The sequence below is a fragment of the Pleurodeles waltl genome, chromosome 3_1 (assembly GCF_031143425.1).
Source record: "Pleurodeles waltl isolate 20211129_DDA chromosome 3_1, aPleWal1.hap1.20221129, whole genome shotgun sequence".
NCBI classification, from domain to species: domain Eukaryota; kingdom Metazoa; phylum Chordata; class Amphibia; order Caudata; family Salamandridae; genus Pleurodeles; species Pleurodeles waltl.
In genome coordinates, this window is record NC_090440.1 from 959,075,444 (window position 1) to 959,212,923 (window position 137,480).

The 137,480-nt window shown below is 43.3% G+C and overlaps 1 protein-coding gene across 2 annotated transcripts; it reads left to right on the plus strand.

Moving 5' to 3' along the window:
* Positions 1 to 42,795: 42,795 nt before the first annotated feature.
* On the plus strand, positions 42,796 to 115,894 carry YRDC (yrdC N6-threonylcarbamoyltransferase domain containing). Of its 2 annotated transcripts, XM_069223981.1 has the most exons (7): positions 42,796 to 43,036; positions 75,939 to 76,134; positions 77,447 to 77,561; positions 80,329 to 80,448; positions 81,480 to 81,622; positions 90,595 to 90,669; positions 114,371 to 115,894. In XM_069223981.1, exons 1-6 carry the CDS (start codon positions 42,796 to 42,798, stop codon positions 90,653 to 90,655), a joined length of 876 nt encoding a protein of 291 aa, XP_069080082.1. In that variant the 3' UTR covers positions 90,656 to 90,669; positions 114,371 to 115,894. The 2 variants fall into 2 exon arrangements, with proteins under 2 accessions (XP_069080082.1, XP_069080083.1); XM_069223982.1 differs by lacking the exon at positions 80,329 to 80,448.
* The last annotated feature ends 21,586 nt before the right edge of the window (positions 115,895 to 137,480 follow it).

The window sequence follows — 137,480 nt, forward strand, 5'->3', positions numbered from 1 at the left end:
TAAACCCAAGGGCTGTGTTACACGGCTTCATTACTAGCAATGCTTAACGGTGTATTTGACAAAATGGCAACTACTATGCTGTTCCAGGCATCAGCAGGGGCAGTGCATGTTGAAATGGGTGGTGTGCATAGAGGTGATCACAGGTGTGGGCTGCATCAGTTTCTCACAAGTCCTGTAGGTGAGAGTTGCATTCAAATGGCCAACAGTACCTTTGACACGGGAAGCAATCTACAGGTGCTAACAGGGCTTAGAAACTACAAGCCAGTTTATTAATTGACCTGACGTCCATGCAGTCAGATGTACTATGACAATGGTATACCATAGGAAAGCGTGTAGCACACTGGATTACTATTGTTAGTCTGTGTGTGTAGAGGAGGGAATATCGGGGTACACATATTACTATTCCAGGGACCTCTTCAGACAGGTGGGTTGTGACCAGGTGCATGGGTGTGTCAAGAGTTAGGAAATGGGCTGACATGTACATGGAATGTCATGTGCGCAATGCTTGTCATAAGTATGGCACTTGTGCTGTCTCTGTTCTGCTTATATGGAACTCTAGTCACAGATAGTCCTTGCAAAGATTGGATGCAGTTGAACTTACTGCTGTCAAGGGTCTGGTCATACATTCCTGTTACTGATGCAAAAGCACATCAACTGCTTCATGTATGAGGTTTGTTTTTCCCTTATTGAGTGATGGTGTCTTAGTTGTGTGCCATATGCTGAGATGAACCATGTTTCCAACATGTGTGTGAGAAATAGGTGTGGTCCTCTGCTATAGGCCTTCAAAGGTGAAATGTACAGGATCTATGTCATTTACAGTGTGTGTGTATGTGACCGTTGTATGATACGCATCACAATTGCTCCGGGATTTTCTGTATCCTGATCGGTATATCAGCAATGCTTCATGAGGCAACACTATTATTCTGATAGTTAGAGATAAAGCTGAGCAAAAATGTTTAGCCAGACCATGTTATGGTGATTATTATTGGTGTTTATTTACATTAGTTAATGAAGTGGTGATGGTGATTATATTTAAAAGAAATTGTTCACGATATGTTGGCACCTACGCAATCCAGCGGCAGTGTTTTGTTGTTCCCCCTCATGTTGCAGGCCAGCATCCTCCTCTTCAGGCATGTGTGGCTCTGGTTCCAGGAGGGGAATGTTCCTTCTTATGCAAATGTTGTGCAGGATGGCACATGTTAGAATGATCTTACAGACCATTTCAGGGGAATATAGGAGGCTACCACCAGTGATGTTGAGGCACCTGAATCGACTATGCTGCGTGTCCCCCTATGTGCGTCATTGTAGGCACGCTCTGCTGCAGTACATGGGTTGCCAATAGGTGTCATTATCCATGGCTGGATCCCATACCCCTGATCAGCTAAAAGAGAAAATTAATGGGATCATGTTGATGTAGCTTGCCCCGTTGATATCGCCTTGCATGGCAGTAGTTGTCTTGTGTTGTCTGACTCTTTTGTGTTATTGCGTTGCATCCTAGGCTTGTAGGATGTACCATCTGCATTGTGTTGTTTCCTTGGCTGAACGAGTGTTTGGCTGCTGACCGGTTGTCAGTAGTATGTTTTGGGATTTGCAGTACAGTGTGCCCTCCCTAGCATTGTGACTTGTGATACAGGTGTCCCTGTGTCTTCACTGGGGGTGAGATGATAGTTCCATACACAGGTTAAATTTGACAGTGTTGTTAACATGTTCGTATCAATGTACCCTGGACATCCCAATCCTTTAGACTTATGCAATGGATTAATGTAAACATAATTGAGACGCTTACAATTTGCAAGGTGACATTTAAGCAACACACTCCAAACGTTGTGATCATTGACGTCTTAAAATTAGGCTGTACAGTAATTTCAGATGTGTGACAGGTTCATTGGTGACCTATGAAACATGGCTAGCGATGTCACAACCTCAGTGTGTTCCTGTCGACATATTGCTGTTGTGGTGTATGTGTTGTGTCCTAGAGGGTTGCTGTGCAGTGTGTATATAAGTAGGTTTTTGTACCTACCAACAAGTAGTCCATTGTCATACCGTCCATCCTGGAAGTGTTGATTGATGGTGCTGTGACGGAAGATGAATGAGTCATGGGCACTCCCAGGATATTTGGCCACGATGTTGGTGATCAATCCTTGGTGATCGACAATGGCCTGCACGTTGATGGAATGTGTGTGCTTCCTGTTGCGGTAGAGGTGTTCAGTTGCAGCAGGTGGCACAAGGCGTACAAATGTGCAGTCGATTGCACCAAAGACGTGTGGGAAGCCACTAATGAGGTAGAACCCCTGTTTTGTTTCCTGCTGCTTCTGTAGTGTGTTAGGGAAGCAGATGTGGCGGGGTGTGAGTCCAATGATGGCATCCAGTACTTCGGGCAAAAAGGCAGAGAAGGATGGCTGTGATATTCCGGCAAGCAGGGCACCAGTTGTTTGAACAGAGCCACTTGCCAGCATGTGAAGTACGGCAAGCAGCTTGGTTTCTGTTGGGATGGTGCGGGGTGTCAGCAAGGTGGGTACCAACTGTGGCTCAATGTTGCACAGCAGCTGCTGAATGGCCTGCCAGTTCAACCTGTACCTCTGTATGAGGTCATGTTCCTTGAGGTCCTGTAGGGTTGTTCTGGTGCGGAATATCCTCTCCTGCCTTCTGCGCTGCCTTTGGGGTCCCTGCTGGTGTTGTGGTAGCTGCTGCTGTTGTTGCTGGGCTCTGCGTCTGCGTGCACGCTGGATGAGAAGCACCTCCATGTCTCCCTTTTGCTGCTCTGCTGTTGCTTCTATGTGTTCTGATTAAATACAGGTGTGCTTGCCCACTTTAACGCCTGCGTGACCCAGGCTTTAAATTTTGACGGAAATCAGGCTGTGCGTTGTTTTCTGCCTCCGCCTCCCGGCCGTGCGTCATTTTTGCCCGAAAGCATAAATACAACACACAGCCATTTAAGTCATTTTTGGGACGGGAACGCCTACCTTGCATATGATTAACGCAAGGCGGGTTGCCGCATCCCCAAAAAAATTACGCACATGGCGTTATTTTGACGTCCGCGGTGCCAAAGTTTAAATATGGGACAAGGTTTGCGCTGAATGTGCGTCAAAGTTTTTGACGCACATTCGGCGCAGACGGAGTATAAATATGCCCATTAGATTTTATTCTGTACAACATGAATTGATCATACTGTTTGCACTTGACACTTTTACTGACTCTTTATATTGAATTCATAGAATGCGTTGTCACATGATATGTTGTGCATTTTTCTATCGTGTGTATAAGGACAGAACCTGTCCTCTTTTTATGCACTGGTTACGTACGGCTCAAGTAACAAAACAAAAAAAAACTATATATATATATATATATATATATATATATATATATATATATATAAAAAACATTTTTTTAAAGTAAAGCAGTGGATAGAGGGTGACCTTGCAGCCGTCTGCAACACCTCCATTGGTGCAATAGGTCGTGAACTGCAACTTAGAGCACCGTAAGGGGTGGGGAACAGATCATGAAGCCTTCCAATCACTTATATTTGTTTAATTGGTAATATTCTCATTTGTGATTTTTGTTTTGTTTTGTTTTTTTTAAATGGCAGAACCCCGTGGGCAGTGGGTCCTGCAACCTTCCACTAAACCTGCATACGTTCAATGGGTCCTCTACTCTGTCTGCCCCTACTAAGTCCTTATATTTTAAAAGAGATGTGGAACATGGAGTCTTCCTCTGCCACATAATCCAATGGTAGTATTCGTGAAGACTGAACTCTTTTTGGAAATCAAGGATTAAATACTGGAAATCAAGTGATCAAAAAAAGAATACAACAGGACACCGTATGGATAATGTTTCCATGTTTTTATATGACAATGTGCAAATAAAACATTTCTTATATAGTGAATATATTTACTGAGTGCAGACCTGCTTCGGTATTAGAAGTCTATGCAGTAGTTAATGGATTTTAGTAATTCCTTCAGATATGGCTACAGTCGGCAGTTCTTCATTTTCATTCTTGCACTGCTGAGGTTCCTCGTCCACTTTTCTCTCTAAAATGGACCCAGAATTCTCGTCAGATCTGTACTCCTCCTGCATTGCTTCATTCTCCTACAACAACAAGAAAAGCAAGAGCCATTGGGTCTATTCTGAACTGTGCAGTTAGTAAAGAATACATGCAATGGAATATTCAAGCATATATTGATTCTATTATATTGAGGCTGCGTAAACCTATTGGACTATCATCAGCTATTCACAAATCCCGTTATGTTGACTTTCAGAGTTGAAAACACTTCCATTTCAAAATGTCTTAATTTCCAGGATCTACCAGCTTTTTAGCTTCAACCACTTTTGCCAGCTAGTGCTTTGCATCTGAAATTAGACACTTTTAAGTCTTGCAGCCTTACATTTTTAAATAAATCTGCCTACAACATATGCAATAGCATGTCAATATAGGAAAAAAAGTTGTTATGTCACATATGATGATATTGCAGGTCAAAGTGTGTATGAAGTTGCTTCAGATTCTTCTATGATTTTGGTGAAAGTGAGCCACTGCTCATAACTGATTAATCCAACTGCAGTTGCATGGGGGAGAGGTAGTGTGCACAGGAAACACTCAGTAGTGTCCTTAACGCTTGGACAGCTAAAACAGTCTGTTCCAGCCTCTAGCCCTATACAGTTCAGCTAGTCGTGCCTGAATGACAGGGAATCCGCATTACAGGTCACCTACAACACCCATGGGCTGGAAAGCACAAAATAATTCAAGCACTTTTTGAAGGCCAAGCCTACCACGACAGCACAAGCCGCCACCACTGTCAAAATTATTGCTGCCATGAAGAGCATCAACTTAGGGGCTCAATCTGATCCTTGCCACTACAACGTCTTCAACAAAGGACTCCCACATATCAGGGAAGCACTGACACCCATCCTCAATGCCTCTAGTGACTTTGGCACTTACCAAGACACATGGAAACATGCCACTGCCACACCCCTGCTTAAGAAACCATCTGCTGACTCAGCCACACTTTCCAACTACAGAGCCATGTGACTCCTCCGATTCCAGGCATTGGTTTAAGCGAAAGTAATCAAATTACACCTCACTGACTACCTCAGCAACCCCCAGCTCGACACTATGCAGTCTGGATTCAGGCCCAACCACAGTGCAGAAATGGCACTCATCGCTGCCACTGAAGACATCCACATGATCCTTGACGGAGAAGACATGGCAGCCCTCATTCTCCTGGATTTATCTGCACTATTTGACTTTGTCTGACAGCCCATCTTCAGGCAGCACTTGCACGAGACTGGCACCCAAGCATCCTCCCTTCACTGGACCTGCTCTTTCTTAACAGATAAAACACAAGCTGCCAAACGGGCACCTTTCTCCTCAGAAGCCCACAAACTTACATGCAGAGTACCTCAGGTTCATCATTCAGCTCACCATCTTCAATGCCTACATGATCCCTCTGGCCAATGTCATCCATGCATACGGCATCAAAATCCTTTCCTGTGCCAACAACTGGCAACTCATACTCTCTCTCAGATAAGGCTCCCAAAACACAAGAAACAATTTCACTTTCTGCATGACTGATGTTGCTAACTGGATGAAAGCCAGCAGTTACAAACTGAACACTGGCAAGACAGAAGTAGAGAACTCCGGCAAGAACACTTTACCATGGGACTCCAACTGATGGCCATCTGAAATCTGACCCACACCTACACCCAGAACCCATGACAGAAACCTTAGAATAACCAACAGCAAACTGGACATGAAGGCACAAATCAACGTTATAGCTGCATCCTGCTTCCACACCCTGAAGATGCAGAGGGTAATTCTCAAATGGCTCCCAAGCAACACTAGGTAAACTGTCAGTCACACCCTATTCACCAGCAGGTTGGACTATGGGAACACCCTCCATGCCGGGATCACGAAGCAACTCACTAGAAGTCTAAAAACCATCTAGAACTCTGCTGTCAGCGTCCTCTTCAATCTCCTATAAAGAACTCTTATAACATCACACATCAGGAAGCTCCACTGGCTCCCCATACATAAACACGCTCAATTCAAACTCCTCAAACACACATGTAAGGCACTCCCAAATATACTATATGGGAAGGTGCACCCCAATATTCAAAAGTTCAACAACTCCAGTAAGTCACAATATTTTCTTTTCCTTTATTTCTTCAATACAAAAACAGCCAACATGTTTAGTTCATTCTGCTTGAACTTCATCAGGGCTCATTGTGAAAATGTTTAATCCTTATATCACTCAAATTGTTGTCACTCTTCAAAGGTAAATGCAGATGGAATCTCCTCCTTATATTGGACACCAGAGTCCGTGTCCATCGCCTCCCATCCAGCCCTCACCTTCACGGCTGATCCAAAACAAAAAACACATATACGGCACTACACAACTCAGGCCCTTCATCTGAACCTTCGGATCTCTTTCCACCAACCATTTCCCCCCACAGGACTCGTACACACTGCGCACATATACAGACCCAGATCAGAAGGGCAGATGTCCTACATCGCTCCTAAAGTGTGGAGCGGCCTCCCATTCCACATCAGAGCCTCCTCTTCTCTTTTTATTATCATCTTTTATTATTATCATTTTGCAAGAAGCAAAAGACCCGGCATTTCACTTAACCACCAACCTACCATAGGCAGGGCTAGGCACGCACATCTGCGCAGCACTAGGATACCCTCACGGGTGATAGTGCTATTTAGATCTACACATCACATAACATTGGCTTCAATCACACTCATTTGCTTGCATCTTATTTGATAGCTTGCCTTCCTCTCCTTGTTTTTTCCCCAACTCTAGAGCATAGCCTCTTTACAGCCCTTTTGATTAGTTGAATTGTATACTTCCACTGCTCACAAGTAAGGTATCACTCTTTTCTAATTCATTTAGTACTCCATGATAGTGTATGTGTTTTCTGGCTTTCTGCCTTGTGGCTGCTTCACCCCTCAATTAAATCCCACCCCTCCAATACTGTCTTGCCCCCTCCTCCAACTTGTCTGTAAAAGAACAACAACAATATATTTTTGCTGAGGTATAGCAGGAAAGAAGAAATGTAAGGGTTTGTGTGTTTATCTCCTGCCTTCAACAAAACACACGTTTTGGGAAACAAAGGTTTTCATAGAGCCGGGTATGGGCCATCTGCTGCGCTCATTCAGCAGGCTTTTGAGGTACAAGTTGTACTTAGTATGCATGATACTTTTCCTGGAGGCCCAGAACTCCAACTGGACTAACTGCTAACTGGGCTACTGCAGAGAAACAAATGGCTGAATCCTGTGATCAGAGTAACTTAGGCCTTGGGAAGACGTTTCCTTTACACTTATTTGATTATTTTAAATTCTGTTTAAAATTTCCCCAGTGAAAAGTATTTTAAAAATAAACCATGCCTCCAGCTATCTGATTTTTTTCTCCTTAACTTTTTTTTTGTTTTATTTTTTTAGACAAAGCTTTACAGAGATAAATTGGCAAAACCTACAGTTTGGCACGCTCACTATAAAGAGAAGACCTATTGACTTTGCCAATGCTTGTTTTCTGGGGCACTGTCAAGCATTAACTGGATGATACTCAACTGTTATTACAGTCTTGAGTCTGGAAAAATGGATCAACATTTCATCGCAGGTGACAAGATTTTCAAGCAAAATTTGCTGGCGGGCTGTAATGGCTCTTATAAGGTTCTTTATATCGTCGCCATCCTGTTGAAGAAAAAGAGAACATTTTCTAGTGTTTAACAAATAAAATCAGGACCCCTGACATTGTCCTTGCATCCCATTTTAACAGCGAAAGAGATTGTCATACTTCTGTGGCATACCGCGAAGCACAATGCAAACGCAAAAGCTTACATGTTTGAATAGAGCCTTAGTCCAATTTGCTGCAAATGCGGGGTTTATAATCATGAAAACTGTAGGCACATTAAAAGAAAACATACTCCACACAAACTCTATGTCAAAAACATGCACACTAAATTTAAGTCTGACTTAATGCATGAAGGTTATCATAAATTCTATAGATGCATTGTACATATAACTGATCTACCTTCTCTGCCACATAAAGCTTAAAAGAAGTGTTTTCACAACTGTACTTACTATTATCAATTGCAAAAGATACTGTGTGTGGTGTTCTATTCATTAGTAAACACTTTACACAACATCATTTGCAGTTTCCTGGATGGCTCGAATTGATAGTATATCAATAATACAATGAACATGACCATCAATCATGTTAGCAAACACCCTTCCATCCAACCCACAAAATTGCATTATTTGGACGATCATGTGCCTTAATGCCAATTGAGCAGCATAATTCCGCTCCTGAGACTTTCTTTGACAAAATAATGCTTTCACTGATAGGCAATTTTCTTTACTTTACCTTAAATTGACATTATTTTTGCATCTATTCATAGCCAGAAGAAATGTGTCCTATTTATGTCTTTCGTATAAATACATCTTTTTTATTATTATTTACAATACTGTCTATCATGATGGCTCGAGTTACAATTTGGCTCAAATCTTATGCTTGGATAATTGTATAGGTCCGTCAGTCCGCCTTTGGATACATAGGGGCAGATTTATCGTAGTGTTGCATCGCCTTTGCTTCGCGCAAGGGCAATGACACGTAACGCCAGGTTTGCCAAGCAACCGAAGGCCACTTTGCGTGGCCCTGATGTGCTTGGCAAGGTGAGTAAGGCAAGGCAGCGCAAGTCGTTGCCTTGCATTACTGAGTGCCAGGGAGCAATTACATTGGTGAAGTGTTGGTGTTCCCACGCATCCACCTATGGATTTTGGCACATTCTCAGATTTACCATGAGTGGTAGACCTGGATATGGATCAAAATGCTATGCCTTCCTGAGGAGGCGCAATGAGAAGAAATATGCTGTTTTTTTCCTCTTTCTACATGTGATGCATTCTGCAGCACACATAGAAAGAGGAAAAAGCCTCCGAGGATTGTTTTTGTGGAGGAAGGTATCCATCCCTGCACAAAAACAATCCTGCCTACCATGCAGGCACATTTGCACCACAGGACAAGGGTGCCTGCATTGACGCAAGGACACACATTATGTGCCAGTTCAAGGAGAGGACAGGAATGAGCAATATAATGCAAAGTATGGCACATCATCATATGTCATGTCTCTATCAATCTATCCTCCATTCCCACTCTGACTCATCCCAAATCCATTCTACTACTTTAATCTCCTAAATAACTCTGCCTAAGCTCTTCCCTCCGCTTCCACATCTAACTCACCAAACCTCACTCTACTACCATGACCTCCCAAACAACCCTACTAAATTCTCCCTCATTTATCTCACCCTGCTACTATGATCTCCCTAACCCTTCCACAGACTCTTCCCTCCTCCATCCCCCTTTACTCATCCCAAGCCTGAGGGATATACTCCCAATTAACACTTCTGGATTTCTTTTCTCCTCCACCCCTCTGTTATTCCAGTCAATCTAACTAACAAACTCTCATATCCGCGGCTCAAAGGAACTCATAATAATACTAAAACTGTACTCATATTTACCGATACTAATCCATCACTAATTCTTGTTGGGTTCCGGAGTAGCGTGCTACTCGCCAAAAAGCACTTCAATGCCTCGTCAGGGGTAGTAAGCGCTATATAAATACTATTACAATACATTCCTGTCCTTGACCTTTGACGCAAGGTGCTTGGTGCGTTGCGTGAAAGCTTGGTAAATCTGAGCCACAGTGTTTTCTACTCCGCCAGCTACACAAGCGCAACTCATAGCTCTACTGTATACTTTTTTCAATCGTAAAACTTTAATATGCTTCATAGTGATATTGAATAAGACCTTTGCAGAGAAACCACACAGTTCAATTGGCATGCGATGCAGGAAAAAAAAAAAAGTGTCATATTCGATTCCATAGATCCAGATATTTCCGTCAACATTACCATCCATCATTTTTTAAGCTAGGAATACATATGATTAGACAATATAGATTACTAGGACCTTGGGAAGAAAACTACGATGTGTCGTGCAGTTTACCACATTTTCCAATAGCAGAGGTGATTTAGGATTGTCTGGTGTCTGCCTATCCTTCCAAAACTCAGAAAATTGTGAAGCAATGTTTCAGGAGCTGTGGACTGCAGCACATGCTTATCGACCACATATCATCTACCAGGAACCTGCAAGATATTTATGCTCTACTGTTATCAATAACAAAACATATATATCATACCCACTTACAGGTTAACAAAACAAAAGCAAAGTTATCCATTATATTTAATGTATTTTATTAGTTTCATAACAAATAATCCAAAAAAAGAAAATATTATGGCTGTTCAGCACTCTCCTTGTTGCGGCATAAAAGACAAATAGGATCACAGTTGGGGCACATCATTAACATTTAGGTGAAGCCTACCAAGGAAATGTTTTAGTATGGCAAAAATGCAGTTAATACCCCCCCCCCCACTATTAGTTCTAAAGTTTTTCTTAACCTTGGTGCAGAGCCAAATCTTCCTATATAATCCAAATATAATTTCTGAGTTTATGCAACTTCTTCCCGAAGATAATGGAATTACAAATGGATTTTTCTTGTTTAATCATATTACAAAAACCTTTCCATAGTGAAGTTCTATCCTCTTGGGATCAGCTATCACCTAGCTGGTGCAATGGTGGTTGGACTACCCTAGCCGTTTTCCTTGGAGCTATCAAAATATGCACCATGGAAGATACAGATCTTCAAATCACTGTAACCAGAGTGCTTGCAATGTCATCTTTGTGAGCTTTACAGACTTCCTTTGATTGGTTGCCCATTCTGAAGACAATTCATTTTACGGCCACATACACAGTGAAGTAGGCCTTCTGTATTGGGATACTGTTTCTTACTGGTAAACTAATGCTCCCATGAACAGCAGGGTCAGTAGTGATTTGCTTAAGGCTGGCCTTTGTCTAGAGTGGCACGGTAGATGACAAAATGACAGGTCGGAATGATACCTCGAACGATTGCCAGTGACTTGGCTATTTGGAAGCTTTTCTACCATCACCATTGTTTTTGATGTTACTTCCTAAACGGCTAAGGGTATGCCCACGTGTGGGTCCTTGCTCATTGTGCCATAGGATCCACGTTACACGTCACTGACAATGCCTAATAAGACAGAAACCAGCCTGGGGTTGCTTGAGTTCGCTTTTGGAGGGAGCCTCGCTTGGAAGTTTGTGATGGCCTGCTACCATGAACAGCAGCATGAATACTGATTTGCCTATGTTGAGCTGCTGCCTCGAGTCGTAGTGGGTAAAAAAAAAAAAGGAGTTGGAATGCTGCTCAGAGTGACTGCCAGTGGTTAGAGTATTTGCAAGCATTCCCCCATCAGTTATGGTGTTTGATGTTACACCCTAAGTGACCAAGGGGGTGTTCAGACATAGGGCCAGTGCTCACTGTACCATGGGATACAAGATATACCTTACTGACAAGGTTTAATCAGGCTGAAACTAGTATGGGGTTGCTTGTGGTCCCTTCCAAAGGGGGCTTTACCTGGTGGTTTGGGATAACCTGTTTTCACAAAGAGCAGAGTCAGTACTGATTTCCATAAGACAAGCTTCTGTCTAGAGTCGCGCAATGGGAAAAAAAAATAATGGGTTGAAATGTTACCCCAATCAACTGCCAGTCATTAGACTATTTGCAAACTTTCCTCCCATCACATTTTGTGTTAGACGTTACAAACTAGCCCTTTAGGTTGCTACTCGTCAGCTTTGGTCCATCAATGACCAATGCAAGCAAACTACCTACTTTTATGTTTTGTCATATGGGGGGGGGGGGGGTGAACTTCACAATTCAAGCAGCTGTACTGTGGCACTCCAACACCTTTGAGATCCTGCATATCATCATTTACCTTGACTTTATGTTAAGCTGCACACTTTTCTCATTGTGCCATTTCTTCTTGCAATGCACTTGTAGACTGCTGCCGAGCTAGAAGACAGCAATCACAGTAACAGAACGCTCTGCAACAGTGCTTGTTGACCAGTAGATACAGCTGCCTATTATTCTCAGCATGAAACCAATTTAGGCACATTTTACCTTCATTTAGACAGTGGGTCTATGCCGCTCGGCCTCTTCACAGGGGCGGCTCCTCCATAAGGGCGGGGAAGCGTCACCCTCCCACCAGCAGCGACAGCTGCAAAACCTTTACAAGGAAACAATAAACAGTGTTTGTTATTGTTTCCTTGTAAAGGGACGGGGCCACGGGGTGACCTGCTTTGAGGTGGAGTGTTTGGGGAGTGCTCAGCACTTCCCCAGCACTCTCCCTCAGAGTGCATGCGTGTTTGGCTGACCGTCTCGGGCCGGCCAAACACACATGCGCACAGGGCTCTCTCCAGCCCAGCAACACTGCCTGGGAACGCCCTGGGTGGGCACTCGCAGCCAATCCTGACGCTGCTTTGAGCAACGTCAGGAATGGCTACAGGGCAGGCTGGGAGCCTGTGCCTGCCTCCAGCCAGCAGAGGAGCAGCGCGGGAGCCAAGTTAAGTTTATTTTTTAAAATTTTATTACTATTACACCCCCCCACCCCGCCACCACATCCACCCACGCGCTGCCCCTTTCAACACCCGCGAGCAGAGACTGCCTCTTCATACAAAAGGGCTTTCCTGGCAACTATTAAATACGGATGATGAACAAAGGAGGCAACTATTAAAGCCAAAACCTTTTCAACAATTTTCTGTAAATTAGAAAAAAACATAAGTGTTTGCATCAAGAGAACTGGGTTTATTAGTTCATGATCCACCCAATTTAAAACACTGTATGATCCTAGCCAAAGCCCTAAAATCCTTGTGACAAATACAAAAAGTTTATTTTGCACATGCAAGATTAACTGCAGTGCATAAAGTGTTCTTGAATTGAGACAGCTCTTCTTCAAAACATTGACTGTCCATGGAAGACTTATTCCCGCCTTGTTCTCTGTAGTTTGTAGTTGCAAGAATTCTTTCATGTAAAAAAAAAAAAAAAAAAAAAAAGGGGGGGGGGGGGGGGAGCACGGCTGTCTTCCTGCCGAGCCAACCAGGATTAAACACATGGAATTTGTCAGCGGCTCAGTTGCTAATTTGTTGACTGTCTCCACATATAGCCTTAAAGAAATGCCAACAGATTGTTCAAATACAAATAATTTTTAAATGGGTCTTCTGTATCAGACAACTGATCCATCAAGTTGCAGATTTCACCCTTACATGCGCATCACCAGCTTTAATTACATGACAAACAGCAGCAAGTGTCAAGCCTCGGTCTACAGCAGCCAAATGAATTACAGGAAAGCATATGGAAAACTAACACCAGTAATCATGTCGCTGAGAGGGAGAAGTCCCTCCATGGTGATCGGAGCCCAGACATTTTCCTGGTGGATTTTCTTAAGTGGGAAAAAAATACAACGTCAAATACAATAAGCGGCCAAGGCTACTATCTAATAATGTAAATTTATTTTCTTTGTAGGACATTCATGCACACAGTAGATTATGTCAAGCCTCTGAGCTCAAAACATAACCTCGTATAAAATATGATTATTATAATTTTTTTTGATAAAAACAAGTTTGCCCCAGGAGAAAATAAATTCTTAAAAATACAGCATAAAATTTCATATAGAAAAGACAAACATCTATACAACATGGTTTTGTTGCCACAAGACACCCAGATTACATCCGTTTCAAAAGGAAATCTGCTTGTCCATACTACCAGTAAAATGAAAGCATACAGGGAGTGCAAAATTATTAGGCAAGTTGTATTTTTGAGGATTAATTTTATTATTGAACAACAACCATGTTCTAAATGAACCCAAAAAACTCATTAATATCAAAGCTGAATATTTTTGGAAGTAGTTTTTAGTTTGTTTTTATTTTTAGCTATGTTAGGGGGATATCTGTGTGTGCAGGTGACTCTTACTGTGCATAATTATTAGGCAACTTAACAAAAAACAAATATATACCCATTTCAATTATTTATTATTACCAGTGAAACCAATATAACATCTCAACATTCACAAATATACATTTCTGACATTCAAAAACAAAACAAAAACAAATCAGTGACCAATATAGCCACCTTTCTTTGCAAGGACACTCAAAAGCCTGCCATCCATGGATTCTGTCAGTGTTTTGATCTGTTCACCATCAATATTGCGTGCAGCAGCAACCACAGCCTCCCAGACACTGTTCAGAGAGGTGTACTGTTTTCCCTCCTTGTAAATCTCACATTTGATGATGGACCACAGGTTCTCAATGGGGTTCAGATCAGGTGAACAAGGAGGCCATGTCATTAGATTTCCTTCTTTTATACCCTTTCTTGCCAGCCACGCTGTGGAGTACTTGGACGCGTGTGATGGAGCATTGTCCTACATGAAAATCCTGTTTTTCTTGAAGGATGCAGACTTCTTCCTGTACCACTGCTTGAAGAAGGTGTCTTCCAGGAACTGGCAGTAGGACTGGGAGTTGAGCTTGACTCCATCCTCAACCCGAAAAGGCCCCACAAGCTCATCTTTGATGATACCAGCCCAAACCAGTACTCCACCTCCACCTTGCTGGCGTCTGAGTCGGACTGGAGCTCTCTGCCCTTTACCATTACAGCCACGGGCCCATCCATCTGGCCCATCAAGACTCACTCTCATTTCATCAGTCCATAAAACCTTAGAAAAATCAGTCTTGAGATATTTCTTGGCCCAGTCTTGACGTTTCAGCTTGTGTGTCTTGTTCAGTGGTGGTCGTCTTTCAGCCTTTCTTACCTTGGCCATGTCTCTGAGTATTGCACACCTTGTGCTTTTGGGCACTCCAGTGATGTTGCAGCTCTGAAATATGGCCAAACTGGTGGCAAGTGGCATCGTGGCAGCTGCACGCTTGACTTTTCTCAGTTCATGGGCAGTTACTTTGCGCCTTGGTTTTTCCACACGCTTCTTGCGACCCTGTTGACTATTTTGAATGAAACGCTTGATTGTTCGATGATCACGCTTCAGAAGCTTTGCAATTTTAAGAGTGCTGCATCCCTCTGCAAGATATCTCACTATTTTTGACTTTTCTGAGCCTGTCAAGTCCTTCTTTTGACCCATTTTGCCAAAGGAAAGGAAGTTGCCTAATAATTATGCACACCTGATATAGGGTGTTGATGTCATTAGACCACACCCCTTCTCATTACAGAGATGCACATCACCTAATATGCTTAATTGGTAGCAGGCTTTCGAGCCTATACAGCTTGGAGTAAGACAACATGCATAAAGAGGATGATGTGGTCCAAATACTCATTTGCCTAATAATTCTGCACTCCCTGTATATTTACCTTTTATTTTAATGGACTGTGCAAGACAATGTAACCGAACATCAAACTTAACACAATAGAAGCAAACTATTCCCGAGATGCAATAATGAAGGCTATTTTCAAGCTAGCCTGGGATTTTCCTACAAAGTTTTCCACAAAACCTGAAAGTCTTGGGTCACCTTTTCTTAAAAAAAGTGAAAGAATACCCATCAGTAAGTACTGATTTCTAGAGCTTAAACTGTTCGGAGTGATTATTATTCAATACTATTTTGTAAATATTAGGGCTCCAATGGAGTTAAGGATACCTACCATGCAGCACACAAACATCATATAGTGGGCTTACTCGTGCATCGTGTTTGTCCCACCCACTACCAGCTAGTAAGTACTTAGACACACAATAGTCTGGAACAGGTCTGTTGCTATTTAGCACATTGCTTGATTTTACTTAAATGAAAGCATTACTCAAAGTCATGGTACACTTGTTCCATTATACAGAGTCAGAAAATATCTTGATACATAGTATTGCATTGTCATGGAGAATTCACAAATATTGTTATTTACATCCCCGCTTGTAGCAGGCACAGGAAGCCAACAAATAATTGCGCAGCAAAAGAGCAAATATGCGCAGGACATCATTATAGAGAATTAATTTCAAATTTACAAAATCAGTTACCACTTACTGCTTCATCCCTGCTAGGGTTACTGGTGGCCCAAACTTATTACACCCTACGAAAACGTATAACTGTAGACCACCCCAAGCACTAGAAGAGCTGGGCCACCACCTGGTCAGCACCCCTCACAAACCTACCTTAGACTCTCAAAAAGCGTGTTATACAGAAAAGCAAAGGTGGTTAGGTCATCAAGTTATATTTTTTCTTACTTTCTCCACCTACACCCGGTCGAAACTCAAACGTTAGGAGATCTGATTGGGCAGATTTTCCTTTGCCCTATGTTCCGCCTGTGATGATCAGGACATAAAGGGAATGTCATCTTGGTGACCCCAGTTTCTAAAACTGCCCGTCTCCTACAATGACTACATCAGGTCAACAAGCTCTTTTGATGTGTGGCGCACTAGTGTTGCCAGAGCAGTAGTCAGGCCGCCTGGGTGGTTAAATCCCTCCACAAAAGAGCGATTAATGGAAGACACTACCCCAATTAGTGTCTATTGGAAGAAGGCAACCCAACAGATGCAGGGTGCTCTCACTGTCACAATGACAGCCATAATGACAATCAATGCAAAGATCTAAGGAAAAATACAAGTATACCGCTTCTGACTTGCCACTTACTGCAAAAACTACCAAGGACATTCTGCAAACTTGGCAGGAGACAGATTTAATACCGGCATGACTGACAACAGTTTAACTGGCAACCTAACTTGGTAAAGATCAGGAGCAGCCACTTTGAACCGAGATCCATAAATGATCCTTGAGCAGTTGGCACCCCATCTCGGCAGCTATTATTGAATCACCAGCCCAGTCACTCCTGTCCTCCAGCTAACAGTTGCTGTTTACAGTCAGAGCCAAAATGAAATCATCAAGAACGAAAAATGAGAATCTGCCTCGAATACATAACAGAAGTTTTGCAACTGCTGGTAAAAGCGTCAAAGAAGGAGGGCACTATTTTGTCACTAAGCAATTTAAGTAAAGGATAAAAGATCCATTTGTCTAAAGCCGAAGACTAAGATTTTTCCAGACAAGGAATATTCTTTCTAAATCCAACGGAGCTTAGTTTAAATAGATTGTTAAAGTATAAACAGGGAAGAACATTGCCATGATAAGGTCATTTGAAGCCTATAGATTTTTGTGGCTGGGCCCTGCATTTCTAAAGGGTAACAAAGAAATGCAATGAGGATCGAAACCATGCTGTGCATTGTTTACAGATGACTGGTTAATTTTTACCACTCCTTTGTGTTTTTCCAATGAATCCTTTTAGCCATCACATTCTCCTGTCCCATTGCTTCTAATACGAGGACTCTGACATGGCCGAACACAAAATTTGAGTCAGCTCCTGACATCTGAAAACACCTGCTTAGCATTCATGTTTGCTGTAGCAGGTATCTAGTTAGGTTTACATCTTGTCCCACAACAGAACAGGACTCTCATCTTTTCAGACCCCCCACCCAATCATCTATTTCCTGCTCTCCCACCCTCTTGGGCCTAAGGGGAAGTTGTGCATAAACAGATTGTGATGCCATTCAAACAAAGCAGCAGAGACAATTTCACAGGTGTTTAACTTCAGTAAGGTCCCTTGTATACCCAGGTAGCAAACTCATCGAGGTAAGTACCTTTAAAACTCCTATTTGGAAGAGACCAGTTTTTAGGGACATAAAATTCCTCTGACATCAATGACATACATATTTATTCATGAAGCTCCGGAATGTAAGAGTATTTTGGACCATTCCTTTGACCGGTGCCGTGGGCTTCCCCACAGTTTTGCTGCTCAGGCTTGACTGGGCCCTCCATAGTTGCTAGGTGCTTAAAGTCTCATCCCTTTCACAGCCTGCCTTTATGGAACCTATAGAAAATCCATGGCCATTGCAGGATAGACAATATTAAATTGTCTCAGGAGCATAAGTGGTTTTGATGGCCCCAGTACTTGCAAGTATTGTTCCATGTTACATTTCAAGTTTTGGAACCAATGACAAGTGGCGGCTCCTCCGCAATGGTGAAGGAGCATCGCCCCAGTGGCTAAGAGCCAGCAGCTGAAAATTAAAATGATATTGTATTATTTTATTTTTCAGCGTGTGCAAGGAGCGGTGGGGCTCAATTACGGGAGGTGGACTGGAGTGCACTTATGTGCTCTTGTCAGTTTGGCTGGCTGTCTTAGACCGGCCAAACTGACATGCGCACTTAGGTTTCTTCAACCCGGTTCTGTTGCAGTCGGGTTGTAGAAACAGCACAGACTCCAATGCACTGTTTGAGCAGCATAGGTATAGCATGAGAGCAGCACCAGGATTGCATGGGAGTCTGTGCTGGTGTTCCAGGGACTGCTGGGACACCATCAGGAGCAAGAAGAGGAGCGAGGCAGCCGGCAGAACAGGTATTTATTATTTTTTATGATTATTTCCCCCTCTTTTGCTGTACTTCAGACTGAGAGGAGACAAAATGAAAAGAATGCCAATGATGCAGCACTCTTATTCTGAGTAATTAATTTATTAAGGCACTTCTCAAAGTTCATACAGGAAAAGCATAATGTGAGCATTTAGGTCAAATGCAGCAACACAAGTGCACTTCTGAAAATAATCACAGCAGTAGAATAATAATGATCATAGAAATAAACAAAGAAAATACACTGCTTCAACCATGGATAATATATCAATATACTGTGATTATATATTCATGCCGAACGCAAAGCTAGAAATAAGAATTTAAAATGCATCACTGGGGGCTTGACACAGACATCATATCTTTGCCAGCTTCAAGTCGAGAACCCAAAAGACCACGAAAAGAGAGAACTACCCACAATGGGATCCGAGCAAGGCATCCTCTCCTGGAAATGAGTTCTGTCTAACCCTGGTCATCAAGCTTCCCTCTTATATACTTTAAACAAGCTGGAGAGAAAAATTCTAGAAACTCTCCTTCCCATACAGTAAGTTGCTGTTCAAACGCAGGCTGAACCAGGTCAGTGTTAAAAGAGCACAATTAGAGACTGACAACATTCCAAGGTGCGCTCCCAAGACCGAACTGTTCCCTGCTGTACCATAAAAATTCTCTGTTGCATCCTTATCTCTCCCTCACTCCTCCATGTTATGTCCCTGGCTTGGTGAGAAAGAGAGCGAGAGGAGCGAAAAACATGTTGCATAAGTTGTGCACAGAAAAATACCTGTACCACCAATATGACGGTGTTTGAAGCTAAACTAAGCATAAAATGGAGTCAGTGGTCAAGCTGAGCAGCAGTTAAATACAGATAGCATTACACCCCCTGCCTCTCACCCCCCTTGAGATTTGGAGCGGCCACCACAGCCAACGACTTCAGTGAGATGAAGCCAAACACACATCCCTCACCATTATTAGAACCAAAGAAATTCATAAGAACATTTTGATCACTGTAAAAACAGGCATAATATTCAATCTCTGACTTTTTACTATATTGCATCTGAGGAAACAAAAAAAACAACACTGACCAGTGACTCTGGAGCCAGCAGCTGATCTTCGTTGTTGCCTTCCGCCATCTTGAGAAACACAAATTTGCAGATTCATTTAAAATAGCATTTATACGTCAGCAAATAAATAACGTTTCTTGTCAAGTCCTAGCATTGGTAAATAATATCACATTCAACCATAGTTATCGGCATCCTTCCCACCTCCAACATTCAAACAAAAGCAAGAGCTATCGCAGTACATTCATTATATACAGTATGTTAGGTATCCAACTTATTGTACGGTGGGGTAATTGCAAACATTCAAATGGCAAAATAACACATACACAGGCTGTCTGGTATTCGGTGCCAACCGATTTTCACCAGTAAACACACACAGCATGAAAATCAGCACTTGATGGTTGAAACAGAAAAGCACTGGTATGAACTACTAGAGGGCAGCAGTGTCCACAATGAGCTGCAGCAGCTGCAAACCAAAAGGCAGACCAGGGAGAGGAGAGTCTTGAATCACCCACCAGTGCTGCCAGACCTATTATTTAGCACATTAGACTGCACTGGTGGCAGGAAGCTAGGAGGTGGGTCAAGGGTTTCCTCCATGTCTTAAATGCAGGTCTTCTGCCTCCTTCTGTTGCTGCTACCACCTACCACGAACCCTGCATTGGAGTAAGGACGCACCTGTCACATGCCTGCCTCCACTCTATCCACTCCTGTGGAGGCCATTATATCTGCCACATGATTGGTCAAGACAGGCATGACTACATGCTGGGATTGGGTTCTCAGCAGACCAGCATCTAAGAGGGTGTGGGGAGAAAGTCTGTCAGGCACACCTACCCCGTGGGGGCAGAATGCCTGCCAGGCAGGCAGCCTCACCAGGCTGTTAGTGGCTGGGGGAGGGGGGGGTTTGGGAGTCCCAGTAGGGCAATATCTAAGGGGTGGTGCAGTACTTTGCCAAGACCCTTCCCCCTGTGGGGGGGGGGGGGGGGGGCAGAATTTCTGCAAAGCAGTCTATTCCAGTAGGTACATACTGCTGATTGGAGCAATTGCATTGGAGGTTGCGAGTCAGAAGTCTTCCGCTTCAAGCAAGGCGCAAGACGCGCACACTGGACGCTGAAGGAGTCTGTCCGAGGGCTCCCTTCACGTGTTGCTGCTGCCGTGTAGTGTAGTGGACCGTGCACTGAGAGGCGCCACTGACTTTCCGAGGATTCCACATGTGCTGCACGGACCGTTGAAGGGCCCGACCGCTTACTGGAGCGAGAGTGTGCTCCGTGGATTCCGCCTGTGCTGCACTGGCCACTGAAGGGCCTGAGAATTTCGTGCTACAGCGGCCAGCTGTAAGGGATTCTACAAGACTCTGCCCCTGCCCCATACTTGAGTCTTGAGTCTTGTGCTGGGGTATGTGGGGGCGAGCTGGTGTGTTGGCAAGAGCTGTGGCTCTGAGCCTGGAGCCTGAGCAGTAAGCCAGGAGCCTGGAGCCAAGCAGAGCCGTGCTGAGGCGTCTTAGCAGTGTCTGAAGTGTCTGCTGTGGAACTGTGAAGCCATGCACACAGGAGAAGCCGGCAAGTAGCGGGGGAGAGGCGGAGAAGGAAAACAGCCCTGGTGTAAGAGGCCTGAAAGAGCAGTAGAAAGAAGGAGGAGGTGGCGAAGGGGATCATCGGACTCAAGCACATGAACGTGGGAGCAAGCCTGACCTTGACCTTTGCATGAGGTAAAGGGTTAATGGGGGTAGAAGGGAGAGGGGGAGAGTGGGGGGGGGATGTCCCTCACCTCCGTCATCTGACTGACTGCTTGACTGCCTCATAGCTCCCCAATTGCGCCACTGCCCAAACACTCCCAACAGCCCCTATTAACTCCTAGTGACTCCTATTGATGCCCAGGAGTCATTGAAAGCGCCCTCCCCTTTCAGCCGGCCTCCAGTGCCTACCATTGACTTCCTTGGACTCTACTGATCTGTAAAGGCACAAAGACATCATAGATACCGTGACTATTGCTGGGCTGGATCCTGCTTGGCTGCGAAAAATTGATGTTGCATTGAAGACCCTTTTGTTGAGTTCTGCTGCAGGGGGAGAGGATCTGGAGTGTTGAGTACTGGGAGTGTCAGGAAGGTCTGGAATTTGGTTGGCCTTTCCGCTCCTGCCCTCCACGTTCCTGTCTCCCCCTTCCACTTCTGTGGCGGCTGGAACTGGGCTCTGGTGGCACCTTGGCGACACCGTGATGGCACTGCCTATTATCCTGGACGTAGACAATATTGATATTTGAGTTTGTGGCGTACCTGAGCCACTTTGTAGCAAGAGGGTGGCCAAGAACAGCTCCAACAGAATGACGTCTAAACGCGCAAGAAGGAGTAGGACCTTCCTTAACCGGGCATGTAAAAAAACTAAATCATACCCCCTGAGGAACAAAGGGATACAACAATTAAATATAAAAAGTCTGAATTCTATTCTGCCATTCCTCTCGCAGGATCCCTGTGAGAAAATTACGGGTAGGGCAAAAAATACTTCGGGTTTTACTAATAAATCTTCCATAGGCCCTGCTCAGAACGAAGATCTGGATGCTTTGATAGGTGAAGGCACCATTTCAAAGGAGGGGAGAGCGGAAGTTATTGCAGAGGGGATATGTCAGGTTAGAGCTACAGATTTTACTCTCCCTGATATAGACCTGGACGAGGTGCTTAGCCGTAGATTAGCACCCTTAATGATAGCAGCCACAACTGCAGAAGTCCACTCCAAAATTGACTCCCTCATATTAAATCTATTCAGTAGTGGATCATTTTTTGTCTGATTTAACCCAATCAGATACACCAGAACTAGGGTGCCCCCTGTACAACATGCAGTTTTCTCCGATTCCCTTAGATGTCTTGAGAGAATTTTATCATCAATCCTGGAATTGCTGGAGAAAACTGTAAAAAATTCAGATCATACTCAAGATATCCCGGTCTCAATTTTAAGTCTTATTAATAAACCAAAATATGAGCCATTACCCGACAGAGTGGATTATGACATCTAAAAAAGAAGCATCCAAGAGCTTGGGCCTGAATTTAAGTGGTATTAGCCTGCAACCCCCAAGTTCTGAGGCCTTGAAGATGATAAACCCTCCCTCCTAGATAGAGGAACTCAAGCTGGGAAATCTCAGGTTGACAAAAGAAACACTAATATAGTTGTTCATCCTTTGGAAGAAAACAAGACATACTCTCTGGACAATCTGTTTACTAATTCCCTCCCAATGTTTAATACTACTACACTGCGTATATCGCCCAGCCCAAAGAATCAGACTCTACTCATAGTGTAGCACCATTTCCTATCTTTCTTCCTAAAGATCTTCCTCCTGTAAAACAGGAAGACATAGTAGAGCAAAGTAAACAAATTGAAATCGATGTTGGGCAGGCAAGCAGAACAACTAAAATAAGAGGGAAAAAGTCTGGAAAGAAAATAAACCGGAGAATCATAAAAAAAAAAAAAAAAAAACGGAAGGTTAAGTTTGAAGAGAGAGAACAAGCGGAAAATATGGACACTGTGAAACAGGTCTACCTTCCGAAGAATTCTCAGAATAAGACTGAGGGGGCGTTTATAGTTGGATATGCACAAGTCCCGGTTCAGACGGATGAACTAGTGATTCCAGTGTCTCCACAAGCAAGTTCTGACTCTAACAGCATGTTTCCCCCGGATCTGGCCCCCTGCGTGCCAAAGGGGCCTCATCTGGGACCTAGCTTCCAGAGCATGGGAGGAAAACTTAGAGGGGAAAACGCCCCTGATGGGCAGACTGACTTGCCTGATTATCTGGAATTCCTGGCCATATTTGACCCAAATGTATGCCTTAATCGATCATTTTTGTTGTCATTTTTTTTGGAAATAGATGAGCTCAATTTAATTGAAAGTACCGATATTGTGAGGGTTTCCCTGGTTACAGTAAAGGTAGAAGTCAGGCAAAGTTTTTTTTTTCTCCAAAACTATTGTGAAATTAATATTGGCTAATTGTGCCCAGCGCCCAGCTAGAACGCAGGGGAATAGACGTGATCCCGGTTAGGGAGAATCCCTTGCTTTTGGGTGGGCTGCCCAAGTCTTACGGAGCAGATTCTAGAAATACTGTTATGAATCGGGGGGGGGGGGGGGGGGGAGGAAACCTTCTTTCATATTAGGAGAAAGTGTCCAAGTTTCTGTACACCAGGGTATATGAGTAGTTAATGTGGCAGATGGGCCCAAACCACAGGGTTACGGTGAGATTCGAGAAAACTGGAATTGGCTACCGGGGGTACTGAACAGAACTAAGCTGAGAGAGAGGTTGACTCAGCCCTGTTACTAGCTCTGGTCCTACCCTGGTTTCCTGGAATATTGCAGGACTAGGAAAGGATCAGTGTAAATTACAAGTCTTGTGTTCCATGATGTTTGACTTGATTTGTATTCAAGAAACTTTGTGCCTAAACGAGTTCCTCTGTCAGGGTTACACGGTTTTAAGCGAAAAAGCACTCCCTTCAAAAAATGGGCATGCTAAAAGGGGTATTGCCGTCCTTTTAAGTAACAGATATAACTGGGAATATGTCTACCTCCCCGTCTCTACAAACTCTTCCCAAATAGTACATGTACAACTCAGAGGGGAGAAGGGTGAGAAAATTCCGCTAACCATTGTAAACGTGTATATCCCCCCTGAAAAAAAATGGGATGCTATACCCAAACAACTCTTTGATCAAATTGGTGCTATAAGAAACCCCGTTAACCTAATGGTAATGGGGGACCTAAATTGCAAGGTGTCTAAGACTTCGCTTTACGCCTTTAGTAAAGCGGACAGAGAAAAACTGCTTAATATCCCTGCTATTAACTTCCCTCCTAGTATTAGGACAGATTCAAGAGGCATATCCCTTCTGAAAGGCCTAAGTAAGGGCTTGCAGCTGTATCATTCTTAACGGGCGTTACAGTATGGACTCTCCCGCAGACCTCACCCATAAGTCATTTAAGAATAACTCCGTAACAGACTATGGGCCTAATTACAACTTTGGAGGAGGTGTTAATCCGTCCCAAATGTGACGGATATACCACCAGCCATATTACGAGTTCCATAGGATATAATGGACTCGTAATACGGCTGGTGGTATATCCGTCACTTCACCGTCACTTTTGGGACGGATTAACACCTCCTCCAAAGTTGTAATCAGGCCCTATATCTGTGCTGCGTATAATGTGGCTCAAGAAGTTGGGGACATGGAGGTATTAGGCACCACATATATTGACCACAAAATCTTAAGGCTCTCTCTATGCATGAAGCTACGGGCAACAGATCAGTGGTCTGCAAAAGGTGTAGATATAATTACTAATGGAAAAATTTTGAGAATGTCTTGGTCGATAGGCAAAATGCTATCGATTAAGCCATTGTTGGAGAACATAGCGGGTAATCCGGAGGTGTGGGGAAGGATGCTTTAACACAATTTCCTAATTTAATAATGCATATCACCTCCCATAAACTGCCCGAGCGTGATACAAAAAGAGTGGATAATGTACAGCTTCCTATTTTGAATAGAGAAATAAACAAGTTAATACGTCGACAATTAGAGCACAAGTCTAAGGAAATGAACAAGGAAATAACAAAATTAAAAAGAAGATCGAGGCTGAAATTGACAATCCGAAAAAAAAAAAAAAAAAAAAAAAAAGAAGAAGGAGGATCAGAATTGGGTGGCACTGAGGGAGGTGGCCGCAAAGAGAAACCCTAAACTATTCTGGGCTATTATATCGGAGGGATGTGGTAATCGTAAATCCTTAGCGGCTGTCCCAATGGCAGAGGAAGTCTGGAAATTGTATATTCAAGAACTGTACGCTGAAAATCAGGGGGCCAACATGGGGAGAAGGGAGAGAGTACTAAACAGAGGTGGAGAAAGGAGTAATACAGGGACACCAACAGTGACAGAACTAGAAGGGAACATAAATTCAATGCGTTCTTCAGGTGCCATGGGCCCTGACGAGATCCCAAAGACTTTAATTAAAAGGGAGCCTTTGCTTTCAGCAAAACTGCTCCAACCAGTGATTGGTCTCAGCTATGCCCACGGTATTATCCCGGAATCATGGACGGGTAGTATAATAATTCCTATATATAAAAAGGGGGATAGATTAATCCCGTCAAATTATAGCCAAATTGCCATACTAGATGCTACTGGAAAGATATTTGCAAAAAGTATCCTCTTACAACTGATGGATTGGGTGGAGGAAAATGGTATCTTACCAGTGGAACAGGCAGGCTTTAGAAAATCCCACAACACCTTAGATAATATGTTGATCATGCGCACTATAATTGACAAGTATGTCCAGACTAGGGGAGGCAAAGTGTATTCGGCATTTATCGATTATTCCACAGCATTCGACAGAGTGGATAGGGGAAACACTGTGGAAAAAAACTTCAAGATCTAGGGGTTCCACCTGGCCTTCTGCAATTGGTAATTGCCCTTCACTCATCAACCTGGTGTAAAATCCTAAAGGGCAGGGACCAGGGATTATCTACTAAGGTACTGACAAAAAAACGGCCTAAAACAAGGCTGCCTACTGGCCCCATTGCTCTTCTCCCTTTACATCCATAATCTACCCACAAGTCTCAGGAACTCCCCTGGCGATGCTCCTGTGGTGGGGGACCGGCCTATTGTCTGCTTGATGTATGCGGATGATATAGTAGTGTACGACCTTACCCCAAAAGACCTAATCCATCGCCTGGCCGCACAGAAAATCTACTCAGAGAAACACTACCTGAAAATTAATACTGCCAAGTCACAGATGGTTTGCTTCTCTGGGAAGATATTTAGAAAAAAAGTTGTGTTCCCCTGGGTAATGGGTCAACATAAACTGGAACAGCAAGTATCATACCAGTTTTTAGGCAAGATCTTTTCGGCTTCAATAAAAGACTCGGATCATATACGACACAATACCAATAAGGCCCTCTTACTAGCCCAAGGCCTGTCGGCCTTTTCTAAGGCAAATGGTAAGCGCCACTTTTCCCACTTACTATCAGCATATCAGGTTAAGATTCCAGCAACTCTTATTTGCGATTGAGTGTATTGACATATCTAAATGGGGCTTTTTGGACACAACGGAATGCCGCATTCTGAGACGCATGGTCCCTGGTAGCCATGCAGGCTCTTGGGCTGCATTACGCCTCAAATTTGCCATTAACAACATCTTTGTGCAAGGCCTTCTGGCAGTGATAAGAAGGGCACATAAACTCATGCATAGTGAGGATTGTACACTGAGAAACCTGGCCTGTGGTGAGATCTTCAACAATCTGAGGGAAAAATCAGTATTCTTTAGAAAATACATCAAAGCTATTCAGCTGCTAGAGCTAGACTCAGGGCTTTGTCCTTCAAGTCCTTATGTATCACAAAAAAAATATCTGAAGAAAGCCTCATGGTCTAAGGGTTTTTTGATGGATATGGAGGTGTGTCGTAAAAGAAGAGGCCTAGAGAAGTTAACTACCTCGGTAACTATGAAAAAGGTGCAACCCTATCTGACCTAGAATTTAAATCATGGGGTGAGGTGATTGTGTATTCTGCTTAGACTAAATAGACTGCCACTGAAAGATCTCACCTCACGGTGGGATGCCTCTACTAGTGCTTGTGATCTGTGTCAAGGAGGGGTACAATCTCTTACTCATGTCTTATTTGTCTGTCCGGCTCTCGCCGTTCCAAGGAAACTTTGGTTGAAACCCCTTTTCTTACAGCTTAATATTAGATCTCACAGAGAAGCGCTGGATTTATGTAATACCCCCCATAATGAAAGATTTTGTTACAGGATTTTTAAGTTCTTCCAATCATTTTTGCAGATATTTTGAACTTTGTATATTAATAATGAATCAATGTTTTATGTATTTATCTATTTTTCCCTTTTTTAAGAAATAAGTATTATTTTATGTGGAAGTTTGTTTCTTTTTAAATGATTTTGTATCTGAATTAATGTGGACCTCTTAGGAGTTCCGTAACATGGTAATAAAATAAATTGAATTGAATGGAGCATGAATACCAGGCAAACCAGTATCAAAGGTGGCGGATGAGCACTGTGTCAATCTTCCCAACTCTTGTGGGGGTCAGAATTTCTGCCAAGCAATTGGTCCCAGCAGGTGCATTTTTATGCAGGCCTGGGGGCGGGGAAAAGCACCATGACTCCCTGTTGGGGTTGGGATTCTGACAGGAAAGTATTTAAGGGGTTAAGGAAGAATGTGCCAAGCTTACCCACCCCCATGGGGGTCAGAATGGCTTCTAGGCAATTGGTCCTGGCAGGTGCTTACTAGCAGGGGAAACATAATGACTTGACTGTCACCCACACTAATGTCATACAATTTAAAATTTAGGCAAAAGGGGATACCCAATTTAGTGGCTGAATTGCACAAAGTGAAACAAGTAAACCTGTGCTCAATCCCCACTTCACTGCATAAACAAACTTTGTGTTCTTAGGTAAATATTTATTTCAAAGAGCCTCATAATTCTTTTTTCATTATCACATTTGAGAGCTTCTTGAAATACATGATTTCAGGAAGTGCACTGCGCAAGAATATAATGTTGCTCCATCTGTAATAAGAATCGGGGCCACAAAGCCTGTACTTGGCAACCGAAAAGCCTTTTAGTTCAGTAATGGCATTGTTATCCTAGAGTGGCGGGGGGGGGTGGGGGGATGTTTTGAAGTTCATATTATAAAACTATCACTTTTAATAAGTACCCCTTAATGTAACTATAAAATCTGATGTACCAAGGAGAAACGCTTCTGCATGTTAAGGAAATACACTTTTTACTTTTGAGGAGACCTTATATTTTTTTACAGGTTTTTTATAAATTACGTTCCATCCCAATTTTTTTCAAGGCTCAGCTCGTGCACAGGCTCTTTTAATCAAGCTAGACTCTTGACTCAGCTCTGGCTCGCCTTTCCCAATTTATTATGTTGACCCGCCCACCTCTCAAGTTCAGGTTTAGGATGGGTGTTTACAACAGGCCACACTAGAGAGATCTAGCATTGAAGCCGATGGCAGTGCCAGTTTCTCACAGTGCCCGTCAGTGGGTCATAGCAGTGCTCAGAATACTTGCTCATGAAATCCTTGCTCTCCTGCAGAATTCACAGAGGAATGGTGACATGTGCAGCTTATAATTGTGAGTGGTTGCAAAAGTGTGTGGGGGTACCGAAATATTTTCATGGTCAAAGTAAAAGAAAATGGAATGCTAACAGGTGAATGTGTGTGGTGAAGTGAATGAAGGAGATGCAAGAAAATACGTGCAGAAGGAGAGAATGAGAAGTGTGTGGAAGATGTAAAAGATTAGGTATTAAATATGCAAATAGAGGATTTCAGAAAGATGTGGGGAGAAATATAATGTATGTCTCACAGAGAGGCTGCAGAGGAAAGTGGTGTGAAGGGGAAAACAGAAGTGGTTGCAACAGTCTGAAGATCACTACCCGTTCCACAGACCCAGGCACTGTTTAACAGTCTCTCATACTTTCAGAATACAAATATCTTCAACTCTGCTTTGTCACAACAATATAATTGTTACTCATTTATCGGATGCTGAAAACAAGCATTAGTAACACCAATAAGTCTGGCTTGTTTTAGGAGCATATCCATTAGCGCGTAATGTGTCTGGATGCAATCACAAAGCTCACAGAGAGGCACTCAAATAGAAGTCAGGTAGAATGCTGTGCGAAGCACATGATTTTAGTTTGAGTGTTTTAGGCCACATTCTTCATTACATCGGCCAAACCTCTTGGAAAGGATTCACAGTCACGCTTCTTTTGCCATGCTTCCTTTAGAAAACTACTCTGCTAATGCATGTTTTGCAGAGTGACTGCCCCCCATAGTAACTGGAATGGCGAAAGTCTAATTGCAGAACATTTGCATCCAGGACCCATTTGAAGATTTAAGAGCCTCCTGATTTAAGGACCCACTGTGCCACGCATCCCTGCAAGAAACAACGACCCGCTTACAAAGGAAATGTGACGAGGAAAAAGATGTTGCTCGTGAGTTTGCTTGTACTTTGGTGTAGCCCAGCATGAGGTTGAATCAGGCTGATGGTCCCACTAGGGATCTGTTTTGCAAACATGTCCCAGCAGCCAAGACACTCCCAAGACCCACGCAAATGTACACAAAATACCTACCAGATGTGTTTCAGACTGATTTGGACTATATTACAGCATTACTCCATGGTGATATAAAGATTTCTGTCAGTGTGGATGAAACCCCAGGGATGCACAGCGATCCAGCAGTTGCAGTACTTACGCATTCTACAATGCAGAAAATGGGCAGGACTTCCATTCTATAGTGTCTTGTCTGGATTTTTTTAAACCCATAATGCACTTTCAGTGTTGCTTGCTGTTGACAAGATTGGTGTTGTGGCTCTGTAGATATTCTGCTAGCTACATGAACACATTGTATGAAAATGTATCACAGGGAAGGGCTGAGTTAATGGCCATTTTAGTCAGATGTCCATTTCATTTACTTGACTGGTTTCTGGTAAGCCGATTTCTAATCTTCAGAACTAATGAAGTAGGCAACAGACTATGGCTCTTTCTAGAAGCATGCATCACCTTCACTGTATTCTGCATTACCTACACGGCTGTCAACCCTGTATGTTACATGAAAATCACAACTGCCAGAGGTTACCACAAAGCTAAAATCAATTCTCCACCTATTCCACTGAGCAAAAAAACCAATCACCGTGAACAATGCCTTTGGCTACTTTACTGGTCGAATCCAGAACTCTCTATCTCAATAGTTATACTTGGCTCCCCACAATCTTCTTTGCTTTTACAGTTCATAAACTATCACCCTCTGCAATGCAACTTTTTAACAAAGATATGCACCTTCTCTGCAGGCAACACCAACTTCTTGAGCGAGTATCCACTTTTATCAACAAGCTTGCTCCTCCTCCTTTTAGCTATGTTTAACAACCTAAAGTCTGTCTACAAATAACTACTACTTTTTGCAATGCTGCCCTGTGGCTCAGCCTGCAGTCTACATTATATTTTACAAAAATTTACCAATCTCATTTTTACGGCAAGTATACAAATATTACTAAAAATTGTAAATCGGTCCTAATAGTGACCTGAAACGGTGTGTAAATTGTTGGATAACATATACAACATTAAGCAACCCTGTGCAAATATACTTTCGCATGGTAAAGGAACATTCATCGGCTAGCATCCATTTCCCCTGCCTTTTGGATCGATAGAAACAGTATTGTTATTTTTCTCCCTTTGTTCAGGCATTCGTGTTAAAAAGATTTAGGGGTGCCTTTGACATGTAACCAGGAATTACAGCAGTGACCCCTACGTTTAACCTGGTAAGCTCTACAAACACTGGCGGGATCCAGTTTTAGAGCTCATGCAGGCCTCCATTGCTCATGAGAAAACCACTGTAACTGCTTCGCAATATGTTTCTCACTGTCCTACAGGTGATACCGTCATCTCCACTGTAGGTGGCAAAAGTCCTTTAGACTGGGAAGTCTCCCATCACGTCAGTATAAAGGTGAGAAGCTGAGAGGAAGGAAAGCAAAGGAAGACGTGAGGTACACCATGAGGAATGGTGCTACTTTCATCCTTTCTAGCATTTTCCAAAATTTTCTGGAGAACTCCCATAACTGCTCTCGACCGTCCTCTCCATTTATTACATCATTATTTGCTACTGGAGCCATCACTTCCCAGTCCCGAGCACTGTTTGGTGTGCAGACACACATCAATGGTGGAGGAAAGGAAGTTGGAGAGGAACTTCTCTGGTGAACTCTAGAGCACGGCGTGAGCAAGGCCTGTAAATGTTGTTGAGCCATTCACAGGTCCATGAACTAAAAATTGCACATTCCTGGGAATATTGATGGCATAATTCTCGAGTAGAAGATTTCTAACAATCATGGTGGACCAATACTGCAGCAAATAATTTAATCAGAAGCCCCTGTGAGAATGATTCTGATTTGGTTTTTGTTTGTCCACTAAGACTTCAGGACATGGCCCAGAATGTAAACAGAAGAGGACATGGGAGAAACTGAAATCTCTATTATTTGTTTACACTCCGGATAGTATCATCTGTTCCTAAAGTTAGTAAATAACTCTGGGACACATGACACATCAGTGCATTCTGCGACTTGTAGTTCTGGTTGCACTCAATTGGTCCAACAGGACTAACATATCTGTAAAGGATGATTTATGAAAGAAAGGTTCAGGGCAGTAAAAGAGCTGTGTTTCAGTGACTTGGATTCATCTGGGAATTATATCAACGGAAACCACATATGTTAAAATGTATTAGGTTGTTAGAAAAAGGCCCAGGACTGGAAACATGGGGTTCAAATGACAAATCTATCTAAAATGCCTAGTTACTAAGTAATTAATTCATTAAATTTGGGACCTGTATATTTATTTCCTTCTGAGTATGGGCCAATTGCTGGGGCCGATGGCCAAAACCTAGGACTGGCTGAGGCATGATAAAAAGAGAGGCAAATTAGTTTATATAGACATGAAGTAGCACAATAGGGCAGCAACTATTATTAAAGGGGCTCGTGACAATTAATGCAGCTGTGAGTTACTATTTTAAAATCATCTTAAACTTCGCTTAAAAAAACTGACACATTAAGAGTGATTTATAAGGAGAAGACTAGCTCGTAGCTGCCAACTGGCCTCATGTTACAGGAGTTACTTTCAGAAAGTCCTGGTTTTCAAGTCCCAGCACTAGGCAGGCTGGGACTTGTCAGCCAATAGTTACAAAAGGGGAAACAGAAACAAGGCATCCCCGCATGTTGTGGCGATTGCCTGAAATCTATGGCGAGCTAAAAAGCACTTTTGGTAAGGAGGTAGTTCAAAGATACTTGTATGTAAATATATCAACTTTAAAAAAAATTAAAAATCGAAATCTACAAAAACGAAATTGCCCAATTTGCTGGTCGGGGGCATTATAAATATTTTGTTTTTAAAGGCACCCTATAAATTGTACTATGTGAAAGAATCAGGGGTTCAATTATAATCATAACCATATCTCCTCATAAAAAACATACCCTTTAAACTTTCAGCTGGCACTGTATTCAATAATAAATCCGTAGCAGTAAAATGAACAACAGACTTACTATATATTTTCTTCAAGGATGCCCCCAATGAAGTTGCAACTCACTGCTTTCTTAAATAAAATGCAAGCTACTCGGTGCAGGCTTCATTAATCGTGACATTGGCTTCACCTGTTCTAAGAATCAACTAACTACCAGAACAAATTAGTGAAAAAGGTCAACAATCGCTTCTTTGCAAAATGCCTATGTTAAGTACAGTCACGGCTTCGTTTAAAAATGCTATTAAGTAGAAAGAAATTTACTTACTGAAGCTGAAGAATTAATATACAGAACCTTTAGTCACAATTGGTTGTTTGCCATGCTGTCCTGCAAAACTATGACGATTAACTTTCCCTTTTCAAAGTATGGGTTTGCATGCCTCAGCTTGCCTGGGGGTGAAATGGGAAGGCTAACCGAAATTCGAAATTCTGAAGTGGTAGTTGTCTGAAAACGTCTACGTTGCTGACGTTTTTCAGCTGAGACCAAGAGCTGGATGCACAGAACCCTAGTATTCTGTGCTATTAAGTATACACGTCATCGTTGGAACCTTCTTCCGTTAGTCAGCAGTACTTGGAATTCTAGGAGAGAAATGTTGAATTTTAAATTACTACCCTGGTCATCTGGCTAAAAACAATTCGGAACATAGGGAGTCAAGTCGGCAGCTGCACTTTATATGTTGTATGGTTGCCACATCACATTGTGTATGCTGGAATCTATTTTCCCAAGGACGTTGTCTAGTAAAAAGTGCATTCTGGGAATTGAAGTCTTCTTTCAATTACTTAAGTTTAAACAATCAGACTTCAAGTCCTGGTATGCTTAGTGTTTTGGATGAAAAATAACAAGTCTCTGAAAGTCACTTTCGTGACATGGCTAGGGTTATCAGCTGACTTCACGTACCCTTGATCCTGTCCTAGGCCTCTTTTGACAAATTAATGCATTCTAAGAATTGTTGTGTTGTTCAAGTTCAACTGACCCAATTCGATCAAAACATAACAAGAATGGGAGGTGACAAAGTGGACAAATAGTATGAATCTGACTTTTATTTTGACCGGGAAAGTGGACGAAATTTGCTCGCTCCAATGTATGCTGTGATTTTCATTTTTAGATCTAGCATAAGCATATGACCTATTATATACTTTTAAGTATACTTCTTCTGTTGGCTTCCAGCTATTTCATTTGTTAGTTTGTGTCATTTAAAAACTCTTGCTTGCTGGTGGTCAGTCATGCCTCTTTGTCCCTCCTTCTTCTGTGTGGAAGCAGGGACCAACTACTGTATAATTACGCTTTGTCCGGTTTATCTGGTCTGTAGGGGGACATTTATTTTTACTTTGTTTCCCGCTCCTGTCCAGGGAAGCTTTCCTTTTCATTTGCAGAGCATTCTTGCACTGAGCTTTGCTGTAAACAATGCTATAAATCAGGCTTTTATGTGGGTCACATTTGGTCTTTGTGTGCTCTCTGTACCATCTCTTAGCTTCCTGGGTCCCACCCTTCCTTGGCCCAGTGCCACGAACCCCACACGCTGTCTGCCAGAGCACCTCAGTTCTTCCATCAGTACACTCTGGTGCTACAGTGCTGGGACCTCGGGCGCAACTCCATCAGTGCACCTCCCTTCACACACTCCAAGCCCTCAGTCGTGCTAGTGCCAGGAACCCCACGCATGCGGTCTGCCACAGCACCTGTTCTTACAGTCAGTACACTCTGCTGTGTCTGTACTGGGCCCTCGAGCGCAGCTCCATCAGTGCACGTCAGTTCTACCCGGCGAGGTCACTTCCTTGCCTATACTGGGACTCCGCTCACATATATTTCCATTACAGCAGGTCAATTCTAATATTCAGTCCCACTGCCAAAAGAGCAAAACACAGCTCAGCCAGTGCACCTCAAGTCTAACATCTATCGCGACTGCTGGTGGGAACCACCACAGCTCCGCCACAATCCTTCTATTTCAACATTCAGTGCACATTTCTTCTCAGTATTAAGGCTCAAACACACACACATGCCCTTCATGAATCCTCCCTTCTGTGGTTCAGAGGCAATGTCACTACCATGCTGGGCACCACTCGCAGCTCCACCAGGGTACCTCCAGGGTAACACTCGGCAACACTGGCACACCAATACTAGTTTCCAAACATACCTCCATTAACATATTTCTCTTCTGACCTTGTGTGCCCGTTACTATTCCAGTACTGCAGCCCACATACAACTCTGTCAGTGGACCTCAACTCTAACCTGCAGTGGCCCATTATTCCAGCGCCAGAAATTATATGGCTCTACGTTTCTCATTCCTCACCTGCTGCCTTTCTGTTATTCCAGCACTGGGCGGGGACACAGCTCTGTCTATACCCCCAGTCCTGATCTGAAGAGCCCCAATATTGTTGTATTGGGGTTCACATACAACTCTGCTAATGCACCTCCTGCTGTTCTGCAGTGCCCCCTGCTGTTCCACACTCTGACTTTTGTTTGAGGACATGGGGGAGCCAATTAAATCTATTCTTAGCTGCCATCTTTATTTGGGAGGGTCTTTTTCACCTATCTCACTTCGTTCTTTCCTTTACTCTCAATGTTTTTTTTCTCCCTCACTTTTCTCTTTCCACCTCTTAAAATCCACATGTTAACAGTTTTGCTTTTTCTTTCAACTGTTTATTTCTACTCCTCTCCTTTATTTATTTCCCTCTTCATTTTACTACCTCCTCTTTCAAACTCATAAAAACTTTCTTACCTTGTTTCATTCCTCTCTTTTTCGGTTGAGCATAACAGAGCGCAAGCGCTGCTTTTCCGACGAGTTGCTATATATCTGGGCTTTTAACCATGCCCATCGCACACCCATCACTATCACTCTTTTGAGGACTTGCCTTTCAAAATTCCTTTGTTTTCATTGGTAACTGCTTTACGTTTGTTCCTCCCTAGGGCTATTTTGTTACTGCTTTGGCCATAGACCCTGTTAAATGGATAATTGCACTTTTGCTGATAACTTTGACTGCGAGCGAGCTTCTTTTTCATTTTTTGTCTCTCTCCTTCACCCTCACGGTGGCGCTTTGAATCGACTCGCTTATGTCAACACTTTTTTCCTTTTTATTTTCAGTTTGTGTGGCAAGAAAAGTTAAGGTAGGAATTTACAACGCCAATAGCTCTAACTCGAGCAAACACGAGACCCATTGCATTGCAAATGCTTGTTTCATCAGGTGTTCACTCTTTCCTATTTTTTTCTCCTCCCTATATTCTTTGTCTTTTTTATTTGCTCTTTCCTTTGACTTGGTATGCGTCCTTTCACTTTTTTTTTATATCTTTCTTCCTTCCTTTCTATTGTGTTTTCTTATCTTTATCTGTTAGTTCACTTTTTACTATAAATCTGTCTTTTTCCCATCTGTATGTAGAAGCCAAAAGTTGTTTGCCAGGATCCAAAGTTTCAAAGTGGTTTTCCCATTCTGTGGGAATTGTCAGTACATACAAGCCCTGGTTCTTGTGCTGCTTGTTTCTTTCACCATCTCTCTTTTTTCTCTAATGTTCATTGTTCTCTTTCTTTTCACACTTCTTTCATTATTTTTTCTTCTTTAATTTTTGCTCACTAGCTTCCTTCCCTTTTTTCTTTTGTCTCAGACATTTGCTCTATTTCTTCTTAGTTGTGTTTTCATTTTCTCGTTCTTATTTATCTTTCTTTTAGTTCTTTGCAACCCCTTCTCTTTCTTCCTGTTGTCTGTTGTATTCCTTTTGTTTCTCTTTTTCTGCCCCACCCGCTTTCTCTCCTGAGGCCTAGTTATCATTAGAGCCACAGGTGCAGTGGCACTGGGGCCCATAAACCTACAGACCTCACTCAACTCTAATTACTGCTGTATTTTCCTAGTGAAATTTCAGTCAACCATTTTCCCTTCTTAGTCCAGGGCCCATGACACCGTTACTACGCCACTTGTCCTCTCCATCTTTACTCTCAACTCCCTCTTTCATTTCACCCTGCAAGCCATCCCAAATTATAATTTTGTTATGGTATTTTGAACATTACACTCTAAAGCCAAAAGTTTATTTCTGATAAAGGTTTATATAATTGTATACTTTTTAAGATAGAGGAAGAAGGTAAATGGAAGTATTTTAGTTAAATGCTGGGCCACTGGAATTATATGGCAAGAAGAGACGAAATTATGAGGCAGGGTTGATCAATTTATGTGGCAAGAAAAGTCAAAATATGAATTTACAATGCCATTAGCTCTAAGTCAAGAAAATGCAACACCTACTACATTGCAAATGCTTGTTTTTGGTTGCTTCAGTCAATAGTGGCCCAGTGTATTTATGGAGGTTGGAGAAACTAGTTAACGGAGGTGAAACATAAGAACGTAAAGGTCACATTGGTCTATAAATCAAGAAGATTGATAGGAAGAGAAGAATTGAGAGGCAGTCGGTTTAAGTGTAGCAATCTATGAATAAGATTACCATATTATGGGGCACTGGAGTTCCTCCCACTTCTGGTAACTGGTCTCTAGGGACATTGTATGTCTTTGTGCTGGATTTCTTGCATGTATGGAACAAAGTTGTAGCTCTCAGGTCAGGTTTGATTGTGTTATAATACAGGGAGGGCTAGAAGAGTTAACCCTGGATGCTGTACGATGGATTTTCAGGTAGATGAGGGGATGCTTGTTGATTTAACGTGAGGTTAATGACTGGTTTAATGATCATGATGAGACATTTAAAATGGGCTAGCTTCTGTGCTGCCATCCACAGTGCTTTGTGGTAGTACAAGGAGATGGCCATGAGTATTGGCATGCTGAAGCGTGTGTATCAAGGGTGAGCGATTTGACCTTAAGGAGAACAATTAATGTGGGAGAGAAACAGGACTATAATAGTGAGCCAGTTTGCTCAGGACCAGTGCATTGATAAACATTGGCTGTGTAGAATGGGAGAAAGTGTTGAATGGCATATGAATGAAAAATCTAATGCACAGTCTCCTTTTTGTCCACCTTGGTCTAGACACTGTATATTGAAGCCATTGGAAAATACATAAACGTGCCTTGTCATAAGAAGATGATAGAAAACCCAAAAGAGGATATGATGTTGTTGAAACTGGAGAGGAGGTGGCTAGGGACTAGAGTTGGGGAATTCCTACCTTAAGGCGATGAGGGAGGGGTCAGTGAAAAACAATCGATGGAAACATGAAGGTCAACAAGGCATGAGACAAAACAGTTGGATGTTGAGCCTTTGATGTCCAAGTAAAACAAGGTTGTGAGACCTGTCTAATGGTTGACAACGTTGATGGCCAAGGCAAGTTCAGGAGAAAGGGATCAGCATGTATGCAGTTGTGGGGTGCTGCTCTGATTACATTAGAGGCCTGGATGAGTGGCATTTTCCTCTCCTAATTACACCTCCTAAAGTATCCTCATCATTCACTGATACGTTATCTTGTTTTTTGCTCTTCTGCCCCATCTTCATACCCCATGTTGTATGCCAGACACATTTAAGAAAGCTGCAGTTTTCCCATTAATGAAAAAAAAAATGATGATCCCTAAAACTACTGACCAATATCACTGCTGCCTTATTGTGCTAACATTTTTTAATCACATCTGCCATCTCAGGGCAACTGGCATTCTAGAGTTCACATATGAATGGCTAAAGAACTTCATTAGCAATACGACCCAAGGACTACACATGGGCCAATTCTTTGCCCCTAAAGTTAAAATCATCTGTGAAGTCCCTCGGGGATCAGCGCTCCCACCTCACGTTTTTAACATCTATGTACAGCCACTGATGATGGAACTTGCTAGAACAGGGTATCGTATTTTCAACTATGCGGATGACTCTCAGATTCTATTATGTCTGGCGAAAGAGAGTCTTCTCAATGCTGCTTTCAAGACTCCATGTGTTTCATCTATGGATGAATGAGATACATTTCCTAAAGCTAAATGTGGAAAATACAGAAACTGTAGTCTTTAATGGCCACACAGGAATCTGGCAAGATCTCTAATGGCCCAGCTTTTTGCTGACATGTCGCTCCAAAGGTTATATGGGGAAGGGCAGCAAAGAGATTGGTTGATAGTTGCCAGGGACCTGCAACTATCATGGAAACAGATGGGGCAGAAACAGATGGTTTCTACAAGATAGGAGAAACAGTGGCTCTTTTCCATTCTGGTGGAACTTGGCCCTAATATGGGGAATGAGTACAAATGTGGCATAGTAAAGCAAACAATTAATTTGCTAAAGTTTTCTAAATCTTATGCGGTAAGGGGTCAAGTGGGGACCAGATGAAATAGAACTTGCCATTATCTGAATACATTCCTCTGTCAGAGTCTCAAACCAGTCCAACTGGCTCCACAGCTTATCATGTCTGGAGGAGTCATTGGAATGGTTTGGCATTCCATCCTTCCCCTCACTATTCTCAGGATACAGCATGGTTGGAAAGGGCCAATATGATCAGATGTGCCCCTAGTATCTGTTAGGATATTGGTGATCTTTTCTACAAAGAAAACTGCAGTTGCACAATTCCTGTGTGTGAGTAATATCTCTTTTCAAGCACTTCAGATTAGAGACCTTCTGCACAATCTCCAAGATCTTCTTTGTACTATTAGGCGCCACTAGGATATCCGTGGCATAAAAATCAGCTTTTGCTCTATTAATTTCCTTTTTATACTCATCCAGAGAAGAACAAACACAGAGCTTGTCCTCCTCTTTACGCAAGCTACTCTATTTCCTCCATCTTTGTCTGCAGATTTGCTTCGGATGTTTCAAAGAAGTGGTATACCAAGGTGCGATTCGCGCCTCCTCTTTCTCATAACTTCAATAGGGATTCTATTGTTTAAGAGGTTGTGGATTTTATCCTCCAGGGTGTTGTGATTATCTTCTACAGATCTTTCTTGGTCAAACAGGTTCAATAGGGAGGATAGTCCTTCTCAACCTGCATTATCAAGTTTGTGCCATCGTCTACCTATATATATATATATGTTCTGGTTGATCCCAATTTAGCCGGATTAAGTTTTGTAACCTGAAAAGAAAAGTTTATTAATAAATTATCTGTCCAACACAGTGGTACCATAAATTCAACCGAAATCAAGTCCTGAAGGCAAAAATGAGGTCTAGTGTGTGGCTGCTAGATTGAGTAGGACCCGTGACCAGTTGATATAATCCTAGGCTCTCGCAGCCATTGCTTAATTCACTGAACTGATGGGACGAGGCAGTTCTTCCACCTACATATTGAAATTGCCCAGTATAAAAAAGGTAGTGGGTAAGAACCAAACTAGTTATAGTCTCTCTCAAAGGGGGTACATATGACACAGTCAGGCCAGGACGGTGATAACATAAAACTCTAGAGATGAGACAGCCTTCTTAGGATTTCAAAGAGAAATCCAAAGTGTCAATTCCCGGGAATTCATTTATAGTTATTGCTGTTAGAGTCCAGCAGTCTTTAAAAATAATCCCCATCTCTTCTACCTGTGCGGGCCTTATGGATAGCTACATAGCCTGGGGGACAAGAAAAGCCCATACCAATAGCTGAATCAAATGTTGTCCATGTTTCAGTTGAAAACACTATATTGAATTGGTCATTGGATAAGGATCTGATAGATTTCCAACGAGTGCTTACCTAGTGAGCTAACATTAATTAAGCTGCATTTTAAGCGGTCGACAGAGCATGCTGACATAGACGAGTTATGTGTCACACTGGCATTATCTGAAAAGGGCTACGCATGACACAGCCGATTACCTATTTGCAGTAATTGCTCTCTCATATAGCAATTAGCCTTTGTGCATGGAACGTAAGCTCCTAGACAAACCAGCAGCATGGCTGTCACCGTGCGCGGATGGGTGTAGATGGGTTGACCATTGGCTTCAATCTGAGCAGTCGCTTCTGCATCCAGAATTAAAAGCCCAATGCTAATGACCGACAACAACCAGAGCGACAACCAATATGGCTGCCGTAAATGGCAACCTGCTCTTAATGATGAGATTGCAAATAAGGATTGCGAGTAAGGAATAAAAATAGCACATGAGCGCTCCATGCACTCCAGTCACACTGTCATTCACAACAAAAATGCCCCTAAAGTTTTTTTTTTTAAGTGTTAAAAGTTTCTAAAAATGTTTATCGTAGAAGTGCAAAGCTGCTAACCAGAATGGCAGCGCGGCCACATCTGTATCCAGAATTAAAAGCCCAATGCTAATGACCGACAACAACTAGAGCGGAAACCAATATGGCTACTGTAAATGGCAACCGCTGTTACTGATGGGATTGCAAATAAGGATTGCGTGAAAGGGATAAAAAAATACCACGTAAACGCTCAGTGCACTCCAGTCACACTGTCATTCACAACATGAAAGCCCCCAAAGTTTTTTAAAAGTGTTAAACAAGTTGCCAAAAACTGCCTATCATAGAAGAAGTGCAAAGCTGCAAACTGGTATGGCCATCTAGCCCCTAAGATATAGAGCTTCCTCCCATCATCCATTAGGGCAATAAAATCCCTTGAAACTTTCAGGCAGGTAATGAAAACATGGCTGTTCAATAAAAACTTTGGATCTGGAACATCATAAGAGTAATGCTTTCCAAGGGCTTAGCGCCATGATACCTTTGGGTGAACAACTGCTATACAAGTCTTCATAACATAGTTTTCTAGACTTTTACTCAGATCTTATTGCTCCCTTTGATTTGGCCTGAAATCTTTTCCCTCTCTACCAGTGGTTCTCAACCTGTGGTCAGCAAAGCCTCCTCAGGATGTCCGCAATTGCTTAGAAAATGTACAATTGGAACTTTTAAAATGTACTGTAAATGTCAAGGAATTTGAGGATAAAAATGTAATTAGTATCCTCAGATTGATTCTTGGGAGCAGTGCAGGTGCATTAAACAGAATACTGTATGGATGATGTCTGGCTTCAATTGAATTTAGAAAACCTCCAACCTTCCTAATAAAATTATTATTTTTTTACATATGTTTGCAAATTAAATAAAATGTGTTGTCATTTGCGTAAACGAAACTTAGTATTTAGTGGGCATCCCTGGAACAAGAAATCTGATTCCACAGACAAAAGAAGACCAGCAAAAACAAAGACCTGAGGCTCGAGAACTGAGGTCCTGCTGTACCAAGAAAAGGTGCTAAACCGTGCCTGCTGCACCCCGGACTTGACAATCACCACTGATGGGATGCTTGGACGTCAGACGGACTCTACAAACCCCCAGATGACCTCCACTCATTAAAACTCACCCTCCAGAGGGAAACGGAGAACAAGTAATAAAAGTGTACATGATGGGGATGCAGGAGCAACAGCATTCGTTGTTTTTTTAACTGTCTCTCGTAACCAGTCTCTACATTGACATCAGTTTCTGGCGAATGGTGAGCTACATGTTGGAAATGTGAGGAATCTTGCGTAATGGATTTCCCAGGATGTTGGGCAGTCACCACGTGTTCTTTGCTCTTTACAACTTGGAATGGCTCAGCACCATACGGAGCGCATCAGACTTATGTTTTCTCAGCTGACAGACAAGTACTCGCTCTCCTTTAGTCAAAACAATGTCTTTTGCATGTTGTTGCTTGTCTGCATAGGCCTTCATTTTCCTCTTACGATCCAAGTCTTTGGTATGGGTTTTGCTGGTCCATTGAGGTAACTTGGTCATCCTGGCTCTCCTGAACATCAAAGTTGCAAGAGTTTTACCTGTGGCTGAGTTGAGGGTTGAACAGTAGGCTGGCAGGGTGGAATTCAAGACAGTTTTAAGGTCGAGCTATTCTAATACAGTGCGGTGAAAAGCTTTCTACAATGTGTACACCAGGAAATGGAAAGGCTGTTGATGATTCAACCGCTGGTCTATTTTAAGATCATTAATTTTCACACTGTCTGAAAGGATATATGGCACAGCTATCTGGATGTACATGTAGTCTCTTGCTGCAATGTTGGGGAGATTTCTAGACCAAACTGTTGCATAAGAGGTGATCATTTCTGAAATGTACTCCATTACACAGAAATAACTGCATGGTTATACTTTTGTTAGAGTGTCACAAAAAAAGAACTTTGGTGTCACATAAGGGTACTGAAAACATGAAAATGTCACGCATAAACACTGCCAGTTACGATATCCGTCTTCCCTACTCTCCTTTCTTCTACCTCAGCTTCTGGGATCCTCTTTCCCTTTCACAGAAATTGCCCTGTTCACCCAACTCTCCGTTAGCTCAACTGAGTACAGCTAGTCCTCCTTCAACTCCGCGTCCTCAAATCCAGTTTTGGAAGTCATTTCGAGACAAAGCGCCTTTCGAAACAGGCTAAACTGCGAGTGCTCGGTTAAATATGCGGCTGCGCAGGTGCCCCCGTCCAAATCCGGATGACACCCGAGTGAATTTATGTCTCTGCAAATTCTAAAGTTGCGCACTTTGTATTTAAACCCGTTACCCTACGTCTCACTACCAACCAACTGAAAGTACAATTTACAACCGCAAGGCAGGAAAATGTGGGCGGAGCAATCATTTATTGCGCACGCGTGCGCATGGGCTGTTCCAGAAAGCCGGAAGAAGTGGTTCATCCTAAAATACAGTCCATGCGTGCCGCGCTCGCGGCCTTGGCCAGGATTCCCCTCACCCTGGCGACCTCAGGCGGAGGCAGCGCCTCCAGCGCCGCCGCCGCCGCCACGGGCAAGGAGAGCGGATGCCGGCTGCAGACCCTGCCGCGGGGGGCAGCTGCCGTGCAGAACGGGCCAGGGGGGCGCCCGGCACGTGGCGAAACGGAGGGTGAGTAGCGGCACGCGCCCCGTGACCGGAGGATGAGGAACACGTCTTACCGGGCACGTGATTGGAAGTGACGTATGCGTTTGCACGGAGTAGGCTGAGCTACGTTGTAGTCGATAGGCTGTGTATGAATCGGATAGTTAGCGTTCATTGCTGATAACAGTACACTGTAATTTTTACCCCCCGATGTCGTTATTCTCTGAGTTGATTTGCTTTTATTAATCCTTATCTCTCATGTTTGTTAATTAGGTAAAAAAGGAACTTAAAACGTTCCTTCAGCGCTTCGCATGGAAATGTTATTGTGCTGTAACATTTGCATCGCGCTTATGATATCTCTGTGTGGGAAGTTGAAGCCAGGGTTTTCAGTAGGGCATGGCATGGGAAGCATAACTAGGGATCCTATTCAAGAAGCGCGGCTCATGTAGCTAAGGACGTGGCCGAAAACACGTAGACTAAAATCCTCCGTTACCCTTAGTGTACCACCGAACCAGTATTGGTTCCTCTCAGTGATATTTCTGTTATTGCATCCTAACGTCACGGTGACAGAATAAGCCCTAAAACAAGCCAAGTGTATTGGCTTTTACACTGCTTGCTAGCTGTATCACACCACTTCCATCTGCAGTCACTCAGTTAAACACTCGCACCCTTTTCCCCTCAGCTTTGTGAAATTCTCTATCTGCATACATCACATCACAGATTTTGTCCTCTTCAGCACAGTTTTTACAGTCCTGCTTTTACTTCCTTGCATCTCATCTATTTACCTCACCACACTCAACACTCCCCTCACCTGTAAGCACTGCATTTTTTAAAAACTTTTACCGTGCCAATATTTTGAAAGCTATGTATGTCCACACATTTTGGCAGAGTTTCACATATTATAATTGCCACACATAACCATTGCTCTCCGCGCTCTGCAGAGAGTCCAGGGTTTGGATGAGAGTTTATTTGAGCACCTTTATGACCAACGCACTGAAGCTGTGAGAAAGTTGCGGTGCCTTCAACCTCAACTCCAGAACTCCAATCGTGGCCTGTTATGAAAAAAACTACCCACAACCTCTACACTTACTGGCTCCTAGCAGATGCTCCATACACACTATACAAGAGTAATATGCTTTATTAAAAAAAAAAAACCCTACAGAAGCACATCGTTATTAAAAAAAGGCACTATTACGGAATGCAGTATTAAGTAAAATGTTTAGTGTAAGCAGAAATTACATCGCCATCATGGATTATCTTAAATTGTTCATATAAATGTTGTTTAGAGAATTGGTCAGTGTTTTTGCATGTGAAGTTAAGGACTTGAATATAGGGTCTGGTGGGGACCAGTTTATATGTCTGCTTTTAATTGCTGCCTCGTCTGGGCTTCAGAAGGACCCCACCCCACTAAATGCTCTGAAAGAGGTGCTTGCCTACATGATTCACATGTTTCACCGTGGAGGGTGTGTGATTCGAAGGTTGTTGTCTTTGTTTTTGATCTTATGTGGGGAGATTTTCCACGTTGTGCTTGATGATCACCAGGGTGCTGTTATCGTGCTAATGGGATGGTGTACTTAGGAGTGTGATGGATGAAGATGTATGAGAGAGAGAGGCATGCAGTTTATGATTTTCAGTAAGCTGACAACTTTGAACAGATCCCTTTGTGGTTTAAAATTCACCCCCTTAAAGACCATTTTGTTCTAAACCCTAAAGTGTTCGTCAGAGCATTGCCCCAGGCAGATGGTAAGCCAAATTTCAGTGTGACACTGCATACCAAAATAATTTTAAGGTGTTTAATTTTGAATAGATATAAAATGCTTCCTAAAAGCAAACAATAGGCTAACCTGAATGGGCAGTGATGACTCCTGAGAATGCAGCAGAATATGCGAGGTAGGGCTGTGAGCTTCCTTTTTGACCTGCTTGATAGGTCTGCTGCGCTTAGATATAACCATTAGGGCACACTTGATATGGAAGAGAAGAGGATGCCGAGACAATTCTTGTGAATCCAGTGGCTGTGTCAAACTGGATTTTTGTGTTGGATGCGGGAGGACACTAGGACTACCAGAGTACACTTCCCACACACACGCCCCAGTCTGAGATTTCATTTGATGTGGTCTAAGGCTTTTGCCATTTTGAAAATGCTCAAAGTGAATAGGGTGACCTCTGGAACCCCTACATGATTGGGTAGATTGTGCCCAGGAGGCATTCCCACCCACTAGCTAGTGCCAGGCATACATTAGGCACATTGTGGCACCTACTTCAGATTACTTCCTGCACCTGCGGAAGATAAGCAGACGACTGGGACTGCTGTCTTTGACCTGAGAGGGCCCGAAAGGACTGGACCTGCTCCATCCTGTACCCAGGACAAATAAGTGAACTCCAAAGATCATGAGGCTGACTCCTGTTAAAGCTACAGGGATACAACAGGCGATAAGAGGCCTTGTGGTGGAAGTACCCAACTGGACTGGACCCTGCTCTTGGCCTCTTTATTTACACCCTGTGAGTGTCTAAGTGCCTCCAAATGAGGCCTTGGAGGGCTTTAGAATTTACTCTGGTGGTGAACTGGAATTTAAAGGACTAAGGGCCTGATTAAGAACTCGGCAGACGCGTTACTCTGTCACAATGGTGATGGATATCCTGTCCTCCGAAATCCCATTATATCCAATGGACTATAGCTAATGGAATTTAGATTTCAGTGGATGGGATATCTGTCACAGTTATGATGGAGTAACCTCTCTACTGAGTTCTAAATCAGCCTCTAACTCTGAAGGTAAAGTCTCTGACGAGGATGAATGTGGTTGGTGTATCCATCCTGCAGGCTCAAACTGCACTTAGGTTCTGGTCCTCCACGACCATTGACTATCATTGGCGATTTGTGGCCCAATTTGTATTTAAAATGTTAAAAAACCATACACTGGTTCTCCTTGTTAGATTTTTGTCAATTTATTGTTAGTTTATTAAATTTTACTCTAGTTTTCTAATTCAGTTTGAAGTTTTTATTCTGAAGTATGTTGACTTTATTTATGTTTTGGTACTATGTAAATACTTTACACAGTGCCCTAAGTTAAGCCTGTCTGCTCTGTTCAATAACTTACAGGGGGTAAAACTCATGTTAATTTGCTAACTTTGAGGATTCACCTTGAAAAGGGCTGGGATTGTTCCTTGAGGTGGGTAACCACCCACCCCAACTAATGATCCACTTTCTTGGAGTGTCTAAAGCATGAACATAATCTCAAGCTTTACCTTGGTGGCCCTATTCTGTCTTATTGAAAACCGGAGGAATACCGTATTTGTATCAGGCTCCTGTGTGCGCCAGTAAATGTGTTGTGGTTGAAAGTGTGCAAGCACTATACTTGTATCCTGGTCAGAAGTTTGTCAGTATGTTCATCAAGAAATTAAACAAGCATTTGCAATGCAGTAGGTCTTGCATTTACTTGAGTATGAGCTATTGACATTGTAAATGCATAACAACTTTTTTTGCCACGTTAGTTGGTGAACCCTGTTACATATTTTGGTCCTTTCTGCCGCATAATTCCAGTGGCCCTGCTGTAACTAAAGAGCTAGTAGGCCTACTGAAATCCTTTTTTTGAACAAGACCCTTAAAACACAAACTACTCCCAGGTGCAAAACATATTTACTTGGCAGTTGGTACAGGCGATATTGCCCGCGGAGCAATGAATAATAATTGTACTCCAAGAATGGGTGCTTAGTGGATCACTGTCCCTGTACTGCAATCTGGGGATTCGAACAAACCGCACATGATTTTTCACATTCTTGAGGAGAGCCTCCTCAGATGATATTAATGATCCTCAGCCAGTCTTGAACTGAAATATTAGTTATAAAATATTGACCATTGTACAGCATAATCAACTGTACATGCGCACATAGCTCAAGTTTGACAGACTCAAACGTGTGTAGTTCATCTAGTCAGTGTTCTGCTTTGTAGTTACAGCTTGTATCACGTTATTAAAAACACCCAAAAAACAAGTCCCAGGATGCAAAGCAGAAACATAAACTAAATGAGCGATTCACTCTGCAAACTAGGGAGCTGGACAACTCTACGAATACTAATCCAAGGGCAGGTTTTGAGCTTGTATCACATTATAAAAATAAAACTACAAGTTCCAGAATGAATGTGTATGCTGCAAAGAACGTGTACTAAGCAAACCTGAGTGCACCAATGTAAAAATATCATAATAACTCTGGCGATTAATGTTATTTTTGGAGAGGGAACGTACTTTTGTCTCATGGAAGTTTGGACTTATTATAAGGTAGCGCAGAGGGTTTATGTTCTTTCTAGAGAGGGAACGTAGCTTTATCTAATGAAAGCTTCAACTCATTATAAGGTAGCCAGAGGGTTAAAATGCCTGCTGCAAAGAATGTGTGCTAGGCAAATCACAGAGTGCATATAATGTAAAAATGTCAAAATAACAATGGCGATTAATGTTCTTTCTGGAGAGAGAACATACTTTTGTCTAGTAGAAGCTTGGAGTCATCATTAGGTAGCACACAGGGTTAAAATGCGTGCTGCAGAGAACGTGTACTTAGCAGATCCGAGTGCATATAATGTAAAAACGATACTGTCAATCAGGTTTGCACTCTGGGTGCTGTGAGTGCCATGGAGCGCAGACAAAAAAAAAAAGTAGTTCGCCCACCTTGAAGTATATTGCCAATCATGCAATTATCCCTGTAACAGGGTCGGTGTCCAAGTCGGTAACCAAACCGCCCCAAAGCAGGACAAACGTAAAGCTTTTACCAATGACATCAAGTGATTTTTGAAAGGCAAGCCCATGAACAAATGGAAGTGATGGGTGTGGTTTAAAGCCCACAATACTGGCAACAGGTCAAAGTGCTTGTGAGCTCGACCTAAAAATGTTGCCAGAAGCCGGCTGAAAAATTGTCACTGAAAGTAAACAAAGGTAGATACTTGGTCAGAATGTGATGACGAAAGAGAGAAGAGACTACTTGTAATTGGCATTTTTTAGTGGCAATATTAGAGCACAAAATAGTGCAGAGAAGAGCAATGTCCTTGTACTGAAAATAGCCAAATATGTTGACAAAAAAGTGAAACAGCTTGTAATTATCAGGAATAATAGAATATCAACAATTAAGTCTTTCACGAAGATTGAATCAAGCAATGTAACATTTCTATGCTCTTGTTGTGGCGTGTAGACTCCTTTTGGTATTTTTTTAAAATGTTTTTTTCCATGAAAGGAAAATTGATGCAAGTTTGTGTGTTTTTGAGGACCTGTACAAACAAAGAGGGTTTGGTATCATCCTTGTTTACCTTATTTTTTAATAAATATTTTTATTGTACTTTAACCATCACTGTGCATACTTAGTGTAAATCAGCACAGCAAATTGGCGTACATTCTGTAAAAGGATTAGCAAACAGTGAGAGCTTCACAGGGCAAATTAATTTCACATTTTACAATAGCAACTTGTGCGTCCAGACCTGCACTTAGAAGTATCTGAATGTGGCACGTCGCTGACCCTCTGCAGTCTCTAGCAATGGCTTATAATCACCATGTTTGCCCAGGTAATGGCTTCCCAGTTCCCTGCAGATCTTAGGCTGCCACCCTATGGTATTGTCATTGGTCCCAAATCTTGATACATTTTCAAGGGCACCCTCTTGCGTTGTAAACTGATTGTTCAGCCTGCATGCACTAGTCCAGGTTTCGAGTCCACCCTCTCACCCTGAGCAGCCCACACAATCTGACTGCATCCCATTTGGCCACCATCAGGCAGTATTACAGACTAGGAGATGTGTTTTAAGCACAGATGGCTTGTGCCATATTCCCCGTAGAGCCACCTGTGGGGCGTGATCTTTACCTCAGTATCCAATGTTCCGGACAAATGCTTCTCCTCCTCAAAAGGGCCTTAGCCTGGGGCACTCCCATATCGTATGAATCAGGGATACCCTCTGCGCACAACCCACAGGCAATAATGGTTCACCATGCAACTTATTTTATATATTTGTGTCCTAGTAAAATAAGTTATTTGTAAGATTTGTAGTTGCACTAGACAGAAGCCTGAGTGGATTGCAGCCTCATGTGGACATCTACAGTCTTCATCTTTAAGGACCCCAATAATCTGTTTCCATCTCTCCCTGAGAGTTGTCATTAGTGTATGTGTCCTATGAATCTGGAAGATGAAGTGTTTACGTAACAGGGTAGCTATGACTCTGTATTCCAGTGGAGACTCATCTTTGATGTGTCAAGGTAAGTCTTAAAGGTGGACATCTTGTGTTTCAATTGGGTATATTGAAAGTACAATGTATTGGACATTTTATACTGTGGCTGGGGGTCTGTGAAGGGCATTAGGCCCCGTAGGCCTCTGACCTCTCCTGACTTGGATATGTCAAGCTAATCTCATTTCAGGAAACCCTGCAGCTTTGTCAAGTCTCTCAGTATGGCTGTGTCGCTAAGGGGCGTCGTGAGAGAAAGTTTGAGCCACCTTCCCTTTGCTTTACAAGCCCTTGTCCAATTTCTAATGGCTGTGGACATTGGAGGTGGCCAACCATCCACTTGTTCCATTGCTTGTAAGTCCCTAAAGTACCCCCTGCTCTACATGGCTTGTCAGTATGCCATCAGGGAAGGTTCCTGTTGGTCTGCAAATGTCCACTCTTTAATTATGTGAAGTTGGAATGCTCAGCACGTGGAGGAATTCTGGGCGAGCCTCTGTCCCAAAGCAGATGATAAATGATACCATCAACACCCACCCATCACCTTCCTCCCGGCAGACACTGTCCAGGACCACGCCAGGTGTATCCTGTAACATGTCAAGAAAATTGGGCAGCCTCGTCATTTTAAATAGGGCAACCCTCCCCTTCAGTGATAATTTATTCCAATGTTCTATGTTGGCTTTATAGCCATCTACTATCTGTCTCAGGTTGTTACAAATTAAATTATTCAGATCCCCTGTGATATATACTCCCAGGTATCGGAAGGCCGCAGTAGCCCACTGCAATGTGTTGCCCCCCTCCTCAGCATGTTCCCATGGCATCAGTGGGACGACCAACGATTTGTGACAGTTTATGCATACCCCAGAGTACCTACCAAAGATCTTTACCATTTCCAGAATGTAGGCAGTAGATTGGACCCAGTTCAGACAGATATAACAGCACATCATCAGCATACTGCAATATGTCTTCCCAGCCAGGTTTCTGATGAAGCCTGCAAATCTAGACATTACACCTTTACCAATCCCTCCAGGGGTTCCATCCCCAACATGAACAACAAAGGGGCTAGAGGCCATCCCTGCCTGGTTCTCCTTCCCAGGGGAAATTTGCCCAAAGACACAGATCGCCATTGCCACAGTATATAAGGCAGACCCATTCTCTAAATTTCGGGCTATTTTCCATTTTGCAGACCACCAGTGGCACCGTGAAGGTGACGGGGGTTGTGACAGATCTAAGTGACATAAATATGGATTGATCTGGGTGTATCCGGTGATCTATTACCTGAGAGGGCGATTGGGCTGCACCCTGGGCAGAATTTCCACCTCCTTAAGTTAGGTTATTGGCCATTATGAAGAACAGGCCTCCAGGGGTTTGTTTTGCATGTGAATAATATTAGCAGTTCACAGGTCAAGAGAACGCATACCCTCCTTCTTCGCCTTGCAGAATATTGATCAGAGTGGAATTCCCACTCGCCCTGCCAAACACTTAAAAACATTTGCGGGGACACAATGGCCCCAGTGTTTTTCCCACCTTGCATTTGTTTAATTGCATCATTGATTTCTTCCAGCTTCTCATCTAGGTGGGCAGCATCCTCTTGGGACAGATGCGACTTAGGGATGTCTTTGGCAAACCTCTCCAAGTCTTCGGTGGGGGAGCGTCCATCCTGGACCTGTATAGGCTTATGAAGTATACCACGAAGCACTGTTATGTCCATGGGTCTGTCCGTCTGGACCCCATGCTCATCCTCCCTTCTACGTCTCTACCTCTCATGTCTCTGAGCCAGCTGAGCCGTCAATTTGGCTGCTTTTTAACCGACTTCATAGAGCCAGGGTTGTTTGGCCTGTTACATTGCCCATGTCTCACCCTCCAGGATTTGTCTGCACGGTAAGTTGGTTCATGGGCCGATTGCAGGACAACAGGGGACTCTGGTGGGAGTTCTGGGTTGTTTCTGAAGTCCCTCGACTAGGCCTTTCTCCTGGTCCTTTTACAGTCCCGGTTGCTGTTTTTCAGGATGTCCGATGCTAGGTGACCAATACCCAGAGTATTAGTGTGGTACAGCCACAGGAGGACGCAGTGCCACCAAACTTGGTACATAGGCAGGGTTTGTCCTCGTCGGTCTTTGATATGAAGTTTGGTCTGGTGGGGGCGTCGGGTTCCAGAGTTAGCATCCAGTCAGTGAAGTTGACCTCACTGGCTTGTTGGTTCCTTGTGGATTTAGAGTGGTACCTCCACTCTGGAGGGAGTTCTCTGGCAGTTTGCCAAGCGTGGTGGTCCTCTGTGGTTTTTTATAGTTTTTCCATTTGTCCAGCAGCCTTTTCTTTGGTGCAGCAGTTCCACAGTTCTTGTGCCTTGGATCTTCTTGGTGCTGGTCTTCTTCTGTCCGTCGACTCTGATTTCTTGGTTTAGGGATGCCCACTAAATATTGTATTTAGTGGGTGTTTTAGGGGGAACCTGATAGTGACCAGTGGGTCATCTACCTTAGGGTGACTACACCCAATAAGAGACCACTTACTGTGGGAGGGGGTCACTCCCCCACACCTGATTGGCTATTTTCCTTCCATCCAAGATGGGGGAAAATGAAACGGAGAGTTCACCTATCATGCAGCACTTTAGGGGTGGTGCATACCTGGTTGGTTGGGGCACTTCTCCTGTCCTTTGTTTGAGATTCCTGCCATTGCTCCTGGCAAACTTAGGGGTTTGCAACAGGGGCGGCCATCTGCTGCTAGCAGCAAGCCAGGAGGTCGAGTTTCAAAGGTGGTAAGCCCTTTGATGCTCGCCACCAGGGCAGTGCACATTCCTAAGGGAGGGGCCTTAGCACCTCCACCCAGGAAGGGCTTTGTTCTGCATCCCAGAGAGCAGAAGCTCTCACCCCAGGGGTGTAGATTTGTATCTGGCTGTGGCAGGCTGGTCAAGACCAGTCAGCAACCATGCCACTGTGGTAAGCTTTTGCAAGGGGTACCTCTAGGGTGAGCCCTGGGTACATTTTATAATACATCCAACACTGGTACAGTTTGGATTTATCATTCTGAGTTGTTTGATACCAAACAACCCAGGGTTCAGTGGCCATCGTGTAGCTGTGAAACTCGTATTGACCAGCGTCCAGCACATGTACTAAAATGGCTGCCCTGTTCACTCACTCTGTCCCGGGTTTGGCAAGGACGTAGTGGGGGCATATTGCTCATGCAGTTATGTCCTCACATACAGGGCCGGAAGGCCTGCCAGAGGGGTGTCTTACCCATGGTGCATGCAATGTATAGTGGAAAGGGCACACATGCAGTGTGCCATGCCGAGTCTGTGTTTTAGGTTTTCACCAGTGCTCAACCTACAATGGTAGCTCTGAGTGTATCTGGATGCATGGCCCTAGAGGATGGCACCATCAGTGCTGCTGCCCTCCGGGTCCTACCCTTACTACCCCATGCCCTGGGTATCTAGGTACCATTTTCTAGGGACTTATAGTGGCAGCTAAAGGTGTTGCCAGTGCATCACAACAGTTTAGGGAAAGGGCTCTGGCCCAGGGAACGTGGTTAACGGGGGCCTGGTCAATAACCACTGTTAAGCTACATCACATACCAAACAAAATGAAACATGCTGGGGATCCCACATTTATTAGTGGCAGTAGCAAGTGGGTGCAGGTGACTCCTGGCCCTTCCTTAACCAATGGGGTAAATGTTCCCAGGGGCAACTCTACTTTTTTTTTTTTTTTTTTCAATAGTTCCTGTCTGCCTTACTGCAAACAAGCCATGTGAACATTTTCAAGATGACTAAACGATTTGGCATCACTAAACTTGGGCTCTGAGGGATAGAAGTGTGTGTGAGGAGTGTATCCTTTGGTAATACTAGTGTCCTCCCACATCTAACTGTAAAATCTAGTTTGAGGCAAGTACTTTATGCAAAACAAACCCAGAAACAGAAGTCTGTAGGACAAGAGCAGGGACCGTCAGCAACCAAATGGGCTCCACGGGGATTGGCTTGGCATCCTGCTAACTCCCTTGCAAATGTGTTCCAGGTGTTACATGGCTCAACAGTCCTTTCAAGCAGGATGTGATTGTGTGGTCTCACAGGATGCTCACAGCCCCCACTCGGAATATTCTGTGGCCTTCAAAGGAGTCAACTCTGCTCATTCAGGTCAGCCTGTTTGCTCCTGGGAGGCATTTCATAACTATTCCACACCTATTCAAGACTGAGCAAAGGCTAGGAGCAAACAGAGGCTTATTCTAGTTTTGCTTCTGACTGTTCAGGCAGGTAAAGAACAACTCTCTAAAAGTTACTTTTCCTTAATATTTAGGAAACAATCAGCACTCTCCATTGAATGGGATTTAAAATAACTATTAAAATAGTGGTTTAATTATTTGTCTGCTGGTCCCTTTTCTGAGATACAGTTTTAGTATTTTGTATTCTGGTGTTCTGCACAGGAGAGCGAGAAAAGCCAAAATAAAAAAAGCTGTTTTGGCCTTGTCACTGTAGGGACATGATAATATCAATTTTCTGCAAGTCCTGCTTTTCAATACCATGCATCCGTGGGCTACGTGGTTTATATTGGATTGACTTACTAATATTTGAAAGGGAGGTTTTACCTGTTAAAAGGGTTAATTTAACAGGTTGCATTGCACGTTTACATGATATCAGCCAGGCTGTGCAGGGTAGGTCTCAAGCAATGTTTGCACTGCCACTGTAGTGGGTAGCTCAATAGCTGCTGCAGTCCACTAGTGGCATTTAAAATACAGGCTTTAGGTGCACTTTCTACACCATGTACAAGGGACTTGCATGTTTAATGTGCCAATCAAGAATAAGCCAATGTATCTATGGTTAAATGGTGAGCAAACGCACTGTAATAGTGGTTATGAGGGGTAACGTGTGGTAACGTGCACAGAGTTGTAAAGCCAACAAAATTATTGGGTCCAGCTGAAAGTAAAACATCCGGGGTAACCACAAAGAAAAGGCAGATTTCCTACAGTTGAGATTGATGATAACCTTGATGGCTAAGTCGTTGGTGTTAAGATCCTTTACAAGTGTTCCAGCTGGTCACTTGGGCCTTGCCAGATCAAACTGATGTCGTCATTGTGTTGTCCCCATAAGACCACGTTTTGAGTATGTTTGGTGAACTGTTCGCTCAAAGAAAATATTTACCAACAGAGGCACAGATTTGGCTTCCATCTCAATTCCTTGTGCTTGGAGATAGATATTTTGATTGGAACTGAAAAGGGTATTAGTAAGTCTGAGTTCTACCATTTACTGTATCATATTATTCATGACTATGTAGTGTGCTGATTTAGTCTGGACTGCTAGATTAACCGCTCTTAATCCATATAAGTTTCTTATTGATGTGTATAAACTTTCTACATCAATAGTGTCCAAGATAAAGTTACCTTGCCACTGAATATCAAGTTTAATATAATGTATTTCGTGTCTCATATATAATGGTAAATCTTTTGCTACTGGTTGTAATTGGAAGCTAGCATATTCCGAAATTAATCCCTGATGTAATGGGTCTTCGCTGAGGTGTGCTGCCTCCTTTTTATTTTTTTTATTTTTTTTGTAAGAGCAATTGTATGGGCATCCTGAAGTTTTGTACTAGGAGATACGTTTACTTTGGTGCTCCCTGTCACATTCTCTGGTGAGTGTGGATCTATATTCAACTCTAGTGCAGGGGTCCTGTGTATCTGCCAGCACAGCTAATAGATGTATACCCTCTAGACCTTCATTCATAAAGGTGGCCACATTCAGATAAATGGGAAGAGTTTTTATAGGTGGTTTATTCTTGTAGAAGTAAGTAGTTTATTTTCCTGTAAATTGATACAGACCATTTATAGTCTCTGGTAGGCTAGGTGACATACGACAAAACAAATAATCTCCAGATGACCAAAGCAGTGGTTGCCATCCAGATGATCTGTAATTTCGGAGTCCAGTGATGTCAATAATGCATCATAGTTTGGGAAATACTCATCATGAGTAAAGCAGGCTCCTCTAGACTCTATGTGAACTATTCCTCAAATTGTATTGCTAAGATCATGTAGGTCCTTCTCTCATTCAGTTTACAACTCTTATTTATTTGACATGTTAGATACTTTGCACATTAAGGATGCTGGCCAGGCCCCATTATGTTAGTTTTATCAACGAAAGTCATAGGACTGTCAGTTTGTTTGATCTTTTAAGGAATACTAGACAAGGATGAGGACAGTGATTTAGATTTTTTTTGTTTTTAGAGAAAATTAGGTGACTATATTTCCTTCTGTAATACACTGCAAGACGAGCTGATTCTGGACTATGATTTGGTTAAGAAACATAATTTAACTGCCACAGTTACAACTACCTTTACCAAAGAAATTATGATATAGAGGAAAATCGGTAATATTGCTGCTCTTCTATTAGTTGTATCACTTCAGTTTATTCCGTGCAGTTATTGTTCTCCTCTGTCTCCGAAGAACTTTAGACCACCTCGAATCTATTCCCTAGAGTATTAGTAACTTTGAACCTAGATTTGAGTCATTGTCTGGAAACCTAAAACCTAAAGTGCAACTTCAGACTCAGTTGTTGGCAGCAGTAATAAAAGGAACATGTCGACTTTTGAGCTGTGAGAACTTGTGACTAGCAAACGAATGATTGGGGAATGTGTGAATTAAACAGCCTCTAGTGATGTTTTTTTTTTTTCTGAGCAACATTCTATTGCTTTTTTGTTCCCTGCACCTCTTACGGTGACCACCCATCCATAACTTTCATGGACCATCCGTTATTTGGGTCTCACATCCATAGTCTGTGATAATCCTGTTTACGGTCACACTTTGTCTGCAATTCTGGGGATTGCAGCAAGCTGTGCTGTTCCCGCCACCCATCCCTCCACCCCACGAGAAACCTCAGAGTTCTGCAGAACTCCCTGTTGGTGCTAACTTGCATTCCTTCTCAGGGCTCAAGAGCAGCCCCTCCTGGCTGACCTGCCCATTGTCATTCTGTCTGCTTGCTGGTTGTGATATACAGAATGGCAACTGTGCCAGTCTGAGCAGTTACAGTATGTGGTGGACCTTCTCCTTCCCTGGCCTAGTGCACAGCATTCTACTTTGTTCCAGGAGCTTGTGCCACCCCAACCAGGGTCAAATCCTGGGAGAGGGTTGCATTTTGAAATATCTAATATAGACTTGGGAGTTCCTTGTGTGCCAGCAATTTTTATGCAGTAACAAAAATGTCAGTTTAACTCTAGAGATTAATGTATCTGTTGGAGATATCTGAGTTTTGCCACGTCCCAGTTTTGACTTGGAGTAGTGCAGAGGGATGAGTCCGCCTCCTGCAAAGCTCAAGATGTAGCATGTAGGTCAAATAATTGTTTATTCTCTATAGATTCATAACTTCTGTTATCACCGGGTTTCTTTTGTTACTTGCAATTGTTTTTTCCCCAATCTTTTATTATACTAAGGTTGCCAAACAGGGTTCCTTTTAACCCCTTCGCTGCCAGGCCTTTTCCCCCTCCTGTGCCGAGCCTTTTTTTGGCTATTTGGAGCAGTTCGCGCTTAGGCCCTCATAACTTTTTGTTCACATAAGCTACCCATGCCAAATTTGCGTCCTTTTTTTCCAACATCCTAGGGATTCTAGAGGTACCCAGACTTTGTGGGTTCCCCAGAAGGAGGCCAAGAAATTAGCCAAAAAACAGTGAAAATTTCATTTTTTTAAAAAAATTTGGAAAAATGGGCTGCAGAAGAAGGCTTGTGGTTTTTTCCCTGAAAAGGGCATCAACAAAGGGTTTGCGGTGATAAAATCACCAGCTTCCCAGCTTTCAGGAACAGGCAGACTTGAATCAGAAAACCCAATTTTTCAACCCAATTTTGGCATTTTACTGGGACATACCCCATTTTTACGATTTTTTGTGCTTTCAGCCTCCTTCCAGTCAGTGACAGAAATGGGCATGAAACCAACGCTGGATCCCATAAACCGCAACATTTCTGAAAAGTAGACAAAATTCTGAATTCAGCAAGGGGTAATTTGTGTAGATCCTACAAGGGTTTCCTACAGAAAATAGCAACTGAAAAAGAAAAATATTGAAATTGAGGTGAAAAAAACATAAATTTTTCTCTAAGTTTTACTCTGTAACTTTTTCCTGCAATGTCAGATTTTCGAAAGCAATATACCGTTACGTCTGCTGGACTCTTCTGGTTGCGGGGATATATAGGGCTTGTAGGTTCATCAAGAACTCTAGGTACCCAGAGCCAATAAATGACCTGCACCCTGCAGTGGGTTTTCATTCTATGCCGGGTATACAGCAATTCATTTGCTGAAATATAAAGAGTAAAAAATAGCTATCAAGAAAACCTTTGTATTTCCAAAATGGGCACAAGATAAGGTGTTGAGAAGCAGTGGTTATTTGCACATCTCTGAATTCCGGGGTGCCCATACTAGCATGTGAATTACAGGGCATTTCTCAAATAGACGTCTTTTTTACACACTGTCTTACATTTGGAAGGGAAAAATGTAGAGAAAGACAAGGGGCAATAACACTTGTTTTGCTATTCTATGTTCCCCCAAGTCTCCCGATAAAAATGATACCTCACTTGTGTGGGTAGGCCTAGCGCCCGCGACAGGAAACGCCCCAAAGCGCAACGTGGACACATCACAGAAAACAGACCTGTTTTTAGCAAAGTGCCTACCTGTAGATTTTGGCCTCTAGCTCAGCCGCCACCTAGGGAAACCTACCAAACCTGTGCATTTCTGAAAACTAGAGACCTAGGGGAATCCAAGATGGGGTGATTTGTGTGGCTCGGACCAGGTTCTGTTACCCAGAATCCTTTGCAAACCTCAAAATTTGGCTAAAAAAACACATGTTCCTCACATTTCTGTGGCAGAAAGTTCTGGAATCTGAGAGGAGCCACAAATTTCCTTCCACCCAGCGTTCCCCCACGTCTCCCGATAAAAATGATACCTCACTTGTGTGGGTAGGCCTAGCGCCCGCGACAGGAAACGCCCCAAAGCGCAACGTGGACACCACCAAAATTTTGGAATAAAACAGAGGTGTTTTTTGCGAAGTGACTACCTGTAGATTTTGGCCTCTAGCTCAGCCGGCACCAAGGGAAACCTACCAAACCTGTACATTTCTGAAAACTAGAGACCTAGGGGAATCCAAGGAGGGGTGACTGGCGGGGCTCGGACCAGGTTCTGTTACCCAGAATCCTTTGCAAAGCTCAAAAATTGGCTAAAAAAACACATGTTCCTCACATTTCTGTGGCAGAAAGTGCTGGAATCTGAGAGGAGCCACAAATGTCCTTCCACCCAGCGTTCCCCCACGTCTCCCGATAAAAATGATACCTCACTTGTGTGGGTAGGCCTAGCGCCCGCGACAGGAAACGCCCCAAAGCGCAACGTGGACACATCACAGAAAACAGACCTGTTTTTAGCAGTGCCTACCTGTAGATTTTGGCCTCTAGCTCAGCCGCCACCTAGGGAAACCTACCAAACCTGTGCATTTCTGAAAACTAGAGACCTAGGGGAATCCAAGGAGGGGTGACTGGCGGGGCTCGGACCAGGTTCTGTTACCCAGAATCCTTTGCAAAGCTCAAAAATTGGCTAAAAAAACACATGTTCCTCACATTTCTGTGGCAGAAAGTTCTGGAATCTGGGAGGAGCCACACATTTCCTTCCACCCAGCGTTCCCCCAAGTCTCCCGATAAAAATGATACCTCACTTGCGTGGGTAGGCCTAGTGCCCGCGACAGGAAACGCCCCAAAGCGCAACGTGGACACCACCAAAATTTTGGAAGAAAACAGAGGTGTTTTTTGCGAAGTGACTACCTGTAGATTTTGGCCTCTAGCTCAGCCGGCACCTAGGGAAACCTACCAAACCTGTACATTTCTGAAAACTAGAGACCTAGGGGAATCCAAGGAGGGGTGACTGGCGGGGCTCGGACCAGGTTCTGTTACCCAGAATCCTTTGCAAAGCTCAAAAATTGGCTAAAAAAACACATGTTCCTCACATTTCTGTGGCAGAAAGTGCTGGAATCTGAGAGGAGCCACAAATGTCCTTCCACCCAGCGTTCCCCCACGTCTCCCGATAAAAATGATACCTCACTTGTGTGGGTAGACCTAGCGCCCGCGACAGGAAACGCCCCAAAGCGCAACGTGGACACATCACAGAAAACAGACCTGTTTTTAGCAAAGTGCCTACCTGTAGATTTTGGCCTCTAGCTCAGCCGCCACCTAGGGAAACCTACCAAACCTGTGCATTTCTGAAAACTAGAGACCTAGGGGAATCCAAGGAGGGGTGACTGGTGGGGCTCGGACCAGGTTCTGTTACCCAGAATCCTTTGCAAAGCTCAAAAATTGGCTAAAAAAACACATGTTCCTCACATTTCTGTGGCAGAAAGTTCTGGAATCTGGGAGGAGCCACAAATTTCCTTCCACCCAGCGTTCCCACAAGTCTCCCGATAAAAATGATACCTCACTTGCGTGGGTAGGCCTAGCGCCCGCGACAGGAAACGCCCCAAAGCGCAACGTGGACACCACCAAAATTTTGGAAGAAAACAGAGGTGTTTTTTGCGAAGTGACTACCTGTAGATTTTGGCCTCTAGCTCAGCCGGCACCTAGGGAAACCTACCAAACCTGTGCATTTCTGAAAACTAGAGACCTAGGGGAATCCAAGGAGGGGTGACTGGCGGGGCTCGGACCAGGTTCTGTTACCCAGAATCCTTTGCAAAGCTCAAAAATTGGCTAAAAAAACACATGTTCCTCACATTTCTGTGGCAGAAAGTTCTGGAATCCGAGAGGAGCCACAAATTTCCTTCCACCCAGCGTTCCCCCACGTCTCCCGATAAAAATGATACCTCACTTGTGTGGGTAGGCCTAGCGCCCGTGACAGGAAACGCCCCAAAGCGCAACGTGGACACATCACAGAAAACAGACCTGTTTTTAGCAAAGTGCTTACCTGTAGATTTTGGCCTCTAGCTCAGCCGCCACCTAGGGAAACCTACCAAACCTGTGCATTTCTGAAAACTAGAGACCTAGGGGAATCCAAGGAGGGGTGACTGGCGGGGCTCGGACCAGGTTCTGTTACCCAGAATCCTTTGCAAAGCTCAAAAATTGGCTAAAAAAACACATGTTCCTCACATTTCTGTGGCAGAAAGTTCTGGAATCTGGGAGGAGCCACAAATTTCCTTCCACCCAGCGTTCCCCCAAGTCTCCCGATAAAAATGATACCTCACTTGCGTGGGTAGGCCTAGCGCCCGCGACAGGAAACGCCCCAAAGCGCAACGTGGACACCACCAAAATTTTGGAAGAAAACAGAGGTGTTTTTTGCGAAGTGACTACCTGTAGATTTTGGCCTCTAGCTCAGCCGGCACCTAGGGAAACCTACCAAACCTGTACATTTCTGAAAACTAGAGACCTAGGGGAATCCAAGGAGGGGTGACTGGCGGGGCTCGGACCAGGTTCTGTTACCCAGAATCCTTTGCAAAGCTCAAAAATTGGCTAAAAAAACACATGTTCCTCACATTTCTGTGGCAGAAAGTTCTGGAATCTGGGAGGAGCCACAAATTTCCTTCCACCCAGCGTTCCCCCAAGTCTCCCGATAAAAATGATACCTCACTTGCGTGGGTAGGCCTAGCGCCCGCGACAGGAAACGCCCCAAAGCGCAACGTGGACACCACCAAAATTTTGGAAGAAAACAGAGGTGTTTTTTGCGAAGTGACTACCTGTAGATTTTGGCCTCTAGCTCAGCCGGCACCTAGGGAAACCTACCAAACCTGTGCATTTCTGAAAACTAGAGACCTAGGGGAATCCAAGGAGGGGTGACTGGCGGGGCTCGGACCAGGTTCTGTTACCCAGAATCCTTTGCAAAGCTCAAAAATTGGCTAAAAAAACACATGTTCCTCACATTTCTGTGGCAGAAAGTTCTGGAATCCGAGAGGAGCCACAAATTTCCTTCCACCCAGCGTTCCCCCACGTCTCCCGATAAAAATGATACCTCACTTGCGTGGGTAGGCCTAGCGCCCGCGACAGGAAACGCCCCAAAGCGCAACGTGGACACATCACAGAAAACAGACCTGTTTTTAGCAAAGTGCCTACCTGTAGATTTTGGCCTCTAGCTCAGCCGCCACCTAGGGAAACCTACCAAACCTGTGCATTTCTGAAAACTAGAGACCTAGGGGAATCCAAGGAGGGGTGACTGGCGGGGCTCGGACCAGGTTCTGTTACCCAGAATCCTTTGCAAAGCTCAAAAATTGGCTAAAAAAACACATGTTCCTCACATTTCTGTGGCAGAAAGTTCTGGAATCTGGGAGGAGCCACAAATTTCCTTCCACCCAGCGTTCCCCCCAAGTCTCCCGATAAAAATGATACCTCACTTGTGTGGGTAGGCCTAGCGCCCGCGACAGGAAACGCCCCAAAGCGCAACGTGGACACATCACAGAAAACAGACCTGTTTTTAGCAAAGTGCCTACCTGTAGATTTTGGCCTCTAGCTCAGCCGCCACCTAGGGAAACCTACCAAACCTGTGCATTTCTGAAAACTAGAGACCTAGGGGAATCCAAGGAGGGGTGACTGGCGGGGCTCGGACCAGGTTCTGTTACCCAGAATCCTTTGCAAAGCTCAAAAATTGGCTAGAAAAACACATGTTCCTCACATTTCTGTGGCAGAAAGTTCTGGAATCTGGGAGGAGCCACAAATTTCCTTCCACCCAGCGTTCCCCCAAGTCTCCCGATAAAAATGATACCTCACTTGCGTGGGTAGGCCTAGCGCCCGCGACAGGAAACGCCCCAAAGCGCAACGTGGACACCACCAAAATTTTGGAAGAAAACAGAGGTGTTTTTTGCGAAGTGACTACCTGTAGATTTTGGCCTCTAGCTCAGCCGGCACCTAGGGAAACCTACCAAACCTGTGCATTTCTGAAAACTAGAGACCTAGGGGAATCCAAGGAGGGGTGACTGGCGGGGCTCGGACCAGGTTCTGTTACCCAGAATCCTTTGCAAAGCTCAAAAATTGGCTAAAAAAACACATGTTCCTCACATTTCTGTGGCAGAAAGTTCTGGAATCCGAGAGGAGCCACAAATTTCCTTCCACCCAGCGTTCCCCCACGTCTCCCGATAAAAATGATACCTCACTTGTGTGGGTAGGCCTAGCGCCCGCGACAGGAAACGCCCCAAAGCGCAACGTGGACACATCACAGAAAACAGACCTGTTTTTAGCAAAGTGCCTATCTGTAGATTTTGGCCTCTAGCTCAGCCGCCACCTAGGGAAACCTACCAAACCTGTGCATTTCTGAAAACTAGAGACCTAGGGGAATCCAAGGAGGGGTGACTGGCGGGGTTCGGACCAGGTTCTGTTACCCAGAATCCTTTGCAAAGCTCAAAAATTGGCTAAAAAAACACATGTTCCTCACATTTCTGTGGCAGAAAGTTCTGGAATCTGGGAGGAGCCACAAATTTCCTTCCACCCAGCGTTCCCCCAAGTCTCCCGATAAAAATGATACCTCACTTGCGTGGGTAGGCCTAGCGCCCGCAACAGGAAACGCCCCAAAGCGCAACGTGGACACCACCAAAATTTTGGAAGAAAACAGAGGTGTTTTTTGCGAAGTGACTACCTGTAGATTTTGGCCTCTAGCTCAGCCGGCACCTAGGGAAACCTACCAAACCTGTACATTTCTGAAAACTAGAGACCTAGGGGAATCCAAGGAGGGGTGACTGGCGGGGCTCGGACCAGGTTCTGTTACCCAGAAAAACCTTTGCAAAGCTCAAAAATTGGCTAAAAAAACACATGTTCCTCACATTTCTGTGGCAGAAAGTTCTGGAATCTGGGAGGAGCCACAAATTTCCTTCCACCCAGCGTTCCCCCAAGTCTCCCGATAAAAATGATACCTCACTTGCGTGGGTAGGCCTAGCGCCCGCGACAGGAAACGCCCCAAAGCGCAACGTGGACACCACCAAAATTTTGGAAGAAAACAGAGGTGTTTTTTGCGAAGTGACTACCTGTAGATTTTGGCCTCTAGCTCAGCCGGCACCTAGGGAAACCTACCAAACCTGTACATTTCTGAAAACTAGAGACCTAGGGGAATCCAAGGAGGGGTGACTGGCGGGGCTCGGACCAGGTTCTGTTACCCAGAATCCTTTGCAAAGCTCAAAAATTGGCTACAAAAACACATGTTCCTCACATTTCTGTGGCAGAAAGTTCTGGAATCCGAGAGGAGCCACAAATTTCCTTCCACCCAGCGTTCCCCCACGTCTCCCGATAAAAATGATACCTCACTTGTGTGGGTAGGCCTAGCGCCCGCGACAGGAAACGCCCCAAAGCGCAACGTGGACACATCACAGAAAAAAGACCTGTTTTTAGCAAAGTGCCTACCTGTAGATTTTGGCCTCTAGCTCAGCTGCCACCTAGGGAAACCTACCAAACCTGTGCATTTCTGAAAACTAGAGACCTAGGGGAATCCAAGATGGGGTGATTTGTGTGGCTCGGACCAGGTTCTGTTACCCAGAATCCTTTGCAAACCTCAAAATTTGGCTAAAAAAACACATGTTCCTCACATTTCTGTGGCAGAAAGTTCTGGAATCTGAGAGGGGCCACAAATTTCCTTCCACCCAGCGTTCCCCCACGTCTCCCGATAAAAATGATACCTCACTTGTGTGGGTAGGCATAGCGCCCGCGACAGGAAACGCCCCAAAGCGCAGCGTGGACACATCACATTTTTTCATTGAAAACAGTGCCTACCTGTAGTTTTTGGCCTGTAGCTCAGCCAGCACCTAGGGAAACCTACCAAACCTGTGCATTTCTGAAAACTAGAGACCTAGGGGAATCCAAGATGGGGTGACTTGAGGGGCTCTGACCAGGTTCTGTTACCCAGAATCCTTTCCAAACCTCAAATTTTGGCTAAAAAAACGCATTTTTCACACATTTCGGTGACAGAAAGTTCTGGAATCTGAGTGGAGCCACAAATTTCCTTCCACCCAGCGTTCCCCCAAGTCTCCCGATAAAAATGATACCTCAGTTGTGTGGGTGGGCCAGGTGCCTCCAACAGAATAAGGCCCAAAACTTGTAGAGATACAGGGGATAGTACTGCGAGTTTATAAGGACATATTCTTTTATACATCTTTAGACTGACTCTGCTTTGGGGACCCACATACGTGAGGTGTCATTTTATTTGGGAGACTGAGGGGAACACTGGGGAGTAGGAATTTTGTGCTGGAGTGGTGATCGTACGAAGAAAAGTCAGGAAAATATGCTTTTTTTAAGCACATTTTGAGGTTTACAGAGGAGTCTGGGTAAGAAAATGTTGGGGGATCTACGCAAGCCACTCCTCCCTAGACTCCTTGGGGTGTCTAGTTTTAAAAAATGTCTGGGTTTGGTAGGTTTCCCTAGATGAAGGCCGAAAACAGGACCAAAAACATAGGTGCCCTCTCCCCCCCCAAACACAGGTAGTTTTGTAATATATCGTTTTGATGTGCCCACATACGTCCGTGATGTGCCAAACACTAAAATTTTGAAAAGAAACACACTTAGGTTATGTGAAAAAGACCCCTCACCCACCAACCAAGTTGGTGGCATGCTTCATCATCGGGGTCCCACCTGAGGCACCTAGCGTGTCATAGGTGTGCTGCGACGCCTGATTACAGCGGAGCAGGTTTGGTCATTTTTTACCACACATACTGGTTGGATTTGGCACGAGGGTGAGTGATGGTTCAGTGGATCAAATTTTACTAACAAGAGCTTTCACAAAAATGAAAAGCACTGTTAGTAACTGAAAGGCAAAAAACTGAACCAATGACTCACAGCTCGTGAGCTGTAAAGCCGCGACAAGGCACCAACCGCTTTACAGTCCATTCACACAACTTTCATACATGACACACACAAGGCCATTCACACCGCCAGCCACGGGCCCAGCACATTACAACACTCACATCGACAGACAGCGCCACTCAAGGGCCCATCACTTACATACGCCCACATGCCTGATACAACAATCACACCAGCTGATGGGAGTGTGTGGACTGGTGTTTGGCTGGCAGTGTGTTGCAGTAGCCAACATCAAGTCAATATGTACAGTCTCAGCCAAGCCCCACTCCACACACAATGGCATCATATATATATTTTTTTTTTTAAACAGAGGAACCCCTAACTAAGTAGAAAGAATTACAAAACAACAAACACAAAAGCTCTAACTAACAACATGACAGAAATGCTAACCATGAAACTAAACACATGAAAATACAAAACAGACATGAGTTTACACTCATGGTTGTTCCCAGAAATTCTTCTGGGTGTGGTAATTCTTAAAACAAGCACCGACACACAGCCCAGGCTTTGAAGGACAATCTGGGCAGTACATTCGAGACTCCCTCCGGATACCTCTTCGAAAACACACTCTACATTTCTTAGCTGGAAAGTCTTTTTTGGGTGTGGGAGGAATGTGCTCAGCAAAGTGGCGATCTTTCAATCTAGCCACATCCTCCACCACTGCTTCTCTAGGAACTCTGGCCTGTTCCACCACAATAAGGCTCTCTGTCACTGACTCCTGAAATTTCACAAATGTCATCTTTGAGTCTGGAGACCTATCCCTAAACACAATAAAAGCATTGAAGATTGCTAAGTGGAAGAGGTGAAGTGCTAACTTCTTATACCAAACATAAGACTTACGAATAGCAGTATAAGGTTCCAACCTCTGGTCAACTCTATCTACACCTCCCATGTGCTTATTATAATCTAAAATGCACACAGGTTTGCGCACTTCAGCAACCTGGCCCCAAACAGTCACAGGGGAAGTACTCTCATCATGGATGGTACTTAGCATGTAGACATCCCTCTTGTCTGAAAATTTCAAAGCTAGCAGCTCCTCGTTCCGCAAGGCACAGCACTGTCCCCTCTCAAGTTTTTTACAGACAAGCTCCCTTGGATAGCCTTTCCGGTTAGAACGGATTGTGCCACAAGCAACTGTGTCCACTCTAAACAATTCCTTGAACAACTGCACACCAGTGTAGAAGTTATCTACATACAAATGGTGACCTTTGTTGAACAGTCGTCTACCAAGATCCCACACTATTTTCTCAGTAACTCCAAAAGTGGGAGGACAACCAGGGGGGTCAATATTGGAATCCCTACCAGTGTACACACGGAAACTATACACATATCCTGTCCTACTTTCAGACAGCATATACAATTTAATTCCATATCGTGCCCTTTTGCTAGGAATGTACTGCCTAAAAACCAAACGACCCTTGAAGAGGACCAAAGACTCGTCCACACTTATCTCTTTGCCTGGAACATAGACCTCCGAAAACCGATCTACAAAATGATCAAGGACAGGCCTAATCTTAAAAAGACGGTCAGAATCTGGGTGATCTCGTGGCAAGGCTAATGCATTGTCAACAAAATGCAGCATCCTAAGAAGAAGCAAATACCGATTACGACTCATGGTAGCTGGAAATATAGCTGTTGCCATCAAGGGACTAGTAGACCAATAAGAAGCCAGTGACGGCTTCCTTATCAACCCCATCAAAAAAGTCAAACCCAAAAACTTTTTTAGCTCCTCCAAATTTGTGGGAATCCACTGGGCAGCTCTAGAGTGTGGCCTAAGTCTAGCAGCGTTGTCCCTCAAATGCTGCTCCGCATACAAATTAGTCTGCTCAACAATCTCTTCCAAAAACACATCATCCATGAATAACTCAAAGAAATTGATAGGCATAAAGTTCTCTGTATTGGCGTTACACCCCGGGAGACCAGTAAAGGCAGGCAACTCTGGCTGCTCCATGTTTGGGGCAACCCAGACATCAGGTCTTCTAACAGGAAACCTTTCAGCCCCAGGTTGCTGCACTATTGGCACATCAATGTCCTCCTCTAAAACAGAACCTTCATCTGCACTGAGTGTGGCTTCATCATCAGAAGATTCCCCTCCAACAGAAACATCACTGCCAGAATCTCTGACTTCCTCCTCTGCCTCAGATGCAGAGTCCGTCTCATAGTCATGATCAGACTGTGACTCAAAAAGCATACCAACCACCTGCTGAGCGGTCATCCTGCGGCTAGCCATGATCTCTCCTGCTAAAATTAACTGGACAAATTCACCACCAACAACCAGCACTGTGTAAGACAAGTAACAAAGTGTAGCTTTGTTAGTAAGAGTTACAAACTCAAAAACTATACCGCTCACTTGCCTGAAAAAGCTTGATTCACCAGCAACTACACAGCAATCACCAATGATATCCCACTAAAAAGAAAGAAAGAAAGGCAAATTAGAAATAAGACAAAACAAATATCATTGTACACAAACCTAAGGACAATTTCACACACAATCCTGCATTTAGTACACCCCCTACAAACATGTCATTCATGCATGGCAACAATACTCCTTTGGAGTAAATTGTTTTTACTTACCTAAAACATGCAACTGTGCAAACTGCAGGTCAACCACCGCCAAAACCGCAAGGAGCCACAGCAAATAAAGCAAAAGCTTTGAACTAGAACAAAAAGGAGGAAAACATTTTTTATCACAAATGCAAAGACTTCTTCAGTTGACAAACACCCCACCATCAAACATTTTAGAAATTGGTGCCTAAGTGGATTCTGCCATAGGGGCAGATGGGCCTACTAAAAAAATAGGCCTGTCTGCCCCAAGGAAGCCAAAAAATACCTTTAGTACTGTGTCCCCATGGAGAGCGACCCTTGCCAAAGGGGACAGCCCTCAAACAAAAAAAACACACACAACACTATCCCTGGTGCCTAAGTGGCTTCTGCCCCCTTGGGGGCAGGTGGGCCTAAGAAAATAGGCCCATCTGCCCCCAGGGGGTGTAGAAATGGCCAACAGGTCAATGCCCCCCTTGGGGGGGCGCCCCGTGACCAAGGGGACGCCCCCCCCCCACAAAAATAAACAAATAAAAAAAAATTCCCTGGCGTTCTAGTGGTTTCTGCCCCTTTGGGGGCAGATCAGCCTAAAAATAATAGGCTGATCTGTCTCCAAGGGGTGCAGAAATGGCCTGGGTACATGTGCCCCCAAAGTGGGGGGCGACCCTTGCCCAAGCCCCCCCCCATCCACTAACACACACACACTATCCCTGGTGTCTACGTGGCTTCTGCCCCCCTTGGGGGCAGGTGGTTCTAGAAAAATAGGCCCATCTGCCCCCAGGGGGGGCAGAAATGGCCAACAGGTCAATGCCCCCCTTGGGGGGGCGCCCGTGCCCAAGGGGACGCCCCCACACAAAAATAAACACATAAAAAAAATCCCTGGCGTTCTAGTGGTTTCTGCCCCCCTTGGGGGCAGATCAGCCTAAAAATAATAGGCTGATCTGCCCTCAAGGGGGGCAGAAATGGCCCTAAAAGACATGCCCCCCAAAGGGGAGCGACCCTTGCCCAAGGGGGCGCCCCCCCATCCACTACACACACAATCCCTGGTGCCTAAGTGGCTTCTGCCCCCCTTGGGGGCAGATGGACCTAAAAAAAATAGGCAGATTTGCCCCCAAGGGGGGTAGAAAAGGCCAACAGTTCTCTGCCCCCTTGGGGGGGGGCGCCCCTTGCCCAAGGGGGCCCCCCCCCCCCACATAAATACACATAAAAATAAAAAACCCTGGTGATCTAGTGTTTTCTGCCCCCCTTGGGGGCAGATCTGGCTAAAAAGTAGCCAATCTGCCCTCAAGGGGGGCAGAAATGGCCCTAAAGGACATGCCCCCCACAGGGGAGCGACCCTTGCCCAAGGGGGCGCCCCCCCATTCACTACACACACAATCCCTGGTGCCTAAGTGGCTTCTGCCCCCCTTGGGGGCAGAAGGACCTAAAAAAAATAGGCCGATCTGCCCCCAAGGGGGGCAGAAAAGGCCAACAGTTCTCTGCCCCCTTGGGGGGGGGGCCCCTTGCCCAAGGGGGCACCCCCCCCCAACATAAATGCACAGAAAATAAAAATCCCTGGTGAACCAGTGGTTTCTGCCCCCCTTGGGGGCAGATCCGCCTAAAAAGTAGGCCAATCTGCCCCCAAGGGGGGCAGAAATGGCCGTAACAAATTGCCCCCACAAGGGGAGCGACCCTTGCCCAAGGGGCCGCTCCCCGCCAACAAGAAACAGGAAAGAACAACAAAAAAAAAAAATCCCTGGTGTCTAGTGGGCATTCCTGCTGCCCGATCGCAATGCGATCGGGCAGCAGGAATGCTCAAAGAGACACCGGGGGAAAGGAAAAGCCTTTCCTTTCCCCCGGTGCCTCTTTAGCCCAAACCCCCCACCCACCGGGAAGAGGAACTCACCTCTTCTCCGTTCGCCGCACAGGAAGCAAATGGCTTCCTGTGCGGCGAAATCCCCATAATGAAGTCAGCGCGCGATCGCGCGCTGACGTCATTATGGGGGGGTGGGGGGGTCGGGGGTGGATGGGGAAGGGCTTCCCCTTCCATCCCTGACTTTGGGGGGTGGGGGGAAGCACACAGAGGGAGCGAGAGCGCTCCCTCTGGGCTGTGTGCCGAGGACGTAGTGGTTACGTCCTCGGCACAGCAGCACTGTGCCGCGGGACGTAACCACTACGTCCGCGGCACAGAAGGGGTTAATAATAATAAATCCTTAGTAGTAAAAATAACTCCAACCACTGTTATGTTTTAAAATAATGAGTTTGTATTTCTTCAGAGCAGGCATTCTTAAGATAAAATGGCTTTTTTTGATTTTTATGATCTAGGTCCTCTTATACACTATGGATGTGTCTACTAATCCTACATACTGACCCACAAAACATCCATCTCTTAGTGCTGTTAATGGTCATTTACTCATACACAGTCTCTCAAACCTGTATTGGAAAAATGTTCCAAGGTGTACTCATTGGTCCAACTCACAATGCTCATCCTCCAGTTCTCAACCGGTGACCACAACACAGTCCTACTCACTGCACAACTTCCCACATCTAATACATATGTATGTCTTAAAGAAACAAGCCAATCATCGATAGTTGAGGGTTCAGCTCTTATCCACTTCTTGCAAATCTCTCTTCTTGCTAACAGCACCATCTCGCTTTCCCACCTGGGACCATTTCTACTGCTCCAAAAAAGATTAGGGTAAGGCTTACCTCAATCTCGAACTCGAAGATTCCACTTAATGCCTTACCCACATCCATCCAATACTCTGTCAACTTTGGACAGTTGAAAAACATGTATATGATCACCTGCTGCTGTTAGACCACATCTCCTAATCCTCGTTTCTACGTTCCCTTTAACTTTTGACATCTTCGTTGAAGTCCAGTAACATCTTTGCAAAGTAAAGGGATGATACCTTCTTAACATAGCTGGTCTGCCAGTACCATAAAGTAAGCATACTTGCAATATATCTTCCAAATCCACACATGACAAATCCTTCCTCCAGAGCTCACATACTGCTTTGCTATTTCTTTGTGCCGCTGCCAGTAGCAGGATGATATTTCCTTTTTCCTTGTTTTAAGATTTGCAAATCCACCTCCATCTGACAAATCCTTAATTCAGCCCCCTCTTGACTCCTTAGCCAGAACAACAGTTGTACATACTTGAACCTGGAAAAGCTCCATTCCGATTTCTCCAATAGCTGCTCCCATGGTAACATCTTGCCCTCTGATACCAGGGTCCCTCAGTACCTAATCTTGTCCTTAACATATAAAGCCTATAAGTATGGGTGACATGTTTCTCCTACATCTTGTAGCCCTCCTTATCTTAGGAAACCTTTCCTGTACATTGACTTACCCACTTATAAGCCATTGTGTTTATTATGTGTGTGATGTAACACTCTCCGACATCCTGTCCTACGTACCATACCTGGGATGAGGACAGCTATAGAAGAAAACAAATACTCATGAGAGAGGGTCTATGTACAGATGAGGGGCCCCATTGGAGGGTAGTAAGGGAATCCGTAAAGAAGTTGGCCTTTTGTGAGGATTCACATCGGCTACCACCAGTACTAAAGCTGGCCCTGTCTGGGTGTAGCTTGGGGTGGGCAAGCCAATCAAAGCTTGAGGCTGAAGCCTGGTACTGTCTCGGGCTCAGCTTGAGGTTCCATTGGAACCTCAAGCCCAGAACGAGCCTAGCTTTCCTATGGCTTATGATTTTATCCCTCGTTCTACCTTCATGCACTAAGAGGTGAAAACAAAGCATTAGCATCTGAGGTAAAAAGGAGAGACCAATCAACACCCATTTAATGTCTGATTTGTGTAAAGTGAAACTGCAAAACATGCATTAATTGTTGCTTTCCCCTTAACCAAATTGTGCGATCTTAGACAGATTTTTTATTTTCCCTATCCTCCTTTTTCTTCACTTTTGCATATGAAGGCACCATCAAAAACATGAGTTCAGAATAGCAGCTTGTGAAAATTGGCTGGTTGACTCTGATGTGAGCCCTGGTCAAGCAACAGCCAAAATCTCTTGCACGGTGAACCACAAAAAGTCACTAAATTAAACTGTGCTTAACCCATGGTAGCTTGGCACAAAAAGCAGTCAGGCCTAACTTAGAGGCAATGTGTAAAGTATTTATGCAGCAAACATACATTAACAAAGTGAAAACAGTGTAAATATTATTAAATTATCTGATACCAAAATTACAAAAAAGAATCAGTAGAATTAGTGTTATGATTTTTAAAAAGTTTTTAGTAAAAACTAGTGCCTAAAAGATCAAAGCACTAACTGCGGACATCTAGTATGTGGAACTTGGTGAAAAATGTACCGACCGTGATGAAACGCATTTCAGACACAAGGAAGGGATTAAGCCTGGTCAGAGCTTACCTTGGGACTTGGAAGAAAGTTTGAAAGAAATTTTCTGAGACGCTAAACTTAAGAGCAGCAAGGCTGCAGGAGGTGTCCAAGGAGGGTGCATCATCATCAGGGAGCATTGAGTCGAAGATGCAGCGAAGATGTATTTGTACAGACTTGGTTGCATTTTTTTTTTCTTTTTTTTTTTTAAATCGAAATTCTCCAGTGGGATGAGGCAGAGGTCTGTAGCTGAAGACAGTTCCACAAGGTTGGATACCCCTTTGGCGAAGAACTTCAGAAAAAGGGTTGCTGCTGCGAAGAAGAACTTAATGAGAGAAGCAGCAAAGTCAATCTGGGTGGTGCTGCACCTCAGGCAGATAGGCAAGCAGGTTGGTGCTGGTCTTCTCCTGGTTCTCAGAGCAGTTTTTAGCCAAAACGTTTTAAGTCCTCAGTGTTGAGATTTGGCCACCTGTGCACATTTGGTACCACAACCAAGGGTCAGTGGCTGATTGGACTCCACCTCGGGGTTCAGGACTCAGTCAGGTTGGATCCAGGTGGAGTTTCAAGATGGTGGGCGCCTTGATTGTCCCTGTGAATTGAAACGGGAGTCCAGTAAATTAGCCCTTGAAGTAACTTTGGTAGACCTGGGTTCAGGTGAAGATAGGGCTCAACAGCAGGGCTAGCCTCTGAGAGTTCAGTGGAGGTTCCAGGCAGAAAAGCAGTCCTTCCTGATACAGCAAATCAGTCTTGCAGAGTGCACAGAAGGTGACAGTAGCAGACAGTCCTCTCAGAGTCCTTCCGCAGGACCGAGAGCGAACTGAAGGTTGTGTCTTTATATCCTGGTGCCCTTTTTCTAGAAGGTATGAGAAAGTTTCTAGAAATGTTCTTTGAAGTGCATGCAATTTCCTGACTCGCCTTCTCGACTGCAGCCTGTTGACAGTAGGAGGTGATAGTTCATTTGTGTGAAGGCAGAGCACCCCCTATGCAGTTGCAAATGGGACTGTGCTCTGCTCCGCACGCCCTTATTTCCAGCTGGTGGCACATACAAGCCCAGCTAGACCCTCTTTTGTGACTGTCTGGGAGGAATTCACCCAGTCTGTCAGCTACACCCAGTCATGTGACCCAAGACAGGCTGCAGGCACAAAAGAGCTAAGGGCAGGAAAAGTCCAGCTTTCTGAAAGTGGCATTTTCAGAATTATAATTCAAATTGGTTGTTAACATTAAAGAGGATTTTCCTTTACAAATTCATAGATACAAAACATGAACTGGATACCTGGTCCCAGTAAAACGTAAATAAATGTAATGGGGCACCGCAGTGCAAACCCAGGCAATCTTAGGGGAGACATATACAATGAAAGAGGAATGTAAGGCTTGGCAAGGGGGTTACACAGAATTCCAGGGCCAACAAAAACAAATTTCAGCACAAAAATGGCAGTAAGTAATCAAAAAACATTTGGGGAAGACCGCCATAAGGCTGACCGGTCTAACTCAGCTGTACAAAAACCTTTTCTGTTTGGATTAATAGACAACAATCATGTTGCACTTTCTGTAACAATTGAGGCCACATACAGGGTTCACATGACGATTGTCATGCATCTTAGTCAACTATTGGCACTCTTGCCAAAGTGGGCAGGAATAGTTTTAAGTTCATACTTAAAAACTATCACCTTTAACAGCTAGCTCTCATTGCAGTGCTCTAATGTAATGTATTTGTGTGAAAGCTTTCACATGCTAAAGAAATACACTTTTTGTGAAATATGAATGGATTTCATCATAATTTATGTAATGTTTGTTGTATGATTTACATGGCAAACATTTTCTGCACTCAGCTTTTGTAAGGTTTCTAAGAACCAAACGCTGGGCTTGGCTTACCCTGTTAATTTCTCGACTCGTCCATCTCTAGGCATAGCTATCATTCCTGCAGCATTTGCTGTGCCCGAGGCCCAAAGGCAAAAGTACTTCAGGAGTTGATTGTGGTATGGACTAGTAGGAAGGTATTGCCAATGAATTGGGGGATTTCATTTTATTGTAAACCTGTTTGTGTAAAGTTTTTATTTCAACATGTCCAGTTAATGGAGAAGGAAAAGCACATTTAGAAATGCCTAACTTAATGTGACTGGTGTGCGCTAATCCCAAACTCTTCTGTTGCTACACTGTAGTGGGCAAAACAAATGCTCTGTGCTGAAACCTTGGATTTATACCTCGTTCTTTGAACATAGATGTTTCCTAACAAACAGCATTTTTTTTGTCTTTATTTATATGTTATTTCAGTAATGTGACCCTAGCCAGAATGCAGCAAAACACTGTACTAAGTCAAAGACACAGTTTATCTCTACACCTATGCTAAATCTAAATCATTCAGAGGCATAATTATTAACATTTCAAGCAACATAACACAGTAATTGAAGTTGCTGATCTGCATTGCATGAAAGGGAAAGAGCAGAACAGCACCATATTTCAAAGATATGGCATATTGGAATTGAAAACCCTGACATACACCTTACAAAGTGAACCCTCAAATCATCTCTGTTCACTCTTCCTTTCTCAGTTTTCTTTTCTCTATCTGCTCCCCCCTCTCTCCTACCTTGCCATTTGTCTCTGCCTCTCTCCATTCCACACATGCTTCTTTTGGTTCCCCTCTACCTTGCCTTATATATGCCCCCTTCCCTTTTTTCTCTTTTCAACCTTTTTTATCAGTCACCCTCAGCATCTTTCTATATCTATTTTTTGCTACTTTGTGTGCCATCTTCTTCTGTAATCCTGTTTTCTCTTTTCACCATCTGTTCTTTTTCTCTCTCAACTGGTAGGTCCTCGCTTTCTTCCCTCGTCCCTCACTGTTCACTCTCACTATTCCAACTTGCTGTCTCTCCCTCTCTGTATATCCCCTCACATCCTTTACCACCATCATTTCACTCTGTTTCACACCCTCTGGTAGTGCTTCTGCCTGTGAACTTTAAGTCTGTACTTAAACGTGTGAGTGACCTCCAACAATCTCTGTAGTCATTTGTTCTCCAAGTGAAAACGCTTATCGTAATTGACTCTTATATACATCAGTTAAGACCATGTGATCATCCGCTCCCAAGATTCCTCAAAAACATATTTGTGAGTCCAAACAGGTTGTGTGTTCCAAAATTCAATGGTTATTGTGGTATGACTGTGCTTTGATCCACACAAAGCTATTTTCCTGTATTTCCGAGTATAGCCTGTTTTGGAAATGCTGAAAAATAGGCTATGTTTGGAAATGCTGGAAAATACATCTGTGTTGATCAAAGCAAAGAAGTCATACCACAATCAAAATTGAATTTTGGAACATACAACAATCAGTTTGGACTCACAAATATGTTTTTGAAGAATCTTGGGAATAGATGATCACATCATCAACATTAACTGCTGTTTATCAGAGTCAATTAAGATAAGCCATTCACTTAAGAAATAATGATTACTGAGATTTTTGGAGGTCACGCTCGCGCATATTAAGTATTCATCTTGAATACGAGGGGTAGTTGGCCCTACCCTCACACAAGTATATCTAGAGCCTCCAGTAAAACAACGTTATAAGGGATTAACTGGTATTACGTGGAGGGCCAGAGTGTGTCTGGCCATATTACTATTATTCACTTGAACTCTAAGACCATATTTAGCAACACAGCACTGTTTCTGGCAGTATAATTCATGGTATCCGAGTTGAATAGTGAAAACATCCCCTTATGTTGGCTGTCCAATTCTGCTTAAAGTGTATATCTTTGCTAGTGTTTTAATCTTTAAATAAGTTCAGCTCTGTGTGGATGTGTGCCTAGTATTCTAATGTGCAATATAAATTAAAGAACATCAATCTATTTTAGCTTCTACGTCTGCCAGCTTTATATTTCATAACTGTATGATGTCCTCAGATATGTCCGTAAAATGGCGTTTTGTCCTGAATTTCTATCCCTAATTTAGACCCTTTGTTTTACATTTTTACTGTCACTGTCCTTATTTTGCCTTCTAGCCAGGTGGTCACACTAACACCACTACAACTAAGGACCATCCGAATGCAAATCCACCTTAGTGCTTGAGAAGAAGCAGTCCAGCCCAATGTGCCTTTCAGGACCTAACTAGGCTTTTGTTGTTGCCTTTTTACAGGTTGGACAGAAATCATAAACACAACTGCTCGTGTTTTGCAGGAGGGAGGGGTGATCGGAGTCCCCACTGACACAGTCTATGGACTTGCCTGTCTGGCCCAGAACTCTCAGTCCATAAAAAATATGTACAGTGTAAAAGGACGCAATGGAAGTAAACCTCTGGCCATATGTGTTGGAAACATTGAAGACATTTACAGGTGAGAATACAGAGGAGGGCAGTATCCACTTTGATGCGATGAAATGTATTGTGCTACAGGAGCTAAACTATTTATCTGTCAGCACTAGTCTCATTTTCCAACTTTCGTAATAGTATTTTATCTTTACAATAGACAAGGTGTTTGGATATTGTGTGGTAATTTATTATGTTAATTAACTAAGAAAAATAAAACAAATTATAGTTAAATTTATTTTCCGTTTTGGTTGTCATCAGTGATGTAAAAATCCATTGAAGTAAGGTCGCATTAGTTTAGCCTAGCCTTGATGCTGTTAAAAACATTGGAATCTGGTTTGACATTAATCTCACACTACTGAGTTGCTGAAGTTCACCAAGTGAGGTAGCACACGTGGATTTATACAGTACAGGCTGCAACAAACATTGGCCATGCAAGTAGGTCTGGTTTTAAGTGAATGGTGTATGGGAATGTGAAGCATTACAAGTAAATAGCCTGGAAATAGATATGTAGTTGTGTGTAAACAAAGAACCTTAGAATAATATTGGTGTGGTTAAAAGGTCAGGTTGCAGTTGCACTGTCAAGCCAGTCATAAAAATCCATGTAGGTTAATGACTACCCTCCTCCCATCGGTGCTGCTGCTACAGAAAAACAAGTAAAATTATTAAGTTATTGAAGACACTTTGATAGCGTTCCAGTGCCTTGTGTGCTCATGAGAGTTCAGGCTGAGACAGCTGGATAAATAAAAAAAATTATCACTGCTGCGTGGAGGACAAGCACTGTTTTTGTGGAAGCACACAACTTCAGCCCAATCAAAACATGTACTTCTGGCTCCCAACATGTGGGTGGAGTCAAAGTCCCTCTCTAGTGTTGACCACACAATTGTCCTGTCAAGCCGGACACCAAAGGAGAATAACAGTATGCTGCATAACGGTCATCCTTTTGGTATGTATATTTCACTGCATTTCACACCAATTGATTTAAACATTTACACTAGTATTTAACAGTAATGGCGATGCTTGACAAAACTCTTACTGCATTGTATTCTAGGCTACTAAACAAAATATTTTTTTATCAATTGATATCTGCTCCGAAAAGAGAAAATTCATATTAACATTTTATTCCACATAGCCATGCTGAGACACATACTGAAGTGGTCTAGCACAGTCTACCTATACTGGAGTATGTTTACCACATTTTAACAGCGTGTTCTTCTGTAGAAAGAAAGGGAGTCTGTAAACTCCTGGACATAGATCAGAGGCCTGGAATGCCTCCATCATGCTTTTCTGATGTTTTTTTCACTCGGAAGTAAATGTTTGCCATGTTTTTACTCTTACAGGTACTGCCACGTTAACGTTGCAGACGAGCTGCTGCGGGACTTGCTGCCAGGGCCAGTTACTCTGGTCTTTGAGCGATCGAAATCCCTGAACCCGGACCTGAACCCATTCACTTCAGTGAGTACTGCTTGAAACTACTAGTCTTCTGTTCAACGGAAAGTGTTCCCTTTCCATAGAATAAGACGACGTGCTACTTTATTTCATAAGCTCCTGACTGGGGCAATAACTGTGCTAGAAGCTGCATTATTGAAGCTTTTGAAATCGAAAACCATAATGAAAGTTCAACTGGAGACAGAAAAAGAGGCAATTGATTTATGTTGCTTCTCCCATTCTGCTAAATTGCCAATTCTGCTGCATAACCTTGAGGTGTACTGATGTCCTGCACTACTCTGCTGAGTCTCTTCAGGTTTCATGTCCTAAAAATGAAACTGTACAAAGACTGGATGGGGGTACTGTTAATCAGAGTGGTAAATGAGAATGTGAATTGATTGGAACATATGCTCTCTATTAAGAAGTATGCGAAAACACCAGGAGTCATGACTCCTTTCTGTTCTTTTTCACGCTCAAACTAAACTAAAGCGGTTCCTTAGCCAGTATGATCTCAAGTGAGAATAGTAAATTAAAAATTGACTTTTGTCATGCATTATGTGAGGATCTTTGCTCTTTAAACTGTTGTTCCAACACAGTGTGCTGCCAGTCTCATCTGCAGTGGAGGGAATAGAGAACATATCTGACTGACTCAAGAAAAGTTTAACTTCATTCCATTTGTTGTTGCAATTAAGGCAAGACTTCATTCGGTTCCACAGATTCCTATGTCACTGTCTACAGTCGACAAGATGTTTTGGCTCTGCCCAGATGAAGCCTGTGATTCAAGAACGCATGCATACTTAAAATCTCGAAGCTGAAAAGCACATCTTGGAAGTCACTAAACCTAGTTCCTTCCAAGATATCTCTGTGTATACAATGTTTTCCTTATATTCTTATGAATGATTTTATTTTCCTTTCTCAATATCTTTTGGAATATAGGCCCAAAAAGACTAATGTTTTATAAAGTCACTTTTCAAAATCCATAACTTCAGTTGTGTCAAGTTACAGCAGAGACCAAGCTGAATGTTTGTTGCAGGGCAGTTGGGCACATCAAACTTGCCATGGTGTACCTGAAAATATTACAGATGTATTTATTTAGCAACAGAGTTATATAATACAATAGCATTGTTAGCTGCAGATTTCTTTGGATCACTGTTAGTATTGTGATCGAAAACATCACAACAGTAGGAAGTGGCAGTAAAGGGAAGTCAAGGAAGATGGAAGGTCACATATCTAGGATTATTCAGTTGCTGCCCTCCGTTGTATTTAGTTGAACACTTGTACAAAAAGCTTAGTTTCAGGAGCTTTCTAAAGCACTGATGATTGGGTTAACCTCTAAGATTGTGATTCAGCCTGTTCTGTTGTTTGAAAACTTGAACTTCCAAACAACTTGCTCCAGTTTTAAGACTTTTAAATCCTAGTAGACTTGTAGACTCTCGTTAGAAAAGGGACATTGCCGAGCGTTCAGTGCTGTTCTCCCAGTGTCTCATACACAGGGGCTGAGGCTAGCAGCCTCAGTCTTCACTCTTTTCATCCCACCTGCATGTTTCTTTTGCAGACTCTGATGTCTTAGGAGTATAGATGTGCCAATACCAAAGCTCTTGCTGGCTCCATTCTCTGTTGGGTTTGAAGGGGAGAAAGAGAGGAGCTTCCATGGCATAGATAGCTGGACATTGACCTCTTTTAGATCTACATTTATCTCTGGGGTAAAGAAAAGGTCCCCAATGTGACACCTACATTTTTTTCACTTCAACAGTGGTGGTTAGTGATAGTTTAAGGCTTCTGGGCCAGTCAAAGAAACATACCCCGAGAGAGGAGTCCTTTGCTATTTGGATTTCAGTTGTGAACCTGTTTAGGCATAGGAATCTTAGTTTCACCCTTCACTGTATATGCCGAGAAATTTGGTAGTCTTCCACTGACCACCAAGGACTACACCTAAGGAAGATGGCAAATGACTTTGCAGGTGCAGCTACTGGGGTGGTTTGGTCAACTCTTCTCATTGCATGGATCAACATGTTGGAACCTGTTAGGAAAACAGGATTGTGCTTGTATGTTGCAGCATATGGATGCATATGCTGAGAGGATGTGCTTGAGGGGTGTGGCTGTGAAAAAGTGCACACGCATCCCATTAAACTATCTTACTGCCTTTCATAGACAGAGTTGCCATCAGATGTAGGATTTGTCAGCTGTTTTATGTGGTTAACCTATAGTAACATAGACATTTTACATTCTGACCGTTTCTCTTTCATAAGCAGATGCAAGTTGCAGATCAGGTCATTTTATGCTTTTTATACTTTAACGTGGCAGTCCACATTATTTCTTGTAGTTAATAATGTTCCTCTGCCTTCGAAACATATACAAATAATAATGTCTCTGAAAAGGCCACATTAACACACACAGAGGAAAACACAGTTGTTGATTACTAATTGGAGAGGGTCTTTCTGTGTCACTTAAAAATGTGCCACACACACTGTCACATCTAGACAAACATGGACTTGTTCCCTTAAATGTGTAGTAAGCAGAAGTTATTAATATTATATTTTATATCTCTGAAACGTTGCTCCCTAATTGTCATATAGGAATTCTGGCTAACATATGCAGTGAATAATTCTGTTTGGATGAGGTAGTTTAATAATTGACCGTAAATTCTGGGAAATAGGCTTTTTGAGTTCATCTATGTTCTATCCTCTGCATTAAACACATAGTTTTGGACTTATTCCTACACAGCTTTATGTGTAATAATATCTGCACAGCGTTCACAAACATAGGAACTCTACTGTGGTCTCTATTTCTGCAGCTTGTTGGTGTTCGAATTCCGGATCACTCCTTCATCCAACTGCTGGCGCAGACCTGTTCTGAACCTCTTGCCTTAACAAGTGCAAATATCAGTTCCCAGACCAGCACCCTGATGGTTCAGGTGAGACGCAATGCATGTCGGCTGAGCCTTCAGAATACCAATTCTGATGCAGGTCTTAACATTATTTCATGTCAGATAATCTAATGGGCAAGCAGTCAACGGCAAGGGGCTGATTGGTAATATGTAGGAGAGGATTACGTGAACAGATTATACCTCTCCAGGCATATTTTAGTAGACATTTGCAATATCTTCAGAATACATCTGCTCATATACCTCTAGATCTGAATCTTAAAAACCCTGTGATGTCCACAATAAGATCGCAATACTGGTTGCCTGCCTCAAGGCGAGTAGCTGACTAGGCGGTCCACCAAGCTTTCTTTAACTATCACTGTGTTTTTTGTTGCTTAGCATTTGTTGATCTTTTGATGCTTAAGTATTGAAAGTTACTACTTCCTATAAAGGATTTACAAATGATTGCTCATTTTTACTGTAGACCGTTCATGTCTGATATCTCGGTCTCTGCTACTTTAGTAGCAGGATAGAGAAACCAATGAACAGGTCCTAAAACCTCCCCCATTCTCCATTTATAGCCTTCGTCTATTTCTCTTAGTATTTGGCATATGCTGGTAGGTCTAGTAAATCTTTGATACCAGGTGGTGATGGTGTGCTGTGCAGGGTCTGAAAACATAACCTAGAATAACATGCTTTGGCGTAGTCTGGTGAAGTTATTTATTCCCCATGCCCTTTAACCCTATAATATTTGGTTGCAGATAGTTTATTATAATGCATATTGTCAGTAGGTAGTGTGGTTGTCCTAAAGATTCAATGGCTCCTCCTCAGGGGGCGATCTCCAAATGCCTCCATCTTTAAAAACAATGTTGACCTGGTTATGATTTTTGAAAAAAACTTAGGCTCGAGGAGGAAAAAACACAGACGGAGACCTGATTTTGCTTCAACATTGCAAGCTTGAAGATCCGTTTTGATAACAAGTATTTCTTTGTACTACAAGATTTCTGTGCATATATTTTTACGATGTCAAGCTAAGCATATCTCTCTCTCTCTCTCTCTCTCTCTCTCTCGCTCTCTCTTAGGAATTCCAGGACCTTTGGCCTCAGTTGTCACTGGTGGTTGATGGTGGACCAATTGGCAACATCATGACCCCAGAATGCCGCCTGGGTTCCACAGTGGTGGATCTTTCAGTATCTGGGAAGTACACGATTATTCGACCTGGGTGGTAAGATACAGTGCTTGTAGTAGAGGTAAAATATGGTAAAACGGGCCGGTGGCATTAATTCTGAGGAATTATATGTTCGATGGCATCTGTCGCTGTAGATACACATGGTCTGCATAGCTCGCCATCTGGTGTTGGGTCGGAGTGTTACAAGTTGTTTTTCTTCGAAGAAGTGTTTTCGAGTCACGGGACCGAGTGACTCCTCCTTCTGTGCTCATTGCGCATGGGCGTCGACTCCATCTTCGATTGTTTTCTTTCCGCCATCGGGTTCGGACGTGTTCCTGTGGCTCCGAGTTTCGGAACTTAAAGATAGCTGAAAACGGAAGATTTTCGACGGTATCGTTGCGATCCGGTTCGAGATAGACACATACGACGACGCATTGAACATCGAAGCGCTTCGGTGCCCTTCGGGGTAGATTTCGGCACACCCTCGGGGCCTAGTCGGCCCGACCGCGTGGAGAACAACGTCGATGGAACGGACCCCGTTTCGATTCTGCCCTGAATGCCACAACAAATATCCTTATACGGACCAACACTCGGTCTGTAACCTGTGCCTGTCACCCGAGCACAGCGAAGAATCCTGTGAGGCCTGTCGGGCGTTCCGGTCCCGAAAAACTCTGCGCGACCGTCGAGCGAGAAGACTGCAGATGGCGTCCACGCCAAAGGAACATCGACAGTTCGAGACAGAAGAGGAACAGGAGGAATCCTTTTCCATCCAGGATTCAGACTCCGACGATCTCGACAATACAAAAACTGTGAGTAAGACGTCGAGATCAGAACTTAAAAAAGGAAAAAAGGCCCAGGGGACGCCACTGCCAACCGGCCATGGCTCAACCCAAATTCCCGGTGACCAACAATCGGCACCGAAAAAGGCCCATTCAGTGTCGAGATCGTCCGACTTCGGTCGAGACACCGGCACGCAGCCTCCTCGGGACCGAGAGAGTGCTAAACAGAAGCATCGACACCGAGAGTTCGGTGTCGACACGGATCGACGCCGAGACAGTGGCGCCGAAGACCATAGAGGCCAAGAATTTTCGGCACAGAAGAAGAGGAAGGTTACCTCGGAGCCGAAAAAACAAACAACAGGGTTTTCGGAGCCGAAAAAAGCACCAACAGACCCAGTTTCAGGCTCCTATACTGAAGAACATTCTATGTCTTCACAAATGAAAAAACACAGATTCGAACAAGAACTGCAATCCACTGACGTGGATCACACGCAAAAGCGTATCTTTATTCAGCAGGGGACAGGGAAGATCAGTACCCTTCCACCTGTCAAAAGAAAGAGAACACTTCAGTTTACTCCTCAGCAACAAACAGCACAGAAGGTAACACCTCCTCCCTCGCCTCCACCTGTAACTCCGGCTTCGCCAACTTACACCCCGTCACATTCGCCAGCTCACACCGCCATGAGCCACGATGACCAAGATCAAGACGCGTGGGACTTGTACGATGCACCAGTGTCTGATAACAGCCCAGACACATACCCAACTAGGCCATCACCACCTGAAGACAGCACAGCCTATTCACAAGTGGTGGCTAGAGCAGCACAGTTCCATAATGTGGAACTACACTCTGAACAAGTAGAGGATGACTTTTTATTTAACACCCTCTCCTCCACCCACAGCTCCTACCAAAGCCTGCCGATGCTCCCAAGCATGCTACGCCATGCAAAGGAGATCTTCAAGGAGCCAGTTAAAAGTAGGGCAGTAACGCCTAGAGTGGACAAAAAGTATAAGGCGCCTCCTACGGACCCTGTATTCATCACCTCTCAGCTGCCACCAGATTCTGTGGTGGTAGGGGCTGCCAGAAAACGGGCAAATTCACACACTTCTGGGGATGCACCTCCCCCAGATAAAGAAAGCAGAAAGTTCGATGCAGCCGGGAAGAGGGTCGCTGTCCAAGCAGCAAACCAGTGGCGCATCGTAAAATTCACAAGCGCTGCTAGCGCGATACGACAGAGCCCACTGGGATGAGATGCAGCATCTCATTGAACATCTCCCAAAAGATCTACAAAAAAGAGCAAAACAGGTTGTTGAGGAGGGTCAAAACATTTCCAACAATCAAATACGCTCCTCTATGGATGCAGCAGACACTGCCGCAAGGACCATTAATACGTCGGTTACCATCCGTAGGCACGCATCGCTCAGAACGTCTGGATTCAAGCCAGAAATTCAGCAGGCAGTACTTAACATGCCAGTAAACGAAAAACTTCTGTTCGGTCCGGAGGTCGACACAGCCATAGAAAAGCTCAAAAAGGACACTGACACTGCCAAGGCCATGGGCGCACTCTACTCCCCGCAGAGCAGAGGATCTTATACCACCTTCCGCAAAACACCTTTTAGAGGAGGGTTTCGGGGTCAGGCCACACAAGCTAGTACCTCACAGTCCGCACCGTCCACCTACCAGGGACAGTACAGGGGAGGCTTTCGGGGCCAGTATAGAGGAGGGCAATTCCCTAGGAATAGAGGAAGATTTCAAAGCCCCAAAACCACTACCAACAAGCAGTGACTCACACGTCACTCACCCCCCCCCACACAACACCAGTGGGGGGAAGGATAGGTCAATATTACGAAGCATGGGAGAAAATAACTACAGACACATGGGTCCTAGCAATTATCCAACATGGTTATTGCATAGAATTCCTGCAATTCCCTCCAGACATACCACCAAAATCACAAAATTTATCAAAACACCATTCACAGCTTCTAGAGATAGAAGTTCAAGCACTACTGCAAAAAAAAATGCAATAGAATTAGTACCAAGCACACAAATAAACACAGGAGTTTATTCACTGTACTTCTTGATACCAAAAAAGGACGAAACACTGAGACCAATTCTAGACCTCAGAGTAGTAAACACATTCATCAAATCAGACCACTTTCACATGGTCACACTACAAGAAGTGTTACCATTGCTCAAAAAACACAACTACATGACAACCCTAGACCTCAAAGACGCATATTTCCATATACCAATACATCAATCACACAGGAAATATCTAAGGTTTGTATTCAAAGGAATACATTACCAATTCAAAGTATTGCCGTTTGGTTTAACAACCGCTCCAAGAGTATTCACAAAATGCCTAGCAGTAGTCGCTGCACACATCAGAAGGCAGCAAATACATGTATTCCCGTATCTAGACGACTGGCTAATCAAAACCAGTTCGCTCACACAATGCTCAAACCACACAAATCAAGTCATACAAACCCTCTACAAACTAGGGTTCACCGTCAACTTTGCAAAATCCAACATTCAGCCAAGCAAAGTACAGCAATATCTAGGAGCCATAATAGACACGACAAAAGGAGTAGCAACGCCAACTCCACAAAGAATTCACAATTTCAACAGAGTCATTCAACACATGTCTCCAAATCAAACAATACAAGCGAGAACAATACTACAGCTCCTAGGCATGATGTCCTCATGCATAGCCATTGTCCCAAACGCAAGACTGCACATGAGGCCCTTACAACAGTGCCTAGCCTCACAGTGGTCTCAAGCACAGGGTCACCTTCTAGATCTGGTGTTGCTAGACCGCCAAACTTACCTCTCGCTTCTTTGGTGGAACAGTATAAATTTAAACAAAGGGCGGCCTTTCCAAGACCCAGTGCCACAGTACGTAATAACAACAGATGCTTCCATGACAGGGTGGGGAGCACATCTCAATCAACACAACATAAGAGGACAATGGAACATACATCAAACAAAACTGCATATAAATCATCTAGAATTATTAGCAGTTTTCCAAGCACTAAAAGCTTTCCAACCAATCATAATCCACAAATACATCCTTGTCAAAACAGACAACATGACAATGATGTATTATCTAAACAAACAAGGAGGAACACATTCAACGCAGTTAAGCTTATTAGCTCAAAAAATATGGAAGTGGGCAATCCACCATCAAATTCGTCTAATAGCACAGTTTATTCCGGGGATCCAGAATCAACTGGCAGACAATCTCTCTCGAGATCACCAGCAAGTCCACGAATGGGAAATCCACCCACAGATTCTGAACACCTACTTCACACTCTGGGGAACACCTCAAATAGACTTATTTGCAACAAAAGAGAACGCAAAATGCCAACTTTGCGTCCAGATACCCACACAAGCAATCCCAAGGCAATGCCCTATGGATGAACTGGTCAGGAATATTTGCTTACGCTTTTCCTCCTCTCCCTCTCCTCCCTTACCTAGTAAACAAATTGAGTCAAAACAAACTCAAACTCATTTTAATAACACCAACGTGGGCAAGACAACCCTGGTACACAACACTGCTAGATCTGTCTGTAGTACCCCACATCAAACTGCCCAACAAACCAGATCTGTTAACGCAACACAACCAACAGATCAGACACCCAGATCCAGCATCGCTGAATCTAGCAATCTGGCTCCTGAAATCCTAGAATTCGGACACTTACAACTTAGCCAAGAGTGTATGGAAGTCATAAAGCAGGCCAGAAGGCCATCCATTAGACACTGCTACGCAAGTAAGTGGAAAAGATTTGTTTGGTACTGCCATCATAATCAGATACAACCACTAGACGCAACTCCAAAACATATAGTAAATTACTTGCTCCATTTACAAAAAGCAAAGCTAGCCTTCTCTTCTATTAAAATACACCTTGCAGCAATATCTGCATACCTGCAGACTACCTATTCAACTTCCTTGTATAGGATACCAGTCATCAAAGCATTCATAGAAGGTCTTAAAAGAATTATACCACCAAGAACACCACCTGTTCCTTCATGGAACCTAAACGTGGTCCTAACAAGACTCATGGGCCCACCTTTCGAACCCATGCACTCTTGCGGAATACAATTCCTAACCTGGAAAGTTGCCTTTCTCATCGCCATTACATCTCTAAGAAGAGTAAGTGAAATTCAAGCGTTCACAACACAAGAACCTTTTATACAAATACATAAAAATAAGGTCGTCCTACGACCTAATCCAAAATTTTTACCAAAAGTTATTTCACCATTCCATCTAAATCAAACGGTAGAACTACCAGTTTTTTTTTCCCACAGCCAGATTCTGTGGCTGAAAGAGCACTACATACATTAGATGTCAAAAGAGCATTAATGTACTACATTGACAGAACAAAGAACATCAGAAAGACTAAACAGCTATTTATTGCATTCCAAAAACCTCATGCAGGTAACCCAATATCAAAACAAGGTATAGCCAGATGGATAGTTAAATGCATCCAAATCTGCTACCTTAAAGCAAAAAGACAACTGCCCATTACTCCCAGGGCACATTCAACAAGGAAAAAAGGTGCTTCAATGGCCTTTTTAGGAAACATCCCAATGCATGAGATATGTAAGGCAGCCACATGGTCTACGCCTCACACATTCACCAAACACTACTGTATAGATGTGCTATCCGCACAACAAGCTACAGTAGGTCAAGCTGTATTAAGAACTCTATTTCAGACAACTTCTACTCCTACAGGCTAAACCACCGCTTATGGGGAAATAACTGCTTACTAGTCTATGCAGACCATGTGTATCTACAGCGACCGATGCCATCGAACTGAAAATGTCACTTACCCAGTGTACATCTGTTCGTGGCATCAGTCGCTGAGATTCACATGGGCCCACCCACCTCCCCGGAAGCCTGTAGCAGTTCAGAAGTTACCTTCAATTTTGTACATTTGTATATATATTATTTAAACCTTTAATAGGTACATACTTACACATTTCATTGCGCGGGCACTATTACTATAGTACAACTCCTACCTCACCCTCTGCGGGGAAAACAATCGAAGATGGAGTCGACGCCCATGCGCAATGAGCACAGAAGGAGGAGTCACTCGGTCCCGTGACTCGAAAACACTTCTTCGAAGAAAAACAACTTGTAACACTCCGACCCAACACCAGATGGCGAGCTATGCAGACCATGTGAATCTCAGCGACTGATGCCACGAACAGATGTACACTGGGTAAGTGACATTTTCATTACAGCTTATTTTTCTATAATATGTTTAATCAGTTGCAGTTTTCCTTATGCTTGAGATGAATACAGCCATAAGTATGTTTTTTCAAGTAGCAGAAAACCCAGTACACTCAACATAGAAGTGATGTAAACTAGGCTACCACTCTGAAGGGTTCTATAAGAAAAAAGAGCATGTGGGTGAGATGCCCCTGCTGCTTAACTAGAGGTGGTTGTTTTCTTTAGCATTTGCTAAATTATTACATTGTAGAAATCTTTGTGTTGTCGGTAGTGATGGGGGAGCTGGTGCGGCAGTAAGGGGAGTGGTTGGACATTTGCATCATTGATGATCTTAACATTTGGCCAGTCCCAATAATATAAACTTTCTTTACATTTATCTTTTAGTTGTTGGCTAAATATATAGGCCTTCATTTCGACCTCAGTGGTCTTTTTCAAAGACCGTTGAGGAACCGCTGTGCTGAAGACCTCCAGCGCAGGTGGTTTTCCGCGTGCTGTATTATGACTTCTGGCAGCCCTCCGTCCTTTTACAGACGGAGAGCCGCCAGCAGCCATACTGGCGGTCGGCGGGGAAGTGGAGGTTGCTCTACCTCCTCCACCACCCCGTCATCAGAACACCGCCCACCGAATCACATCCCATGATTCGGTGTGGCGGTGTTCTGGTGACGGGGTGCTGGTGGCGGAGCAGCTCCCATGGATCCCGTCACCTCCGGGAGGATCAACGGACAAGGTAAGTTGATCGTCCATAAGGGGAGGGGGGTGGGTGGGTGTTGTGTGCGTGCATGGGGGTGTGCGTGTGAGTATGTAGAGGGGGTGTGTGAGTGCGTGTATGCATGCAGGAGTGTGTTGTGTGTATGGGAAATGTGTGCGGGTCGGTCTGTTTGTATGTGTGCGGGTATGTGTTGTCGCAGTGTATGTGTACATGATGGGGTGTGTGTCTGTGCATGTTGGGGGTGGGGAGGGGGTGTGTGTCTGTGCATGTTGGGGGTAGGGGTGGGAAGGGGGGTCCTGCCACCTTTGGGGGTCGGGGGAGGGGTGTGGGGAGACCCCTATTAGTGCCAGGGAAGGAATTCCCTGGCACTGATAATGCCTACCGCCATGGATTTCGTGGCAGTTCCAAACCACCCGAAATCCATTGCGGTATGCAGGGTCGTGATACCGCCGACGGTCTGGTGACATCACCGCCCTGGTGGTCGGAATGGTGAAGTGGTGGATGACCATGGCGGTAACTGCCATGGTCCTAATTCCATTTTTTTTTTTTCGCCGGCCTGTTGGCGATATTACCGCCACTTCTCCCCTGTCCGCCAGGGTTGAAATGAGGGCCATAGTCACTGACCACTGTTCATACACCCAAAAGAGCGGGCTGCTCTTGTTAATACACATTTTTGATTGAAATGTTCCCCAAGGACAAAGACTTTTGTGTTTGTCCAAACAATTAGCATGAAAATTTCAGTGTCGACTAGACATGTATTTCTTTAAGGAATATTTATTAGCGGCAGCTCAAACAATATGCTGGGTGCCTTAAGCAGGTCTACAGAAATTATATGTCAGCTTCTTTTGTCTATATAGCTAGCTTCTTTGGCTATGATATTTGTCGGAACTCTTTGGCACAAGCTGTAGGGCATTTTCTGTTCCAGCATTAATTGATCTTAACAATAGGCCACTGAAAATGTTGGCTGGGCCCAATTCTTTGTTATATCATTGATGAATCAGAGGTGTAGTTCTTCCCACCAAACTGGTGCTGGGGCCCTTGTACTTACCAGGTTGGATTGGTAATACAACTGGGTACATTGACTATGGGAGTCCAATATCTGCAGTACATGTTGTAGTTTTCCTAGGCAGGAGAATAATTTTGTCTGTACAGAATCCGTACTTGAGCATGGTAAATTCCTCACCATTGTATGGGGGTATATGTGCATGGTCATGATTTGCAAGAAATATGTGAAAGTGTAAAAGCGACAGGAAATAAATAGTAGCCAAAGTGGTGTGAATATTCGGTTTCAGTGGCTAGTTGTCTTTGTCTTGCTGAGGATTACAATATTACAGGTTGATTTTCCTGTAGCTGTTTTTAATGATGTGAAATTAATTTGGCCCTTGTTATGTTTCTAAACCGCGGACTGGTTTATTTTGTCAGTACCGTGATTTCTCTAGTTTTGTAGGGACTACTTCAGCATTTGTGTAGGCGTGCCACTACATTATACATTTGGTTGCCAACATGCCTTAGATTATTTTTACCATTTGTTTGAACTGTGCATAGAAGGCTTATTGTGAAAACATATATTAAATGTAGTGCTAGATCTCATATCTAGCATATGTATATAACATACATAAATGGGCATTTCAGTAATTAAAATAAGTGTTAATATGGATATAGCACTCTATATTACTTGCAGAAATATACCACAAGAAGAACTATGCTCATACCTAAATAGATGTGGCCACATGAATTTTACATTTACTCTGCGCACACTGTGGATGCATTATATAGTTTACTACCATATTTCTTTTAATTCTTTACTTGGATTGACAAATTTCCGTCCAGTTCACCTGGATGTTTTTATACGGTTACCTGTCTAGACAATGACAATTTTTATTCATACATTTCTTTAACTTTAACGTTGGGAAACAAAATGTGAAGTTGACAAAAGCATTTTTCCCAGTATTCATGATTGCCAATTTGATAGTTACAATGTGTAAATTGAAAGTAGATTTGTTGAGAAACCTGTGTAAGCTCTACAATTTGGTGTTTTCTAAGTTATTGATTAACACGTGTGCAACAATATCTAGACAACGCTAGGTTTCAAGTATCGCTTGATGAAACTCTGCTTGTTGCCCACCAGTGCCCAGTTTGTCCTCCAGTTTGTTCTTTAAATACTGTTTCTTATATAAATTTCTCTTAGGAGGTTTGACTCCAAATAATTTTATTAAGAGTTTAAGAGAGTCTTCATTTAAGTATAAATAATGGCAAACTATTTTCTACATAATGGTTTTTCTTGTGTTTGATTTCCCCTTTCTGCAGTGCATTGATGCATACAGTGGAGATCCTTGGAAAGAAGTATGGCTTGATATCTGATTCGTAAACCTTCTTGGAAAGGTACGCAGACCGTTTATGCATCCTGAATTACCAGACGTCTTTCTGTAGGGATGAACATGATCAACATTTCCCCGGAAATATGCATAATGACAATGTTGGCTTTGACATGCCAGATGACCTGGCTTAAAAAGAGAAATGATCAGTCTACTTGCGTATCAGCTGTGATCCCCTCTAGCCAGAAACAATACCATAGTTCACTTTTTCCATTGAAACATTTTGTGTTATATATTTTCAGATGTAATTTAAAATTAAGAGCAGTGGGGAATTTTGTTTTGCTGTATAACCATGAGAGCCGTGTATTGAGCATTTCCTGTAAGGTTAGAGGTCAAGAACGTTCGGTTTTGTGCCTTGCAAGAAACCTCTCTGGCAACTTACCCTGCTAGTGTTACTGTGGCACAAATAGGTTTGTTAACTTTAAACATTTGGACACGCTTAGCTGCATAATTTGTTTAGTTGATTTGTGATGCTCTAGCCAAGGTGCCTTTGAGGTGCAAGGCAAATTTCAGTAATCGAGTCAGCAAGCGAAGGAGGAAGTTTACATGCAGGCTCATGGAGGTCAAAAACATATTCTGAGTCTCAGATGTTGCAGGAACAAGGTCTCTCAATAAAAATGGAGGAAGAAAACCCACAAGCTCCCCCTGCTCCAACATTTACTGATAGGAAGCTGTTGCACTGATAGAGTTGGTCTGCGTCCACCACACGTCGCAGTTTCTCTGGCAATTTTCATAACTAAGGTTTAAAGCTAATTAAGATAGAGTGTAAAACTATATGTCAGAAGTATCCCTCTGAGGGGTATTAGCACACAGTTAGGCATCATAGGATTGTTATGATTGAAGGGTTTAAGCATTTGTCTGCGCTTCTAGAGTGCTGCAAGTCTTAAGGCTCAGAACACACTCTCATAAAAACCAGCACAAATCACATACTGTCTTATTGGCCAGGATAGGTAAATGCAATTCCTTTCTCAACAAGTAGCCGTGCGATGATTTAAGAGTTGGTGAAACATGATCTATGAGTTTGAACCCTCATAACAACGTACTGCTAAGTCTTGCATTTTTGTTTAGGGACAAATAAAATATTTTTGCAGACCAAGATAAATGCAGTAGCATTAATCTGTTCTTAACCTTATATTAGCAAGTGTGACACTACTACTCTGACAAGAAGGTATATAGGAGCATTCCGCCTGAAGAATTACGTCTTACATAAATACCTTGTGGTTTAGCTTTTCCGCTTTTTCCATTCTCTGAACTGCAAACAACACGTTTGTTCATTTGATGGTTTTATATAACACCCTCCTCATTGAATGGACAAACAAATATTTACAATAATGTTAACAAAAAAATGTTTTTTTTTGTGTTATGGTCCTATTGACTTGATATATTTGGTCAGTATAAAGAATGGGGTTTCTTATCACTTGTCAGCTAAGCATGCCACAAATGTTATTTTAGATTAAAGCCTAGAATATTAAGTGCATGTATGCCAAAGGATTCATGCTGCTGGGAACTACCCAACTGGGGAAATAAAAGAAATAAAAACCAAAGTAATCATTCTAAGATTTTGTAAAAGGTAATTTGCTGTTTTACAGGAAAATTGGAAAACTGCACCCACCCAATCTTGCTTTCTTGCATTTGGGAGGGGTGAGAAGATTACCTTATAAAGAGTGACCGGGTGGGAAGGGAGAAAATATGGTCCTGAATAAAAGCTCGAGCACTTCTGGAAAGTGATCTGGAAACTTTGAGGAGACTTTGGCCCTCATTACAACCCTGGCGGACTGCGGTATTTTGGAGAAAGGTACTGCCAACATGCTGGTTGTACCTCTCCCCAAAATATGACATTGGCGGTTTGGCTCAAGCCAAACCGCCAGTGTACCACTCTGTCCGCCAGGGCGGTAACAGCTTTCTTACCGCCACGAAAACCATGTCGGTAGGCACTATCAGTGACAGGGAATTCCTTCCCTGACAGGAGTCTTCCCTGACCCCCCCCCCCCACCACCACCCCACCGACACACGCACCAACATACACACACACTCAAACCCACATTCACCCACGCATGCATACATGCACACACACATCCACACACACTGACATACATGCACATTCACACCCATTCATGCACACCACCCGTTCCACACGCCACACACCTGCATGCATACACACATACACCCACACATACACCCACACATACACACACACACACGCACACACACACACACACACACACACACACACACACAAACACCCCCAACCCCCCGCCCCTGTCAGAGCACCCGACTTACCTGCTTGCAGGGGGTCCTCTGGCAGGAGATGGGACGTGGCGCTGCTGCCAGCAGAACACCGCCAGGCCTTCTCATGGATCATGATACGGTCTGCGGCGGTCTTCTGGTGTGGCGCAGCTGCTAGCTGCAGTGCCACCTTACTGCCGTCAGCTGCCATGACCGTAGCCGGAATTCCACCAGCCTTCTGGCTACTGCCGCGACGGTGTTTTGGCGGCCGTCTCCACGGCGGTAGGCGGTTATTACCGCCATTAGCATAAGGAGGGCCTTTATCTTAAGCACACTATGTTCTTCTATAAGGAGCCAGAAGTTTTGGTAATGGGCAGGCACAACTTATTCTTGAAGTCCTGGTCCCCATCCTGTCTGCTTGATTTTGGATCACTTGCAACAAACACACCATATATTCTGGTAGACCAAGATAAAAAGTGTTGGCATAAATCCTGTCTACAGCCAGTGATGGATTGGAGAGCCCATCTCTTACTCCAGGAGCATACCAAAACCACTTCAGGAATGCAACTATATACAAAGGCTACACTGCCTAAGCTTCAAGCACAGTTACCAGGCACAATGGTCGAACCCAACTCAGGCCAATTTGAGTAAAGGCACAGATCAGTATGATCAATCACACCAACCCCCAATGTCTTGTCTATGTTGAGCTTGAGCAAATTACTACCAATCCACTTCTAAATGCCCCTCATCCACTGTTGATGTTGATACTATATTAGTACCGTACGAGGCCTTCTATTATAGGCTTTTATGTAGAAGATGGCCTCTCAGATGGGTGCGCTCGATGGTGAATGCAGTGGCGGCAAGCAGCATGTACTTAGTACTACTATTGGCAGGGCAGAACCCATTTTGGAAGAGGTTTAGGACCTTAGTGATTAATATGTACTTGCTAAATTGAGCAGTGTTGTGGCATCTACAGGTTTAGCTGCAGCCATTAGAAGTGATATAATACAATCATTTTTCATGACTGTCAGATCTCCATTAGGTTTTCTCAGGAATATGGTCGGTTAGGGCAGCTTTAAATTGACCTGCAATGCTGCCTAATTCTATTGAAGAATTAAGTATAGAGCTTACTGTTTCTAAAGTGTGCACCTGCAATTATTTTAAAACTGACACCGGCCTTTGGTTGGGTGGTGTACCTGACATGAGGTACACAAGTGTTAAATGGAAGTTTAGTAACTGTGATTATCCCATATCCGAACAATCTGTCTGGAGAAGGTTCATGGTTATACTTGACAACAGAAAACAGCTGCCATTCAGTTTCCAGCAGAAGGAGACTTATTTTCTTAAAACAACACTCCTTGACTTGTACAGTTCCTGTGCCAGCTACACTGGGAAGACACACTAACAGTACATGCTAATTCCTTTTTTTAGGGTCGAGCCTGCGAGTGCATGTGTCTCACTTGCAAGACTCTGTTGTGTAAAGTAAGGGGTTTGGAGCCCGCCCATCGTTTACTATTTGTTGGCTTGTGAGGCACTCTTCTTTACGGCCTCGTAATTCATCACGGCAGTCCAAGCATCATTTCCGTTTCTCTGTATTGAGCAGGTACCAAGCACTGATTGATTCAACTTAATCAGTGCCCGTCTGCTGCCCCTGACCTGTTTTTTTTTTTTTTTTTTTTTAATTTATAGAGCCCTGCAAACTGAGGGCTTTTAACTGGCAAACGGCCAGTCCACACCACTCCAATCCATCCTACTCCAGTCTGCCCTTCTCCAAAGCAATGTGCCCCACTCCTATCTGCCCCATTCCAAAACACACTGCCCCACTTTAATCCAAAACAACCTGCCCCATTCCAACCTAACCCACTCCAACCCCAAACAACCTGCCCCACTACAATCCACCTCACCCCAATCCACCCCACTCATCCCCATTCACCCAACTACAATCAGTCCACCCCTTGCCAATCCAGCCTAATCCAATATACCCCACTCTAATCCAGTAAATCACCTCACTCCAATCCGATCCACCCCAGTCTAATCCACACCACCCCAATCTAATCCACCCCACCTAAATCCACCACATTCAAATCCAATCCATCCCACTCCAGTCTGATCTACCCCACCCTAGTCCAACACACCACACCCCACTCAGTCCATCCCACCGCACTCCAATCCAACTCATCCTACTCCAATACAACACACCCCACTCCAGCTCAGTCCACCCACTGCAATCCACCCCAGTCCAATCAAGTCCACTGATACCCAGTCCACCTCACTCCAGTCCACCCACACCACCCGATCCATCCCACTCCAATCCAATTTGATCCACTCACTCCTGTCCAGTCCATAATACTCTACTCTACTACAGTCCAATCCACCCCACTCCAAACCACCTTAATCTACCACTCTTCAATCCACCCCCTCCAGTTAATCCACCCACACTAGTTCATTGCATTTCACACTGCTCTAACCCACCCAACTCTAACCCACCCAACACCAATCCACCCAACTCCAGTCCAATCAAACTCACTTCAATCCAATCCACTTTAATGCACCCCAGTCTACAACAATCCAATCTACCGCATCCCAGTTGAGTCTATTGTACTCCAATCCAATCGGCCTACCCCACTCCAATCCACCTCAATTCAATACACTCCAATCCAGTCCACCCCACGTGAATCCAATCTACTCCACCCCGCTCCAGTCTAACACAACCCACTCCAGTCCATCCCCATGCAATCCACCACACCCCAATCTACCTCACTCCAATCTACCACTCTATCCTAATCCAGCCTGCCCCATCCCATCACAATTCAGTCCCCACACTCCAATTCATACAGCCCAACCCAATCCTCCCTACTCCAATCCAATTAATCTAATCCACCCCACTCCACTCAGGTTCAGCTCACTGCACCCCAACCCAGTCCATTCCACCCCAGCGCTATCACTCAAATCCAAACCACTCACCCACCCAATCCAATCTTGTCCACCTCACCCCATTTCAGTCCACCCCACACCAGTTTGCTCAATCCACCCCACTCCACTACCCCAATCCAATCCACCCCATTCTACTCCAATCCAGTCTACCACACTACTGCAGTCCACTCGAACCCATTCCACCCTATTCCCCACTCCATTCTAACACTCTGCCACTGCACCACTTACCTCTACCCCTCTCTACGCCACTCTACTCCCCCACTTCACTCTGACACTCTGTGCCACTAACTTTTAGCCATGCTGAACAGCAGCCAGACTGGTGTATAACATGGCAGAACACATTGTCAAAGCCAATAGCTCTGGTGTAGGTGAGACCTATTGGCTTTGCTTGTTTAGCTATTTCCTCTGTAAAGCATAGAGGAGGCATGTGGCATAAGTGAGGTTTTTCTTTTTCCAGAGCCATAATATTGTATTGAAAGTAGCAAAAATGAGCTTTTCATTCACATTGGGTTTTTGTGCCTCCTAGTGTGTAGTCCCCACACCACCATTAGGTACTTGGGAATTCAAGCAAGGCACGATAGTATGTCTCTCAATATAGGAATACATTATGAGAAGAAGTAAAAAAATGGTTACTTCTAATACAATGAGTGTTAAAATATTCACAAGTATTCAAGGGTTCCGGTTTAGTCTTAATTATATCACTGTACTAATACAGGTCAGTGGTTCTTCTCCAAACAGTCCACCAGCCACTTAATAATGGCTTCATATTTTTCATTTTCATCCCTTACTAAGAATGTAATTATTTCCACTGCAGTGAAATTCCAAAGTCTTGATGCCTGTGTGAACATTTTAGCTGATTTCTGATATCTACAGTGATCTTCTGACACATTTTTCTCTAATGAGCAGCATATGAATGATTACTGTTCAATCATTTTTTAATGTTCCCTTCCATTTCAGCTCAGGCAGTACCCCTCCTCGGTCATGTGGCATAGGGAATCCTACCGCACCTTTACCATGGGTCATTAGCTCCGTCCATTTTCAATAAAGGTGTTTACATCCACTGCTGTGAACACCCACCTAAAGTAAACTGCATTTTGCTTCATAATTGGTCCTTCGAGGTGCACATTGGCTTGTTGCAAAGTATTATCAATGTTAGGCATGTACATCTTAGACTAGTTGGGACACTAAACTGACGCTATAGGTTGGTATAATAGACGTGTGTAAGAAGGTGCAGATTGTTTAAGCACTGATATAAAATCTACACTTTTAACAACATTCAGTACAGACGTCAGGATCACCAGTGAATGTTTGGGCATGACAGCTACACCACTACTGTGATTAGCGTACAAATTATTTTGTTTAAATATTATTACTGGGTGGACATGCCTTCCTAGTCTCTGCTTATGTCAGCTGTTAAGCATAGTCTTGAGACAGCTGCCATGATAATGGCTCACATACAATCACATTTACGCTACTAAAATTCCATCTACATGAATTTGCCATATCAACTACTCTAACATCTTAACTCCTACATAATACTGCAGCAAGATCGATAACAAGAGCCAGCTGCAGTGTGCATATCACACCTATTTTGAGATCCCCCCACTGGCCCAAGCGAGGAAACAAATTTTCTCGTAAGTCACTTATTATTGTACATCATTGAATCTACTCAGCTTCCTATACTTTTATCGTGGCTAACTTTAAGTTATGTACTACCAGTTGAACTTTATGTTCTGCAAGCAAACTTTTACTGAACATCCCGAAGACCAAAGCTGTTTCCAATTGGCAAGAGAGCTTTTTAGTTTGCTGCTGCCAGGGAATGGCACAATCTCTCTATATTTGTTACTCTGGTGTTGCTCTTTCTTTGGAAGAAGCGACTGTGTATGTGTGTTGAAAAATTATAACACAAAATACTACTGCAGTGTCAGGTAACCATGTTTCAGATAATACTAAGACCTCAAAATTATCTGTGGCCATTATATCCTTAATTTCTGACTAACAAGCAGACGTTTGTATGGTTTATGTTGACCTTATACAGGTACCAGTGAGTGCTGTCAATATGAGCAGGTTGAGGGCTCGAGGACAACCTAATGGAAAGCTGCACAATGCGAGCAAGAGCTTCAGAGTGGTGTTGACAGGCCTCCATTGAAAATGTTTAATCAAATCCGGGGTACATGTCAGATAGCTCATACTTCTGAGCAGTAATGGACAGGCACAGACAAGCTTGGACTTGGCACAGCTGTCTCTTTATAGATAGAGATGTCCTATGCCTGACACCCCACCAGCCAAAAGATGGAATCACAGCTATAATGCATAAGTATTTCAATATGGCAGTTTGATAGAGAGCAAGGAAAGACTATTCTCGCCCTACCACTTATCACGTTACATTCAGGACTGAAGTAATAAATGGGCCCAGCCGCTGGAGCATAGTCAACTAAAGTACAGTCTCAATCATACATTGTTGCTACTGTTAAAGATGCAAAGGCTCACCAAAGAAGTATATACTTTCCTCAGCATGTGAGGCAAAAAAAGGTGCACCCACTGCGAGTGAAAGCCCCAAAGGTCTCAGCGGCCTAATTTAAATACATTGCTATTGCCTAACTCATCCCACACCTCAAAAATTAGACTAGGATGATAGTGAAAGGATATCTTAATATTAGCATGGTAAAGAGCAAAGAGACTGTTTTCTCTTTAACGCTTGTCTTTAAAATGGAGTAATGAAGGAATAACCAGGTCGGGTTTGTGAAGAAGAGTCTAATTGCACAATCATACTGAAGTAGTGGGGCCACAATACGCCGTGTTCAATATGCAAAAGCTCCTGAAATTAAAAAAGATGTACCCCAGCTGCTAGAATGAAAAGAAAGAACCTACCAAGAGTGTCGGCCACTTTGTAAATGATTTTGATTGCATACTTTGGCACCTCTCCCTGTCTACATCTAATTACTGAGGCTCCATGGAACACATGATGGCCTTGTTTTTTGGTCCACTCAAGGCCCGTGGCCAGCAGCAGGCTGTAAGGGAGAACACTTCTGTCATGCTGGTAGAGTGGTTAAGGATATCTCCTGGTCCGACCACTTGGGTTTGATAACGCGTCCCTTCATGTTAATTTATTACACATTTGGGACTCGTTTTAGGCCAATGAATCTTGTGACCCAGTGGTGAGACACCGTAGGACGAGATAACTGATCAATATGTCAAGCAATATATCAATAATGTCATCAATATTTACCACCACAATGCACTTCACTTTGGATAAAGACATTAATCAAATTGTCGACACACCCATAACCTTTCAGTCATGAATAACCACACCTCTTGATAGAATTTTTTATGAATTTTATTCCCTATTGATTACAATCGACGAGCAGAAGAGTTAATCTTAACACCAAGAAGCATAAGAGCATAGTCACGATATGGCAACTGTGATAAGATTTAATTAATGCAAGAATCACAAACATAAGAACATAACACGGCGTGAACATAGATTAGATTACAGCAAAAATCATATATCTTTAGTTCAGCAAAGCGTAACATCAGTCATTTGTCTATTTGTGTCAGTCAGAGTGAATTTCCTATCCTAACCGCTTATTAGCATCAGCATGATGGGCTTCATGCAAAACAATTTAGAACACCAAGTTAGAAAACATAAAAAGAGCAGTTGGTACCTAGAAAGGAAAAGCAAACAGACAAAATACAAATTGCATTGTCATAATTACCCCCCAAGGATTAGGTCAGCATACGGGATCAGTCTTCGTCTTCAGGACATCAGTCAAAACGCCATCAGTCTAAACTCAGTTAATGGACAGGGGACACTTCCCTCATAAGGAGGAGAAGCGTAAAGGGCAGTCTATTGGTGTGGATGGTTCAATAAACCTCAAAGTCACCGAACAGAGTGACAAAGTTTCTGGATACAATCAATAGCATTCCCTACCTAATTCTAACATCCCTTTCGTGACATGGGTTTTTATCCCTTTTTCGTAATTCCTTCCACCAAAATTCTATTGGACATTCACTATACCCCACTATCTTTAACCTATCAAATTATACATTAGGTAATTCCAATTGTCACCCCACGATAATTTATAACACTTTGATTGGTCTTCATAATTGAAGCCTTCGGAGGCGGGACATCCGGGGGGTTTCTTAACCACTTGGCATGCCTTCTCGGGTCATGAGTTCCTTTGTCCATGGTCTAACGTCCTTGTACGTTACATTAATCTACTTTTGTTTCAAAATTGTATTAGAATTCATACTAAAGCAGCTAGCATGCGGATGAGAACAGAATCTGTGTTGATACGTAGAATGAAGAAAAAAAACATTTGCAGGGTCATGGCCCTTTGCGAGTCAGCACACTGAAAAACAAGAAAATGCTTTTAATATGAGAGCTAGGTAGCTAAATCCACAGCTCACGCTAACTTAAGGCCTATAGGATTTTCAATGCAGTATCGTAAATGTTAATGTAAGCTTGATTAGTCATAATGCAAACAATCATTACTCATGGTCATTAGTTCGTGTACACAATGGTAGCTGCACGTTATCATAGTTATAATTCAAATGCACGTTAAGCAAATTACTAATTATTGTCGTTTTTTATGCAGCATCGTTAAGCATTGATTATAGGCATTTCACTTCTAGTATATGTAATATTCAAACTACACTCTCTCAGTCCCTCCTCTGATGACGCTCGTCATCACACAAACCTTGCCCTTTGATCTTTCGTTTTTAATTTTTCACCTTGCGCATAATGCGCATTTCAACATCTTGTCCTTTTACGTGAACTTTCCCAAATTTCATTGAACATTTTCTCTCTTTCACTTTCTTCGTTTCTTCTGCTTCTTTTGGTCCAATTTTTCTTAATTTTATCATTAATTTTGCATGCTCCCCACAATCCTAATAGACAGACCAGAACAATTAATAGACCCATGAGTATTTTTGCAAGCACCCCATTCCAAATGTTGGTAAACCAGCTCCCTACTCTGGCAATTCCTTTTCCAAGTTTCTCCCAGACACCAAGTTCCTTCAAATCTGTACTATCTCTAGTAAGGTTAGTAAGCATACCTCTAATCTTTTTACTATTGTCCGGAATGAACGAGCAACAATGGCGCTCGTTGAGCATCTTACAGACCCCACCACTCTTTGCTAAAAGAATGTCTAAAGCAAGCCGATTTTGAAGTCATAGCTCTTTCTGCAGCAAGTTCAATATCCATCAGGAGTATAGCCCCTGTGAAATTTGTCAGCATGTTAGCCACAATAGTAGACAACTTTTGGATTTTCATAGAATTCAAGATAACCCCCACTGAAGGGATTATAGCTCCAAATATGTCACCAATGACAGCAGCCACTGATTCTCGTTTTTGTCTAGGATGTTGTAATTCAGATGTTTTAGGTATTTGTTTTAAGTCATCGATCAGGTAAATCTTTGGGAAAACTATTCCCAAATAACATGTCCCGTACCATCCCTTAGGGAGACGGTAATAAGCATTAAGTCCACAAATATAATAGATCCCAGGGATCGCTGGATCCTGTCCATTCAACATAAATGTCCATTTACTCTGAAACAGAAACACATGTCTGCATTCACTCGTTCCCACAAACAAATTATCTTGCTCAGACTTTGGTCTATATATACAAAGCCTACCTACATGTAATGCATCTATAGCTAGTTTGCCTTGTGTTTTAATTGCAGTGTAAGCATAATCATTTGCATATGTGCGCCCAGGGATGTGGAATTCCTATCGCCCGACGCCCAGGACATCTTGTTTGGGGTCAAGGGCAACAAGTTTTTATGTTTACTTTGTCCTTGGGAAAGTAGGCCCAACCCCCTGCAGCACAAACCCTTTGGCTGCCTGTTTACAGAGAGTTGAACTCTCTGCAGTTGAGGTAATGTGTTTCCAAAGGATAATGCTGTTCGAACTTGTATTTATGGTTCATTATTTGAAAGCCTTCATTATTAGGGTGCGTGCTGTAAATAAATGTTTTAAGGTCACACTTCAATACTGACGTTGGTTCCAGTACAAAAAAAAAAAACGTGTACACACATGTTTGAAAATTTTAGGCTAAGAGGCTAAGTATAATGCTGCCAGAATGCTCTCTGATTATATGCAAATTAAGTGTCATTTAGTAAAATGTGTTGATGCATGCTAGTATTTCCCAAAAGTATTTCTAATGGAAAATCAGTGTAACCATTTTCAACACGATTATGGGAAGCATGAAAATAAACAAACACTGACAAAGCCAACTGATCTGACATATTTTTATAAGTCTTTTAGTTTCATCAATGCGTGTCTTGTTTTGACATGGCTTTTGTAACACTTTATTGTTGTGGGAGCTACCAGGCCCTCAACATTGTAACAAACATTGGCAAAACCCATCCAAAAAGTTTTTGAACTCTTAAAGCACACGTTGCCACCAGCGGCATAACAAAGGCCCCGCAGCCACCCTCCAGGGGGCCCCGTCAGCACAGCACCTGCCCTGAGTGAGTCTGGAGAGGGGGCTCCTCCATGTTCTTTGCAAAGGGGCACCCTCCAGTTTCGTTACGTCACTGATTGCCACTGTAGTTCCTGACACTGAACAAAACTACTTTGTGTGGCAATATGCTCCTTGTGGAAGAGCAGAATGCGATCACTCACAGTAAAGCCAGCCGAAAGAGAGAGAAATAGAAGTTTAATAAAAACAAAATGTCTTTGTTAACACCAGACCTAATTAGGGACCAAGACCCACATGTAGGTAGCTTTTTGCATGTCGCAAACAGTGACTTTCGCTGTTTGCGACGTGCAAAAAGCACATTGCGATGCACAACCCCAGTTTTGCGATTCAGTAACCTGGTTACCGAATCACAAAACGGGTTTGCGACTCGCAATTAGTAAGGGGTGTTCCCTTCCTAATTGCAACTCGCAGTGCAATGTAGGATTGTTTTGTGACCGCGAACGCGGGCGCAAACCAATCGCAGTTTGCACCCATTTCAAATGGGTGCTAACACTTTCGCAAAAGGGAAGGGATCCCCATGGGACCCCTTTCCCATTGTGAATGTCACTGTAAACATTTTTTCAGAGCAAGCAGTGGTCCTGTGGACCACTGCCTGCTCTGAAAAAATGAAACGAAAACGTTTCATTTTTCGTTTTTGTTATGCATCTCGTTTTCCTTTAAGGAAAACGGGCTGCATTACAAAAAAAACTGCTTTATTGAAAAGCAGTCACAGACATGGTGGTCTGCTGTCTCCAGCAGGCCACCATTCGTGAGGGGGTCACAAATTGCGACCCACCTCATGATTATTCATGATGTGGGCATTTGCGAAGCCATTGCGAATCACAGATGGTGTCAAGGACACCATCCTACATTCGGATTTGCGACTCGCAATTTGCAGGTCACAAATCTGAACCTACCTACTTGTGGCCCCAAATTCTTAAAGAAAGTCACAAAAGTGCACCCATGGTATATGTCGTACCCCTATAAAATATTTGTGAACTGTATTTTAGCGTGGGTAAATACGATGTGTAGATTTGCTCATGTGAAAATCTATTGAGCATTTGCAAGTTCATTTTCCCTCCAGCCACTTTCTTCCCAACCCTGGAAGAAGTTCTAATTCTGCCATTGTCAGGAGTAAATGTCCAACCTTTCTTATTATGGGAAAATATTAGAGAGAAGCTGGTAAAAACATGCAGGTTAGTAGGTTTGCAGACTCAAAGGCATTCCAGCCCTGGAACTATTGCTTACTGCTTCCTCCAGCCCCAGTATGCAGATCTGCAGAAAGGTGGCAAAATAAGGAAATTGCTACAGTAGGGATTGAAACTCCAAGTATTCAAGCCCTACTATGGTAGTAGCCCTGGCATAATCAGAGAGGCTATTAATTGCTGCCATAATTTGTTGCCACACTACATGGCACCAAAGGGACAAGTAGATCTTTTTACAGGACAAGTAGATTTGAGAAGCAACCTGTCCCCTGGACAAGTAGATATTTTAATAAATTCCACACCCCTGGCGCCTTTCTAATCCTTTTTCTAATCTTTCCTTCAATGCTTTGCGTGTATCATCAGTGTGATCTAAAAAGTTTTTCTCTACCGGTGATAGTAAGCAGGTCAAGTTATTGCGATGTGCATAAGCAGTTCCAAATGTAAGCGTTGGCTCAAAGAATCCTCTAACTAATTTTATATCGTGTTCCTTAGCTAATTTGTTCAAGAATTCAATCACAGGCACAAAAGAAAACACAACATCCAGATTTGAATAAAAGTATTGCACATGCTCTTGATTATAGAACCTTGTTAGTAGCAAGCTGCAGCTAATCCCGTAAATTAGAGGGAGGCTATGATAAATAACTCCCTCCTGCACAGATGAAGGAATCTTAGTGCACACAACAGTCTTTCGCATCCATAGTCTCTACATACTCATTCAGCAAGCGATAGACATTAGTAGAAAGTTCCCCTTTTGAATTAGTTCCCTCATGCGAGTGTCTCCCATCCTGCTCAAATCTTTCCCACAGTGTTAGTGTTGTAGTTTCAGGTTTTGAAGTAGCATTAATAGTCTTTTTCTCCAACCACGGCATTCCCACTATCACACCCACAATTATTATAGCACACACAATACATATTATAAGGCTCAACCAACCACACACCTTACTTCCCCTGTTACTACCTCTATTATAAGCCATGTCTGTATAGAATCAGATAGTAGATCAACAATCAACTTGCGGATGATTTAGAAAAATCTCTTGCTCTCTGCGTGTATTTACAGCGTCTTCACTCACTTCAGGACCCTTCTTGTCAAATCAGGTTAGCAGCTTGTCACAATCAGGTTTTTCGAAGTCAATCCGGTTCTAAAGTCACATTCGGTAATTTATAAAGTCTCTCTTTCAGTTTTACAGATTTTCAATTTTAACCAAGTCTTTCTTTGGATCAGTTCAGGTACCGTAGTACTGGCCTGGTACTTCTCGGTCAAAACAGAACGCTAGAAATTCTTGTTGCCACTCATATGTTGTAGCATCCTCCTCCCTCTCCCTCCTCCCTCCTCCCTCCTTTACAACTGTAGTGGTTGTCAAGATTACTTGATATGGCCCTTTCCAACATGGTTCCAGACACGACTTTCTCACGTGCTTCTTGACAACCACCCAGTCACCGGCTTGTAGAGTGGCCTGGATCGCCAATCGGTGGCAATGTGTTAGCTTCCACCTGGTGAGAGAAAGAGCGAATCACATCAGCCAAACCTTTGCAGTAGTCCAACACCATATCATCTGTGATATTCACTAGAGCATTTGCAGGTACTGCTGGCAACCTCCTAGCTCTACCCATGAGGATTTCATGGGGGGATAGTCCCGTTTTCTTGTCTGGGGTGGTTCTTATTGTCATCAGCACTAAGGGCAATGCATCTGGCCATTTCATACCGGTAGCTGCGCACATTTTTGCCATTCTTGATTTTAAAGTACCGTTCATTTGCTCCACTAGTCCTGATGCTTCAGGGCGGTAGCTACAATGCAGCTTCTGTTCGATGTCACGTGCGGCACACAGGAGTTTAATCACCTCATTGTCGAAGTGTCTACCCCTATCTGATTCTATAGAGACCGGAAACCCGAACCTTGATATCAGCTCCCTAAGTAGTAGTTTTGCAACTGTGAGGCTATCATTCCTACGTGTGGGGTAGGCTTCAATCCAGTGACTGAAAACACACACAATCACAAGCACGTACTTCAATCCTCAACAAACAGGCATTTCAATGAAGTCCATCTGCATTTTGCTGAATGGACCGCCAGCTTTCCCAATGTGGCTCAGTTACCACTGTCCCTTTCCCCGCATTCATCTGTTGACAGATGATGCACCTGTGACAAATGACTTCAGCAGCATGTCTGAATTTTGGATTGAACCAATCGATTTTAAATGACCTGATCATTGCGTCCCTCCCAAGGTGAGCCTGTCCATGGTACAGTCTGGCAAACTGGGATAAAAGGCTATTTGGTAGGACTAGTTTTCCTTCCTCTGAGACCCATAAATCATCAGCTCTCTGTACACATTGCATTCTTTGCCAGGAGCGTTTTTCTTCCTTGCTTGCACGACTTTGTAAAGTATTTAACTCATCTAATGTGTCAACCACCCATAGTGCAAGGCTCAAACATGGGTTATTCTCAGTTTGCGGTAGCAATTCCCATTGCTCCTTGAACGATATACAGTTCAATGCACAAAACTTTGCGACTTGATCTGCATAACCGTTTCCCATGGATACAAAGTCTTGTGATCTTACATGAGCACTGCATTTCACCACGGCAATTTCAAGAGGTAACTGAATCGCATGTAAAAAATCCTTTATTTGTTCACCATTTTTCACGGGGGAACCAGAAGAGGTCATGAAACCTCTCTGTGACCAAAGTTGCCCAAAATCATGTACAATTCCGAATCCGTATCTGCTGTCAGTATAGATAGTGATTCTCAAATTTACTGCTGCGTGGCATGCTTTGGTAAGGGCAATTAATTCAGCCACTTGAGCGGAGAACACTTTCTCGAGCCAGGAGGCTTCAATGATACCAGCTATGCTACATACCGCATAACCAGCTCTCAGTATTCCAACTGAATCTCTTAAACAGGACCCATCAACAAACATAATACAATCATTCTCTTTTAATTGTGTGTCCTGTATGTTTGCACGTGGTTTGGTACATAATTCAGTTACCTCAAGACAGTCCTGTTCAAATTCTTCATCATTGTTGATTTCAGTGTTTTCAACAGGAAGTAAAGTTGCCGGGTTCAATATAGTGCACCGTTTAAGCGAAACATTTGGTGACAACAGTATGATTGTCTCATACTTAGTGAGACGTGCATTTGTCATGTGCTGAGTTTTATTTCGAGTCAACAGAATTTCAACTAAATGCGGAACCATTACTGTTAGGGGGTATCCCATGAATATGCCTTTGCATTGTATAAGTCTTTGACCAACTGCTGCTACTGCGCGCAAACAACCCGGTAAGGCTGCTGCGACGGGGTCCAAGATAGCCACAAAATATGCTACAGGGCGATTTGCACCTCCATGGACCTGTGTTAAGACAGGCAAAGAACATGCATCACGTTCATGACAGAACAACATATAAGGTTCCGTATAATCAGGCATTCCTAAAGCTGGTGCTTTGCACATGCACTCTCTTAACTCATTGAATGACTCAAGCTTTTCTTTGGATAAGGCTATAGTATATGGCTCATCCTTGATCTCCTTGTCTGTCAGTTTTATCAAAGGTTTTGAGATGATCGAGAAGTTGGGTATCCACTGGCGACAGTAGCCCACCATTCCCAAAAACATCCTGACATCTCTTTTTGTCGTTGGAGGGTTCATTTGCAAAATGGCTGTTATTCTTTCTTTTGATATTCTCCTGGACCCTTTTTCGATTAGGTGCCCTAGATATTTCACCTCTTTCTGACAGTATTGCAGCTTCTTAGGCGACACCTTGTGTCCATTCTTTCCCAAATGATTTAGTAAGGCAATGGTATCGTATTTACAGCTGTCCCCTGTTTTAGATGCAATTAGCAAATCGTCAATGTACTGCACAAGGGTTGAATTAAAAGGCAGTACCAGAGACTCCAAATCCTTTTTCAATATCTGATTGAAGATGGATGGTGATTCAGAAAACCCTTGAGGAATTCTGCACCAACTGTACGCCTTATCCAGGAATTTGAAAGTGAACAAAAATTGACTATCCTCATGAAGAGGTATTGAAAAGAAGGCTTGTGACAAGTCTACAACAAGTAAACCATTCAGCATCACAGGGAACCTGCTGGGTTGGGCACCACAGGGCAACATTTCACCACAATTTTGTTTATTTTTCTCAAGTCCTGCACAATCCGAACTTTCCCACAAGGCTTCTTCAACCCCATTATGGGAGAGTTACACGGACTGATCAAAACCTCTTTCAGGACTCCCTGTCTGAGAAAATCTGCAATTATTTGTGACACTTCGATGAGAACGTCTTGAGTCATGTGATACTGTGGTACTTGAGGGAATGCCGCATTTGGCTTTATCTGGACTTTAACTGGTTCTACTCCTTTTATTAGCCCTATTTCCTTTCCGGTCAGGTCCCACACCTTCTCTGTTACCGTCCCCTGCAGCTCAACAGGTAGATCAAGCAAGGTAAGCATCGGTAACAGGGTAATCAAAGGGTACTCCTCATTAGCCGTCCCTGTGTCTTCTTCTGAGAACTGTCCTTCATCACCCTCATCATCACTATTTGTCTGCACTTCGATTCCATCATTGGAACAAGTAATTGAACACTTTGTCTTGCACAGTAAGTCCCTTCCCAGTAGGGATACCGGACTCGAGTCGCAGACTACAAACCTATGTAGCCCCTGAAAGTTGCCAATCTCAACCTGCACTGGATCTGTAATCGGGTTTGTCAGATACTGGTTTGCAACTCCAACCACTCTTATGGTACGCCCTGAAAGCGGCAATTTTGGAACCTCTACACTCCTGACTGTAGAGCGTGTAGCTCCAGTATCAACCAAAAATGAGACTTTATAGCCCATCACCTTTCCTTCCACATATGGACTCCTCTGATCCACCTCTAGAGATGCTGCAAGTCTGCACTCTTCACTGTCTGAACTATCGTCTGACCATTCCCCATTCATGCCATTTTCACCACGTAATGGAAACTGTTGTACTGTATTATTTTGACTCCATACCTGACCTGTGACCTGTTGAGGAAGAATCACCTGTTGCTGTCCCATCGGAGCCATTGGTAATTGTATTTGCTGTCTAGGTACCACAGGAGTCTGCCGTTGTGCTGGTTGCATTTTTACTGACTGAAAACGCGGCATTTGCATCTGCTGCATGGGCTGTACCCCTTGCATTTGTACCAGATTGTTCTGGAAATTCGGGTTTTGATGTCTCATTTTCGGGCCCCGTACATTTTGTAATGTACCAACATTAGCACCTTGCTGAACAACACCATCCTGCACCATATTCGGGCACTCCCGTTTCCAGTGCCCCACGCCCCCGCAACCGTGACATGGTGACATCTTTTTCGCCGCTTGCACGTCGTTTTGAACCACAACAGTATTTAAGTCGGGACCGCGATTTACAAACCCTCGTCCTCGACCTCTCGGCTGTGCCTGAAACACACCATTCATTTGCGGTTGTTGCTGTAACATCTGTTGAACTCTGTTTCCCTGCATTCCTGCCTGAGCAGCCCTTATCTGCATCACCATCACTTTCTCTTTCAGCTTTTTCTGTTTTAGCTCAATCTCATCACTACAGTATTTCGCGTGCTGCAACACTTCATCGATCGGCTTCGCTTGCCAACAAATCAAATGATTCTTAATCATCTGGCTAACTTCTGGTCTCAACCCTTCGACAAATCTAAACACGAGATGATTCATGTCCTTCGGTTCAATAGTCTCAGTACCGCTGTAGTGTTTGAATGCCTTTAACAGCCTTTCATAGTAAGCATGTATTGATTCTTTAACCTCTTGAGAGGTCCGGTCGATTTTCTGCCAATCAGTCACTTTCGGCGACACCTTTTGTTTCAAAAAGTCAATAACCTTATGATAATACTTAAACACTTCTTCAGAGGGTGCCCCGGTCACCTTATCCCTTGCCGGTTCCTTCGTTGGCCAATCTACCCCTCTCTTGCATTCAAGCCACAAATCAGGCGGAACAATGATCTCAAACAAGGTATTCAAGTCTTCCCAGAGACACTTTGCAAGTTTCACAAACCTATCCGTTTGTTGATACCATTCGATCGGTTTCTCTCTCAATCTGGGATAATCATTGGTAAAAGATAGGATGTCCCCTCTGGACCACGGTACATGGACTAGGACACCACCAGCTGTCTCTCTCATAGGTAATATTTTTACCGAATCCACATCGGGGGAGGCCTTAGCTTGGTTAGACCCTGGTCTGTCACTCTTTTCCTTGTCTCTTTTCTTTGCCCACCTGCCTTCCCATTTTTCCAGTGCACCTCAGATTTGCGCACTTTGCAACAACTCTTTCAAATATGCCTTCATCCCCGCAGACCTCATGTGCTCAAAATCTTTGGAGTCGAAGTCTAATCTGTAACTTCTTTTCAGATGTTTAGTGTTTCCAATGTCGATATTGTATTTATCTGCCAAGTTTGCTAACTTCTGATGACCCTTGCCTACCTCTTTGGTAATCTTAGGGCACAGGAATCTTAATTCTGCTTCCATGTAGGACTCCAATCTGTTCACTCCCATCGTACCTTCTACTAACTTAGCAGCTTCTGCCCCTAGTCTTACAAGGTTTAAGTACTCGTCTTGCTTTCCTTTTTCTGGGTCAACTGAGATTTCTGCAACCTTTTGTGAAGTGTAAGTCTTTTCTAGCCATTCATTTAACTGTTGGACTGTGAAACCCTGCAGTGAAATGTTCCCTGCATGCATCATCGGGGAACGTGAAGTGTTCGTACTCATTGTCTGGGGAGTTAAAACCCCTAGCCCTGCTTGACGCATTGCTTCTATGGGTGCTGCCACTGGACTAAGATCCATTCGAGACCTCGGCTGTTCAACTGCCTGCTCTCCTGGAGCCATTATCTGGGGAGTTCCCATGGACCCTCATCTTATCACATCTTGAGTCATCACTCCTTGGTCACCAACGCCAGTTTTGCCCTGTGCATACAATGGTACTGGTGGACCGACAGTAATTGGCAACGATATGGCAGCAGGTGTCTGACCTGGACCCAGACTCCGTGAAGCAGCAACTCCATAGGTCTGTTCCAAAGTACCCGGGACAGGTACTAATGGTGGACCAGCTACTGGGTTGTAACCTGGTATGAGCTGTGGTTGCGGTTGGGACAGTAATTTCGGAGTTGACTCAATCTGGACTAATTTTGATTTCGTGTATATCGGGTCTGGTGGCACTATCAGATTTGTAGTAGTCTCAAGTACTGGGACGTCTGGATAGATTCTCTGTATCTGCGGTGGAGGTTGCAACTGTATCGGTATGTCTGGAGCAGTGGGTACACTGACACCATTCTGTATCGGAGCCGTATAACTGGTCTGTGCCGTATCAGCAACTCCCTTCTCCTGGGTCTGGTTCCCAGGGTCCGTGCTAGTGCTTGGAGCACTATCGCTCACTGCGTAAGGCAGTGGACGGTCATGTAATAACCTGTCCATAAACTCCTCATCGTCTGAATCATCTTCCTCCTTCCCAAGGTCTTTTATTTTCTTTAGATTTGCCTGAGTCTTTATCGGTCTTACAAGAGGCTTTCTTTCCCTGTGTTTCTTCTCCCTGTGTTATTGCTGGGAACAGTTTTAGTCCGTCAACAATTCCCCTTCTCCACATTTTATTCTCGTTATCCCATCTAGCCTCAGCATAGGATTTTTCTGCCCTTCTCAGCCTTCTATGGAACCTTTCTTGTCTATGTTCAAGAGCCATCAAATCCCAAATCGCTAAAGCCTCATATTGAGCTGGCCTCTGAGGTGGTTTCTGTATACTTAACATCCACCTTAAATTCTCCAACACCTTTGGATTGAATGTCCCATGCTCCGGAAACGCTAAACATCCCTCCTTCTCTGTTAGTTTGCGCCACTGTTTCATCCATAAACAAGGCGCTACACCCTTCTCTTCCATAACCATGTAAGCCGGAGTACCCTCGGGTGGTGTTGGCTCCCCATCAGTTGCTACAATATAAGTCTCTCCCTTCAGAGCACTCTTAAATGCTTTAACAAAATTAATTTTGCGATTTTTCTCTTGTTTTGTATTTAATCAGAAGTGACTTCGTTCCCAGGACACTCTTCACCCACCTTTCTCAACCTATTGCCTCTCACGGACGGCAGCCAATCCGTGCGCGACCCCTCTCGACAACTGACCTATCTCAGCGCGGCACCACTGACGTCACACTCACACACACTGCAGCTGAAAAAGTCTTGTGGCTTGTCTGCTCCTCACTGAACCCACACAATCTAATGCATATTATTGCTAGCACCTTAAATGACAACACAAATCTGCCGGTTTACTACAGGAAGGGTAACACATTCGCTTCAGAACTTTACAGAGATTTCACTTAAAGCCTCAGCCGCTAATTTCTCCTTGTCAGTTCCCGCATACGCAAGCAGAATTCGACCCGCAAATTCTACTCTTGACTTGTCAAGGGCTTATTCTAGTGTACTTTAGAACTTACCAAATCTCCATCGAAGGTTTCACACATGCATCTACTCAAACTTGACTTGTCAACCACGCCCGATTGACCTATTAAACTGCACAGATTACAACATAAACCCAAGTGTCTTCTCCACTTGTTAACATACTCCGTAGTCTGAGACCACGACAGGTCGGTACATAAACAACCAACCACGTGGATAATTTGGAGCATTACGCGCCACACTCACATGAAGTACGCTGACTTCCCTACTCTCATACTGCGAAGTACGCCCATTCCTACTAAACAACACATACTTGGCCTAAATACACACAAATTTCACAATCACCTGCAAAAAGGCATAAGCTAAGCAAGCGCAAAAACCCTAAACCACAAACATTATGGCGCCGAGAACATCCCCAACTCACTTAGGCAGGCTCCGAGATCCCGGGAAGGTCATGGTGAACTTAGAAACCCATCATACCTCCAATTTGCATTATCACAGAAAAACAAATTAAACAATGATTCTCCGTCCTAGGGCCCCTAAGGGCCAAACCGTCGCTCTGCTACCAGAACTGATAACGCGTCCCTTTATGTTAATTTATTACAAATTTGGGACTCGTTTTAGGCCAATGAATCTTGTGACCCAGTGGTGAGACACCGTAGGACGAGATAACTGATCAATATGTCAAGCAATATATCAATAATGTCATCAATATTTACCACCACAATGCACTTTACTTTGCATAAAGACCTTAATCAAATTGTCGACGCACCCATGACCTTTCAGACATGAATAACCACACCTCTTGATAGAATTTTTTATGAATTTTATTCCCTATTGATTACAATCTACGAGCAGAAGAGTTAATCTTAACACCAAGAAGCATAAGAGCATAGTCACGATATGGCAACTGTGATAAGATTTCATTAATGCAAGAATCACAAACATAAGAACATAACACGGCGTGAACATACATTAGATTACAGCAAAAATCATATATGTTTAGTTCAGCAAAGTGTAACATCAGTCATTTGTCTATTTGTGTCAGTCAGAGTGAATTTCCTATTCTAACCGCTAATTAGCATCAGCATGTTGGGCTTCATGCAAAACAATTTAGAACACCAATTTAGAAAACATCTAGCTAGGGTCTCTATCAAAAGAGCAGTTGGTACCTAGAAAGGAAAAGCAAACAGGCAAAATACAAATTGCATTGTCATAATTAACATCCAAGGATTAGATCAGCATACAGGATCAGTCTTCGTCTTCAGGACATCAGTCAAAACGCCATCAGTATAAACTCAGTTAATGGACACGGGACACTTCCCTCATAAGGAGGAGAAGCGTAAAGGGCAGTCTAGGGGTGTGGATGGTTCAATAATCCTCAAAGTCACCGAACAGAGTGACAAAGTTTCTGGATACAATCAATAGCATTCCCTACCTAATTCTAACGTCCCTTTCGTGACATGGGTTTTTATCCCTTTTTCGTAATACCTTCCCCCAATATTCAATTGGACATTCACTATACCCCACTATATTTAACCTATCAAATTATACATTGGGTAATTCCAATTGTCACCCCACGATAATTTATAACACTTTGATTGGTCTTCATAATTGACGCCTTCGGAGGTGGCACATCCGGGGGGTTTCTTCACCACTTGGCACGTCTTCTCGGGTCATGAGTTCCTTTGTCCATGGTCTAAAGTCCTTGTACATTACATTAATCTACTTTTGTTTCAAAATTGTATTTGAATTCATACTGAAGCAGCTAGCATGCGGATGAGAACAGAATCTGTGTTGATACGTAGAATGAAGAAAAAGAACATTTGCAGGGTCATGGCCCTTTGCGAGTCAGCACACTGAAAAACAAGAAAATGCTTTTAATATGAGAGCTAGGTAGCTAAATCCACAGCTCACGCTAACTTAAGGCCTATAGGATTTTCAGTGCAGTATCGTAAATGTTAATGTAAGCTTGATTAGTCATAATGCAAACAATCATTACTCATAATTGTCATTAGTTCGTGTACACAATGGTCGCTGCACGTTATCATAGTTATAATTCAAATGCACGTTAAGCAAATTACTAATTATTGTCGTTTTCTATGCAGCATCGTTAAGCATTGATATAGGCATTTCCCTTCTAGTATATGTAATATTCAAACTACGCTCTCTCAGGTTCATTTTGTGTTTGCTACGTGAATATTTAGTACATTCTGTTCTAGCATAGAGAACAGTAACAAATGCATTCAGACTTTTTCGTTACGTAGATTATTTTCCCATTTTGTGCCAATGAAGCAAGAACCTCTCACAGAAAATTTTGCAAAAAATCTTCATCGATGTGACTGCATGTACCTTTTGAAATGATGGGGGATATGAATCACGAGTTAGAAGAATGAAAAACAGTTTTTTCGTCATTTCCTACATGTCAACAAGAATGTCTATTTTTTTAATTTAATTTACCAAAGTATCTTTTTCCTTCAAATATTTCAGGCATATTTGAAAACCATGGGACTAAAGTTTGGACCTCTGGAAAGCAGTGCCTTGTTGCTAAGCTGTAATGTCCATCAAGCGTGGACCAGCATCTGCAGCGTGGTGTCGTGAGGCTCGTCATGGACAGACTGCTGGCTCTTCCCTGGTGCCTGGTGGACAAATGTGCCTGTGGAGATTTATCCATAAGGAGGCCCTCGGACCAGTTACTCTTGGATGACTAGATTGGCCAGTGTCTTCGATCTAGCAACCATCGGTGCCAAGAACCAATGCTCAAGCCCAGGGAGAGAACCTTTTTATAAAGCAGTACATAAATCTAGGTTAAAAGGGGTGTTAGCAAGTAAGTAAAAGTAAGACTACATTCACGGTAGACTCTTAACTGTGCATGCAAGGGAGAGATTGGAGGCCCTCAGCACAAGTGCTAAGAAAGAGTAATGAATAGGTCATTGAAAAGGTGTAGTGTGCCCTCTGTGACCCGATATATAGCAGTCCCAGTTGATTGCTTATTTATTTTTAATTTTGTTTTATTCATTTGAACCATAGATTATAAACCCTGTCACAGTAACCCAGCAGAATACGTCATTGTTCAATTATACCTTACAGTCCTATTTCTCGAAATTATCCTAACCGTGCAAGTAGCTCAGTCTTTTACTCCAGCCGATTGCTTCTTCAGCTGGAGACTAGTGAGTGACCTGCCAGCAGCTAGGCGCCGTATCTTCAACTCATTCTCCTTTTTCAGGCTATGGCCTCTACTTCTGACCTCACTTAGTGCATTTCCCTAAGGCTTTCTGTTGTCCTGTGTCCTCCCCCCCTCGCTCCAGTTGCTGTAATCTGTTTCTTTTATTGGCCGTTCTACCTATTGTAGTCCCAACCTTGAATGTTTTTCTCACTCACTGGTCTTCCCTCCTTCATATTTCTCACTTATTTATCTCTCTCGCTCATTCTCTCTCTATATTCCATGTTCCTTTTCTCTCCACTTCTCCTTTGTCTTTCCTGTGTTCCTCTCATCCCGCTTCTCACTGTAGGGAGACTCGGAAGGATATGACCGTCACAATCTGATTTTTCCTTCTTCAGTTCGGGTCGGTGCACATTTTAGGCCGCATGCTGGAAGCCTGCCGGGCTAAAGCTGTAGCATGTATCTGTTAACCTTTCATTTTCTATGCTCTCAATTGGAGTCCATTGATGAGTATGGACTATATAGCAGACCAACCCAAAAACTGAAATAGACAAATTGCAGTCTGTTTTTTGCATATGTCTAGGGGCCATCTTAAACATGCCTTCATACAAACTTCCACAAGCAAAAATGTATGTCTACTTTTGCGCGCCCCCAACCAAACCCACTTGGCTGTGCTGCTCATGAGACCTTATAACGGGAATCTGACTTGAATATGTTTGTTAAGAGAGGCCATATTTTCCATTTTTAGGAGGCTATGCGATGCCCGTTTATTTATTTTAAAGTGCTGCTTATTTGGTGTCTAAGGTGTATGTTATAATGCTGCAATAAAATATGACCAGCATTGCTAAAAATGTGGTGCCTTTGACTGACAGCTATTTTACTTGGCAAAATCTGAAGCACAATGAAGTTTTCTGCTCGAATTAGATGTGTCAGATTAGATTTGTCGTTCCTCGTCTACCAGCATGCTAGTGGTTGATCCATCTGCGCCTGCTTACGAGACCCCTACGGAGGAATCCTGCAGACATTGACTTACTGCTACCGTGATGAACGGTTTGGAGAATTTGTGCGCCACTGTACTCTGTTTTTATTTATAGGTATGGTTTACAATCCTCGGCATCGCCGAGGAGGACGGCAGAACACTCAATCAGTGCGTTCAGGTCGTCAAAGATCTTGAGCCTTGGATTGCATTAGAGGGTGCTGAACGTAAATACACAATGACTAGTTTCTTCAGCAAATTGTCCTGTCTTAATGAACACAGACGTGGATTGTAAACAACAAAACCTGTTTAAGATGCTGCAGTATGTCATTTGTGTTCTCAAAAGATCTATTACGCTGCCTTACCTTTCTGGATCGTTTTCTCGATGTGTTTTTTACTCTGTACACAGAGATGTACACAATCACTGGGGATACAATGTGGAAATATTCGATTTCCTGCCTATTTTAACACAACTTTCCCATATTCTTTCTCTGCTGTGTTGGATTACATAAATTAATCCATTGCAGAATGAAAAATGAATGAATTATTGTTACTGAATGTGTTAAGCTTTGACACACATTTAGCACCGTTTCTGTACTGATTGATTTATTTATGCTGCTCTTTAGCCTCTCGACACAAACTCTTGTGCCAGCACCACACAGCAACCTGAGCCCCTCCTCACGACCTCTTGTGGCAGAACTGCACAGATACTAGTACCCAGAGCTTCTCCTCGTGCACCCTTGTGCCAGAATTGCACAGCTACTATAGCCCCTTCTCACGACCTCTTGTACCAGCACCACATATACTAGAGCCTCTCCTTGGGCACTCTTGTGCCAGAACTACACAGATACTAGAGCCTCTCCACGGGCACTCTTGTGCCAGAACTACACAGATACTAGAGCCTCTCCTCGTGCACTCTTGTGCCAGAACTACACAGATACTAGAGCCTCTCCACGGGCACTCTTGTGCCAGAACTGCACAGATACTAGAGCCTCTCCACGGGCACTCTTGTGCCAGAACTGCACAGGTACTGTAGCCCCTTCTCACGACCTCTTGTACCAGCACCACAGATACTAGAGCCTCTCCTCGTGCGCTCTTGTGCCAGCACCACAGATACTAGAGCCTCTCCTCAGGCCCACTTGTGCCAGCACCACAGATACTAGAGCCTCTCCTCGGACACTGTTGTGCCAGAACTGCACAGCTACTATAGCCCCGTCTTACGACCTCTTGTACCAGCACCACAGATGCTAGAGCCTCTCCTCATGCACACTTTTGCCAGCACCACAGATACTAGAGCCTCTCCTCGGACACTGTTGTGCCAGAACTACACTGGTACTAGAGCCTCTCCTCAGGCAGCCTTGTGCCAGCGCCACAGATACTAGAGCATCTCCTCATGCACTCTTGTGCCAGAACTGCACAGCTACTAGAGCCTCTCCTCGTGCACCCTTGTGCCAGCACCACAGATACTAGAGCCTCTCCTCATGCATTCTTGTGCCAGCACCACAGATACTAGAGCCTCTCCTCGGGCACTCTTGTGCCAGTACCACAGATACTAGAGCCTCTCCTCGTGCACTCTTGTGCCAGAACTGCACAGCTACTATAGCCCTGTCTCACGACCTCTTGTACCAGCACCACAGATGCTAGAGCCTCTCCTCGTGCGCTCTTGTGCCAGCACCACAGATACTAGAGCCTCCCATCAGGCCCACTTGTGCCAGCACCACAGATACTAGAGCCTCTCCTCGTGCACTCTTGTGCCAGAACTGCACAGCTACTATAGCCCTGTCTCTCGACCACTTGTACCAGCACCACAGATACTAGAGCCTCTCCTCATGAACGTTTGCACCAGAACTTCAGACAGAGAGCCTCTCCTCGCAACCTCTTGTGCCAGCATCACACAGATACTAGAGCCTCCTTCTCATGCCCTCTTGTGCCAGCATCGCATAGCTCATAGAGCCTCACCTGCTGACATCCTCCACTGCACACGTGCAGTTTATATATTTAGGTGCCTCTACTGTCTCTGACACTAATTTCTTTCCGAACACACACGTTTCAGACCTTCACTAAACTTTGGTGCAGTCATTGCACCGTCTACGCCGGCCTTGCCTCATCTGCCCTAATCCTTCGAGAGATGGAGCCAATAGAATAAAGCGAATGCTCCATTTGTGGCTTCCACACCAACATATAGAGTGTTAACATATGTTGAATACTCGATTGATTGAATAGTGAGTTTACAGTGCACTGTTAAACATGGCTGTCGTGGTCTAGAATTCGTTCCATTAGGAAGAAAGAAAAAACTTGAGGATTCATAAATCAAATGGGTAAATGTTAAATCCTTTAAGAATTGTAGGATGATTGGAGATGATGTAGAAATTGAGAAGTAATTTAATACAGTGCACGAGTCCTATGGAAGAAGTAATGAGCTCCCAGATGTGCATGTCTAGTGAGAGAAAAGTGCAAACTGGTGTTAAGGTATTTTTTTACAAAGAGCATGTACAGTTCTGTGTAAAAATGGGAAAACATTGGCCACAGCACACAGAGAGTAATGTCCAACAGTAAGGCAGAAAAAGATATTCCTGGTGTGGTTCCGAGAGTTGAGGGAAGTATAAAGTTGAAACGAGTCTCAAATCCTGTTTGCAGATGGTGTCTTTATTCATAGGTGCTTAGAAAGCATTAAGTCATCATGGAGATACAGCCAACACGTGTTTCGTCACACAAGTGACTTTATCAAGGCTGAGTAAATGGTAAAGAACTGAAATAGGTATGGCTGCGCCAGGCAGCTGCAGGTGCGTGTGTAAAAGGCTTGCATGAAATCGAAGATATGAGAAGGCGAGATCTCGCGTTTACCGGACAGCTCACCACTACGCTACTACTCGGTCATTTTATAGGCTTATCAGGGCCTTCTCATATCTTCGATTTCATGCAAGCCTTTTACACACGCACCTGCAGCTGCCTGGCGCAGCCATACCTATTTCAGTTCTTTACCATTTACTCAGCCTTGATAAAGTCACTTGTGTGACGAAACACGTGTTGGCTGTATCTCCATGATGACTTAATGCTTTCTAAGCACCTATGAATAAAGACACCATCTGCAAACAGGATTTGAGACTCGTTTCAACTTTATACTTCCCTCAACTCTCGGAACCACACCAGGAATATCTTTTTCTGCCTTACTGTTGGACATTACTCTCTGTGTGCTGTGGCCAATGTTTTCCCATTTTTGCTCTAGGGTACTCCTAGTACCCGTTTTGGTGCCTACCGGGCAGTAAGGCACCGGGCCATTCTGCACCGGACTTTACTCTCACTTATCTATTCTGTTTAAACCACATGTCTACTGTCTAGAAGAGCGGCACCTCTCACCCTTACTGCCCCATTTCTCTGTACAGTTCTGTGTAACACACATGACTTCGAACCGGATAGATTTAGATACAGGTAGCTATTGGCGTTTGACTAAATGAGATGGATCGCATTCGGATTTAGTAAGGCCGAAGAGAAGATTAGCAGTAGAATTTTGGCTGCTCAAGGGCGATATAGGGAGATCCATATCTTGTAATCTGCCTGAACAAATAATCAAATTTGCTGCTGATTCAATTTCTCTGCATGTGTCTTAGCATGTCACTGACACTAATTTGAGTCGGTGGTTTATAGCCTTCCTTTCTCGTAATATTCCCCAAGACCGTGTGAGCCTACTGTAGTACTTTCCAGTTGGATGCATTGCATCTTGGTGCACGCTTTAATGGCTACTGTTCCTATTTTTTTTTAAGTATCCCCTCCACTCTTTTGGTAGCTCAAAGCGTTTTTGTTAGCAGCGATCTCCTTACCATGATACCCACCTTTTTGTGTTTTTGGCAAAGCTATCAAGAAATGTATGTTGAATCCTGTTATATACATGTTCCTTTCGTTTTTTTTTTATTTGTGCCATGAGACGAGGTTGGACAGATTTGCTTACGGATAAAAAGAAGTGTGTCATTGGTACACAATTTCATGAGGGGTTCACCCGAAATTCTTAAGAGTACGAGTGTGAATTAAGGTCCTTAACTTAGCTGTTTGCCTGTTTGATGAGAAAGTTTAGAAAGGCGGTTGTCTCGCAAGAGATGGGGGACACTGATGGAATTAGAAAGAGACCTAAAATGTGACAGGGTATAAATTAGGACGGACCACACTTTGTATCTGAATTATAATAACAACTGGTAAACGACAAGGCTAAGCGCTGCACAGGCCCTGCACATCCTGTTGTAAACACCGAAGTCGTGAACTCGACTGTCCAGCTTACTGGTATTTCTTTCTATTGAAAGAAAGAGCTGGGCTGAGTGAACATATGAACCAAATAGAAAGCGAAATGGGGAATTGTGAATTAGAATGTCGTAATGATAAGAATAACATCATGTTCCATTAGTGTGGACTTTTAAATGCAGACTAAGGGACTGCTATAACAACATGAATACAAAAGGGTTATGTGACTGAAGTGTAGGCGCAATTGTTGCAGGATGGCTTGCTGTCTAAACTGATTTATTAGTGACCGGCAAATTGCATGGAAAGTAAAGCAGACAAACTGTATTTTTAAATCTGTCCATATTCAGTTTGCATAGCTTGTTACAATCTAACTAAGTGCTAAACGTACAACTATCCGGGCCTTAGTTTCGACGCAGTTCTGAATGTTGTAGTCGTTCAGTTTTTGCACTCTATTTCGTGTATCTCATAGGACCTGTATGCATTTAATCCTTAACTCCCATCTCTGTCGCGATTATCGGGAACTTCTTGGGCTAATCACAAACTGGAGCATGATGCCCAGAATTCTACACCGCAACATGAGTTGCTGGAAGGTGAATACAAAGTTCATTATCGCTGAAACGGCTCTCCTTCCTTTTTTCGTGTAACTGAGTAACCCAAGATGCTAGCCAGCTTCTTTGGTTTTCAATTTTAGATGTGATTTAATTTTCGGTTTTATGGAAGTGCATGTTTTACATTTTGGATTATGTTATTGGTTCAGAGCGAGAAAAACTCTTAACGCGAATGCCTAATAGCAGAGTTTAATTAACGCTCCTAAGAAGAATTGGTGCTCTTGCACACATTTGGAATTTGCTAGCTGTAAATTGTTTCACATTTATGTAGTGAAAATGGATATGGCTATGCTTTCCTTTTGCCAAAAATGAGTTAGTATCGGTAACAAAACTACAATTCTTTAAAGCAGTTAATGGGAGAACCTGTTATATGGTATCTCATAGATAGAAAAGATATGGGCGCATCCAAATCCCAGAAAGTTGAGAGTGTATGATGGCTCTCCAGCTGTGTATATGACACCTATTTAGGGAGTTTTCTGTAAGCTAAATATTCGGGATCAAGCTCTGTGTAACTACACTCTGTACATAATAAAACATGTATTGAATAGTTAAATTGCCTATGACAACTCACTGAAAGGCTTTAAAAGATTCTTAATTGCAAACATTCTTAGCACAACTCCTACAGCATGCCATCCCATAACAAAACCTTGTGTTTCCAGTTCCTAGGAGGAAGATGTAGCGGGTGTTCATCAACCCAGTTCTCTAAGGAGTGGTGGTGTCACTTTGTATTCAAATAGCCTATTTAACTTGGAATTATAGATTTTTTTTTTTTTTTTTCTTTTTTAAACATTTCTTTTACTGGGAAAGTAACTTTCCTTACCTCTATAGTTCACAGCACTAGAACAGAGCATGATGTTTCACATTGTTCTGGAGGAGCTTCTAGGGTAGAGGTAGAGAAAATAATTGCTGTGCTAGTTGGTCTATGAAAATGTCCTTTACAAACTGGACACGAGCCCAACAGAGTCAAAAGAGTAGCGTTTACTCAAAGTTCAAGAAGAAAATGCAATCACAGTTCTGCACAACAACTACAGACACGCATTGGGATACGTTATGGCCAATTGCTATGCTTGACACACAATCTGAACCTCGAGGGTAATATAAAACAAACCTGACGATGGGAGAATTACAGAGCAATGCGTAGTGAATACCACACAATCAGATTGATGTGATCATGAGCAGAAATTTGTCAGATTAGTACGTGTTAGTAACTGCATCCATCGGTTTGTCCAAATTAGTGGGCAGCAGTGGGGTTTAATATTCATTCAGCAGAACATTAGTAGGTATATGCAGCTTTATGTCTGTGCTGTAACATCAGGAAAGACCAAGAAGTAGGATGCCACCTGTGCAACACAGATTGGCTTTCCAGAATGATCCATTAATAATTTGAAGATTATACTTGTAGTTTTTTTTTTTTTTTTTTTTTGCCTTCACCCAGAGGTGTTTCAGTAGAGCGATTGTATGTCCGACTATTGTGTACGTAAATATCCCAATACAAAAATATAATAGAAAACATAATGGCTGCCAGAATATCGTCATGGTAACTAGATACAGGCAAGTATTGATATACTGATCTTAATTTCACAACTACATACATTATTATAGGTATATGTAGTCAATGTAAACATACGTAAAATTAGGGTGCATAGTAAACCTATACTTATTTACATATTCTTACTTTGGTGTTATTTTGATAGTATTTCTGCAACAGTATTTTCCACAATATTTTGGCCCTACGCCAATGGAGTTGATGTTGGGATTTTTCTAATTTTGAGTACTCTAACCTTTTAGTTTCAGATCAAGTCAAAATTATTGGGACAGTCTCTTGTTTTATAATAGTCTGTCTGAGGAAAGCTAGGTATTTTATAGTGCTCCTATGTCATTAAGTAGTGATCAAGCAAACCAAGGCGTTATGATTTCTGATTGGAGTCTTTTATTAATATTTGTCTTTTTTTTTGGTGAAGCATTAGGGTAAGATGGTAAATAAAGTTTGTTTGTGATTAGGATTACTAACATCCAAGGGGTGATTTGGCCTGGGTGGGTTAGGTTAAAAAAATGTAAAGGCTCACTAGGGAATCCTTACTGTAGGATGGTTTGTGACAATTTTGAGCCAAGATGTTGTAGAGAGGATGTAGCAAGGTGGCAGTGCTATGTGGTGTGACTGGGGAGGCTTACTATGTAATACTAGCATGTTAACCAGTAGTGGACCTTGGGTTCACACCAGTAAACCTTAGCTCAGTCCTGGTAGTGTGGCAAAGAGCAATCAGGCTACTCGGAGGAACATGTGTAAAGCATTTAACTATACCAACATGGATGATAGGTAAATTACAAGACTCAAAAGAAATCCAACTCCGATTTAGAAAAATGAAGCAGATTTTTTATATAAATTAATCTTTCGGGTGCCTTGGACGAGGTCACCTCATCCTACACCCGGGAACTGGTAGGCTCCCCCACCTGTTCTCCCCCCCCCTCTCCCAACGCAGGGATGGAAGGGGAAGCCCTTCCCCTTCCACCCAACCCTCCACCCCCTGTGACGTCAGCGCGCGCTGATTTGTCACAGGGCCTCCCCCACCGTGCTGGAAGCTCAGCTTCCAGCGCGATCGAAAGATAAATGCTTTGCATTTCTCTTTCGATCACGTGGGGGAGGCCCGGAGAGGCTTCAAAGGGAAGGAAATGCATTTCCTTCCCTTTGAAGTCTCTCTGAGTGTTTCTGAAACGCCCACTAGACACCAGGGATTTTTTTTTTTTTTTTTTGTTGAAACTGGCATAAGGGAGCGACCCCTTGGGCAAGGGTCGCTCCCAATGGGGGGCATTTTTTTGGAAGGCCTTTTCTGCCCCCCCCCGGGGGCAGATCGGCCTATTATTAGGCCAATCTGCCCCCAGGGGGGGCAGAAACCTCTAGGCACCAGGGATCATTTTTTTTTTTTTTTTGGTGGGGAGCAACCCCTTAGGCAAGGGACGCTCCCCTAGGGGGTAAATTATATTTAGGCCATTTCTGCCCCCCTTGGGGGCAGATTGGCTTATTTTGATGAGGCCAATCTGCCCCCATGGGGTGCAGAAACCACTAGACACCAGGGAGTTTTTTTTTTTTTTTTTAATAACGTGAATTGCACACAAGGGGAGCGCCCCTTAGGCAAGGGTTGCTCCCCTGGGGTGGGGGGGGAATTATTTTAGGCCATTTCTGCCCCCCGGGGGGTAGATCAGCCTATTTTTATTAGGCTGGGCAGAAACCACTAGGCACCGGGGATTTTGTGTTTTTTTGTTTTTTTTGTTTTACAGATTGGGAGCGACCCCTTGGACAAGGGTCGCTCCCCTGGAGGGGAAAATTGTATTTAGGCCATTTCTGCGATTTTTGTTATGCCAATCTGCCCCCAAGGGGGGCAGAAACCACAAAGCACTGGGGATTTTTTTTTGTTGCCAATGTCACGCAGGGGGAGCGACCCCGTAGGCAAGGGTTGCTCCCGGGGTGGGGGGATTGGGGGAGGTGGAGGGGAAAATTTATTTTAGGCCATTTCTGCCCCCCCTGGGGGCAGATCGGCCTATTGTTATTAGGCTGATCTGCCCCCGGGGGGGGGGGCAGAAACCTCTAGGCGCCAGGGCAAAATTTCTTTTGTGTTTTTTTTTTTTTTTTTTAGAGATGGGGAGCAACCCATTAGACAAGGGTCACCCCCCCTGGGGTGCAAATTGTATTTAGACCATTTCTGCCCCCCTTGGGAGCAGATTGGCCGATTTTAGGTCAATCTGCCCCCAAGGGGGCAGAAACCACTAGGCACCGGGGATTTTTTTTTTTTGGTGCCAATGTCACGCAGGGGGAGCGACCCCGTAGGCAAGGGTCACTCCTGGGGGGGGGGTTGGGGGGGGGGGGCAAAGGATTCTGGGTAACAGAACCTGGTCAGAGCCCCACAAGTCACCCCATCTTAGATTCCCCTAGGTCTCTAGTTTTAAAAAATGCACAGGTTTGGTAGGTTTCCCTAGGTGCCGGCTGAGCTAGAGGCCAAAATCTACAGGTAGGCACTTTGCAAAAAACACCTCTGTTTTCTTTCAAAAATGTGATGTGTCCACGTTGCATTTTGGGGCATTTCCTGTTGCGGGCGCTAGGCCTACCCACACAAGTGAGGCATCATTTTTATCGGGAGACTTTGGGGAACATAGATTAGCAAAACAAGTGTTATTGCCCCTTGTCTTTCTCTACATTTTTTGCCTTCCAAATATAGGAGAGTGTGTAAAAAAGACATCTATTTGAGAAATGCCCTGTAATTCACATGCTAGTATGGTCACCCCGAAATTCAGAGATGTGCAAATAACCACTGCTCCTCAACACCTTATCTTGTGCCCATTTTGGAAATACAAAGGTTTTCTTGATAGCTATTTTTCACTCTTTACATTTCAGCAAATGAATTGCTGTATACCCGGTATAGAATGAAAACGCACTGCAGGGTGCAGCTCATTTATTGGCTCTGGGTACCTAGGGTTCTTGATGAACCTACAAGCCCTATATATCCCTGCAACCAGAGAAGTCCAGCAGACGTAACGGTATATTGCTTTCGAAAATCTGACATTGCAGGAAAAAGTTACATAGTAAAACAGAGAAAAATTGCAGTTTTTTTCACCTCAATTTCAATATTTTTCTTTTTCAGTTATTTTCTGTAGGAAACACTTGTAGGATCTACAAAAATGACCCCTTGCTGAATTCAGAATTTTGTCTACTTTTCAGAAATGTTTAGGTTTCTGGGATCCAGCTTTGGTTTCACGCCCATTTCTGTCACTGACTGGAAGGAGGCTGAAAGCACAAAAAATTGTAAAAATGGGGTATGTCCCAGTAAAATGCCACATTTGTGTTGAAAAATTGGGTTTTCTGATTCAAGTCTGCCTGTTCCTGAAAGCTGGGAAGCTGGTGATTTTAGCACCACAAACCCTTTGTTGATGCCATTTTCAGGGAAAAAAACACAAGCCTTCTTCTGCAGCCACTTTTTCCAATTTTTTTGAAAAAAACGAAATTTTCACTGTATTTTGCCTAATTTCTTGGCCTCCTTCAGGGGAACCCACAAAGTCTGGGTACCTCTAGAATCCCTAGGATGTTGGAAAAAAAGGACGCAAATTTGGCTTGGCTAGCTTATGTGGACAAAAAGTTATGAGGGCCTAAGCGCAAACTGCCCCAAATAGCCAAAAAAAGGCCTGGCACAGGAGGGGGAAAAGGCCTGGCAGCGAAGGGGTTAAGACACCAAAACAAACTCTTTAAGCTGCACATAACTGGAGTTATGAATTTTAGAAGCTTTAAAAAATAGGGTATTTTCACTGTTTAAATGGCTTACATTGAAGTCAATGGAGAAAATCAAAGTGTGCACTTGGCCACTTTCATGGTGAGTTCTGTGGAGCCCACCTGGACTTAAGGTTCTGTGGGGCCCTAGACCAAGACTCAACAGTCAGTTTCTTATTATCTTGCTCAGGGAGTCCGGGTGCAGAGGTACTTTGGATGTCCTTGGTGCTGATGGGGTCTGTGGCTGCTGGCACGTTTGCACCACTTGGCAAATGGGTACTTGGGGGTGGGCACACACACTCCCCTTTGGATGTAGAGGTCTAGGGAGAGCCAGGGCCATGAACAACAGTTGGAACTTCACCACCACGTCCGGTGGCTCTGGGTGTAGAGGTGACCTCTAGCTGTCAATCAGGTGAGCAGGTTACGCCGGAGCTGTTTTTTCTGCTCCTCTCGAGGTTGCTCTCATCAAGGTACAGAACCACAGGAGAGGGTTCATTGCCAACGTCTGTTGCTCTGGAGTCTGTGATGTGTGAGTGCCCGTTGGTTTCCGGATTGGCGACAGACAAGCCTTGGTAGCTGCAAAGTTGGTCCGTTGGTACTTCGATGACTGAAGGTCATCCGGCAGGGAGTAGAGGCTTTAAACTTGGCAAAGACCTCATTCCCACTCTTAGGTCACAGAGTTTCTTGAGGCTCACTCATACAGAGCCTGTCGTGTCAGTCTTTTTTTCTTCAGCACAACGTTTACTCCTGCAGTTTACAGGAGACTGGTACCACCGGTCAAGGGAGTCTTTCTTGGCTTCAGTGTCCACTGGGGTCCCTCTTACTGGGACCAATGAGCTTTCACCATGCGCATGCACTGGTTCCAGTGGTGGTCTCCTTGGGCCACTTCTATGTCCCGTCTTCGCGCTGCAGCTGGGGTCCAGGCCCTGTTGTTGATGATGTCTTCTTTGTGCCTCTTCTCCTTTGCAAGTAAGATATAAGGTTCTGGTGCCAGGGGAGCCCCTTAAATCCTGGCTTAGGGGGCGTTAAGGATATGGGGGACAGTGGGCAATGGGCTACTGGTCCCTGCGGCGAGCCCACCCATGCAGTGACCACTTCCTGTTGGAGTGGATAACTTTCCTACCCAGACTTCACTAAACCTAGGGGTTGCCAGGATGGCAGAACCCTCTCCTGGCTTTACAGGTCTCATAGCCCATCCTAAAGGTGTGGCTAGCTTTTTGGAGGTGTATGCCTCCTGCATAGCTAATTTCCCACCAGTCGGGCTGGACAGGGCGGGAAGGGCTTTGTCCTTGAGTGGGGGACAAGTAATTACATTTCAAAGGCAGATGAAGCATTTGAGTCTCACTGTCTTAATTACCTTCACTCTAGCCAGCCTGGGAGGGAGGAGCTGTGACCTCCTGCCTGTCCAGGCCCTTTGTCTCCGTCCTGTGGAAGTACTATCACAACCAGCAGGAGGGCAGACTCTTGTCTGTGCTGGCAGAGGCTCGATAGAGCCCGCTAGAACAGCAGAGAGCCTGGTAACTTGGTGGGCACCCTCTAAGGGTGCTAGCAGGGCACATGCTAGTTAATCCTGAGCATGGGCATTATGCTCAGGGTTCAAAAACAAGGCGTTTGATACCAAACACGGAGGGAGGTTGAGGGGGGAATCAGCAGGCCATTACCGGAACTGCCCAGATGCCAGTCCATGTTATCCTATGGACCGCTGGTTACTTGTGGTAGCATTAGGTTTTAAATGCTATCACAAGGTCATATATGCTCATGCATATATGTCCTCACTCTTAGTACAGTGAACCCTGCCTGCTGGGCTATACCCTTAGGGGTGACTGACCTGTACTATGGACAGTAAAGGGATGTTGCCTGCACCTGGTGTGGGCAGAGTCTCAGTGGAGCAGCAGGCTGCTCGTGCAGGCTGACAGGGCAGCTCTGCAGTCTCACTTTTACTTGGGTCACCCAGGGTAGCACAATCAGTGCTGCAGCCCTGGTGACCCCTTTCTCACCCTTTCCCTGGGTACCACTGGTCCCAATTACTAGGGACTTAGGGGTGGAATTCAACATATAGTTTAAGGGAAAGAGCATAAGTACTGAGGTCTGGTTAGCAGGCCTCAGTACTCTATCAGGTCAAAACCAACCGCCTCAAGTAGCAAAAAGTGTGTGTGGGTGGGTAACCATCCAAAAAGGGCACTTTAAGTTAGAGGCATCAGAATCTACCTTGTCTTTGAATTCTCCACAAGAGACAAGTTAGTGTATTGTTGTGGATGACTGATGATCCATACGCTGGCTTATCTTTTCTTTAGATGCATGTCATTGGGAAACCATCAGCAAAATGCTCTTAAAAGGTGTGGAAGACTAGGTGAACCAGATTTCTGTCAGAAAAGGTTGGTCCAGTTTGTTGTCCTTAGCAATGGAGGATATAGTGATAGTTTGATGCTGTAGATTGGCTGTTTTGGAGCACACCGTGGAGTATATCATCTCCAATGGCTGAACTAGTGGATGACATGCATGATTAGAAACGGGTTAAAACATGAATGAATTTGTCTGGCCTTCTGAATCGATTGAATGCAACAAAAAGGGGGTGGTCATTTTATCATTTGGTATGTGGGTTATTCCCTTCGGATGAGCAATGAGGAGGATTTCACAAAGACACAAGGGGTGTTGTGAAATTGCTGAAGGCGGGGATAGTGTGGTGAAGATCACTGGGAGTAGATTGTGAAGCCTTGATTCAAATGGTGAGGCCTATTGGGTGGCTGAAATGTGTTTGACAGATCTCTATGCTTAAATCATTGTTTGCAAGCCACCAATGAATTTGTATTTAGTGTGAGTGAGGTGTGTCAGTCTGTTTAAGGCTAGTTAAAATGGCACTTGAATAAACTGGTGAGCTGATCAGTGTTTCCAGTTTTATCTCCTGGGTTTTCGGAATGACTAAAAAGGGAGTCTGGTTTCAATGTTCTTTTGTGGTGATCTCAGTATTTATCTGCAAGCAAGAGTTTGGGTTTGAAGAATTTAATGTTTGTGTTTTTAGCAGCACTCTTACAAATTGAGTGAAGAGGGCAATTCTAACATGGGAATGAACTGTTAATACATGCTAGTATAATGAATGTGACTATGTGAAAGTGTTTCCACATTACGTTCAGAACAGATTATCAACCTTAATACGTGGAATGTTTTTTGAGAAATTAAATGGAACACTTAAATGAGTTCTAGGCTCTTTTGAAACATGCACAGGTATAGGATTTTTTTTTTTTTTTTACAGTAACCGGTTTGTAGCAAAGGGCCGCTAATTTGTAGGAAATAGTCTGTCAGACACGTCAGAGCAGTGACAGTTTATTTAGAAACATTTAGTAAATAAGGCTAATGATTAAAAACAGGCTTGTCAGAGAAACATAACCATCAGTAAATGCTGTTGGGAGTATTATTGGAACATGCCATTAGTTAAACAGTAGTGCAAATTTCATGAATACATAAACCTGCTACAGTGACTAGAAAATCAGAAATATTAGATTTGGTCAACTTCTCCACCTCTTCTACTTTCCTGAGATTGAACATTTCACTCCGCCACATTATTCTTGGCAACCCTGGAAAGTTTAATTGGACCTTTTGCTCCTAGCTTCTCAAGGACGTCTATATTTTTTTTTTTACCCCATTTCCACTGACACTGTGCCGTTACACTGCCAATAGCTGATCTTATCAGATAGGTGAAGGTTTCACAAAACAATATTTTATTCTTTAAGGCCTTAGCTAATGTTCTTTTTTTATCAGTATATGTTGTGAAGTAAACTACGATTTTTCATGGGATTGTTTTTTTAGGAGCTTGTTTGAATGGATCTCTGTTGACCCTGTGAATCTCAGCATTAAGGTCTGTATTAGTGTCATCCTTCGCAAACCATCTTTGAGGATCTTTACTGTTAATGCCTTCACATAGTTACCCTATACTCCCTGTGGAGTTTTTAAGAATCATAAGTTATTTCGTCTGGAGTGATTTTCCGACCTTTTAACTTCTTCCATCAGTGTGTTCTTTTGTTGCTTTAGTTTCTCAGTCACGTAACTTTTTTTTTTTTTTTCCCCAAGTTGAGAATTACCGTCTACATGTTCTCTTCTATTAGTGTAGTCCTTTCATCTAGGTCGTCCAGCTTATATTGTAGGGTGTGACAGCATCCCTGGGTCTCTTTCTGATTTACCTGTTGACATTTCGAACCATGATTTTATCTCTGGTTTTAAGTCCAAGAGGATCGTCTCTATTGGCATTTGTTCAGAAGCTAAACTGGATTGATTGACATTGTCTTTAGTGTTAAGGTCAGTGGTGTTTCTAACAGCAGTGCATCATTCCTGCAATGGTGCAATGGTTTCCTATCAGTTGTCGCTTTATCTAACTCTATTAGTGGCTCAAACTTATTTGATGGGAGGGAGGAGGAAGTCCAAAAGGCTTCCCTCCTTGGTCACTATCATAGTTTGTATTCCTTGTATTATCGAGTCCTAATGGAACTTTGTATGTGGTCTTGCAGCTGCTCTGGGGTTCTGCCTCTGCGGATAACACTTGGGATTTCCCTCAGGTTCCCTCAGCCCATACCATATCATGACCATTGGTAATCTTTTTCTGCTTCATTATTCTAAAAAATGAATTTATACATTTGAAGAAGGTGTAGGTTTTATAGTTGCCCCAGTTCTAATCCCAGTTCCATTTATTAGGGGACCTTTATTTAGCGGTTTTGTTCTGGTGTCTGGTGAATGGGTTAACATATGACCCAGCAGGTTTTTTATCTTATGCTGTGTTGTTTCTTTCATACTTGCCCTATGTTTATTGCTGCCCCCTAATGATCTCAATGCACATCTATGACCTATTGGTGTTTTCTATTAGTGAACATTTTAAAGCCTTTTGCATCATTTTTTCTTATTCCGGTACTTGTGTTCTGAGTATTACCTCAATTTGCACCTTTTTGTTTTATTTAATGTAAACGAATTGGGGGCAAAACCTTTTCTGCTTCCCCTTTTGTTTGAAAAATAGCGAAATCTCTACCTGCCATGATGATGTCTGAGCTTGCCTCTCATCCATTTGTTCTGCTTTGTTGTTGCTGACTAGCCAAGGCGTTGTCCCCATATCCCTGCCGATACACTTCCAAGAATACCTGCCACCAGCACTCTTTCGAACAGTGCTTCCCCAGAGGCAAAGCCTGGTGAAGCCTCCTTTCCTTGCTGAATGAAACTGAGTGCTCTGCTCCAGCTTCAACACTGTATTGAGGTAGCCAGCATCCAATCACTATTGCAGTATTGGTAAAACCAAAAGTAGCAGATCCTGGTGATTTTTCAAGGATTGCTCAGCACATCAGCACATGTTTGTTAGACACATTGGAGCAGTGGCAGTTTGCTTTAGGAAAATATAATAGATAAGCCAAATGATTATAAAACAAGCTTGCCAGAGAAACATTACCATCCTTGAGTATAATTAGGAGTTTTATTGGAATATCACAGTAGTGGTGTAAAATTAACGAGTACAGAAACTAGCTACAGTGGCTAGATAATCAGAAATAATTGGAGTTTTGTGTGCTGTAACAAATGGTAAAACACAACTATTAGGAATATAAATGCATTACAAAGAGTCCATGGGGCACGCTGTTGCAGGGTACTTCAAAACTTAAAAAATGGAAAGAAAGACAAACTCCTCTTTGTCAATGTAAAAACAGCCTTTTACTGCCACGATGGGGAGATCAACCCTCCTCACACAGGCAGGCAGCTGGTCTCAATTTGTGTAGCAGACAGCTTCTTATAAACAGAATCACATAATGCTTTATTACAAAACAGTAAGTAATAATTGACTGGCCAATCATAGATTGAGACAGAAAAACATTTAAACATGTGTGACCCTGAAACCCATAAACCCTAAACTAATGCTCTACACATTCTTCATTAGTTTCTTTAAGAATGCTCGGCAAACTAACCATTCTTTGTTCTAGAATACGTACATATTTGTAATAAGTACTATTTAATACTATGTATGCTTTCTCATTGTTCTAGAAGACGTACATATTTGCAATAAGTACTATTTAATACTATGTGTGCTTTATCATTGTAACCCTAAGACCTCTATGTAGTCTGAACTGATCACATTTCCTGCACTCGTCGTTTAATCAGGTAACAATCTATTTGGAAACACAAAGTATATGCCAGTGAGCCTGTGCGCTAAGAGTCGTAAATACCTACATGCTTGCTAAGCACAAGTTAGCTTTTAAGTGCAACCCTATCAAGTTACTTATTTCAGTATAGCCACAAGTGAACTCTTCACCTTATTCCGGCCAGGATTAATTTTGGGTCTGCAATGTTTTTACTAGTCCAACTTCATAACGCTTTCAGCCAATGTCTTGCTTTCTTACATTTTCACATTCATATTCTACATTTCCGGTAACAATGCCAATAAGACCTGTGAGCAAACAAAATGTGGAAGCAGTAACTGTACTAAACAAACGACCCCTACCCAGGGGATTGAATGGAAACGGCTTTCTTGTTATGGGTCTTCTAACAACTGGTAGAGTTTGTCATCTTCTTTTAGGAAAGTAACTGTTTAGTTTCTAAGGGATGAATGCTTGTATTGGACAATGTGTTTAACTTCCCCCTTTTGGTTCTTTTAATGATTCTTATCAATTCGTAATCCTTAAGGAATTCTAAATTGGACAAAGGAAGAAATAAATTTTCTCACTCCAAGGGAGTGACCAAAGTTTAATAAATGTGAAATATTTGATTAGCTACAATGAATATCAGTCAAAAAGTATTTATTCTTTAGTAAGAACACAAAGAGCCACATCAATTTTATTTTCAATGTTTTGTGTATGGTACAATTCTGGCAGCATGTAAATAAAATTCATATAAATTAGTGGTAGCAAAAGATGATTTGATTACTGTCAGAGTTTGGGTAAATGCAGGTTTCACTCAAACAGTCTGTTGAAGAAATTCAAGACTGCTTCAATTGCATATGTTATTTGTGAATTTCCTGAAAACAAATGGCAGTATTTGAATGTTTCTCCATTTGGATCCTGATAGGATTTCATGTTACATCAACTTGACTCTTGTAGAAGAAGAGCATCTGCTAATATTGGTATTTTCTTATACTTAGCATAAGTGGATTTTCTAAAACTCACTCGACCAAGTAAAATTTCTTTAATTTTATAACAGTCTCAACTGGATTAAGCCCAGATTGTATCATGCTGTGTTAACCTTAATGTACTCAGCTCGCAACTGTTAGATCCCCAAAGCACAAAATGGTAAATACATCTTCAGAGAAAAGGAGAACTGGAAGGTTCTCTCACTCCACTCCCACTTAGTTAAGGCCTAGTAAAAGAGGGTGTTAGGAGTCAGATAATCCTGTCAGAGAATCTCTGTACCACAGGTAACGTGTGGAACCTTGTCCTATGCACAGAACTCAGTATGTAAACACAATTGGTCATTTACTGTGTGAATATTTGCTATAACCTATAAATCATGATCATTAGGATGATTGTTCTAGGGCGCTTTTAATTAATGAAACAATGCAATTAACATGTAGGTGTAACTTGTAGGCCTTAGATGAAAAGCCATAATTTAAAGCAAGTGAGAGCACTAGGCTTTCACAGTTACACAGATTAAGTTTGAATTACTGCAGGATGTACTTATACAGATGCTGGCCTAGGTTAAGAATGTGAAATGTTAATATTCAATAAAGCTGACACGGTAAGCAATGCATGATCCAATAATAAAGTATTAGATACTGACCTCTATTTAGGCTTTTTTTTCATAGAATATAATAATGTATTAAAATCTTTAATTTTTGCAGAATGTTTGTACATGAACAATGGTTTAGTTAGCAGAGCTGGATAGTCAATCTGTGATCTAATGGTGTGATGTAAAGGCCTAACCATGAACTGTAGTTTTGTTATAGCAGACAAATGATGAAAACTCTCCTGAGGTTCTACAAAATGTTTAATTTGAATGTTAATATCTGCAGACCATTGTGTTTTGACTGCTTAGATGACAGAAGCTTTCCTGTTCAATTGAAGACACTGCAAGCTGATTGGATGAGCAGTTTGGAGATGGAAACATGTTTGATATGAACGCTTATATAATTGTGTTCCTAGAGTGGGCTAAGAAGATTCTCTCTTGACCTCTACGCAGCGCCCCTTATTGAGATGCTTCCCAGATTTATTCTTAGAGACCCTTTAATTTTTCCTTCCTGAATGTATGCTGGTCTGACACCCTACTGAGTTTCTTCAACCTCTCTTTATGCAAAGTTCTGCCTTGACTGATATATATGAGATTTGATGATAAAGCTTCTCGATTTAGAGCTCTTTATGGGTTCTAACTGATGCTTTTCTCTCATTCTCCAATCTTAGAATAGGAACTTTTCCTTTGTGGATCACACTTGAATGCTATTGTTCTACCACTGATTATTTATGATTGCTTTGATTGAGCTTTAATATTTTACTAATAAAACTTAAAAGAACTTTGAAACTCACAACAACTATCATCAGTGACTCCCAAGAGATTAAAATTGAATGTCTTATGAATTGTTGATTTGATTTGCAGCTCCTGGTTAATCTCATCTACAAAAAAGGTCTTTTGACCTACCCCATGTAAAATGGAGACTTCTAATTGGATGAGTTGGTAAGATTGTACTGTAAACCAAATATTTACCTGAATTCCCGCTCCACCAAAGATCCACCTAAGTTGGTAGTGAGAGGACAGTTTATGTAGTAATTGAAAATTGTCCTGAGATAGATAAATGCTGATGTCTCCTTGCCCAAAGCCCGAGCTTCAAGATTGACAGAGTATGGTTTTCTAAGGCGTTTGTAGAATTGTATCAATCAATATGGTTCTGCTTCAAAATTGATTATTCTGTTTTTTTTTATCAAGTATTGGTGGATAATTGTTGAATTAATTATTGAGGCTTATGAATTGTTGATGCATATGCACTCTTGTTGAAAACAATCAAGAAGTTATTAGACTAAGAAGTAGTCTGAGATCCGGGGATAGATAACTAAAGAGGTGTTTTATTGTTTTCTGGTCTGCTAATGATTTGTGTTGCAGGTCATGAGACATAGTCGACTGCACTTTTGAGACAGGGACTGTACAATTTGTTGTTATTGTACTAATATAACAATGTTAGTGCACCTGATGCCAAAGGTGACAATGTATTGATATAGATTTCCAGCTCGTCGAGATCTCATTGGAGTGCATCAAAATCTTTTGATTGAGAAGAGTTGGAAAGTGTAACAAGCATTGACAAAGCATATAGGTCTTGCCTATGTAAGAGCTTTTGGCTTTGCTAACATGTTTAAGCCATATTGCTCACCCGTGTGGCTGCTGTTCAGCATGTCTGAAAATTAGTGCCATAGAGGAGAGCGACATGGAGTGTCGTAGAGTGGAATGGCAAAGAGTGGAGTAGATTGTTGTGGAGTGGCTTAGTGTGGAGTCACATAGAGTAGAGTGAATTGGTGTAGAGTGCATTAGCATAGCATGTTTCAGAGTATAGTGGCATAGAGGGCAATGGTATGGAGTTCAGTGGTGTACAATGCAGTGTCATAGAATGCAGTGGAATAGATTAGAGTGATGTGGAGTGGCGTACAGTTGAGTGATGCAGAGGGTAGTGGCACAGACAGTTGAGTGGCATAAAGTGCAGTGGCATAGAGTCAAGTGACATAGACTTCAGTGGTGCAGAGTAGAGTAGAATAGAGTGGTGTAGGGCATAGTGCCATAGAGTGCAGTACCATAGAGTGGAGTGGTGTAGAGTTCAGTGGGAGAGAGTGCAGTTTTGCAGAGTAAAGTGTCAGAATGCAGTGGTGTAGTATGGAGTAGAGTGACATAGAGTGCAGTGACATAGAGTGCAGTGACATAGAGTGGCATAGAGTTGAGTGGCGCAGAGTGGAGTAGAGTGCAATGGTTTCGGGTAGATTGTTTCAGAGTAGGGTGAATTGGCCTGGAGTGGTGCAGAGTAGAGTGCAGTTAGTGGAGTGGTATAGAGTGTAATACATAGAGTAAAGTGGTGTAGAGTGCAGTGGTACAGAGTAGATTAGAGTGGCGCATAGTGGAGTTATGTAGAGTACAGGGGTATCGAGTTGAGTGTTACAGAGTAAAGTGCATTGGCGTAAAGTGTATTGGCAAAGAGTGCAGTGGCGTAGAGCACAGTGGCATAGAGTGGAGTTGTGCAGAGTAGGTTTGTGTGGCCTAGACTGGAGTGATGAAGAGTGCAGAGGTGTAGAGTAGAGTGGATAAGAGTGCATTGACATAGAGTAGAGTGGTACAGGGTAGAGTAGAGAGGCTTAGTGTGAAGTGGTGCTGAGTGCAATGGCATGGAGTTATGTAAAGTGGAGTGGTGCATAGTAGAGTGCAGTGCTGTGGAGTGGCATAGAGTGGAGTATTCATAGTGTAGTCGCACACCGCCATTACAGATCACAACTTTTCAACTGAAATGACCATTACATTTTCACAGACATACAGTATTACTAATAAAACTAAACAGTGCACAGATGATAATGTGTGAAAATTTCATCACCTACATTAATGTCTTGTTTTGAATCATCTTAAAGTATTTGTTTCTAACACACTTCAGAAATAACAAAAACGTGCTTCATTTGTGTGTACATAATTCTGATATTTTCTGATAGACTTGCACTGTTCATTTAAATGTTGTGCTAGAAAAAAGTCTTTCTTACCCCCAGTATCCAGCAAGATTGGCACATAAATCCTATCACTTTAAAGTCAGAGAAATAAAAGTAAACAAGCGCCCTTGGAAGACCGCGTCTGACATTTGACCTTGGTCTTTGAATGTATAGCAAATGTGATGTGATAAGAACAAATTTTAAAGGCCTTTTAACAAAGAAACACACAATTTAATCAATGGAAGAGCTGAATAGAACTAGGACAGCCTACAACAAATGGAAAGCCAGAAAGTGTGAGTTACAAACCACAAAGCTAATGGTAATCATCCAGCAGAATGCATTCCTAGATAAACTTTTGGAAAGTCTCCAAGATGTCTTTAGAAAACCAGGTAGTTGTGCTGTCTGGTAGGCTGCAACCTAAACACCTGATTATTTCGTTTTTTTAAAATATTTTTTTTCCTTTAGAAAGTGCAAAGACTGCTGTTTTATGTTGCACACTGTAGAAAGATTGATTCTTTGTGTTGTTGTGTAGCCATTTTAGCTATAGTTTTCTACACGTTAGTTTACCAAACTAGGCCTGCCGCGGTGCACTTTAACCTAGATATATTCTATTTAGCTTCTTTATGTTATTTTAACATTAGCCACATTTGCGGTCTTGTTTCATTTTCCCTATCTAGCTGTTCTCTGCCTAGGTTCAGCACTGCATTCTTAAACAAGACATTTCTTTCACTGTGCTTTTCTCAAGGCTGCAGT

What these genes read in the sequence shown, in the direction of transcription:
- YRDC (XM_069223981.1), top strand. Translation starts at nt 42,796, where the DNA reads ATGGGCTGTTCCAGAAAGCCGGAAGAAGTGGTTCATCCTAAAATACAG. An exon ending in CCAGCACCCTGATGGTTCAG is followed by an intron (nt 80,449 to 81,479) that starts GTGAGACGCAAT and finishes GCTCTCTCTTAG; the next exon opens with GAATTCCAGGACCTTTGGCC. An exon ending in ACGATTATTCGACCTGGGTG is followed by an intron (nt 81,623 to 90,594) that starts GTAAGATACAGT and finishes CCCTTTCTGCAG; the next exon opens with TGCATTGATGCATACAGTGG.